Source organism: Nomascus leucogenys, chromosome 15 (assembly GCF_006542625.1).
Source record: "Nomascus leucogenys isolate Asia chromosome 15, Asia_NLE_v1, whole genome shotgun sequence".
Lineage (NCBI taxonomy): Eukaryota > Metazoa > Chordata > Mammalia > Primates > Hylobatidae > Nomascus > Nomascus leucogenys.
This window is the reverse complement of record NC_044395.1, coordinates 10,329,585-10,462,154: the sequence shown is the minus strand read 5'-3', so window position 1 is coordinate 10,462,154 and position 132,570 is coordinate 10,329,585. Positions and strand designations below refer to the sequence as shown.

The following is a 132,570-nucleotide window of genomic DNA, read 5'->3' as shown; positions in this document are numbered from 1 at the left end:
GGCAACAACTATAATAGAATGGGAAAAGATGCCTAACTAGCAAATATAATAATAAACCCTAGCAAACCAGCAAGAAAAAGACATCAACATTAGCAAGAAAAAAAATGAGCCCGGTATATAGAACAATTTACAAAAGAGAAAACCTGAAGTACCACAGAGCATGTGAAGAGATGCTCAAACCGATTACTAAACATAGAAGTGCAAATTAAAACAGTGATATATCTTTTTTTATTTATAAGATTAGCACAAATTTTAAAAGCTGGATGGTGCTAAGTGTTAGTAAGGAGGTAGGGGTTTAGGAACCCCCATATACTACAGCTATTCTGGAAAACAGTAAGACATTACTTAGGAAAAATAAGTATAGGTATCCACAGGGCATAGCAGATCTGGTCTAGGGTATATAGAGTCCCAAATCATTCTCTTTCAGGCCTATAAGATGGCATGTACAAAGGCATTCATTATACCATTATTTTTGGCGATGGGAACTTAGAGATAAAATAAGTGTCCACCACTGGGAGTAAGTAGATAAATTGTATCTACTTACTTACAATTTATAGACTCTTCAGTTAAAAGCAAAGGATTAGCTATACACAATATAGTTTAGAGGTATAGTGCTGTGTGAGAAAAGTAAGAAAGATAATGAGATATAAAACATATTATTTATGTATATTAAAATTGCATGTGCACACACCCCAAAAAAAGCACACTTAGAAAGAAAAAGGACCGTAACATATAATACACACTAGGTAGGTTAGAATGGCTGCTGAGAGAGATGAGACGCACAAAAGTAGGGAGTAGAAAAAAGATGAAACAAAACCAAGGAAGACCACATTCTGGACCGTAAAACACACCATAACTGATTTAAATAAATAGAAATCATACAATGTCTGCTGCCTGCTCTCAGACCACAATGAAATTAAACTAGGAATCAATAACAGAAAGATAACTGAAAAATCATGAAATATTTTGAAATTAAACAACACTTTTTTTTTTTTTTTTTTTTTTTTTTTTTTTTTGAGATGGAGTCTCACTCTGTCGCCCAGGCTGGAGTGCAGTGGCGCAATCTCGGCTCACTGCAAGCTCCGCCTCCCGGGTTCACACCATTCTCCTGCCTCAGCCTCTCCAAGTAGCTGGGACTACAGGCACCCGCCACCATGCCCGGCCAATTTTTTGTATTTTTAGTAGAGACGGGGTTTCACCGTGGTCTCGATCTCCTGACCTCGTGATCCACCCGCCTCGGCCTCCCAAAGTTCTGGGATTACAAGCGTGAGCCACCGCGCCCGGCCACAACACATTTCTAAATAACACATGGGTCAAAGAAGAAAATCTCAAGAGAAATTTTAAAATATTTTGAATGAAATGAAAATGAAAATGAAACTAATCAAAACTTGTGGGATGCAGCAAAAGCAGAGCCTAGAGGGAAGTTTACAGCATTGAATGTTTACAGCATTGACTGCCTTCGCAAAGAAAACCATCTAAAATCAATCACCTAGACTTCCAACTTAAGAGGAGAGCCTAGAGGGACGTTTACAGCATTGAATGCCTTAGCAAAGAAAACCATCTAAAATCAGTCACCTAGACTTCCAACTTAAGAGCAGAGCCTAGAGGGAAGTTTACAGCATTGAATGCCTTTGCAAAGAAAACGATCTGAAATCAATCACCTAGACTTCCAACTTAAGAAACTAGGTTAGAGAATGGCAAATTAAATCCAAAGTAAGCAGAAAAAAAGAAAAAAATTAGAGTAAAATCAATAATATTTAAAACAGAAAATCAACAGAGGAAAATCAATGAAACCAAAAGCTGATTCTTTGAAAAGATCAATAAAATTGATAAGCCTCTCGCCAGGCTAACGGGTAAAAAAAAAGAGAGAGGACACAAATTACCAGTGTCAGAAGTAAAAGAAGGACGTCAGCATAGATCCTATGAACATTAAAAAAAAAAAAAAGAATTACTATGAACAGCTCTATGCCTACAGACTTAATAATCTAGATGAAATGGACCAACTCTTTGAAAGATACTATCTGTCAAAACTCACACAAGAAGAAATAGACAAACTGAATAGGCCTATATCTATTAAAGAAACTGACTCAATAATTAATAGCCTTTCAAAACAGAAAACACCAGGTTCAAATGGGTTCACTGGTGAATTCTACCAAACATTTTAAAGAAAGGTATTATACCAATTCTCTACAATCTCTTCCAGAAGATTGAAGCAGAGGGAATACTTCCTAACTCATTCTTTGAGGCCAGCATCATCCTAATACCAAAATCAGACAAAAATATTATAAGAAAAGGAAGCTACAGACCAGTATCTATCATGAACAGAGACAATAAACTCCTCAATAAAATATTAGCAAATTGAATGCAACAATGTATTCAACAACTATACACCATAACCAAGTGTAATTTATCCCAAGTATATGAGGCTGGTTCAACATCTGAAAATCAATTAAGGTAATCCAAATCCACATCAACAGGCTAAAGAAGAAAAATCACATGTTGGTATCAATAGATATAGAAAAAAAATTTGACAAAATTCCTCACTCATTTATAATTTTTTAAAACTCTCAGTAAACTAGGAATACAGGGGAACTTCCTCAACTTGATAAAGAATTTTTTTGAACCTACAGCTAACATCATACTTAATAATGACAAAGTTGAAGCTTTCCTACTAAGATCAGGAGCAAAGCAAGGATGTCCCCTCTCACTGCTGTTTTCCAACATTGTACTAGAAGTCCTACCTAATGCAATAAGACAAGAAAAGGAAATAAAATATATACAGATTGGGAGAGAAGAAATAAAACTGTCTCTGTTCACAGATGACATGATTGTCCATTTAGAAAACTAAAAATAATTGACAAAAAAAAAAAAAGAAAAACCTCCTGGAACTAATAAGCATTTACAGCAAGGTTGCAGCATACAAGATTAACATACAAAAGTCAATTGCTTTCTTATATGCCTGCAAACAACAATGGAATTTGAAATTTAAAACACAATGCCATTTATGTTAGAACTCCAAAAAATGAAATACCTAAGTGTGAATTTAACAAAATATGTGCATGATCTAAACAAGGAAAACTACAAAACTCAGATGAAAGAAATCAAATACTAAATAAATGGAGAGATATTCCACATTCATGGAAAGGAAGGCTCAATAATTCATAATTGCCAACACTTGGAAGCAACCAAGATGTCCTTCAGTAGGTGAACAATAAACTATGATATGTTCAGACAATGAAATATTATTCAGTGCTAAAAAGAAATGAGCTATCAAGCCATGAAAAGACATGGAGAAATCTAAATGCATATTACTAACTGAAAGAGGTCAATCTGAAATGGCTATACACTGTATGATTCTAAGAATCTAACATTCTGGAAAGGGCAAAACTATGGAAACAGTAAAAAGATCAGTGGTTGCCAAGGATTAGAGTGGGAGGGAGTGATGAATGGGTGGAGCACAGAGGATTTTTAGGGCAGTGAAAATACTCTTTATTGACTGGTATAATGTATATATACCAGTATGTATAATGACATGATGTATACATGTCATTATACATTGGTCTAAACCCAAAGAAGGTACAATATCAAGAGTGAACACTAATTTAAACTTTGGCCTTTGGGTGATAATAATGTGTCAATGTAGGATCATCAATTGTAGCAAATGTGCCACTCTGGTAAGGGGTGTTGATACTGGGGAAGGTTGTGTATGTGTAGAGGTAAGGGAAATATAGAAAATCTCTGTACCTTCTGCTCAATTTTTCCGTAAACCTAAAACTATCTTTAAAAATAAATTCTATTTTTAAAAGAAGAAGAAACAGAAATAAAAATTATTTTTCCTAGACCCACTACCCTCAGGTACATACCAGTGAACACATCCAAGAAGCTCTGGATCAGAGCTAGCCACTGAACTATTGAATACAGAGACAGGCAAGCTCACCCTTAATAATTGTGAGGTCTTGGGAAAGACTATCTACATGTTTAAAAGTTGTAAATTAAGCCAGCAAAGTGTTAAATATTTTCCTTCCTCCTACCTTGATAGATATACCTTCGTAACAAGCTAGATGTCCAGGTTCAAATTTAGAAATCTCAGAATTCTAAGAGTTCTGTGCCAGAATGGGGTACTAGGAAGGGGCTCTTCCTGGCACCTGGCATTCTCCCCACAGACACAGCTTTCCGCCTCCACTTTCCACTCTCCACTGTCTCCCACAAAGGGCCTCACACGTACACATATATGGGCAACCTGGTATTCAAACTCTTGGTCCATACACCTGCACAAAGCAACCCCTGACTGTCCCTTTTATCTAAAGTTGAACAGCCAGTAGTGGTCTGCCTTCAGGATATTGTTCTTGGGGAGAGCCTTATTAGCAGGTACAGGGTATTTAGGGAGGGAATTCTGGTATCCCCAACACTACTAAGGGATGCATAAGCTCTAACTGGGCACAACCTCTTGGATCCATTCACCTCAAAAGGAAGGTACAGCCAGGGGAGGGCTGAAGAGAGACATACCCCTCACAAAATCTAAGGGGAGTATTATTATTATTATTATTATTTTTGAGACAGAGTCTTGCCCTGTCACCCAGAGTAGCTGAGATTATAGGCACCCGCCACTGCGCCCAGCTAATTTTTGTATTTTTAGTAGAGACAGGGTTTCACCATCTTGGCCAGGCTGGTCTCGAACTCCTGACCTCATGATCCACCCGCCTTGCCCTCCCAAAGTGCTGGGATTATAGGCGTGAGCCACCGCGCCCAGCCAGAGAGTATTATTAAAGTGACCTTTGTCTATATGTTTGCCCATAGCTGCTTGTCTTCTCCCTCGACTGGAAAATCCACAGTTAAAATAAGATATATTTTTTGTTCCTCATATTACAGTTTACAAAGCATCTTAATACTCAGTACTAATCAATGTTCACAATCTGGTGAGATCATCTAACTACTGTTTTACAAATAAGAAAAATGGGGCTAAGTTACTTCTTCAAAGTGTGAACTAAACAAAGACCACCAAATAAAGATAAGTAAAGGCTATTGATTCATAACATGCAATAGCAAGGGAATCTGCCGTCATCACTGGGCTTGGTAGAGACTCATAGGCAGGAAGTAAAGTTGTAAAACTTTATAGTGAAAAAAGGAGGAGGCTTCAGGTATGCTCTAATTGGAGGTTGTTGGCACTGGGAAGCTGGAGAGAGGCTAACTAGAAGCAGAGCACCTATGTGATTGGTTTAAAAAGCATACTTGGCATTCTCTGATTGCTCTCAAGTTGGAAGCAAGGGCAAAAATCAGAGAAGCTGCCAGTCATTGACCAAGTCCTGACCATTCTGGGCCAATTGCTGCAGAGGTTGTAGTTTGGCTTCCCAGGCTGGTAGCTGCAGGGGCTGTGGGTAAGAGTTATATTTTTATATACGGTCTGGACATTGTCTGGAGGTATATTCAGTCTCTCCAAAGTGACATAGTGAAAAACTGGTACTACTGGTACTACCATCTGTCTGGACTTTTGATCATAGCTTTGAAAGTTTTTCCACTTCTGTGCCCTGCATTCAGAGATTTTCAGAAGGACCCAATGTAATTGAAACAAATTATAAAAAGTCCACAGCAGGCACACAGAGAGAATGGTCTTTACCTCCAAATGCATAGCAGTTTGGGAATAGGAACCACAGTTCAGAACTAAAGCCTTCTCTGGGAAAAAGAATAAAATGCCGAAGAAGCAATCCAAGGCAGAGTTATGGGGTCTCTGTTCTCATTCCCAAACCACAAAATGAGAGCCTTCAAATTAAGCAAATGCCATTCAAATTTCACACCAGTTACACAGGGTCCATGTAATTGGACCATATCCTTCCTTTCCCCATCACTCTGCTGCAAAGTTCTCATTTGCCAGGGTTTAGAACAAAGTAAGGGAGCTCCGCTGACTTAAGGTCAGCTTAGGGTAAGTAGCCTGGCCCCAGTCCCAACAGAAGTTAGACTATCCTCCAGCAAAGACCTGCTCAAGGCCAAGCCTCCCTTTAATTGGCAGGGGCCTGGCCAGTTATTTAGAGAACACCTCTTGCTCCTAGCATGGATAATTGCTCAAAGCCAGCTTCCTGAAGCTGTCATGCCATTTTTCTGTCTGTCCTGGCATCCCTTCAGGTTGTCTCTGCACCCCCATGCTCATCAGTATCTTGTTGCTTGTGCACATGGCTGCAGACCCTATGATCTCAGAAGCCCTGCTGCCAACAAAAGGGGCAAGTTCATAGCTGTGGACTTGCCGCTGCTGCTGGTGTCCCTGGCCCGGGAGTTTTCCAGTGTGTTGCTGCCACTACCCGGTGCAGCAGGGGGAGCCTACGCTACCTTATTCCTCTCATTGCATGGGATCTGGAGTAAGACAGCTGTGAGTATGATTCATACGCTAAGCAAGTTTCATTATTTTGGCTGGGTTGGATGTAATGAAATAAGCAGACAAACCACGCGCTTAGGCACCAGAAAAATCAGGGCAACAAGAAGGTTTTGGAAAACATTTTCACAATTTTCCAATTAAAGAAACTAAAAACAAATGACTTTAGTTTCAGAATATATGTATTTATTGTGTCATTTCAAATATTAATTTTTATTTTAAATTTTACATGGCTGAGGGAGATTGGGCACTATAATGTTTTTTAAGGGCCTAGGACCCCAATGTAATCAAGACAGTTGGTCAACTAGTGAACAGATCGGTGGTTCTTAAACTTTAGCCTGTATCAAAATGGCCTAGGAAACCTGTGAAGACAAAGGGCTGAGCTGCACCCCACAGCTTCTGATTTACTAGGTCTGAGGCAAGGATCGAGAACCTGCATTTCTAATAAGTTTGCAGGTAATGCTGACACTGCTAGGCTGGGGACCACACTTTGAGAAGCACTGCTTTAGAGAAAGGATGTCTATGTGAGCCCCTTTATCAGTAGCTGTAAGGAAGCTGTAAGTTTTCTAGTCTTGTCAGTTTCACCAGGAAACCCTCCAGCCTCCGAATGAGACTGGCTGCTAACATTCTAAGAACCCAGCCATGGAAAGAACAACAGGGTGTCATGACTTAATGCACAGACTTGCACATAATCTCCATGTTTTTACAGAAAACTTTCCCAACTGTCCTTGGTATCTAAAGTACACAAGATGTAGATAGTGCAGTTGACGCTTGAACAACGCAGGAGTTGAGATACCAACCCCCTACGCAGCCAAAAATCTGCTTGTAGCTTTGACTCCCCAAAAACTTAAATAGTAATAGCCTATTGTTGACCAGAAGTCTTACCAATAACATAGTCAATTAACATATTTTGTATGTTATATGTATTATGCACTATATTCTTACAATAAAGTAAGACAGAGAAATGCAAATACCACTAAAAATATCATAAAGAAGAGAAAATATATTTACTATCCACTAAGTGAAAGTAAATCATCATACAGTTCTTCACCCTCATTATCTTCACATTGAGTAGCCTGAGGAGGAGGAAAAAGCGGAAGGGTTGGTCTTGTCTCAGGGGTGGCAGAGAAGAAAGAGGTAGAGGAGGGGGAAGGGGAGGCAAGAGAGGCAGGCACATTCCATGTAACTTTTATTGAAATAAATACATATATAAATGGATCCGTGCAATTCAAGCCCATGTTGTTTAAGGAACAAGTGTATTTCCATTTTGAAAATAAGTGAACTGAGGTTAACAAATGTGAAATAATTATTCAGCCTCTGTGGTTAGTAAGAAGCAGAGGAGATACGCAAGCACACATCTAGTAGACCTCAAAAGAGCATGCTCTCTTTTTAAGGCACCAGGCTACAGTATAAGGATGTCCTTATGTTATACTTAAGATGAGAATTCATGTACAAATCCACATAGGCTCAAGGTGAGAGGCAAATCCTGCAGGAGCATCATTCTGTGCAAACCATATGGGCTTTGCAATCAGAATGACTTAAATCCAAACTCTGACACTCACTGACTGCAGAAACAAAGAGGAGCCCCACTGGGTACTTCTGCTGAATAAAGGCATTGCCAGTGTCAATCTCAAAGAAAAAAAAAAGTGGATCCTGGTACAGGAAACCAATCTGTAAGAAGAGATGCCTGGATGGAAAAAGGAGAGGAGCTGGTTTCCTTTCTCAGCATGAACTTTGAAAGGTAGACAAGTTCGAATGCAATCTCAGACAGTGAGGCGGATGACAGCGTCTGCAGCAGCAGGAGCAGGGTACGGAAACCTCTGTGGGACCCCACAAGCTGACAACGATGAAACAATATCTCATGAGACATATTCTCCAGACACGCTCCACCTTTATTTCCCTTTCACCATCACCTAGCCTTAGGACAGTCATGTTGGACCCTCCTACTCTTGTCTCAAGATGCACCAGAGAACAGCAAGGATATGGTCATTTGTCCACTGTTAAGGGGAAGCAGGAGTCCTCTGAGGCCTGCATACTTGGGGGCACACAACAGAGAGAAGACGCAGGAAAGGGCAGGGATATTCCCCAGAACAGAACCTAGGATGCTTGGTGCAATCATCCCTCCCCACCCAGAATCAAATTCAGTTCCAAATTTGAATGTTTCCGGTTTATTTTAGAAAAAATGGCTTTTTCCCTTTTTGTCCCTCTGCTACAGAAGATTCCCCAAGTACACAGCCCTGAATAAGAATGAATGAATCTGGCCAGGCGCGGTGGCTCACACCTGTCATCTCAGCATTTTGGGAGGCCAAGGTGGGTGGATCATGAGGTCAGGAATTCAAGACCAGCCTGGCCAAAATGGTGAAGCCCTGTCTCTACTAAAAATACAAAAATTAGCCGGGCATGGTGGTGGGTGCCTGTAATCCCAGCTACTTAGGAGGCTGAGGCAGAGAATTGCTTGAACCTGGGAGGCGGAGGTTACAGCCGAGATCGTGCCACTGCACTCCAGCCTGGGCCACTGAGCAAGACTCTGTCTCAAAAAAAAAAAGGAATAGCATGAAAGAGCATGAAATATCTGTTTATTAAGACAATTATTAAAGCATTCATTCATTGATAAAATAGAAAAATATTCACATAAATAGCCCTTTCTGGCTATATGATCAAAGAAAAATACCTCTCTCACCGGAGGACATACAAAAGTAGTAGATAAGTAATATTAAAGCAACTTTTTATTGAATGGTATGGTTTGTGAGATGGTAAAGGAAGTTGCTATGAAGGCAAAAAAAAAAAAAAAAAGGTAAGAAAGCAGGCATCTGACTATGTAAATGAAGCCTGGACTCAATGTTCACCTAGGGGTGTCTTCCAGTCACTGGAGTCCTTGGAAAGTCCTGAGCTTTCACACATGAAAAGCAAGAGATGAGGCCTGGAGCCCACGCAGGACACAGCTGGTATTAGAGGCCATGTCACCTCCCCACCACCCTTGTAAGCTCATGCCGAAAGAAGGTAAACCTGAGCCCATGAACTGGAAAAGAATTGCCCCCTCAGAGAGATGGTGAGGATACAGGCTGGTCTCAGCCTTGGCTCTGGATGGAGGAGGGGGTAGAGAATGGAAAACCCTCTCTCCTGAAAATCCCTCACCACAGTCTGCACTCAAATGTGTATGAACTTGGAATGTGGATGGAACAATCTCTCTATAACTTGTAGAGCCCCATACCAAAAACGTATTATAAAGAGGTCCTAGATGTTATCACTTACAATGAATTAGAAGTGTGGTAAGTGCTCCAAAGGGAAGCATAGGGTTGTACAAAAGCATTTAACTCAGGGAAACTGAACTGAGTCTTCAGGGTCAGAAATAGGTTCTCTGAGGAAGTGAAATTCAGACACCTGAAGGATAAGGGAGTGCAGTCAACATTTGGCTTCTCAGCATCAGAACCCACCTTTCTGTTAGGAGAATCTGCCTTTGTTCAAGTCTTTATTGAAATCTTCTCACTTGGCAGCTATTAAGGCCAGAGCAAGTGTCTGAATATGCCCTCTGTTGAAGGTAAGAGGAACATTTGACCTCAGCCAACTAGATGCTCCCACTCAGGACTTGACTTCTGGAGCAAGCAGTGCAGAGAAACAAAGATAATTGCAGGTTGCTGTGGTTTATTTGTCCCCACCAACACTCATGTTGAAATTTGATACTCATGGTGGTGGGGTTGGGCTGTGGGGTGGGAGGTGTTTGGGTCACAGGGGCGGATCCCTCGTGAGTGGCTCGGTGTCCTTCTGCAGCAGTGAGTGAGTTCTTACTCTGGTGAGACTGGATTAGTTCTCAAAGGAATGAATTCGTTCCCTCGAAAGTGGGTTGTTATAAGCCAGGACGGCCCTTGGGGTTTGTCTCTTTGCCTTTGTCTGCTTCCCCTTTGACCTTCTCCGCCATGTTATGACCTAGCACAAAAAGCCCTCACCAGAATCTAAGCAGATGCCAGGGCCATGCATCCCATACTGCCTAGCCTGCAGAACTGTGAGCTCAGTAAACCTCTTTTCTGTATAAGTGATCCAGTCTCAGGTATGATTATCCGTTTGTGTTATAGCAACACAAATGGACCAAGATACAGGTCCATAATGGAAAACACAGAGATGGCAACCAGTAGCAAACAGCTGTGTTGTGTGGTGCTATCAGGTGGCCAGAGGCCAGGGCTACTTAAACCAATGCAGGCCTCACTTATGGCCTTAGCTGGGATTCTGGCCACCTGGCTCCCCTGGATCCTGATTATTCCCACCCTGATTATTCCCAGATCTGGTTTCCCAGACTTCTCTAATAGTCTAGATGCCCTATATCTTTTCAATGCATTCCTTTCCTGCCAGAGTTCACCAGAGTCAGATTCTATTTTTTCGCAGCTAAGAGCCATCGCTAGTTATAATAGAAGCTGGCCAGATGGCACATCTGAGGGAAATGATAGGGAGTGAGAAAAGTGCCCGGCAGCACAGCAGCCCTCTCAGACGCCTGTGACTGCTCATCAACCCCCACCCTCCTCCTGGTAAAGTGGAAACAGCTTTTCCCTTCCTCTTCCACATCATCCTCTTGCTGTGTTTATTCTTGTTTTTCTCTTCCAAACTCTTTCTGTTGGTACAGTAAGGAAAAAAAAAAAAAAAAAGAAAATGAAAGAAAGAAAGAAAAAGAAAATGTATGAACAGAGACCAGATTCCAGAGACCAACATCCTTGGTAAAGAGTGTGGGGAAGTCTGTAGCCAATTTGTCTTACGAGAACTACATTTTAAGTGACTAACCTAAATATTAATGCCCTAATGTCAGCAAAACAACTATAAACACACGTGCTTCCAATACAGATATCTATATTTGTATCAGCTCAAATTTTACTAAGATTCTTAAAATAATTTAGTGTATTCCCAAAATTATTACTGAACTCTAACAAAGTGAATGACATCATTACTATCTAAATGTTACACATGTGGTATAGTTAGCATTTGTATTTTGAACATTCCCTGTGATAGCAGAGGACTATCTCTATGTGACACACAGGCACACACATAGATACCACACACCTCGTCTGTTAAAGTTCCTTATGTAACCAATACAAGAATAGCTCATTGTTCATTTGACAAGATTTATTTTATGGCACTTTGTTTTTAAATAATTATAGCTTTGCTTTTATGACAGGTAACTGGCCATATCTTTATTTATTTTATATTCAATCTTTATTCAGAAACCACGTCCTATTTTTTGACACTGTAACTATAGAAATATGTGGTCAGATTTATGACACAAGAAAAACTCATTGCTATGAATCCTGAATGATGAATAGAAGGTGACCAGAAAAGAATGGGCGAGGGTTTTGTAGGCAGAGAAGACAACATGAAAAAAAGATATGGAGGCACAAAAAAACCCACGTATATTTAGGGAAGGGTAGGTGATATTATGGTGAAGTCGCTGCATGTGCGGAAGAGTGAAATAGGGGAGCTTTGGGGAACAGTGGCGCAACTGTTAATTTTATGTGTCACTTTGACTGTATCACGTTAGATGGAAGAATGGCTTTGTTATTTCCTTTATCTGGACATTAAGTGCAAGAAAATGTGTATGGATGCTGAGTAAACAAGCGCTAAACTGTGATGGTTAATTTTATGTATCAGCTTGGCTGGGTTATGGAATCCAGCTGTTTGAGCAAACATTAGTCTAGCTGTTGCTGTGGATGTGAATTGTATCTGTGATTAACATTCATGGTCAGTTGACTTTAAGTAAAGCAGATTGTAGCAGACTCTCATGTAGCAGGCTTTGTCCAATCCGTTGAAGACCAAAGGGCAAAGGAGTTTCCAGAGAAGAAGGAGTTCTGCCTCAAGACTGTGACATAGAAACCCACCTGAGTTTCCAGCCTGCTGGCCTGCCCTGTGAATTTGAGATTCCAAACTACAACATCAATTCTTACCTGAACTTCCAGGCTGTGCCTGCCCTACAAATTTCATATTTTCCAGTCCCCACAATCATGTGAGCCAATTCGATAAAACACAGGTCCCTGCAGACATACCGTCTATCTATACAGTATATCTGTATAGATATACAGATAGATATAGATACACAGATATAGGTAGGGTTCTGTTTCTCTGGAGAACCTGGACTGATACAAGAGGTTACAGGTGATAATTAACCATCCTCCCCTCCACACTCTGAGAATTGAGAAAGAAGAAGCCAGATAGAAAGAGACGAAGATCAGCCTAAACACTGATGAAGTTCATAGAAGGGCATAGCTTAGAGCTGCAGCCACAACAGGACTCCCTAATTCCCTCTGTGCTTCCCCAGATTAATTTTACAAACCTAGACACAAGCTGAGATGGCAACTGCAGCTCTTGTCTACGAAAGGAGAGCACTTAGAAGAGGAAGAAAGAGACTCCTGAGGACAGGGCTGTCCTGAAAAGAGAATGCTCAGGGGGCTCAGCCATCCTTAACCCGTGCTGTTTCCCAGCCTCAAGAGGCAGGAGTCACTATTCTTTCTGGGGGTTGAGTCTAGTGGGGAGAAGGAGAAGAGAAAGGGCTCCTCCCACTCTTTACCTTCCTGAGGCACAGAAGGAGTAGGTATCCCATTATACAGGCTGGTCTGCTTTGGGTTCAGTCACAGATGGGGCAGTCATTTCCCCACAGCAAGTTTCCTTCTTGTGACACGTGGAATACTTGCTTGTAAAGTTCTGCTGTAGTTCAGTACTGTGCTATGTTACTTTTGAGATGTATTAATTTTTTTTAATGCTCTCAAAAGTAATTAAGAAACTTTAAGACACAGCTTCTACTTTTTTCCCGTTTAACGTAGCTGTTTCTCTCTGCTAGTCAGAGTTTGGATCTGCTTCTGGGAGCCCAAGTGCAATTGGAGGGCAAATACACAAAGTGTGTCTCCAGTCAAGAGCAGCCAGAGACCTCTCAACCTAACAGCCTGAGTTTTCTTTTACATATTTCAGAGCCCTCAGTAAAAATCCAGAGAAGGCTCCCTCAGTTACTTCCTAGAGTTACTAGAGAAAACAAGAAATTATGTCTTTTGAGTTTACACATGTAACAACTTTAACAACCTCCATGTTCGGTTTTGCTTCAACACTGAAAGCAATGAAAGGAGGTGCCTACCCTGTCTCCCCCCGCCATTTGGTTGATGCTAAGTGGGAATTCCTAGGCTAGCTCTCTATAAAAATGGCCGAAATTCAGTAACACAATTTGTGGAGCTGGCAATTAGGCAGGGTTTTTACATTCTGCACGTGACAAAGCCCTTTTCATATCATCATCTTCAATTAAATTATATAAAATTATTCAAAGCTACTAAGATCTCTGTTTTCTTGAGTAATGGCAGGTAATGCCTTGAGAGAGCTTAAAATCAGTTTATATGGAGTAGAGAGGAAAAACTGTTCATTTGCTATTGGTTCCAGGGAGCAGTATTGTGCCCTTGAAGACAGCAGGGAAGAGTCACACCATAAGCATGTGACGTTTTTCTTCTTTTCAGAGGTTCAAATTGGGGCATACACTCACTGTTATTTTCAGAAAGGCAGAAGCTCTCTACATGAAGGCATCATCCTTTTACTCAGAAAACATTTAATGACCTCATACTCTCAGCAATTCTAAGTGAAACAGGAAATAAAGAATAAATAATACCCAGTCATTTTTTAGGTTTTCTTTAGAATATAAATTTATTGAATAATGCCTTAGTGCTTGCTAGAATTTACTTCTTAAAATAAACATATACATTATATAGAAATATATTTGTATACTATGTATACATGTGTAAATATATTCCCCTTATTAAGTAAAAAAGTCTTTGTAAGAAGCTGTGTCTTAAGGTTTCTTAACTACTTTGGGGAATATTTAAAAATATGTATCTCAAAAGTAACAAATATATATATATATATTTTTTTTTTCTTCCCATAAAAAGAGAAGATGCTATTTAAAAATCAGCATAGGCCTAAACCTTTTTAATGTCAGTTCAGACAGGATGACTTTTTCTGCTGCTGCCACCTGGTGGCAGCTTGGCTGAAACTCAAGGAGTGTAACAAACATTCCCAGTAGCTCACTCTGGCCCAGGGAAAACCTGACAATTATACGGCAAGTTCTAAACCACAGAAAACCTAGATTTGAGATCCAAGTACATCTGTACAGGGAAGTCGCACTGCATGCGAAAAGAGAGAAAAAATGGTATAACAGTGAAAAGTTAGCACCAGCACTTGAATGTTGACAGGAAGAGAAATACACAAAACATTTAAAAAGTTTTTACAATAGAAAGAGGCCAGGCATGGTAGCTCACACCTGGAATTCCAATACTTTGGGAGGCCGAGGGAGGAAGATTGCTTGAGCCGGGAGTTCAAGACCAGGCTGGACAACATAGCAAGACAGACCCCATCTCTACAAACTATAAAAATAAAATTAAAAAAGAAAAAGAATTGGGGGAAAATTTTTTAAGTTAATAAAGGCATACTCATGTTTTTGTTCAAGAAAGGAATTAGTAAAAAGAGAACATTCAAGGTACAAGAAAGAAATGAAAATTTGAGGATTTGACCTAAAATTCATATGGAACCAAAAAAGAGTCTGCATAGCCAAAGCAAGACTAAGCAAAGAGAACAAATCTGAGCATCACATTACCTAACTTCAAACTATACTATAAGGCCATAGTCACCAAAACAGCATGGTACTGGTATAAAAATAGGCACATAGACCAATGGAACAGAATAGAGAACCCAGAACCCAACACTTACAGCCAGCTGATCTTCAACAAAGCAAACAAAAACATAAAGTGGGGAAAGGATACCCTATTGAACAAATGGTGCTGGGATAATTGGCAAGCCACATGTAGAAGACTGAAACTGGATCCTCATCTCTCACCTTATACAAAAATTAACTCAAGATGGATCAAGGACTTAAATCTAAGACCTGAAACTATGAAAATTCTAGAAGATAACATTGGAAAACCCCTTCTAGACATTGACTTAAGCGAAGACTTCATGACCAAGAACCCAAAAGCAAATGCAACAAAAACAAAGATAAATAAATGGGACTTAATTAAACTAAAGAGCTTGTGCACAGCAAAAGGAACAGTCAGCAAAGTAAACAGACAACTCACAGAATGGGAGAAAATCTTCACAATCTATACATTCAACAAAGACTAATATCCAGAATCTACAAGGAACTCAAATTAGCAAGAAAAAAACAAACAATCCCATCAAGAAGTGGGCTAAGGACATGAACAGACAATTCTCAAAAGAAAATACACAAATGGCTCACAAACATATGAAAAAAATGCTCAACATCACTAATGATCAGGGAAATGCAAATCAAAACCACAATGTGATACCACCTTACTCCTGTGAGAATGGCCATAATCAATCAATCAAAAAAAAAAAAAAAAGGTGTTGGTATGGATGCAGTGAAAAGGGAACACTTCTGTACTGCTGGTGGGAATGTAAACTAGTAAACCATTATGGAAAACAATGCAGAGATTCCTTAAATAACTAAAAGTAAAACTACCATTTGATCCAGCAGTCCCACTACTGGGTATCTACAGAGGAAAATAAGTCATTATATGAAAAAGATACTTGCACGCACATGGTTATAGCAGCACAATTTGCAATTGTATTGAACCCACTTAGGTGGGTTTCTATGTCACAGTCTCGAGGCAGAACTCCTTCTTCTCTGGAAACTCCTTTGCCCTTTGGTCTTCAACGGATTGGACAAAGCCTGCTACATGACAGTCTGCTATAATCTGCATTACTTATTAGCACATGAATAGAATGGTAGTCCACTGGAACAGAATATAAAACAAATAGAAATTTAATTTAATATTTGATGAAGGTAGCAACTAGAATCAATAGGGGAAAGGATAGGTTATCATTTTTTTAATGGTGAGGGTATAACTGGATAGCCTTATGAAAAATAATAAAATTAGATCTATTTCTCACACCACAAACAGTATAAATTTCAGTTACATCCAAATGTAAAAATTAAATTCATACACGTTCTGGAAAGGAAAATGAAACATAGATGAAGTTATTTATAACCTGAAAGTAGAGTATACTTGGCAGACAATCATTCAAAACCCAAAGCCTATAAATAAAATTTTAATAAATGTGACTATATTCCAGAAAGCACTTTTTGCTTGGAAAAAAAATTGTAAGAAAAGTCAAAAGATAAAAAATGAGAAAAATCTATATGGAATTTATATCTCAGACAAAAAGCTAATATATTTAATATAATGAGCTTCTAGTATTTGAAAATAAAAAGACCTACAACCCAAGACAAAAATGAGCAAAAGACATAAATAGAGATTTCAGAGAAAATAGATATATTAATGGCTCTTGAACATATAAAAAGATATTCAACTTTTCTCATACAAGAAATGCACATTAAAACTATAGGAAAGATGCTTCAAGAAAAAGGGGGGTTGAGACTTTCTCTTCTAATCATGATGGAGTAACAGGGTCCTGACTTGCCCCCTACCCTAAATCATTAGAAAACCAGAAAAAAAAAGTGCAAAACAACTGTCTTCAGACATTGACAAAAGGTAGCAGAAGATTGTTATTCCAGAGGGAGAAAAGGGAAAACGAATGAGAATTTCTTCTTAGAGGCAATTTCAGCAGGAATGCAGGGATCAGGAAGCAAAAAGGGCTTGGTAGTCTCACTGAAGTGAAGAGACAGACGTGTTCGGGGAGGCCAGAGCAGCAAGAAGCTGTGGAGCAGAAAGTGAGAAGAGGGAGCTCTGCAAAAAAGAACCCCACAAATCTGCATAGAGGTCTACTTAAGACTTTGGCTTGATACCTATAGGGTTAGCTTAAAAATAAACTTCAAAAAGATCAAATTGACCCTCGAGATGCTTAAAAGCCTTCCAAAAGAATTCCCAACACACTTTAAAGGAATATAACAAAATTTAGCACTCAACCACATAAAGTCTATTATGTCCATGCCTGATTGAAAATTACTAGATATGGAAGAAACATAAAAATGTGACCTGTAGCCAGAAGAAATTTCTCAGCAAAAACATCCCAGAAATGACAGAGATGATGGAACTGGCAAATTGAGCTTTAAAATTAGCTATTATATGTTCAATATAGTCAATAATTTTTTAAAAGTAAACATGATGCTGAGAGAAATGGAAGATACCAAAAATAACCAAATGGAACATCTAGAGATTAAAGCATATATAATATCTGTAAAGAAAAATAATGACTTGATTCTATTAATATCAGATGCTGCAGAAGAAAATGTCAATGCACTTGAATACACAGTGATAGAAATTATCCAAATTGAAATGCAGAGAGAAAAAAGACTGACATAAAAATTGAATAGAGCCTCAGCGACCTATGGAACAATATCAATATCAAGCAGTTTACCATAGTTGTAATTGGAGTTCCGGTAGGAAAAAGGGGGAAGAAAAATATATAAATAAGTAATGCCTGAAATGTCTCAAATTAGCTGAAAACTATATGCCCACAGATTCAAGAAGCTCAATGAATCTGTCAGCAAAATAAACACAAATAAAACCATGCAAAGGTGCATCGTAATGAAATTTCTGAATATCAATTAGAAAGAGAGAATTTTAAAAGCAACCTGGGGAAATGGGATGCAGGAGGAGAGCACATTATATACCAAAGGAACAAAGGTAAGAATTACTACAGATTCCTCACCAGAAGTGATGCAGACAAGAAGATAATGAAAAATCGTATTTTTAATAGTATTTTTTATTTTTATAAATACATAATAGTTGTACATATTTATGAAGTACATGTGATATTTTGATAGAAGCATATAATGATCAAGGTAACTGCGATACCCACCATCTCAAACATTTAATGTTTCTTTGTGTTTGGGACATTCAATTCCACTCTTCCAGTTATTTTGAAATACATGTTAAATTACTGTAAATTATAGTCATCCCACCAAACACTAGCTCTTATTCTTTCCATCTAACTGTATTTTTGCACCTATTAACCAACCCCTCTTTATCCCCCACTCCCTACTCCCCTTTCCAGCCTCTGATAATCATCAGTCTACTCTTTATTTCCATGAGATTAAATTGTTTTTAGCTCCCACATATGAGTGAGAACATGTGCTATTTGTCTTCTTGTGCCTGGTTTATTTCACGTAACATAATGTCCTCCCGTTCCATCCATGTTGTTGCAAATGACAGGATTTCATTCTTCTGAAATTTTTAAAGGGCAAAAAGAAAAAAATTATCAATCCAAAATTCTATATTCAGTGGAATATATTTCAAAATTACAGGGGAAATAAAGACTTCTTAATATAAGTGAAAGTGAAATCATGCCCCGAAGAGTTAAAGAAACCAGTAACGGAAATTCCTGAATTTGGCAGACAGCAGTTAAGAAAAGAAACAACTTCCTGAAACACTGAAACTCCCTCTTTTGTCTCCCTCTTGGATGAAAAAACTGGCTGAAATTGATTGAAACCAATATGGCCGACTGGAGTTTTTGCAGAATGAGTTTGCTGATATCACAGCCTGGATTTCTACCACGTTTCATGCTAACTCCCCACAAATTTGCACATGTGACCCAGGAGATAGCAAGAAAAAATAATTGCACATATCCAAGGGCTTTCCAGACCTCCCCTCTCCTTCCATCCATCACCCACTAATCTCAAAATCCACCCCCTGTACCTCTTCCAATAAAAATGCTACCTTGACGTCAGCATGGGGAGACAGATTTGAGCTTGACACTCCTGTCTCCTTGTGAGTCAACTTGCAATACAAAGCTTTTCTTTTCTCAAAAATCTGGTGTCATAGTATTGGCTTCTAGCATATGGGGCAGCCAGCCCCTTTTGCTCAGTAACAACTGCACTGCAAGAGATGTTACAAGTTCTCTAGGCAAAAGAAAAAAGATACTAGTTGGAAGCAGCACTAGTTGGAAGCAGGGAGAGCTCCTGAAATTGCAGAATGTAACCTTAGAGATATGATGTAAATGTAAACTCAAAGAGCATTTGAAATCGCAAGTCTGTGGGTAAATATAAAAAATATTTTTCTCAATTTTTAATATCCTTAAAAAATAAATCAAGGAAAAATGATAGAAAGAGCAGGGACACAGGTTGCAGTTTTAAATCAAGTAGTGAGGTTAGGCCTCATTGTGAAGGTGATATTTATTCAAAGACTTGAAAAAGATGATCAGACTTTTGCGCAGTAATATTAGCTACCCTAATGTACTATTGAATAATCGTGGCTAAATGAAACATCTGTCTCAGGCAATAAATTTTATCAGATATTTTAGTAACTATATCTTAATCCAAAGCACTGGATCTAAAGGGAGAAAAACTTGGACATACTGAGAGTTTAGAAGAGCAAAATATCTGAGCATTTTAAGAAATCACAATTCAAATAATGAAGGTAACTGTGAACATCTAATTTTGTTCTCCAGATACCCAGCCATGGCTGCCCTAAATTCCAACCATGAGTAGTCAGCTTCAGAAAGAAATCTCATAAAACTCATTCTTTCAAGGACTAATAAAGCTGGTATGTGACCACCTGTAGTTCACATTCCTTATTTTTTTTGTATTAGGAATTTATAGTATATTAATATTATATTTATATTTTAAATAATTTATATTTTAATGAGGACAAGCATTTTAGCCAAAGCAATAAATTTCTACTGGGAGAAATTGAAGCCTCAGTTAGCAGATGGGTTATAGATATTTCCGGTCAGAGGTAACGGCTAGAGTCGTCATGGAGAAGTTATAAAATCATAACACAAAGGCTGGGCGTGGTGGCTCACGCCTGTAATCCCAGCACTTTGGGAGGCCGAGGCGGGCGGATCATGAGGTCAGCAGATCGAGACCATCCTGGCTAACATGGTGAAACCCCGTCTCTACTAAAAATACAAAAAATTAGCCGGACGTGGTGACAGGCGCCTGTAGTCCCAGCTACTCGGGAGGCTGAGGCAGGAGAATGATGTCAACCTGGGAGGCGGAGCTTGCAGTGAGCCGAGATGGCGCCACTGCACTCCAGCCTGGGCGACAGAGCGAGACTCCGTCTCAAAAAAAAAAAAAAAAAAAAAATCATAACACAAAGGCCAAAGCCCATGTTCTTCCTAGGAAGGCCTATTTATGGTTATGAGTATATGCACAAACTTATCAATAATTGCTTATCTTCCTCCATGGGCCATATTCAGCAAGGCTCAGCAGTAACAGTGCCCCATGTGTAGATTTTCAGTGAGAATGTTGCCACATCCTTCAGTGTTATTGATAAATCCCATTCCTTGTTCTCAATCCCACTGCACAAAATTTACAACTAGAGAAAAACAGTTCATTATGATGAACTTCAAATAAGCCCTGTAAGGCAGAACCACCTTGAGACTCAAGAGCAAATAAGACCTCGGGGATTCGTTAAAAGTTGACTTTTCCCTAAGAACCTTTGAGGGTTCTTGTCTGGATGAGGCAACACTAGGGCAAGTCCCTCCGAGTTGATGTCACTTCAGAGACTGTTGCCATGGAGGCTTCATTTCAAATGCATCTCAAAATTAGAGTGTTGCCTTTTTGTTTATTTTTATTTTTTTATTTTTGTTGAGATAAAATTCACCATTTTAAGCCTTTTAAAATGTGCATACAATGGCTTTTAGGACATTCACAATACTGTGCAACCATCAACACTTACTGGTTCCAGAATATTTTATAACCCCCAAGCAGAAACCTCATACCTCGCAGTCACCCCTATTCCTTCCTACCTCCAGTCCCTGGAAACCAGTAATTGGCTTTCTATCTGTACTGATGTGGCCATTCAGGGCATTTCATATAAATAAATTTATATGATATGTGTCCTTTTGTGCCTGACTTCTTTCACTTAGCATAATGTTTCCAAGGTTCATCCAGGTTGTAGCATATACCAGTACATCATTTTTTTTTTTTTTTCCCGAGATGGAGTCTTGCTCTGTCACCCAGGCTGGAGTGCAGTGGCTTGATCTTGGCTCACTGCAACCTCCACTTCCCAGGTTCAAGCAATTCTCCTGTCTCAGCCTCCCGAGTAGTTGGGATTACAGGCTCCCACCACCACACCCGGCTAATTTTTATATTTTTAGTAGAGACGGGGTTTCACCATGTTGGCCAGGCTGGTCTCAAACTCCTGAATTCGTGATCTGCCCACCTTGGCCTTTCAAAGTGCTGGGATTACAGGTGTGAGCCACCGTGCCTGGCCTATGTCATTCATTTTTATGGCTGAATAATATTCTATTATGTGTAAATACATTTTATTTACCCTTTCATCAGTTAATGGTCATTTAGATTGTTTCCACCTTTTGGTGATTATTAATACCACCTGAAGGTCAGCCAAAGGCGAGATCTTAGAGCTAGAGCCTTCTCAGGTCTTTTCTGAGTAACGGTCAGCCCTAAGCATGCATCTGACCTTCTAGGTTCCCAGGAATATGTGGGGGCTTTTCAGAGTTCCTATTTCCCAAAGCATCTCATTCTCAGTCTACCATGCCAGGCTTTTGGTTAACCTACTTTTTTCCCCAATTGTGATCTCTTGCTTCTGACTGTGACTATTACATTTGCCTTTGCATACTTATAACAAGCCCCACCTCCGTACTCCCATCTGGCACCTACAAAGCCACCTTAGCCCTGGAGAGTCCCAGGTTAGGCAAGATACAGGCAAATCCTTTGAGCTGATCTTTCAGAGAGCCATCAGGGAAGCCAAAACAAACATCAATTTTTTTTTAATCATCCATGGATGGATGAGTGGATAAAGAAACTGCAATATGCACACACACACACACAAACACACACACACACACACACGAGTATTATTTAGCTTTAAAAAAGGAGATTCTGCCCTTTGAGGAAACATGGATGAACACGAATCTGAGGGCGTTATGCTAAGTGAAATAAGCTAGATGCAGAAGGAAAAATATTGCACACAATCTCTCTTATATGTAGAATCTAAAAAATGTCAAACATATAGAAGCAAAACAGAACAATGGTTACCAGGGGCAGGTGGGGTATGGTGGAAAAATGTGTGTCAAAAAGTAAAAAGTTGCAGTTATGTACCATGAATAATCTAGAGATCTAATAAATCTAGTTCTCTATAGCATGAGAACTGCAGTTAATAATATTGTATACTGGAAAATTTTCTAAAAGAGAGGATTTTAGGTGCTCTTACCAGACACACACAAAGGTAACTATGTGAGATCATGGATATATTAAATTGGCTACTATAGTAATTATTTCACTATGCTATGTATATCAAAATCAGGTTGCACACCTTACGTTTCTACAATATTTTTAAAAATCTCAATTTTTGGAGAATAAGGTCTGTTATGCTCCTCAGGTACTGGGTACTTGTGCCAGGAATGCGGGCTCCTGTCTTCAAGGCTGTTGCCAACTAGGTAAGAGAAGGAGAAGCCCCCAGGATAAGTTAAAATGCCACAAAGCTCGCTTATGAGATCCAGCTCTTTTTCCTTAAGTGTTGCCTTGGTTGCTGCACGGTTTTTTTTGTTTGTTTGTTTGTTTGTTTGTTTGTTTGTTTACTAGTATTCATAGTTCTAAGCAAGTTGATTCTGAAAGTTTTTTACCACTTTATTTGTTGCTTTTGTGGGTGCAAAAAAGAGTTTTGGAGTTCCCTACTCTGCCATTCTTGCTGATATCACTCTAAAATCAACCCCCTTTGTATCCCACTTGAATGACAAATTATATGGTCCTACTAAGTATTCAGGCAATAAACTGGAATCAGACTGATCTCAGTAAAAATGCTGGCTCTGCCACATCCTAGCTGAATGACAGCGATAAATTTGTTTAACCTCTCTCTGGATTTCAAATCCCTTAACTTAAAATAAGGATAATAATGCCTAAACCCAAAGAGTTATAGTTATGAATAAATGATGCCATTTCTGACACCATAAATTGAGGTATAAAGCTTATGATGTAATGGCTTTCCCTGTTTTTACTACTGCAACATGGAGCTTATAGACTTTTTCCCACACCTAAGAAGGGACATAGGATAGGTATTGTTATTGGGTGTGGGGTTAGGGAGGATAAGTGAAATAAAATAAAACTATGTGTTTTATTTCTTGTCTTTTTTTTTTGTTGTTTTGACACAATGTCTCACTCTTTCACCCACGCTGGACTGCAATGGTACAATCTTGGTTTCTGCAGCTTCAACCTCCCGGGTTCAAGGGATTCTCCCACCTAAGCCCCTAGAAAATGCAAAAAAAAAATAAATAAATAATACAGGATTCTTCTTTGTCCCTGTGCTATGCTGTTAAGACAATCAAGAGTATCAAGAGTGGAAGCACTTGTCTTTCAAGTCACCAGGGGGGCCCTCTTCCAAGTGTACTAAAATATATATATATTTTTAAAAGAGTAAAACTGCTGCAGTCACAATGCCGAAGACACACAGGTGCACAAATATAAGAGGCTGCAAACTAGAAAAGTAGTTCTCAAATGTTAACACTCATTAGAATTGCCTACAAAAGTTGTTAAAACTCAGATTTCTTGGCTCCATCAGCAGAGTTTTTTATTCAGTAGGTCTGTGGGTGGAACCCAAGAATTTATATGACGAGTTCCCAGGCAGTGCTGATGATGCTAGTCTGAGGACCACAAGTTGAGAACCACTGAAGGCAAGGCAACAAGCTCAGGGGCTTCAGGTTCAAGTTCCACGTCACCTCCATTAGCTCTGTGACCTTGGGCAAATCTCTTAATCTGCGATTCAACTTCTTCACCAATAAAAAGAATATCATAATTCCTGCTAATAAATATCACCTGTCCCCAAGACACTTATGAGCATTAAATGATTTTAACTTGTGAAAGGAATGCACAAATTCTACTGAATTATGCAAATATCATTAATTATATGAGTTCAGCAACTAACATAGCTAGAATTTACATTATTTCCATATTAGGAACCCAGCAATGAAGATCCATGCTTCTAGAAAACATGTCTGAAATGTGAGTACTTTGCTACTATGAAGATAATAGTGCCTTGGTTAGACACCATGATGTGAATATGCAAAGGATAACAATAGTAACCACAAGAGTTGAAGTATATTGAATGTTTTCTATTTACTAGGCACGGTTGTTAGTTTCAACCTCACAATCCTAGGAGGAAGCCACTTGTAATAATTCAAGATTTGTGATTTAACAAAGCTTGGGCTTCAAGTGGTCAAGTACCTTTCTCAGGCTCACACAGGAAAGATCAGAAGCAGAGTTTCTAAATAATATGCTTGGAATGTTATTTGCTGATTCATCTAATTTAGAAATGATTGATTGATCCAGGGCCCAGAATAGTAGCTAACTCATAATAGTTATTCAATATTTTATTTTATCTTATCTTATTTTATTTTATTTTATTTTATTTTATTTTATTTTGATGGAGTCTCCCTCTGTCACCCAGGCTGGAGTGCAGTTGTGCAATCTCGGCTCACTGCAACCTTCACCTCCCAGATTCAAGCAATCCTCCCGCCTCAGCCTCCTGAGAAGCTGGGACTACAGGCTCCTGCCACCCCGCCCAGCTAATTTTGGATTTTTAGTAGACATGGGGTTTCACCGCGTTCCCCAGGCTGGTCTCGAACTCCTGACCTCAAGTGATCTGCTGGCCTCAGCCTCCCAAAGTGCTGGGATTACAGACATGAGCCACTGCACCTGGCCTTCAATAATTTTTTGCTAAGGGAATTGCTACCAATTAGATTTGACTGGAATTTAGTTCTCTTATGTTCCCCATCCCTAATCTTTCTCTTCTGTCTTCCCAATATAGATAAATCACAGTATTCATTTCTCAACACTGAATGTCTACTGTACTTGGGGTTTTTTTTTTTTTGCTTATTCTATTTTCTTTTTCCTAAACACTGTCCTCCTTGCTTTCTATGTGCTTCTTGTTAATATCTCCACATACTCCATTAGAACTGTCAAGTACCCAACAATGTTATTTCCCAAAAGCACAAACATATGCGACAAGAAGTCGATTTCGTTTTCTCCTGGAGGACTCCCTTCTCCTATTCCCACCTGGATTGCTCTCCAGGCTCGAAGCCTGGCTGTTATCCTGGAACTTCCTTTTGCTGCACTGTTGAGTTGGATCTGCTCTTTTCTGGATTCCATGTCTTGGTTTAGAGTCAGACCTTTGTTTTGCTAGAACACTTTATTCAAAAGTTCCCTTAAAGAAAAAAAGGAGGAGGAGGAGGATTCAGAGGAGGAAGGTGGGTATAATTTTTTGAGTTCTTATTTTTGAACAAATCTTTAGTTCTAACCCTTATACTTGAAAACATTAAGAATAATTTTTGCCATGGAATAGTGAAAGGATTCCTCTGTTGTCTTTTATTATAGTAATCACTATTGCCATTCAGATTTTTAATTCCATTCTCATTTCTCTTATGTGCAGGGCTGTCATATCTAACAAATAAAAATACGTAACACTCAGTTAAATTTGGCTCTCAGGTAACAAAATATTATTAGTATAAATATGTCCCAGGCAATATTTGGGATATACTAAAAATTTATTCATGTTTCTTTAAACAACAAATTTAATTGGGTACCCTGTATTTGATCTGAAACTCTATTTGTAAGTAATATTTTTCTCTCTCCCTGGAAGCTTTCAATATATTCTCTTCTCCAGAGTGTTCTAAAATTTCACAATGATGTATGTATCTCTTTTTCTTACTTATTATACAGTATATTCAGTGAGTTCTTATTCTGGGGCAAAAAAAACTTTCACCCCTAGGAAATTTTCTTAATTATTATTTTCTTCCCATTCACTATTTCTGTTCCTTTCTCTTTCTGGAATCCTTATTATTGACAGGTTGGACCTCCCCTCCTAGTTTCCATTTTTAAAAAGTTTGTTCATTTCCCTAGGAGACTTTTATCAACTTCACTTTGTAGGCTTTCTATTGGAATTAGAACTTTGCCTGTCATATTTTTATTTTCAAAAAATGTCCTCTTTATACAGACTGCTTATTTTTCACATCATTCTGTTCCTATTATGTGCACATAACAAAGGATGCTTTTCAATATAAATATTAAAGAAAGATTCCCAGGAATACTAATACCTTGTAACTAGGTTACTTCCCTCACTACCTTTAACTACTCTGAATTGTTGTATTATATAATCCTTCAGACTTGAGAGAAAATAGCTTTTTCGCCCACATTGAACCTTTCTTTCCTCATCCATATCTTAACATCACAAAATCAGAGGACTGGAGAGACATAGAGTCATTTTGTCCAATCACCCAACCACCCATCTTGTCTAGGACTCTTTATGAGTTATCCACTTTGGGGTAACAAATTACACAAATTTAGGAGCTTGAAACAGCAGACATTCATTATCTCACAACTCCTGTGGGTCAGGGATTCAAGCACAGCTTAGCTGGGTCTTCTGTTTAGGGTCTCACCAGGCTGCAGTCAAGGGGTTGCCAGGAATGGTTCTCATCTAGAGGCTTGACTAGGGAAGGATCTTCTTCCAAGCCCACTCATGTTGTTGGCAGCATTCTGTTTCTTGTGGCTGTAGGAATCACAGAAGCTTGCTTCTTCAAAGCCAGCAAAGAGACAGACTCCAGAAAGATGGGAACTAACACTCTTACACAATCATACACCCAGAATCACATGCATACCATCACCTTTGCATTCTATTGGCATGAACCTCAAGTCACAAGCCCACCCCCACTCAAGAGGAGGGGATGACACTAAGGTGTGACTACCAGAAGGCAGGGATCATGGGGACTACCTTAAAATCTCAACCTTGGCACTATTAACATTTGAGAGCCGAGAATTCTTTGTTTTGAACGGCTGTCTTGTGCATTGTAAGATATTTCGCAGCATGTCTGGCCCCTAGATACCAGTAATATGCTGCCACCCCCAGATAAAAATGTCTCCAGACATTCCCAATAGCCCCTTAGGGGCAAAATCACCCCGTGTTCAGAATCACTTCTCTGTAGGAATAATCCAATCACTTACAGTGAACAACTTTCTCAAAAGAAAGGTCCTATTTGCTCTTACAAGTTATGCATTCCTTCTACAGCTTTTTTTCTGAATAGCAAAAATAAAAAAATAAAATAAATAAATAAATAAATGTGTGTGTGTGTGTGTGTGTGTGTGTGTGTGTGTATGTGTGTCAGAAGAGGGTGTAAAATCCAGTGATACAGTGATAGCAATTGTTTTAAAAATTGAGACATAATTCACATACTATGAAACTCATCATTTTAATGTGTACAATTCAGTACTTTTAAGTATATTTATAAGGTTGTGTGACTTTTACCACCATCCAATTCAGAACATTTTCACCATCCCAAAAAGAAACCCTGTGCCCTGTGCCCATTAGCAATCACTCCCACTTCCTCTCTTCCCCCAGCTTCTGACAAACACTGATCTACTTTCTGTCACTATAAATTTGCCTATTTGTATCATTTCATGTAAGTGGAATCATATATATATATATATATGTATATGTGTTCTTGTGTAAACTTATGCTTTAATACTCTAGGGTATATACTTAGGAATGGACTCACTGGGTCACATGTTTAACTTGTTGAGTGACTGCCAATATTTTCCACAGTGGCTGTGCCATTATATGATGCATTCCAGTTTCTCCGTATCCTTAGCAACAGTTGTCCACCTTTTTATTATAGTTATCCTACTGGATGTAAAGTTTCATCTCATTGTAGGTTTAATTTGTGTTCCTTGATGGCTAATGATGTTGAGCACCTTTCCATGTGCATGTTGGCCATTTATATATTTTCTTTGGGGAAATGTTTGGTCAGGTCCTTTCACCATGTAATTGAATTGTTTGTCTCCTGTTGTTGAATTTTAAGAGTTATTTATATATTCTGGATCCTAGACTCTTATCAGATGTATAACTTCCAAATATTTTCTCCCATTTTTTAGGTTGCCTTTTCACTTTCTTGATAGTGTCCTTTGAATGCACAGAAAAGCACTCAACTTTGATAAAGCCTAATTTATCTATTTTCAGTTTTGTTGCTCCTGCTTTTGGTGTTGTATCTAAGAATCACTGCCAAATCCAAGGTCATGAAAACTTATTACTGCATCTTCTTCTAAGAGTTGTGTAGTTTTAAAAGCAATTGCTTTTTGAAGACCAAAATTTAACCTGCCTTTTTGTCTTAAATGTCCCAAGATTCCTCTAGCAGGCCTCTTGGGCAGCAACATACAATTATCATCAGCTACAAGCCTTTGTGCCCTGACCATGGGTTGACCTTAAAAGTGGAAAACCAGTAAACAGTGATTTGGGAATCAAAGCTAAAAAATAGAAAAATGGTGAAGCAATGAGAGCAGTTGAGATTTTTCAGGGTTAAAATGGGACATGGGAAGAGGAAGCCAAGGACACAAAGACTTTTTGGGACCTCAATGTAAAGGGCACACAGAGGAAGAGAATCCAGTTCTCCATTCAGATTACTTTGCTTTTGATTTGTGAGCATGTTATATTCTATTTCTAGTTCCACCTACTTCTAACCCTGACCTAACCTGAACTTTCCTGAGCTCCTCTGAGCATAGAAGGAGGCAATAGATCTTATCTATTTTTCTTAGTTCCTTTATTTTTCTCAGTATAAACTACATTCCAAGTCTAGTTTGCCCAAATAAACAACAAAATTCTCGGTTGACATTAACTATTCCTTCTCTAGCAGAACACAACCTCCTGCCTAGAGTCATAGATGCTGGCTTTTCCACACCCACATGGCTTAAGCCCAAGTACAAATTTATTGGATTCAATTTCATATGCGAAGCAAACCCACTTATTGGCATAAATACACAAAGTGACATATCCTATTTCTTTTCATATTTTCTTTCATTTTCAATACATATACCCACAAACATATATGTAATTTTTCACAAATATGTAACTGTGATAGCATGCATGCTTTGGTGGGTGTGTACAATTCTTTATTCTTTTCTTTATTCTTAGGCAACATTGTGCCAATACCACAGACGTGGCACATGCAGACACCTACAGCAGTGTTTCTTCATGGTCTTCAGACTTTTACATCTGTGTGTATTAAAATTCAACTTGTTGAGCTCCATTAATACTGATAGGCATGGCCTGTCAGGGTGCAGATTGTACTCCTTTTTGAAATTATTTCTCAGGAACCACCACATGACATTTTCACCCCATCGACTTCCCTCTGATTTCGCTGCTAACTAACCTCCCCAAAGTGGAAGGACACCCGCTGTGTTAGATCATAGAGCTTCAAGTCCAGGGAAAAACTAAGGATGATTTACAGATGCTTGAGGGCAACTTACATTTCTATAGCAACTAAGCATTTGAAAAACATTTGCATACACATTATCTCCCTTTATGCTTACACATGCCTTGGGAGTTGACATTGTTACTCTTCATTTTATGGATAAGTAAATGACTTGTCACTCGGTAAGTAGTTTAACTGTAATCACACTACACTGTACTCTCTAGATTTGGAATAATGTTAGTTTTATATTATCAAAGTCTAGTGAATATTTTGGGATTGCCTATACAAAAAGGGAGATTAAATTTCAGAAGCAAAGTAAGCATCCAAACCCAAGAAGTAAAACATAAAAATTTTCATCTTTAAATATGTGAAAAGCTTATAGGCAGTGAAAACTCCAGGTCTAGCTCATTTATCCTAACTAATTCGATCTCTGGAACATTCTCTGGCTGGTCTAATTCCTAGAGAACATTAGTAGTAATGGCATGAGTAAAATGCAGGAAACAGCTCAGTCGGGGGAGATGCTCATACCTAGCTCCACCAGGAAAATGGCAGCAGAAAGTCACTTTACAGTGCCTAGATTTACAGTTCTTGTTTCCTACTCCTTTTCTTTCCAGCATCCTCCACATCAGCTTTACAAGGGGCAAGCTCTGGGTTTTTTCCCTGGGTCTGACGCATTCATGCTGTTGCCTTGTCCTCTCTTGGATTGCTTGCTCCAGAGAAAGGCAGGTGCCATGTAGTGAGAAGCTTCAATCAGCCCTATGGAAAGGGCCGTGTGGCGACGCACTGAGGCCTCCTGCCACACTGAGGCCTTCTGCCAAAAGCCACATGAGTGAGCCATCCAGGATGTGACTCTTCCAACCCCAACTGAGTCATCAGATGACCAAAGCTAATCTCTTGACTGTAACCTTTGAGCAACTCTGAGCCACAGCAACCCAGCTAAGATGCTACCAAATGCCTGACCCGCAGAACCTGGGAAATAATGTTTGTTGCTTTAAGATGCTGATTTTTTTTTTTTTTTTTGAGATGCAGTCTCACTCTGTCACCCAGGCTGGAGTGCAGTGGCACAATCTTGGCTCACTACAACTTCCACATCCTGGGTTCAAGCAATTCTCTGCCTCAGCCTCCCAAGTAGCTGGGATTACAGGTGCCCGCCACCATGCCCGGCTAATTTTTTGTATTTTTAGTAGAAATGGGGTTTCACCATCTTGGCCAGGCTGGTCTTGAACTCCTGACCTCATGATCCACCCACCTCAGCCTCCCAAAGTGCTGGGATTACAGGCGTGAGCCACCACACCCAGCCTTAAGATGCTAATTTTTAAAGTAATTTGTTACTCAGAAATAGTGCACATATGAAGAGCTCAAAGTCATTAGTCATCAGGAGAAAAGCCAATTAAAGTAACAAGATATCATTTTACACCAGTAGCCCTAGAGGACCTAGAAATTCTAGACCTGGATGTGTATCCCAAGTGAATTTTCCTTTAGGACCATAAAGGGAAATGTATGTTATTTGTGGAAGTAAAATGAGTCTCCATCAATAGGCAAGTGAGTAGGTATTTTGCAGCAGTAGGAACAGATTTGCTGTGGACATAACAACATGGATTGACTTTAAAGGCACAGTGCTGAGTGTTTATTTATTTATTTATTTATTTATTTATTTATTTATTTTTATTTATTTATTTTTTGAGACAGAGTCTTGCTGTGTCGCCCAGGCTGAGCATAGTGGCATGATCTTGGCTTACTGCAAGCTCCACCTCCCGGGTTCACACCATTCTGCTGCCTTAGCATCCCAAATAGCTGGGATTACAGGTGTCTGCCACCACGCCCAGCTAATTTTTTTGTATTTTTAGTAGAGACAGGGTTTCACTGTGTTAGCCACGATGGTCTCCATCTCCTGACCTCATGATCTGCCCGCCTCAGCCTCCCAAAGTGCTGGGATTACAGGTGTGAGCCACCGCGCCCAGCCCGAGTGTTTTTAAAAATAAGAAACAGAATGAAATACAACATGGAATATCACTTATGTATATTAAAATTAAAAAGCGTGGACTTTCAGGTAAGGTGCAATGTGTCATGGCATGGCAGGTGAATGCTCCTGCAGCAACAAATAGAAAAAGCTATATCAATAACAAAAAGTATGTTTTATGGATGTCTGGAAGCTATGAAAGAAATGAGAATGAAATGAATTGAAATTCCAGAGGAGATAGAACCATTTTGCAGTAAGATAACAAGTTCTTTCTGTTTCTAGGAGACTTGGTCCAAGCACAGGGCCTCTGTTGAGAAAAAAATAAACCATCAAAGCTTTTAACGATTGTTACCAGATGGAGTGACAATTAGAAACTTGAGGGACTTCACACACATGGCCAGTTGTCCCCAGAGGACATAGACTGAGCACTAGAGTCATGTGAACTGAAGACCAGAACAGAAGTTTCTAAAATACAAAGTGAAAACTGCTACACTCTGTGATGCTTAGAAAACAAAGACCCTCCAGAGGGACAGGGTCTGCACTGAACTCACTGATCCAAACTCACTGAGCCAGTGTCTAACATTTGCCAGATTTGGAAGCAGTAGGAGGCTAAAGTGCTAAATGGAAATCCTCGAAAAAGGATAATAGAACCTCTCAATCTTTCATAGCTTAAGGGAAAAGACCCAACAGATTCTCAGTCAAAAACCTGGAAAGGTCAAGCTTAGGAATGGGGAAAACTAAATGTAGACAGAACCTTACTAAAATTCCAACACAGGCCTAATCATGCTCAGTTCCTGGTAGAATTGTAATTAGCTTCTCGCCCTATTTACCTAATAGAAGGGTGAGCCATCTTTAGTGAATGATAGCATCATCCAGAACATCTATGGTTCTTATGGTTTTGTATACACAATCTTCAGCATACAATGTGAAACTACTAGATATACGAGGAGATGGGACCATATGACCAATAAAGAAGAGAAAAAGTAGACAGTAAAAGCAGATCCATAGACTACCCAGATTCTGGACTTAGCAATAAGAATTTTAAAATAACTCTGATTAGCAAGATCAAGAAAATATAAGATGGGTGAATTAGATGAAAGTTATGGGCTTTCATTACAGGCTCATGCCTGTAATTCCAGCACTTTGGGAGGCCGAGGCAGGTGAATCAGGAGGTCAGGAGTTTGAGACCAGCCTGGCCAACATGGTGAAACCCCATCTCTACTTAAAATACAAAAAATTAGCTGGGCTTAGTGGCAGGTGCCTGTAATCCCAGCTACTCGGGAGGCTGAGGCAGGAGAATCGCTTGAACCTGGGAGGCAGAGGTTGCAGTGAGCCGAGATCGTGCCACTGCACTCCAGCCTGGGCAACAGAGTGAGACTTAGTTTCAAAAAAAAAAAAAGAAAAAAAAGAAAGTTATGGATATTTCTGCCAGAAAAGTAGGATCTTTAAAAAATAAGCAGAATTTTCTGGAGTGATGATAATGTTCTAATTTTAATGGGGTGTGGATTACACAGGTGTATGCATTTGTCAAACTCCATGTATGCACACCTCAACTTTCTTCATTTCATTGTATGTAAATTTTACCTCTAAAAAAACTGTAAATAGGCCAGGTGTGGCGTCTCATGCCTGTAATCCCAGCACCTTGGGAGGCCAAGGTGGGTGAATTACTTGAGGTCAGGAGTTCAAGAGCACCCCGACCAACATGGTGAAACCCCATCTCTACTGAAAATACAAAAAGTAGCTGGGCATAGTGGTGGACACCTGTAATCCCAGCTACTCAGGAGGCTGAGGCAGGAGAATCGCTTGAACCCAGGAGGTGGAGCTTGCAGTGAGCCGAGTCGTCGCGCCACTGCACTCCAGCCTGGGCAATAAGAGCAAAACTCCATCTCAAAAAAAAAAAAAAAACCTGTAAATCAACATTGAGGTATAGTTGATGTGCATGCTGAAATGTTTAGGGAAGAGAATATCAATGTCTGCATGTTACTTTGAAATGCATCCAACAAAAGATTAATTAATGGGTGCACGGAGGCTGGATAGATGCATAACAAAGCAAACCATGTGAAGTGCTAATGATAGCATTAAGGATTGCAAGCATTCACTACAAAATTCTTTCAACTTTGCTATATATATAAAATTACATAATACAATTTGATATGAGGATATTATGATTATTAGTATGCCAACAAATTTGACAGTTTGAATGGAAAATGGACAATTTTCTCAAATTTTTAACTTATTAATATAATGGTTTAAAATAGTTTGCAAATTCTTTGACACTCCTTTAAACTGTGTAGCTTAACTCCCTTCCCTGTGGATATGGGGATTTAATGACTTCCTTCTAGTGAATAGTAAAAAGCAGAAATAGCAGTTGCAGCTTCAGAGATTAGGTCATGCAAGGCACTGTCGCTTCCTGTTTGCTTTCTCTCTTGAATCACCTGCTCTGGGAAAACCAGCACCCATGTCACCCTAAGGAAAGGCCTATGCAGTAAGGAACTGAGGCCTACTGCCAACACTCAACAAGAAACTGAGAGTCCCAGCCAGTAACCGCTCAGTGAGTATAGATGTCTGCAGCCCCAATCAACACCTTCACCAGACCCTGAGCCAGAACAACCTAGCTAAGCCCCTCCCAAATTTCTGATCTATAGAATATTTGAGATAATAAATTTTTTTTGTTTTAAGCCCTACATTTTGGGGTAATTTTTTATGCAACAATAGAAAACTAATGCATTTAAGCTATGATAAGAGAAACTAGAAAATCTGATTAGTCAGGCCAGGTGCGGTGGCTCATGCCCGTAATCTAGGCACTTTGGGAGGCTGAGGCGGGGGGGATCACCTGAGGTTGGGAGTTCGAGACCAGCCCGGCCAACATGGTGAAACCCTGTCTCTACTAAAAATACAAAACTTAGCTGGGCATGGTGGCACACGCCTGTAATCCCAGCTACTCCAGAAGCTGAGGTGGGAGAATCCCTTGAACCTGGGAAGCAGAGGTTGCAGTGAGCCGAGATCGCGCCACTGTGCTCCAGCCTGGGCAACAGGGTGAGACTTCATATCAAAAAAATAAAATAAAGTAAAAGTTAAAAAAGAGAAAATCTGAATAGTCAAATATTGACTAAGGAAATTGAATCCATTACTAAAATTCCACACAAAGAAAATCCCAAGACTAGGTGGTTTCACCTGTAAATTCTTCCAAATATTTAATGAAGAAATAATACCAATATTGCACAAACTCTTACAAGAGGAGGCAGATAAAGAAGAAATACTTCCTAACTCTTTTGGCATGGCCAGCATAACCTACCAAAGACCTTATAAAAAAGGAAAATTAAATCAAGTTCTTTCTTCTTTTTAAATAGAAATGTATTTATCAAATATTAGCAAACTGAAAAATCCTTAACAAATATTAGCAAACTGAAACCAATAAAAAATTTAAAAGGTAATGGATCTGAACCAAGTGAGATTTATTTCACAGATGCAAGAGTAATTTAACATGCAAAAATTGATCAATATATTTCATCACAATAATACGTATAAAGATAAAAATCATATGATCATCTCAAAGTACGCAGAAAATTTATTTTTAAAAATTTAATATTCATTCATGTCAAAAACACTTAGCAAGCTAGGAATAAAGGAGAACTTCTTTAATGTGAAAAAGAATGCCTACCAATAAAAAAAAAAAAAAAAAAAAACAGGAAAAAAACCTACAATGAACATCCTACTCAGTAATAACACTGAAAACTTTCCCCCTGAGAGAAGGAACAAGACATAGATACCCATTATCACTACTCATATTCAATATTATACTGGATGGCCTAACCAGTGTAATAGGGCAAGAAAATAAATAAAAGGCATAAAGATAGAAAGAAAGAAAAAAACAAAACTGTGATTTTTCATAAATGATATGGTTGTATAGATTTTTAAAAATCTAAATTAATCTACAAACTATTAGAATCAATAAACGAATTCAATAAGATTGACGTATACAAGATCAGTGTACAAAAATTAGTTGTATTTCCACATATGAGCAACAAACAATTAGAAAATCAATTTTTAAAAAAATATATAGTTAACAATAGCATCAAGAAACATCAAATACCTAGGAATAAATCTAACAATAGATGTGTAAGACATCCACACTTAAAACCAAAAGTTGCTATGGACAGAAAGATGTCTTTTTTTTCCTTTTTTCTTTGAGACAGAGTTTCACTCTTGTTGCCCAGGCTGGAGTGCAGTGGCACAATCTCAGCTCATGCAACCTCCACCTCCTGGGTTCAAGTGATTCTTCTGCCTCAGCCTCCCGAGTAGCTGGGATTACAGGTACCTGTCACCACGTCCAGCTAATTTTTCGTATTTTTAGTAGAAATGTGGTGTCATCATGTTGGCCAGGCTGGTCTCGAATTCCTGACCTCAGGTGATCCACCCCGCCTTGGCCTCCCAAAGTGCTGGGATTACAGGTGTGAGCCACTGCACCTGGCCTCAGAAAGAAGTCTTAAACAAATGGAGGGATATGCCATGTTCATAGATTTGAAAACTAAATGCTGTAAAGAAGGCAATTTTTCCCAAATTAAGCTGTAAAGTCACAGTCAAAAATTCTAGCAGGTTTCTTTCCTGCTGAAATTCAAAAACTGATTGTAAAATTCATGTAGAAATGCAAAAGATCCAAAATAGCCAGAGCAATCCTGAAGAACAATAAGACTGGAAGATCTACACTACAGGTGCCAAGACCTATTATAAAACTATACTAGCTAAGATATTGTAGTGTTGGCAAAAAAAAAAAAAGACAAAATGTCAGCTGGAACACAGTCACCTGATTTATGACCATGACAACACTGCACTGCAATGAGAAAGGACTGGTCTTACGATAAATTGTGCTGAGTCAGTTGGATAGCCATATGGAAAATAATATTTCTTGACCCCATCTCATACCATATGTTAAAAAAAATTACAGATGAACTGCAGACCCAAATGAGAAAGATAAAACAAAAATATTTTGGAGAACACCTAGGAAACATTTTTCGTGGTATTGTAATTAATAACCAATGGTTTCTTAAACAGAATACATATAGCACTATCCATAGAAAAAAATGATACATTGACTGTATTAAAATTAGAACTTCTGGTCATCAAAAGACACCATTAAGAGAATGAAAAGGCAACCAATGGAGTGGAAGAAGATATAAACAAAACATATTGCTAGCAATGGTCTCACATCCAGAATATTTGAAAGAGTACTACAAATCAATAAGCAAAAGACAGACAACCCAACAGAAAAACAGGCAAAAGACTCAGACATACACCCACATCCATCCACAAAAGAAGATATCCAAATGGCCAAGGTAGCCAACTTCATTAGTCAACAGAGATAGTCAAGTTAAAACCACAATGCACTACTACTATACACCTTCCAAAATGGCTTTAAAAAATTTTTAATTCCAAAAGTGTAATGTCAAGGATGTGCAGCAACTAGGATTTTCATAAGCTGTTGGTGAAAGTGTAAACTGATACAACCTCTTGAAAAACTATAGAGATAAACATATGCGTAGCATTATGACCTGGCAATTCCGCCCCTCAATATGTACCCAACATAAATGCATACCTATATTGACCAGGAGACACATATTGGAATGTTCACAGCAACAGTATCTCAAAACATCCAGAACCTGAAAACTCAAATATCTGTCAGCTTATGAATGGATAAACAAATTGTTATATATCTACACAGAGGAAATGCATTTCTGGTACATACAACAACGGGGTGAATCTCAAAAATACATTGAGCAGAGAATCCAGACACATAAACACATGCACATGATTCCATTTACATAAAGTATAAAAACAGGCAATAAAATGGATGATTCTCATAAATACAATATGGAGCAAAAGAAGCCAGACACGAAAGAGTAAATACAGATGATTCCATTTCATAATGTATAAAAAAGCAAAACTAATCAATTAGAAGTTTATATAATCCTTACCTTTTGGAAAAGCTAGAAGAGAGGAGCACAGAGGTGGTTTCTGGGGTGCTCGTAATGTTCTGTTTCTTGATCAGATGAATATTTATTAAACTGCATCCTTATGGTATGTGAATTTTTCTCTAGTTTTTTGGTCTTTTTAATTTTTTATTTCAATCGCTTTTGGGGTACAAATCGTTTTTGGTTACATGGATAAACTGTATAGTGGTGAAGGTATTTTTGGTTACATGGATAAACTGTATAGTGGTGAAGGCATTTTTGGTTACATGAATAAACTGTATAGTGGTGAAGGCTGAGATTTTAGTGCACCCCGTCACCCAAGTTGTGTACACTGTACACAATATTAAGGTGTGTACATTATTTCTCAATAAATATGTATTTTAAAAAAGTAAAAGGATATACATGCATACAAACTAATAATAAACATTTGGCAAAAACATACCTAATTAAAAGATACAGAAATGTGGTGTGGGGAGGGTAATGGGGAATAGAAGTAAAGGGTCCCTTCTGCTGCCCCATGACTCAAACACTCCAGTTAGCACACGCAGGGCAGCTCTGAATCCAAGTCGGCCTCTAGCCTGTGGGATGGGGACAGAGGTAAGCCCAGCCCAAACATTTGTGGCCTGGGAGAAAAAAGTTCAAATAGAGGTCCACATACCATATATCTAAAATATTAAAAGTTATAAACCAAGTTAAAAAACTGTTAAATAAAATATGTTATCCTTGCTCACCTTGACATATATAGACACACACACCCCAGCTTCATAATGATCAGGAATGCCAGGTTCAAATTTAGAATCCTCAGACTCTCCCAAGCCCCTGGCCCAATCTTCTCTTCCCAACTCAGCTAACACCCACATTGCAAAAATCCTCAGAATTGCATGTGTGGACATCCCAAGATTTATAAATTGCATCCAAACCCTGACAACCAGCCATTCCTTGGGCCTAGAAGTGCACACCAGCAGCACAATCTTCCCTTGGGAGGTCGCCCCTGAAAAAAAAAGGCCCACACAGGTCTGGGAAGCAGGCTGAGGCCATATGGGCAGGGCCTTGGAGAGTGGTTTCTAGCTGGGTGCACAGACTCTGAATGGACACATCCCCTTGGGCCCACGTACTCCTTGCCTCATGAGAAGGACACAACCAAAGAGGGTAAGGTTAAGAGCCTCTATTGCCAGTTTCAGGGCAACACTAGAGACAAGAGTGCCCTATTCTCCACTCACCCACCCCCACCAAATTGAAATAAGAGCTGACACTTCTGCTACACTTTACAGTTTACAAAGCACCTTCACAAACAATGCTCTTAATCAATCCCCACAATCTTGTAAGCTTGTTACACACTACCATTTGACAGATGGAGAAACTGAGCTAAAAGTGACTTGCCTGAAGTCACACAGTTAAAACCTGAGTACTCCTAGATCTCCAGTGGAGGAGTTTTCCCTCTGAATTTCAAAGGTTGTACTCTTTCCACGACCCAACACTGCCATGCATCCCCCAGCTTTGTAAAGAACCCATGGGCTAAAAAGGAATTGGAAACTGTAAATATGTAGTTGAAACATTTTGGAAAAAAGACCAGAGTCAGGGAAGGAAATCTAACACCACATACAGAAAAGTTCTGGGAAAGAGTCTCGGCCCAGAGCAAAAATCATCGTTGGGACAGACTACTATGTAGCGTAGCAATCCCAGCTGGGTGGTCGGGGCTCCATTCCCACTCCCAACCACAAAATGAGGGCCTTCAAAACATTTAAGCAATGCTCACCCAGATTCCACACAGATTACATGGAGGGGGGCCTGGCTCCACAGCCCTCCTTCTCTCCACTGAAAATACTTTATTAATGACAGGGCAGCATAAAGCCACAGAACTCCATCTGCTCTAGGACAATCCAGACAGCAGCGTGGCACCAGCCCCAGGTGAGGCCCGACCCTCCTTCAGCAAGGACCCGCTAAGGCTATGCCTCCCTCTAATTAGCAGGGCCTGGCTCAGGGCCTGGACAGTTATTTAGAGAACCATCGCCTGCTCCCAGCATGGATATCCATAAGGCTGGGGCGGCAGGCACTGTCTGCTCAAAGCCAGCTGCCTGAAGCTGCTGTCTCCTCATTCCACCACCCCAGGACCCCTGCTGCCACCTCTGCACCCCCAGGCTCAGCAGCATCATGTCACTTGCACACACAGCTGCAGAGTACATGCTCGCGGATGCCCTGCTGCCTGACCGCAGGGGCCCCCGCCTCAAAGGACTGCGCCTGGAACTGCCCCTGGACCGGATAGTCAAGTTCATAGCTGTGGGCTCCCCCTTGTTGCTGATGTCCTTGGCATTCGCCCAGGAGTTCTCCTCTGGTAAGTTGCTTCCAAGGCCCAGTGCGCAAGAGAGACTCCCCCTCGTGTCAGTCCCCGCATGGGCTCTGAAGTGAGATGGTGCGCACAGTGACGGGATTCCATGGCTTCGGGCTGGGCTGGATTATCCAAAAGGCAGATGGTGCATGAGTTCAGGGCACCAGCAAAGCAGAGGCACCAAAAAATTTTGAAAGTCATCTCCAAAATGTTACAGTAAAAAAAAGAAAGTTGTAATTTTAGTATTCATATATTTTATGTCATTTCAAATGATTAAAGCTTTATTTTGGTTTTCACTATGGATGAAAGAAATTGACACCCCTGGTAATGTTTTTAGGACCTTAGACCCCTTCATCTTAGCTGGGCTGTCGCCAAGTCTCTTATTTGCTCTGGGCCCTCTTCCCACCCCTAACCCGCCAACTCCAGGGTTATTGACTTGAGAACATGTGTTAAGTGCCTGAGAGCCACGCACATTGGAGATGCTGGATAAACCCACTGCTTCCTGTCTACAAACCCCAGCCGCACACACACACATTAGCATACACATACATCTAGGGTTTCAGGTGCTAGATTCACTCAGCAAATCAACTATCTTTGTTAAAGAGAATGTGGACTTCCTGAGAACTGAGACTTCTGGCTTTCCTTTCTGGCAGTGCCATTAGCTTACTACATTTCCCAAACAGGTGTGCCAGCCTCCCACTTCCTCTTTATTCATCCACAACCAGGGCAGAAGAAATGGCTCCCACTTCTGCCTCTTTCTGGAGAATGATGTGAAAACAAAAAAGCAGGAACTCTCCTCCAAGCCCACTTTATCCTTCCGACATAATTTGCCCACCCTTTCTCTTCATTTAGGCTCAGAAGCCCAGGCAATTCATCCTCAACGTTTTAGAGTCTAAAAGATGTCAGTTATTTCAGGAAAGAGACATCACCATCAAACCGCAAGCCTTCTGGTACCAGACTACAGGAGCACAAAAAGCCCAGGGGGTGCTCTGAGAGCAAAGAACCACCAGACCCAAAAGGCTGAGTCAGCACTGGCAAGCCCTGGCCATACAGTGGGATGTGTCCAGGAGTGCCCTGTCCTACCGTGACGTGGCAGTGCTCAACCCAGAAAACTAAGGTGTGGGAAGAAGACAGTCCCTGCCAGAAACAGAAACTGGGGAAGAGTCAGATGATTGCCCCTGAGTCCCCACTCCTCCACTCCAACTCAGGCGGCCTCAAAGCTGTGTTCCTGTTGCAGGGTCTCCGATCAGCTGCTTCTCTCCCAGTAACTTCAGCATCCGGCAGGCAGCCTACGTGGACAGCTCCTGCTGGGACTCATTGGTTCACCATGAGCAGGACAGGCCTGGCCAGGACAAGATGAAATCTCTCTGGCCCCACAAGGTAAAGCAAACTCTGTAAGGCCAGCTTCACGCCTGAGTAGAGTGAGGCAGAACCCCTTCATTCTACTCCTTCTTGCCTCTATCCCCACCACCCCTAATCCATTTATTTTGGTCACTTACTTTCATGTTTCAGGCATTCTCTGAATCTGGCAATCTTTGGTTGCTCACTTTTATCTAATTGGAAGCTCTGTGCCTAAGGGTGAGGCACATAAACAGGCAAACTTCGGTTTAAGGTGATCCCTTTGGTCTATTTCATTAGTATCTGAAATATTGACTCTGTAGTCCTTTCTCCTGGGCTCATCAGTTTCCTCCTAGAAGAGTCATTCAAATCTTAATTTGTGGGGAGGGGCGGGGTGCAGGTGGAATTAAGCCTGGCTGCCAACCCTCTAGGAACTCGGCTGGGGGTCTCACCATTCAGAGTTCACTCAGCTGCTCCCCCTGTCCCAGCATGGCTCCCCTGCCTCGATGGACCCAAGAGCAGAGTTTAATCTAGTTTAATCTCTAGAGAGTAACCGTCAAGCCTCTGTTAGGGGAGGGAAAGAGCAGCCGCTTGACTGCCTCACATTACAGAAAGGATCTGCGGGCTGCTTCTCACACAGATTTCTCCAACAAGATCCCTGTTTTCAGCCTCTCCTGCACTCTTGTTTTCAGAAGTACCTGGTGTCTCCAATTCCTGGTTCTGTGGTGAAAACAGCCTGCCTGTCCCTGCCTCCTCTCCCCCTCCTCCCCATGAGCTGGTGTCTTCTATCTTGCAACTGCTTTCCAGTTTTCAATACTGGGCTCCCCTGTCTCCTCTCCTGTTCTCTTTGACCTTATAAAAATATGTCTTCTTTTATGTCTCATTGTCATCCTAGTGGGGTTTTAGGAGGAGGCAGTGGTAACATGTATGTTTGATTCACGAGGTTTAGTCAGAAGACACTCATAGCATTTTCTAGGCACGACAGTTTAGAAGGTGTCAAATTGCCACAGTTCTAGGACTGAGACAAAACCAGAGACTTAATGGAAAGAGTTAATGAGATTTCTGTCACTGGAAGTTCAGGAAGGATCTAGATGGTTAAAAAAAAAAAAAAAAAATTCTATGGTAGAGGAATTCACATATAAGAAAAGGATCAAATTGCCTGATAATCAAGATCACTAGAAAGTTTTTTTTTTTTTTTTTTTTTTTGAGACGGAGTTGTTTTGTGCTTGTCACCTAGGCTAGAGAGCAATGGTGCCATCTTGGCTCACTGCAACCTCTGCCTCCCCAGTTCAAGCGATTCTCCTGTCTCAGCCTCCCGAGTAGCTGGGATTACAGGTGGCTGCCACCACGCCTGGCTAATTTTTGTATTTTTAGTAGAGATGAGATTTCACCATGTTGTCCAGGTTGGTCTCAAACTCCTGACCTCAGGTGATCCACCTGCCTCAGTCTCCCAAAGTGCTGGGATTAGAGGCATGAGCCATGGCACCTGGCCACCAGGAAGCTTTTTAAACCGAAATTCTCAGGCTCCACTTCAGCCTACTGCAACAGAATCTCTAAGTATAAAGGAAGGGTTTATTTTCAAGAAACGCCCTTTCTTTTTGTTTTCTTGTTTTTTGTTTTTTGTTTTTCGAGATGGAGTCTGGCTCTTGTCACCCAGGCTGGAGTGCAATGGCACGATCTTGGCTCACTGCAACCTCCACCTCCCGGGTTCAAGCAATTCTCCCGCCTCAGCCTCCCAAGTAGCTGGGACTACAGGTGCCCACCACCATGCCCGGCTAATTTTTGTATTTTTAGTAGAGATGGGGTTTCATCATGTTGGTCAGGCTGGTCTCAAACTCCTGACCTTGTGATCCACCCACCTCGGCCTCCCAAAGTGCTGGGATTACAGGTGTGAGCCACTGCACCCGGCCCCACACCTTTCTTTTCTACCCAGATGCAATCAATTATGTATACTCCCTCTTTTTCTTCAAATTCTCTTCTGAAATAACAAACCATCCCTGGTTCAGGAGAAGCTATAAGTGAAGTAATCATTTAGGGAATAAGCTCCAAAATCAGACAGCCTATAGTTCCAAATCCTGGCTCTCCTACCTACTTGATGTACAACCCTGCACAGGTTACTTAATCTTTTCATGCTTTGGTTTCCTTATCTGTAAAATAGAGATACTAAACTGTATCCACCTGATGACATCCTTGTGAAGATCAAATAAAATAATGCATGTTAAGCACCTAGTAAAAATGTAGTTTTAAAAAATATTAACAGGCTGGACACGGCCGCTCACACCTGTAATCCCAGCACTTTAGGAGGCCGAGGCGGGAAGATCACTTGAGGTCAGGAATTCAAGACCAGCGTGGCCAACATGGTGAAACCCCGTCTCTACTAAAAACACAAAAATTAGCCAGGTGTGGTAGTGAGCACCTATAATCCCAGCTACTCAGGAGGCTGAGGCAGGAGAATTGCTTGAACCCAGGAGGCAGAGCTTGCAGTGAGCTGAGATCTCACCACTGCACTCTAGCCTGGGCGAGAGAGTGAGACTCCATCTCAAAATTAAATAATAAATTAATTAATTAATTAATTAAAATCTTTACAAGTAGAGATTTTACTGTAGGCAAAACAGTTGGCCCAACCCTGCTAGGTGTGGTAAGTATGATGAGGAAACCTAAGGAAAAGTCCCTGCGTTAATTTGCTAGAGCTGCTGAAACGAAGCACCACCAGCTGGGTGGCTTCAACAATCAAAATGATCGTCTCAGGGTTCTGGAGGCCAGAAGTCCAAGATCAAGGTGTCATCAGTATTGGCTCCTCTGAGGGCTACAAGGGAAAGGTCTGCCAGGTTCCCACTCCTTGGCTTGTAGATCCAGTGCCCTGGGCAGTCTCCGTGTGTGCATGTCTGCTTCTTTACCTGGCTTTTTTTTTAAAAAAGAAAAAAAAGAACATGAGTCATAATGAATTAGAAGCCCACCCTATTCCAGTATGACCTCATTTTGAATTCACTAACTGCATCCATAACAACCCCATTTCCAAACAAGGTTTCATTCTGAGGTACTAAGAATTAGGACTTCAAGGTATGAATGGAAGGAGGTGGACATGGACACAATTCAACCCATATCAGTCCCTTATTGCAGGTAGCTAATGATGCAGTCATTGAGCAGACAAGGCTTATGAATTCCTGAAAGTCAGCTTATAGATTTACATACCTGAAAGAGCCCCCAAAGAATCCCAAGACAGTGTCTGATAGTGTAGTTTGGCATTACCAAGAATCCAAAAATCAGAAAAGACCACTGTGCATCAGACAAGTCCGGGAAGATGACAGGGAAGAAATGGGATTTTCTCTCCCTTAGGACAACATGGCCTCTGCTGGCCATGATCCCTAGCTAGCTAGCTGCCCAGACTACTTTGATGGAGGTAGGCAGATCGCTCTTTCTCTCCTTTTCTCTCTCTCTCTATATATCCCTCTCCTCTCCTCTCCTCTCCTCTCCTCTCCTCTCCTCCCCTCCCTTACCCTCCCCTATCCTCCCCTCCCTTACCCTCCCCTATCCTCCCCTCCCCTACCCTCCCCTCCCCACCCCTCCTCTCTCTCTCCTCACTGTCTCTCTTTTCTCCCTGGGACCCCACACAGACCCTGGATCAGAAAAGTGAACCAGGGGAGCATGAAGGTGCACATTCCTTCTCAAGCAGGCCTCCCTGTACTCAGCCAGGTCAGTAGGGTGCCTCAGGGGCTGGGCCTGGGCTAGCCCATTCCCCACACAGCCTTCCCCTGCTGAGGCAGGAACAGGGGAAAGGAGAGCCCCTCACTCAGCGCTGTCACTCGGGGTCTCGGCAGCCCTGGCCTCCCTCCTCAGCTGCTCTCGCCCTGCAGGCCCTCCCTTACTCCCTGCTGGCCCTGGCCTTGCTCATGTACCTGCCGGTGCTGCTGTGGCAGTATGCAGCTGTGCCAGCCCTCAGCTCTGATCTGCTGTTCATCATCAGCGAACTGGACAAATCCTATAATCGCTCCATCCGCCTGGTGCAGCACATGCTGAAGATCCGGCAGAAGAGCTCCGACCCCTATGTGTTCTGGGATGAGCTGGAGAAGTGAGTTGTCCCTTCCACCTTTTTCTGAGAAATTCAGTCAAGCATTAAAATGATATCTTTGCATAGTCATCTTTAAATGATCTTCCATGCCATCCTTCTCAAGAGGGCAAAGTGCTTAACACATCATCTCATTAACTTTCTATTGTTTCTGTAAAGGGAGAGAGAAAGGACTCTTCCTCTAGTGCACAGATGACCACACTGAGCCCACAAAGGGATTCATCTCTCTAGAATTCCACTTTCATACACTACTGCCTTCAGAAACCTTAAATAGCTCCCTTCATGCCTACCAAAAAATACCCAAATTTTCCCAGATATGTGTGCAAGGCCCTCAACACACTGTCACCATCTACTTTTTCAAAATTCTAACTACCAGGTGACAGAAACCTTCCACCACACCTAGGCAGCCTCCTCCTTTTCCCTGAACAAATTATTTATCTATGTAATCATTCCTCCACCTGCATACAGGCACTGTCCTGGGTGCTTCTGATACATTCATGTGTATGTGTTGGGGGATGGGGGCAGGAGAGACAAAGCTGTACCTCCCCATGTGGGGCTTACATTCTATTAAGGAAACACAGACAAATAAACAGAACACAGAAGTGAAATCTATGTTCTGAGATAATAAGTGGTATGAAGAAAAGAAAAAGTAAAGTGGGGGCAGGAGGAAGCTGGAGGGATGGAGAGTTGTGTAGCTTTACACAGAGTGGCCAGGCTAGATGGCCCAAGGGGACAATTGCGCTAACATTTGAATTATATTATCCCATATTTATGCACATACTCTATCTTCTGAAAAAAAATCCTCTCTATCTTTTGAAGCCCAGATTTCAGCCAATATTTTCCATAAGGGTTTCTGAACATTGAAGGCCACACTGTTACCTCCCTCTCCTAACTTTTACAGCCATTGTGGTTTGTGTCCACTATTTTAGCAACAAACCAAGTGCCATTTTTATTCCATATTTGCATGTCTTATGTGCCCCTTCACCACAAGCCAGGCTCTAAGCTTCTTCAGAGCACAAACTGGCTTATATGTACCTGAACACCAAAGCTCTCAACAAACATTTGTGAGCCAAATTATTTACATAAGATGAATGAATTGGCCCAAAGATCATACACAGAGTACACAGGCCAAGAACCAGAATGGACTTTTTTATTTTTTTTCTGGGTAGGGGAGACAGGGTCTCACTCTGTTGCCCAGGCTGGAGTGCAATGGCACCATCTTGGCTCATTGCAGCCTCAATCTCCTGGGCACAAGCAATCCTCCCTCCTGAGCTTCCCAAGTAGCTGGAACCATAGGTGTACACTACTACACCCAGCTAATTTTTGTATTTTTTCATAGAGATGAGGTCTCACTATGTTTCCCAGGGTAGTCTCAAACTCCTGGGCTTATGGGACCCTTCCACCTCGGCTGCTGGGATTATGAGCATAAGCCACCATGCCCGGCCCAGAATGCACTTAGCTAAACCCCCAATCCAGTGCTAATTTCATAAGCCTATTGCTACCTAAAGATCCTACTTCACCTTAGAACTTTAGTCCACCTTGCTTGGCAGAAATCCAGTGTAATAAATCATTACTCACTGATCATTCACTGGGTTTATCACATTGCAGTCAGTACTTGGAGAATCAAGACATACTCATATGCCTCTGTTTGGGGGAGAAGCATGGTTATGCTCGGGAAGACAGATTTTCATGGGAACCAAGAATGCCATGTTGAAAACAGATCTGTTACTTTGTCACATGCCTCTCTTGGAGTATGGTTCTAAATGGTCACTACTAACCTTGCCTCCTTTCTTCCACTGCCCAGGGCTCGGAAAGAACGATACTTTGAATTCCCTTTGCTAGAGCGGTACCTGGCATGTAAGCAGCGTTCACATTCACTAGTGGCTACCTACCTCCTGCGGAACTCCCTCTTGCTCATCTTCACCTCCGCCACTTACCTATACCTTGGTCATTTCCATCTGGATGTCTTCTTCCAGGAAGAATTCAGCTGCTCCATCAAGACAGGGCTGCTAAGTGATGAGACCCATGTCCCCAGTCTGATCACATGCAGGCTGACATCACTGTCCGTTTTCCAGATTGTTAGCCTCTCCAGTATAGCAATATACACCATATTGGTTCCAGTGATAATATACAACCTCACACGGCTATGTCGGTGGGACAAACGACTCTTATCTGTCTATGAGATGCTCCCAGCTTTTGATCTCCTCAGCAGAAAGATGCTAGGATGTCCCATCAATGACCTCAATGTGATCCTTCTTTTCCTCCGAGCTAACATCTCTGAGCTCATCTCTTTTAGCTGGCTGAGTGTCTTATGTGTGTTAAAGGATACAACCACCCAGAAGCACAATATTGACACAGTAGTTGATTTTATGACTTTATTGGCTGGCTTAGAACCCTCAAAACCCAAACACCTCACCAACTCGGCATGTGATGAACACCCATAGTTAAGAAGCCATGGAGCAAGAAATCTTGTGGAAAGTCTCTCTCTTTCCTTGTAAGACATACACACTAATACACATACACACCAAAAAAATATTTTTTTGGTGTGTATGTGTATTAGTGTGCATGCAAGCTTGGATTTAACTGAATCATATATCTTTTATCATGTTATCCTAAAAGTGAGAAGACATAACCAAGACATGGAAATAAATGTGAAAGCTGGAGCTGAAGAGTCAAAGAGCTAAAAAATTAAGTCTAGAACATTCTATGAGGATAGTATAAATAAAAAGAAATAAAGTCTAGACATGCTGCAAGGAAAGAAGATTCTAAAGGCCATTTATGGAGACAATTCCATATCCTTTCTTGAACGCACATTCAGCTTACCCCACAGAGCAAGTGAGGCAATCTGGCAAGAGATTAATAAAGATGTAAACTCCTGGAAACCCTTTGGTGTGGCCTGAAATCCTAGGAATTTACCCAGGTTGCTTTGTAGAAGTTACCAAACTTGTCCAAGTCCTCTGTAGCCTCCAAAGTGCTGGGAGATGATGGCTTCAATTTGTAATCTGCTCTTAGGATTAAGGACATAGTAGAACAAAGCCGGGGCTATGTCTCAGCCATGAGTGGAGCCTTCAGGTGCCCAGATACATTTTTCACCATCTAAACCAGGAACTCATTTCACCAGGGGCTGGGATTATGGGCTATGGACTCCTTCACAACTGTTAATGGAGCCAGGTATGCTTTTAATACCCCAGAGGATACTATGCCTTCCCTTACAGCTAATCACTGAATAGCAAGCACTTAGAAATGGGTAGACAGTAAAGTGCTATTGAACTTCTTTCTCTTCTGATTTATCACCCCATTTTAGCTTCTAATTCCCATTCCTATGCCTGTAGTTAATGGAACTTTGGTCTGGCTTCAAAGACCACACGCAGACACAATATCATGCTGTCTGCCATTTTATATTTCTTTTTAGAGCTACACATTATGCATTTCTTTACAGAATTTTTGCATAGGCCATTTAGACTCTTCTTCGTATAGTTAAGTAGAAAAGTTATGTTGCTTCTGACAGCAACTGCTGCTTCTGACAGTTCAGGTAAGTTTGCCCAACACAAGCAAAGAGCTGATAGATGGTTTCCAATTGTCACTGGGCCAAAGTCCAACTCTTCAGTTGGTACACAAGACTTTTCATGACCCAAAAAACCCTACTTACTGCTTCAGTCTCTCCTCTTGCTTCTCTCTACACACATCTTTCACACTGATCAACTACTTGCAGTTCCCATACTGAGCCTTTGCATATGCTGTCTCCACCACCCAGCATGCCCTCCTTTGTTCTTCACTGGGCCAACCAATCACTACCTCTCCTTCAGAGTCTGCCCAGATATATCTCCTTTAAGAAACCTTTCCTGTCTCCTCCCTCCTTCCCTGACTGGGTGCTGCCAAATAAAATAAAACCTACCTGTGAAATAAACTTATTATACCATATTAACATTGCCAATTTACTTGTCTGTCTTTCCTTCTTAAATTAAGGTTCTTAAAGGTGGTATCATAATAGGCACTAGGTAAATATTCTTCTAAACAAATAAGGACTGAATGAGTTGCTCAGTGGCATCACCTTTGTGGCACACACAAATCCAGGCTCTAAACAGTCCTATATGGAAAAAGCTTTGGACGCAGATGTGCTTTTAAAGGAATTGACCAAAAAGTCAATGAACATGGAAATAATTATGCAAAATATAATATAGCCATAACTGGAATATTAACCAGCTACTGAAAATTATGCTTATAAAGAAGCTATACTAACATTTGTGGAATTGAAATGATATAATGTTAAATGAACAAAAAGGAAACTTTATTTTCAGTATTATCTAACCTATATAAAAATGCATAAAATATTAGACACATATACTAACATGTTAAAAGTAGTTCATTCCAAGTGGTAGCATTATGGATTTTTAAACCTTTCTTGTACTACATTTTCTAAATTTCTAAAGTTCGAATGAAATGTTTTATAAGTGTAAGGAAATGTTTCCAATGAAGAAGAAACAAAAAAATATCTTCATGCAAATCCCACTAAAGTCCATTGGCCAAAACAGCCTGCAAACCAGGACAAAGGACAGCACTTTTCTTCCCCCTAGATGTGATACACGTATATGAAAATAAATAATACAAATAAAGTCAGACCCCAAAGCCTGCAAGGACAAAATACAGCACAACAGCAAATTTTTTTTGAGAGAAAAAACTAGAGAGTTACTGAACTAGTTATTGGCATCCCTGGAAGCAGATGCAAGCCTTCTGCCATCCAGCCTGGGTCACTTACCAATACCGCACCCAAAAGATTTTTCTAGCCTCCCTAATTTTAAATAGACCTTGGTTGTAAAGTTGGAACCATATAAATGTACATATTATGTACAGAAATACATTTCTGGTTTCACTAGACAAACATTTACTGAGTGCCTACTTAGTGCTAGTATTAAAACTGCGTGTTTAATCTCTCATCTTCCCTACTAGAAAGAGCCAAGGGCCGGGCGCGGTGGCTCACGCTTGTAATCCCAGCACTTCGGGAGGCCGAGGCGGGCGGATCACGAGGTCAGGAGATCGAGACCAGGGTGAAACCCCGTCTCTACTAAAAATACAAAAAAAATTAGCCGGGCGTGGTGGCGGGCGCCTGTAGTCCCAGCTACTCGGAGAGGCTGAGGCAGGAGAATGGCGTGAACCCGGGAGGCGGAGCTTGCAGTGAGCCGAGACTGCTCCACTGCACTCCAGCCTGGGCGACAGAGCGAGACTCCGTCTCAAAAAAAAAAAAAAAAAAAAAAAAAAAAAAAAAAAAAAAGAGCCAAGGCCTTTCTTCCTATTCACTACTGTGTTCCCAGCTCCTGGGAAGACGATAGCATTAGGAGGCCCTGCAAACACATTTCTGTGAGCTGCAGAAAGGAACGAAGCAGGGAAAGAAGCAGAGTCCCAGCACTTGGGTTCACTTTGTTCTACAGTCTGGGAAAGTCTGTCTGCACGAAGCATGAAAAACGTGTTGAAACGCAGTGGCCCGGCGGGGGAGCGTGAATGAGAGCTCGCGTTGGTAAGCTTTTTGTTAGTTCGTTAGTTCAATTATAGTACCCTTCAGCTAAGCACACAAATGCCCGAGGCCCGGATTCCGATTCCGGCCGCCGGCCCTCCCTGCTCTCCTCATCCAGCACTAGCCCCCAGCTGTCTCTTTCCTCCCGGCGCCCCGGATGGCACCGCCCAGACCACCCTACTCTCCCTGCCCCGGAAGTTACACGCTGCCGACCCCGGGACGTAACTTCCGGGAAGGGCTTACTTCCAAGACAGACACGGAAGTGCTGGGAGGCGCCGGGAGCCGTTTCGGTTGCGGGTGTCTCTGGCCCTGCGGTCAGCCCTGGGAACGTCCCGGAGAGCTAGATTCCTAGAGGCCCGATTCCGCTAGCCCGGAACAGGCAAAGCCAGCGCTCCCGCCCGCTCCCCGACTTAGGCTCCGATGCCGGCAGCGTCCTGGGGCCCCCGTAGCGGGGCTGGACCATGAGCCTGCTGGACGGCCTCGCCTCCTCGCCGCGGGCTCCGCTGCAGTCCAGCAAGGCCAGGATGAAAAAGCTCCCGAAGAAGAGCCAGAATGAGAAGTACCGGCTGAAGTACCTGCGGCTGCGCAAAGCGGCCAAGGCCACGGTGTTTGTGAGTCTGACCCACGTCCAGCCGGTCCCCGCCTGGAGACTCCCTCACAAAATCTTTCCCCAAGCTGTTCCCCCTTCCCAGAGTGACAGTATTAATACAGTGTTGGCTTTTCCGTATACGTTACTACTTGTTAGCCTTGTGTCCTTGGACAAATTACGTAATTTCTCTGTGTCCTCATCTGTAAATGAGCTAGTAACTGTCTTGCAGAATAATGAATATTAAATGAGCAAAGTGCTTGGTGCGTAAAAGACATACCAATAAATTTTAGTCATCGTTATTACTGCAGAACTCTAGGAAATGTGTTTGATTCTCGAGATACAGCCCTGAGAATTAGGCCTTATTTGTAAAATGAGAACACTGAAGCCCAGAGAGATGATTTGCCCAAGGGTACTGTGTCAGAGCCCTGACTCCAACTTAGATAACCCTGATTCCATTTTATGACTTCCAGTACACAGACTATTTTCTGAGCACCTCACATCCCCATAACTGACACTTTGCCCAAAGAGGTTCATGAAACTCTCAGTAATTTCCCCCCTCTAACCTTTGAGTGTTCCAAGTGTTTCTTCCTTTCTTTTATTGTAGAAGCACTGGATTTATTGAGTGAATAAACTTAATATAGCTTGCCAGCCATCACTTTATATTAGAATAGTTTGGCTTGCCTCAGTGCTTGGAAATAGGGGTGGAGTCTTCAAATGTCCCCCCACATCCAAGTCAACAGTTCATCTCTTCTCTCTACCAAAAGCTTGGAACGTTTCTCAGCATTTTTGGAAGCATAAGGAAAGGTTCAGAAATTAGAATACACATTCCAAAAACACTTATTCAGCACTTGCTATGTGCATTGCTTGCTATTTGCGCTGGAGAGAAACAAGAAAAGTAGAACTAAGAGAACTTGGCATCTGATTGACTGTTCCCTTTCTTTTATCCCCTATACGTCAAGGGTACCTAAAGCTTGGAATTTATGTTATTTCAAGGATGTTGGTTCCATCAAATACATAAAGAAGATTTTGTGAAGAAAAAGATGTTGTTTTGAACTTTAAGAGTTTGAGGTTCCACCTATGGGGCATTCAGATTCAGCATTCCCTTCAGGATTGGTGCTTGGGAGATAGATTGAGTCATCAGTTACAAAAAAAGAAAAAAGATAATACTTGAACTCATATAAGTAGATTATGAAGTTTAAGAATTTTACACACTAAATTTGATTTTGTTCCATCCAGTTTTTCTCTATTTGGGTTAGATTGGCTTTGTAAGTTTTTCAAGAGTTGAGGCACTTGAGAACAGACAGTTTTCATATTTATAGTATTTAATTTAAGCATCTATGGATTTAAGCAGTATGCCTTTTTCTCTGCCAAAAGCTATACTAATTAGGTTGACCATTAATCTTGGCTTGCCCAGGACAGTCCTGGTTTACCATATTGTTCTGGCATAAGCATTAATAATACCCCCTTTTCACTCAAAGATGTCCCAGATTGGATAATAAATTACATAGCTATACCCTGTCCATAGTAGAACCTGACTACCTTTACCCATGGATTTATTTATAGTTTGTCACATGGTAGAATAGCTCCTCCTTCTCACTCAGTAATACAAGCTTTTTTGGTTTGAAATATGGATCCTCTTCCCAGCATAATAATGTGATTTTTTAATTCATTTTATATGATTATATTCAAATTTTTACTTAAAGGAAAATGCTGCTATTTGTGATGAAATTGCTCGTCTTGAGGAAAAATTTCTTAAAGCAAAAGAAGAAAGAAGGTGAGCTGGCTTCATTTTGTGTTCAGCGTCACCTTTTTGGTGATTGATAATGGTGTTACTGCTCTGGAGATTTTTTTTCCCTAGTGGGATTTATGCGCGTTGCACAGCCGCTTGGCCACTTGATAAGTACAGAGAAACTTACAACCTGAGGCATTGGTTCCTGCACACCCAAGTTATGTTGGGCCGTGGTGATGAGACAGCTCCTCTACTCATCTTTCTGAAAAAGCTGTCTTGCCACATCTAATAAATAATCTTTTTAAGATTATTTAATCTTATGGCCCAATTATAAAAGCCAAGTGATAAAAGCAACTGCCTCTCATTCTACAAATATTTATTCTGTATGTACTATTCTGTGCAAAGCACAATGGGTATATATACATCTGTAAATAATGTGCCTTTCAGAAGCCTAACACCATCCAACATCAAGGTAGAGGAACCGTCCAGATGCAAGGGATAAGCTACAGTTCTTATCCTTGGCCTCTTGAAGTATTGATTATCCTCCAGGGCTTTATGGTTCATAGGGTCTAATAAGAACCTTTCTTTTATGAGTGTAGTAATCTTTGTATACAATTCTGGCTTTTCCCAGTACTTGAGTAAAATACTGAATTGAGATAATATGGAAGTTCATTTCTCTGCTCCTTTCCTTCCTGATCTCAGGTACTTGCTAAAGAAGCTCCTCCAGCTTCAGGCTCTAACTGAAGGGGAAGTACAGGCTGCAGCTCCTTCCCACAGTTCCAGTTTGCCCCTGACTTATGGTGTGGCCAGCTCTGTGGGTACTATACAGGCAGCTGGGCCTATTTCAGGGCCCAGCACTGGGGCTGAGGAACCATTTGGGAAGAAAACTAAGAAGGAGAAAAAAGAAAAAGGCAAAGAGAACAACAAACTGGAAGGTACTTTGGGGAGATGGTATCAGTAGCCCCAGTGACTCACCTACTAATGACAGTTAGACCTGGTACTAACTGACAGACACACACAGCTACAGATATACTTAGAGTCTCATCTGGTTCTTAAGGAGCCCTACGAGCCCTTGAGAAACAAATGTCAAATGTATTAGAGCCACTTTGGGTGGAGAAATTATAGCTAGACTTCGTCAGATGCAAGGGGAACAGACTCAGACTTCCCCCTTCCCCCAACTCTCTGGGTTGCATTCCACTTAGTCTTTCCTAGAGGCAGGGAAATGGGCTAGGTGGCCTTTGGAGCACACTGCTGGCTTGGGAAATTTCTGATCTTACAGATGAAATAAGAGGCCTTAAAAAGTATAAGGCCTTTAGCTCCTAAGCACTAATCTGGGCAGGTTAGAAAGCTACTCAGGGCTTTGGGCGAAAGCCCCATATGCCCATTCAGTAAGTATATAAAACCAGGATTGGCCTATTGCCCTTACCATTCACATGCAAATTTATCCCTTCCCTTCAACATTGGGAGGGGCCTAAAGTGGGTGACCCCAGATTTGCGTTTCAGTTCTGAAGAAAACATGCAAGAAAAAGAAAATGGAGGGAGGTGCTCGCAAGCTGGTTCAGCCCATTGCCCTGGATCCCTCAGGACGGCCTGTGTTCCCCATCGGACTAGGGGGTCTAACAGTATATAGCCTGGGGGAGGTGAGTGAGACCAGCGATATACAGAGAGGAGAATCAGGGAAATATGGGAATGGGGTTGAGCCTTCCCTCCCTGTTCCCATTAGCAGCAGCCCCTTGCTGATCCATACCAACCCCAGAATATCTCCAGCCCCTGTAAAACCAGGTCAATGTTGTCAGCTACACAGCCTACTCTCTGTCTTTGTGTGATTTGTCACTCTTTGCAGCCCCAAAGTGGTTCTAAAGGCTACCACAGGAAACTGGACTTCTAAATTCTTCAGTGACCTCAATCCCAGGTTGGGGGAATGTTTTTTATAGATCATCACCGACCGACCTGGCTTTCATGATGAGAGTGCCATCTACCCCGTGGGCTACTGCAGTACTCGAATATATGCCAGCATGAAGTGCCCAGACCAGAAGTGTCTATATACCTGTCAGATCAAGGATGGTGGTGTGCAGCCTCAGGTACCCCCTCTAATAATAACCACTGTTTGTCTTTAGAACCTTCTCTGTGCCAGGATATGTATTACCTGTTCTGATACCTTACAAGGTAGATACGTATAATCACCATTTGGGTAATCCCAAGATGCAGAAAAGTGGCTGGCCCTAAGTCACACCTCTGCTAATAAGTGGTTGAGTTTGGATGTGAATCTGTGATCTGTCTCATTCTCAAACTGATGCTCTTTTCCCTTGAACCATGCTACTTCAACTGCTGACTTTGTGACTATGTGAGGCTTGATCAAGCCTACTTATGTGAGGTACAGGCCAAAATAGAGGGAAGATTAGTTTGATACACGGCCATTTCAAGTTGGACCAAGATGGAGTTAGCAAAGAAATTGCATATTAGTTTCTGGCTGCAAATACTCTTAAGGACCTGACAGTCTTAAATCCTAGTCTTAATAAATACCTTTTTTCATCCTTCTCAGTGCTAAGATTTGAGACAGTACATTTTCCCCAACCATCATCTCCTGATTGTAAGGGAAAAACAAAAAAATAGACCATTTTCGGAGTTCTAAGCTTCACTGAGGAAGTTACAGCTCACTAGAAAGTAAGGTAGAAGGAAGTAGAGGCAAGGTAGCTTTGAGCAGAAGCTGGCAGAACCCTGAGACGGCTTGACTTCTTGTAGATAATATTGCATCACGCCTATCAGAGCATTGTTAGGCATAGTTGAGAGCTCACGTGACCTCAATTATGCAATAGTTTCTTTAGAAAGACTCATTATTGTAACGGTATACCATATTTATAATACATCTATAAATGCAATGCAAATCTAATGAAAATCCTAGTAGAAATTGACAAGCCGATTCTTAATTTTCTCTGAAAAACAAAATGCTAGAACATTTTTGAAAAAGAAGAATCCGTGGAGTTTTTAATTTTCTTTTTTAGGTCATTAACCTAACTGGACATTATTTTTAGGTGTGTGAGCTGGGAATCTAGCTTCAAATTTTGTTCCAACTAACGTCAAGTAGCTGTTTTTTATATATATATTTATATATATAAATATATATATTTATATATTTTTTTATATATTTTTATATATTTATATATAGATTTATATATTTATATATATACACATACACACACACACAAAATATATGTAATTCTTGTAACTCCAGATGATTCCTTTTTACTGATCTATTTGTCTATACATGTCAATATGACTTATTACTTTAGTTTTATTGAATATTTTATTCTATAAATATGTTAAAGGAAAATGCAAAAGAATTTTTTATAATCTTAGGGTGAGATGAAAAGGCTTTCTTTAGCAAGACATGAAACTTAGAAGCCATAATGGAACATAATAACGTATTTAACTATTAAAAATGTAAACTCTTCTGAATGGCAAAAGACACCATGATCAGAGTTAAAACACAAGCAATAAACAGGAAGAAAACGTATGACAAAGGATTAATACCAGATAAAGTGCTCCTGTAGAGTAGGAAAAAGCAATATTAAAAAAAAAACAAAACCCACAGGCATTTCACAGAAACAGTGCAGATGGTAAAGTGTGGGCCTCATCAGTAAGTGGGGAAATGCAAATAAAACAAAACTGAGATCTTATTTTGCTCATAGGCACATATCAGAGGGATTAATAATATCCAGTGCTGGCTGGGGTGGAGGAAAACAAGTACACGTTAGTAGGAGTGAAAATTGGTAGTCTTCTGGGAGGGCAACTTGGCAGTATCAACAATTTTAGTATGTGTATCATTTGACCCAGAATATGTCTAGATAGTCTCGTATCTAGACTGCACTAGGTACACATTTGCACCTAGAGAAATGTGCAAATGTGAACAAAGTAACATGTAACAATGTCCATTGTAGCAGTATTTGCAATAGCAAGAAATTAGAAATAGCCTAAATACCTATCAACGAGAAAATGGTTAAGTAAACTATATCCACCCTTGCATGTATAGCAATTAAAAGAATGAGGTAGATTTATACATTAGTACTAACAAGGAAGTATCTTCAAGACTAAAGTATAACATTTCTATCTTTAATGCTCTTTACTCAAATAGGGTAAAAATTTCAGTCCAAAAAAAGTAATTGAAATTGACATGATACTAAATAGTAGAGCTACAGTACAGTAGAGTACAGATACTAAATAGTAGAGCAATCCTGGACTATTTGAAATTAATTACACACAGCAAAATTAGCCAGGCCTGGTGGCGTGCGCCTGTAGTCCTAGCTGCTGGGGAGGCTGAGGCAGGAGAATGGCGTGAACCCGGGAGGCAGAGCTTGCAGTGAGCCAAGATCACGCCACTGCACTCCAGCATGGGTGACAGAGCAAGATTCCATCAAAAAAAAAAAAAAAGAAAAAAAAAGAAAAGAAATTAATTGCTCACGGTTTTTTCATTTATTAGCTGAGAAATAAATATAAAACACTAGAATCTTAACCTGGCAAGATATGCCATTGGTTGAAATAAGAAAACCACCATTGACTGAAACCACTCACAAGAGAATTTATTACTGACAAAATTGACAGATCTCTAAAATTTGACACAGTAAATTGAATCCAGTGAAATAATAACCACAGAAGAAAACTAACAGTAGTAGAAACTATACTCAGTAAAAATTGCTTTGACTTTTTTTAGAAATCAGTAGTGCTCAATATCATTCTAAAAAATTATACAGAAAATAAATTAATCCCGTTCAGGATAATTTGACTGAAGTTAACATTGAAGGACTAGGAACTGTTTAACTGAACTTTAGAACTAGTCAAACAATTTAATTGGCTAGATAGAACTTGTTACAGAAATATTTTCCTGGCAAAAAAATCATTGCGCTTTATAGAAAACTGGCCAGATAATTAAATCAGCTAGTTAACTTGTTACATTTGTTACAAAAATATTTTCTTGGCAAGAATTCCTCAGAATTAGTGTAATTTCGATGCAACAGTTTCTTTTTATTAACATAACCAAGATATTTTAACATTCAAAATGAAAGTAAATACAATGAAATGGCAGTTTGCAGTCAGCCTTTTTCCCTAGATCTTGTAAAATTGACTTAAAAGATTACATGGAGAGTGATCTCATTTGTTTTTAAAACACCATTTGTATTTGTAGTTAAGGATATAAGTAAGTGGATTGGAAAGGTATGTAACAAATTAAACGCTCACTTTTGGAAAGCCGTCAACCAAGAAGGGTAGAACTGAAACAGTCAAAGGACTTTCTCTAGGTACTTGGATTTGTTTAGATTTTTAGCAGCCCTATAGGAAAGTATTTGTGTCCCTTCTGAAGATGGTATACATCAGCTTCAAGTTCCAGAGTAAAGAAGTATTTACAGAGTAGTATGCCCCTCTCCCCTTCCTTCTTGAGGATTGATCTCATTGCTCGTTTATCTTCCTCAGTTTGAAATTGTTCCTGAAGATGACCCCCAGAATGCCATTGTCAGCTCTTCTGCAGATGCTTGTCATGCAGAACTGCTCAGGACTATAAGCGCTACTATGTAAGTTGACCAAAAGCTTGAAAACAGGCTAAAAGATGACTGTTGGTACAGTGAAACCTTTTCTCTTGCTTTTAATGGGTGGAAATACCTTATTTTATAGAAACCTATCCTGGATCCTCCTGATGTCGTACCAACTAGAGCCTCCACATTATCAAAGTCAAGAAAGCTTATCCTGTTTGTTCATACCACTATTCTGTTCTTAAACCCATCTTCATCTCCCGCTAAGCTCTCAAACTAAAATTATTCCTCTCCTGTTTAGGGGGAAACTAATGCCTAACCTGCTTCCAGCTGGAGCTGACTTTTTTGGATTTTCTCATCCAGCCATCCACAACCTGATCCAGAGCTGTCCAGGAGCTCGAAAATGCATCAAGTAAGTGTGGTCAAATTCATTCCCTTGAGAAAAGCTCAGTGATCAGCCGGCCAGGGACTGGCAGTTCCTACTTTGTTCACTGACCTTCTGTGTCCAAAGCCTGCCTGCTTCTCGACCAGTATGGCTCAGTATTGGCCCCATTAGCCCTCTGGATAGGTGAGCAAGAGCCAGGAGTCCACTGTTCGCTGATTATTACTATTTTCTGTGTGTACCATGACAGGAAAAGGGGTGGGAAATCTAGCAGAATAATTTGTCACTAAAGAGGCCTGCTTATTTCTTTCAGGTTTTTGTTAGCAAATATGTGTTTTAGATCTATATGGGAGGAATATAAAGAAAAATTACCTGATCCCTTTGGTGATAGGAATGGGTATTTATGTCTAGCAGATAACTCTCAAGGGTGATTTCCCTTGATTCTGCAGTTACCAGTGGGTGAAATTTGATGTGTGCAAACCTGGAGATGGGCAGCTACCTGAGGGGCTGCCGGAGAATGATGCAGCTATGAGCTTTGAAGCCTTTCAGAGACAGATCTTTGATGAAGATCAGAATGATCCCCTTCTGCCAGGTATCTTTAACTTTACCTTTCTGGTTTGAAAATTGACTGTGTTTAGGCTACCTTCCCATCTTCACACATAGCCGAGTACCCTAAATATCTATGCATTGAGTGATAAAAGCTTTCATTGAATCAGCTTTGCAGAGTGCTGAGTCAGAGGGGGACCTGCAGCCTGCGTAGCTTCCTAGATTACTCACAGATGTCATGGGGAGCACCTGCGATCGTAGTAAGGCAGGGTACCCCAGAAACTAAGGTATCTCATTCTGTAACCTAAGCAAGACCGGAGCAGAACACCAGGGGAAAGTTTACTGTGCAGGGAATAACATTTCAAGTGAAGTCAGTGGGGTCGAGTCAAGGCCTTGGCCCTGCCTGTGTTTCATGAATTCCTCCCACAAATGAGTGGAGTGATCAAGGGTTCAGGCTTTGGGGTCATATAGGGAAAACTCTGGGTTAAAAAATGGAATTGAAATTCTCACTCTTTGCCTAATATACTATATAACCCTAGGCAAGTCACTTAATCTTCAACCAATTTTCATTGTAAAAGTATCTGTCCTATCTTAACAAAGGCAAAATTGAGCTGACAAATGCAAGGGTGTTAAGGAATTGATTGAAAAGACCTGTATGTGTCTGACCAAAACAGTCTGCTCAGACTCCCAAGCAGCAGTGGAACTTAAGGAATTGTTTTCTCCAGGATCCTTGGACCTCCCAGAGTTTCAGCCTGCAGCCTTTGTGTCTTCTTACCAGCCCATGTACCTGACACATGAACCCTTGGTAGATACTCACCTGCAGCACTTGAAGTCTCCATCACAGGGTAGCCCAATTCAGTCTTCAGATTGAACAAGAAGGGATCAGATGCCACATCATTTTTGTCGTGATTAATTTAACTTAAACTAAAATTTGGGGTACATGAAAGAAGGTAGCAATTCAGAAGTAAAGAAGATATTAACATATTTCATCATGGAGGGTCCTGTGGTGATGGTTTTCCCTGGGAAAAACTTCAGCTGCTTTATTTTTAGTAATAAATTTCTCTTGTCAATTCTGTTTATTTTTATCTTGTTGTAATCGGGCTATAATCTTTTTCGCTTAGCTCTGCCTGAGGTAGAGTAAACTTCAGCCTCTTATAAACAAGAGTTATAGCTGCAGGCTGCTACAACAAATACCATAGACAGGTTGGTTTATAAATAACATGAATTTATTTCTCACAGTTCTGGATGCTGGGAAGTCCGAGTTCAAGGAGCGCAGATTCAATGTCTGGTGAGGGCCCACTTCCTAGTTCTTAGACAGCCATCTTCCTGCGGTGTCCTCACGTGGTAGAAGGGGAAGGCAGCTCTCCGGGGTCCCTTATAAGATCACTAAGCCCATTCATGAGAGGTCTGCCCTCATGACCTAATCACCTCCCTAAGGCCCCACCTCCCAATACCATCACATTAGGGGTTAGGATTTAACTTATGAATTATGGGGAGATATAAACATTAAATCTGTAGCAGCAGCTGACTAACGAGGGAGATAGGGAGATTCTGACAAACTTCTACTCTTGATTCTGATCCTAATTCAAGGAATATCAAGTCCCAGCCCCTGCAACCCAGGCTGCTGCTTAATTTTCATGTCAGTATCATCAAAATCCAGTGTTCTGCTTAAATTCAAGATGGAAAGTCCAGTCCAAGGTCCACTGTTCATCTTTTTCTTCACATTTTGCACATCCTTCAAGGGGATCTTTAACCTTTTTTTTTTTTTTTTTTTTTTCTGAGACGGAGTCTCGCTCTGTCACCCAGGCTGGAGTGCAGTGGCGCCATCTCGGCTCACTGCAAGCTCCGCCTCCCGGGTTCACACCATTCTCCTGCCTCAGCCTCTCCTAGTAGCTGGGACTACAGGCGCCCGCCACCATGCCCGGCTAATTTTTTTTTTGTATTTTTAGTAGAGACGGGGTTTCACCGTGGTCTCGATCTCCTGACCTCGTGATCCGCCCGCCTTGGCCTCCCAAAGTGCTGGGATTACAAGCATGAGCCACCGCGCCTGGCCGATCTTTAACCTCTTTAACCCTTTGTATTGCACCTCAGATAAGGTGCTTTTTAGCTCAATACATTGAAACCATATGATAACACAAATTCACATATAATTGGGGGTTAGTCCCATCCTCTATAACAGACTTAGTCCTGTCTTTTCATTAGCCATGTAATAATATAACTCCATGTTCCATGCAGCTGGATTTTTGGACCCTGTTAATAGCATTAAGGTAGAGGTTCACTGTATCACCTAACACCTCAACACTACCTGTGGGATGCCTTAGTTACCCATCACCAGGTTACCAAGGGCTATCTGGAAAGGGAGGGACAAAAGGACCCAGAAGTAGAAGAATGGGGATGGAGTGGCGAGAATTGAATGGTTTATGCACTACCATTCATAATTGCCAATTGAGGACAACACAAATGGGATTGGTATTTTACAGTAATAAATCTGACCAGGAGAGGGAGGGATCAGGCAGCAGTGTTTAAAGCACACCACACTGGCCACTGTAAACTCAGAAGCTAAGTTAACTGGTATTTTATGATTTTGAGTATAGTCTTTTTATAAGTTGTATACATTTTACAATGTAAAAGAAACAAACTTTGTATAATAGCAAATCGGGAAGGGGATTGCTTAAAATGTTAATGCAGTGTTTTTCTTTTTTTCTCTGCATAAATTGCTTGGCACTTACACAGAAGTGATATATGCTGCTTTTATCATATAACAAATATTTTCCCACTATTATAGCCTGAGTAATACCCATATTAAAAGAGCCTCATTTTAGAAAGACATTTAAAGTTTTTGGAACACATCACATGGAGAAAGGTTGAAACTGGTTTTTCAACTATAATGCGTATACAACTATAATGTGTACGTATACCACATATACATATGCTTGTATGGAGATATGTGTAAAATGTTTTTACTATGGATCATGGATTTAAGAAACTTGAAAAGCCGGGCGTGGTGGCTCACGCCTGTAATCCCAGCACTTCGGGAGGCTGAGGCAGGTGGATCAAGAAGTCAGGAGATCGAGACCATCCTGGCTAACTCGGTGAAACCCTGTGTCTAATAAAAATACAAAAATTTAGCCAGGCGTGGTGGCATGCACCTGTAGTCCCAGCTACTCAGGAGGCTGAGGCAGGAGAATCGCTTGAACCCAGGAGGCAGAGGTTGCAGTGAGCCGAGACTGCGCCACTGCACTCCAGCCTGGGCAACAGAGCAAAACTCCATCTCAAAAACAAACAAACAAAAACCTTGAAAAACACTGCCATAGTATACTTAAACTATCTTTTCATCTATCAGATTGTTAAGGATTTTTTTTAAATTTGACAACATCCAGTGTCAATGAGGGTGAGGGCAAAAAAGGACTACCTTGGTGAGAATGTAAGTTGTTTAATCCTTTGGGAGGGTTAAGCTGTAGATATCTAAATTTTAAATATATATTTATTTATCCTCTTCCATGTTAAGGACCTTAAGAAATAACTGGATGAGTGTGGTATGATGTTTGCATGTGATATTCATTACAGTATTATTTTAATAGTAGAAAAATTGTTAAAAATCTGTATATCCATTAATAGGAAATTGGTTAAATGAGGCTTCCACAAACTGAAACACTCTAAATCTATATTCTATTTACATAAGAAAATTATTTTAGTAAAGTAAGTCAAAAACACAGATTACTAAATAATATGTAGTGTATAAAATTATATAACTCAAGTCAAGTGAATAGTTCAGCAAAATAGCGTTTCTCTGAATGATGAATTTGGGGGTGATTTTTACTTGCTTATACTTCAATGTCCAAATTTTCTACAGTGACTATAAATTTCATTTTAAAACTAAAAAGTTCTTACATTTGGGGAAATACAGTGAATTCCCACATAATGTTTTAAATTACTCAGCCACTAAAAATAAATGTACATGACTTCATTAACATAGTCATTGCCTAAACCATATTTTTCACACTATGTATTCTAGGTTCCTGGAGGTGAAAGGAACCTGGACTTGGAGTTCTTGGCTACCTCTGGCTGCCCCTGAATTAGAACAGCCCATGGGGGTATGTGTATTGAGAGTGGAGGAGTGGACAGGTAGATTGACTTTTTCTCAGGCATCAATCTGTTACAAGGTTCGTGGTTTCAATGGGGCCAGATGCATGAGAGGTCAAAGCATGGGCAATAGGGGTTAACTGAACGAATTGAATGCTAGGAACTCCTCAGGGGAGCCAAAGTTCCTTGCAAAGTGTGTAGATTTTTTGTTTTTTAACTAAATAAGATCTTGGCACTGACAAAGTTATTCCTGCTGTTTGGAGCTACACCAGAACCCGTTGGAACTCTACAGAGGGGTAGAACTAAAGCAAAACCCATCATTCACCCTACAGAGTGATTATAAATTTCATTTTCACACAGCAAAAAGTTCCTAAATTGGGGGAAATATAGTGAATTCCACATAATGTTTTAAATTATTCAGCCCCTAAAAATAAATTTATATATGATTTCATTAATATATTCACTACCTAAACCATATTTTTTACACTATGTAAAATACATTGTATATGTACAGTGAGAGATGCTTTTTGCTTTAGTTCTCATTTTTCACATTAAGGGGAGGAAAGCTACCCATAGATAGCATTCTCACGCCTTTTCACATGTTTCAAGGACAATTTGCAAGTGGATATAAATATATACACATCAGTAGTGATTATGCTTTTATTTCCAACTTCTTATAGGTAACATAATTCTCAGGCAATGTTAGCTGTTTTTTAATCCATCAGTAAACTGCATGAAGATTCTTAATAATACACACAGAAGGCCTCTTTCATATTTGTATCATCTGCATTATTTTTCTATATGCTTGTCATGTGGCTTTACTTTCAGCCTCACTCTTTTCTTCCAAATGGATTATCCTTAAACCTTTTACCTTTAAAGAGCCTGAGATTTATATTTAACTCGAACAACAATTTGCCTCTGTTGCCCCATGTTCATGTTTTCCTAAGCCAGTTTCCCACCCCTCCTGTTCCTGGCAGCCCAAGTGTCTTCCCTGGGCTACTCCCACCTGGCCCTTGCTTTTCATTCCTTAGGGCAGTCACTGAGCACCTCCCAAAGTGCCTGCACATGTTTCTTATTTCTTAGACATTCATATTACCACTATTTAGATTGAAGGAACAGAATTGGTTTGGGCTTGAAGAGAATACAAAGAGATCTGTCTTCAATTATCTGAAAGCCTCTGATAGTAGTAAAGTTTCGTGAGAGAAAGATTTCGGTTCCACATAAGGAAAAACTTGGAAGGTTTTGAATGGAAAGTTCATACAGAGATTCAGTAACCACCTGTCAGAAATTTTGTAAAGAACACATGAATACTAGCTGGCCTATGTGGCCTTTAAAATCTCTTCCAATCCTGAGATCCCACAACTCTGGATAAAAAGGGGCAAAAGTATTAGACATTTCACTCCCATTAATATGAGGGAAGTGAATGACATTGAGGTCCAATTTGTCTGTAGCTCAGAATTAGTCCAATACAGACCCTTAGACTAACTAGGGAACAAAAAGCAAGCATTTCAAGTTACCTATAAGCCCGGGCTCATCAGAATATAGAAACAGCCATGTGCTAGCTGGAAGCCATTCAATGAGGCGTTCTATTAATTTCCTTTAAAAGCAATGGTTATTATTGAAACTCTTAAATGCTAAAATCTGAAGGACCTATCCTTATATCTAAGTTCTGATCATATTGAAACAGTCATTTAGCAACATTGCTCTGATGTCCAGGACCCTGGTCTGTAACGAAAGCAATGAAGGGAGGGGCTGGAAGGGCACTGCTGGGGTGGTATAGGGGACACTGCTTATATTCACAAGGCCATGTGGTCCAAGCATACCGGAGAGCAACCACAGTCCCATGACAAGAATCGATCGCCAGGGTCAGGGACTGGGTAGAGACGGTGTTCATGGAAGCTGGAAGCCACTTGCATCGATGGTCACTGCAACAGGAGATCTAATAAGAGAGCCATAAAATAGGAATGATTAGGTCAGAAGGGTCTTCTAAGAAATTGGGCACTACTCTTTCAGACAATGGATGGGAGGAAAGGAGACACTCTTCACCAAGGACGTACTCCTACAGTAACCAGAACAAACCTGAGCCCACTTTGGATCTAGTCAGCACAGCCACAGGTTGATAATACACGTTCATGTGATCAAATAAATAATTTTAATAAATAAAACATTTACTGAGGGAGACAAGGAAGCATGATCACATAAGGCATTTAGGGAAGGCTCCCCTAACATTCTTTGGGTGATCCCTCTTGCCAAACAGCAAGGCAGGCAGGAATGTAAGTGAACAGAGTGGCCCAGCTGCTGCTTGCTCCTCTCTGGCACTCCCAAAGGCACTGTAGAATGAAGAAGGGTCATAAAGGAACTCTAGATACGAAGGCTTTCTCAAGCCAGAAGGCAATCCAGAAATGGGAATACAAATTATCCAGACCACTGGCAACTAACTAAAGAGGAGAGCTCAGAATGCAGACGTCTCTCAATTCACCTGGAACCCAGTGTGGAAAGAAGCTAAGTGGGGTAAGCGCCAACCAAGCATCTGAGGCAGGTGGCTACCTTAGGACTTCAGAAATAGCAGCCCTAGATAAACTCCTGTGTAGTTAAAGTTCGCCTTTAATATTCTTTTCTCTTCTCCAATGCATTCTTTTCACACACCCCTCCCCAACCTAAGGCCTTATGATTCCCAAAGTCACTCATTTAAATGTTCCATGTAGGAATGCCTCCATCCCCCACCCTCAACTGTCGAAGACTCCTGAATAACCTCTTTCATCAATGGCCCCAATTCCACAGCAGAATGACCCCTGCTAGGTATTAAAAGGAGTCTCATTATATTAAGTCACACTAAGTTACAAATACCTAAGAATAAGCCTCTCGAAGGAGAACCTAAACTCAGAAAATGTCAGGATTTAGGAGAGTGTAACAAAAAATACACCCAAGGATGGGGTAAATATTCTGGAGCAAGGATCCTTCAATAGGTAACCTACAAATAAAGCTGCAGGCCCTGCCCTAGCAAAGATGGTTGCTTTGGCAGAGAAAATTTAAAAGGAAATTAAAAATTTTTACAAGTCCATTTTAATATGGACTTGTTTTCCCTTTCTCGATTGTCCTATCAAAAGTGCTTCCAAGCTAATGAATTAACAGCTGTTTATTTGCGGCTCTGAGATAAGCTCAGCCCCCAACCAACCAAGACCTGCTGCGCCGTAATGTTATAACCAAAGAGATGGCCTCAGTGTGGAGGAAATCTTGACTCCACCAGAAAATGAACCCGTTTATTCTGCTGTTCTCACCTCAAATATCTTGTTGTCCCTTTTCTGCACCTGGATTTGCTGGTAATATGTGAGATTGAGCAGCCCCTTGTGAGCCAAGAGTTCTATCTTCTCAGGCAGTGGTCCTTCAAAGGTCAAATTCTTCTCACCATAAGCCAGAGCACGGGCCCCCAAGTGCAGCCGATAAGCCACAGTCTGTTTATCTCGAGGGTGGATGCTACAGGATAAGGAACAAGTAGAGAACTTGGGGTTTAAGCTCAACAATAACCACATTTTTTTAAAAAGGGGGATTATACAAAGCACCATTTATGAAAGTAAGAATCAAGTTGACTGAACTCCGTAATCAGTGGCCAGTCAGCTTAAGGGAAATGGTGAATGGTAACCATAGATGGGGCTCTGGGCCTTCTGTGGGTTGGAAACCTTGAAACAATAGATGGCTTGGAAGGAAGGAATAAAGGGAGGGTTGGGAGGAGGGAGGGAGACATGGAGGAAGGAAAGATACCAGAACTAACCTAAGAGAGCTAACTCATAAGATTGTTCCTAACCACTAAAAGTCAGGTTTCTTCTGAATCAACTGTTCATTATTTGGTCCCCTAGAGCTTTTATTCATTTATTCAATAAATCAATCAAGTTCCTCCTATAATCCAGACACTGTGTGTTGGACTCTCTTTCCTATGTGAAATCCCATCACATCCTACAGTTAGTGTGTGGTGTTCCCTGGGGCTGATCACAGATATCTCAGTATTCCTCCTGTGAGGCCAGAGGAATGCTGGAATTCCATTTCCTGCTGTCACTGAAGTTAACCGTAGCCTTATGACTTGGTTTGGCCAGTGCAATGTGAGCAGAAATCACTTGTGTGGAAGCACTGAATTGCCAGTATGAGACTTTAAGATGACTGGGGAAGCACAGGTCAACTTGGAGCCTCTATTGCTCTAGGTCTATGAATGATTACAGTGAGCAAAGTCTCTGTTGACCTTTTAACATAGAGAGCGACCAAGAAATAAATTTTTGGTGCATCAAAGAACTGAGATGTTGAGGGTGTTTGTTGTTGTTACTGCAGCACATCCCAGCATACGTGATTCTAGGTGCCAATCCTCAGTCTAATCTGCCCCTCACCGGTGAACATCAGAGTGAAAGGCTACAAAGAATATACGCTGTTCATGCAAAGCCCAGGAAGCAATCATACCTGCCAAAAGGGGAGTCTCTATCACAGAGATCCATAGCTACAGCCATGAAGGTATTGGGCATCTTTGGGTTGGGGACATAGCCGAAGTCTGCTGTTTGATGCCAACGGATCTGGGGAAATCCATCGTCTGAGCTCTTCTTAGACAAATCTGAAGATAACTAGAAAGCAGAGACATTGTTAATTTTATTGTGTCAGAATCCCACACTGGAGTCTTTTTCACTGGCAGACTCTGCTTCTGCTTCTCTCATTGCATTTAAACGCTCATTCAACAGGTATTTACTGAGCTTCTTACTGTTGTGGCAGTGTCTCTCAAAAGACAGCTGCAACAGTCCCTCTCATCCCATGTGCCCTCTTGCAGTGCCACTTTGCCACACCTCTCATCAAGCAGCGGGGTCTGTTTCTCTTCCCTTTGAATCTAGGATTTGCTTTGACCCACAGAATGCAGGAGAAATGATGTTGTACAGCTCCTGAGTCTTGGCCTTATGAGGCCTTGCCTTCTGAATTCATTCTCCTGAAACCCTGAGCTGGTCATGTAAACTCTCTCCAGTTACCCTGCTGGAGAGATTATGGAGGGAGAGGGGCCTTGGAAATTGAAAGATCATAGAAAGAGAGGCTCTAGTGTTCCTGCAATCACAGATAAGGGGCCAGTCATATGGATTTCTAGATCCTCCAGTTAAAATTACGGCCACATAAGCAAGCCTAGCTGGTGTCACGTAGGGCAGAAATGAGCCATCCCAGGGGAGCCCTACCTGGCCAACCCAAGGAATCATGAGCAAAAAATATGGCTGATGGTTTAAGCCCCTAAGTTTTGGGGTAGCTTGTTACAAAGCAATAGATAACTGATACATCTGTATACAATACAGGGCTATGCACTATAGGGAAGCAGAGAAGAATCTGCCCTTGAGCATATGCTAAATTGCATCGAAGACCCCAGTTCTTCACTCCTTCCTATATCCATACCCTCTTGCCATGTGGCTTTGCAGTTCCTCCTGTTAACAGGACAAGTATGTTTTCCAACTCCTTGATTCTAAGCTCAGCCATGTGGTTTGCTTTGAACAATCGACAGAAGCAGAAAGTATGGTGTGTCACTTCCTAGCCTAACTGACCCCGCATGGCTCCACTTGCTCATTTGCACTGCCGCGATCGCCATAAGAAGGACGTGCCTGGGCTAGCCTGCTGCTCCCTCGAGGAGGACAAGAGCTTCTGGAGAAAGACAAGAGCTCCCCTGCTGACCCACAGAGGTCTGAAAGAGCCCAAAGATCTGCAGCTCAGCCAAATCACCCAAACCCCAGCTCCCTAGACAAGAGCTACCTATATAAGAAAGGCTATTTTAGGCCAGGGGTTTTGAGGTAGTTTGTTACACAGCAGTAGCTAACTGGTACAAGTACTTTACAGCTTTGTTGAGGAGGACAGACCTACACATAAGAAGTAAACACAAGGATTGAATGGGTTTATGTTTCATAAACATATAAAATAATATGGATTAAATGTTAAATCAGTGCCACAGACAGCAAGTGCTAAACATTTAGAACAGACAAAGGTTATTATAGGAAAACGTGGTCTCAGAATTCATAAAAACAAATGGGCATCAAAAATATGAGAAGTCACTACAGGCAGTACTGCTCACACTTCACATGTTAGAAGCAATGTAAGATGCAAAGGTGGGGAGGAGAATGGTTGTTCTGAGAGAAGGGCAATCCAGGTGGACTGGAGGATTTGTGAAGGAAAGGCAAAGTTGAAAAGATAGCAAGGCAAGTGTTTGTATAGTGATACTTTTGTATTAAGCAATAAAGAACCACTGTAGAGGTGATAGCTGCACAACATTGTGAATGTGCTAAAGTGCTACTGAACTCAATTGCATGTTATATGAATTTCACCTCAATTAAGAAATTACAGAGCCACTGAAATACTGACATGATCAAAGGACCATTTGAAAAGATTGTTCTAGTGATCATACAAATGGCTCTGGCAAAAAAACAAAATAAGGCCGTGCATGGTGGCTCACGCTTATAATCTCAGCATTTTGGGGGGCCGAGGTGGGTAGATCACCTGAGGTCAGGAGTTCAAGACCAGCCTGGCCAAAATGATGAAACCCCGTCTCTACTAAAAATACAAAAAATTAGCCAGGAGTGGTGGCAGACGCCTGTAATCCCAGCTACTCGGGAGGCTGTGGCAGGAGAATCACTTGAACCCACGAGGTGGAGGTTGCAGTGAGCCAAGATTGCGCCACTGCACTCCAGCCTGGGCAAGAGGGTGAGACTCCATCTCAAAAAAAAAAAAAGGAAACCAAAATAAAGGACTTAACGCAGAGAGACAGATTAGTTAAGCAGCTATTATAATATTCTAGACACAAAAACAAAGGTCTAATCTACAGAGATAGTAGTGGAATTGGATGATGAGAAATAATAAAAACTGACAAAACCAGGCAACCAACTGGATATGGGGAACAAGTGAAAGGGTAAAATCCATCATTCGGAAGCCATGGCATCTGAATTAACTGTGTGGCATCTCAGGCATCCAAGTAGCACCAGAATATTTGGGGAATAATATTGTTCCAGAAAGAGCCTGTGAAGGATCCACAGCTCATGTATTATCAGTCAGCTCATGTATTTATTCATGCTTTTAACAAATATTTACTGAGCACCAACTCTGTGTCATGCACTAATACTGGCCTAGGAGATAGAGCAGTGAACAAAACACAAGAATCCCTTCCCATTCTTATACCCTAGTGGAAAGAGGGAACGAATAACAAGATAGATCCATAAACTACATATCCTATGAGAAAGTGACAAGTGCACTGGAGAAAAATATAATAGGGAAGGGGGAGAGAGTGTCAGAGCTGAACGAAGACTAGGAGGAGATGCGCGAAGAAGCTATGAGGATATCTGGGTATGTTAGGCAGATGACCCACAGGGAGCCGCATCCTTATACAATACTCTCCCCTTTGTGGTAGGGGGAACTCGTAACTTGATTCTAACCAATAGGCTATGGCAAAGGTAATGGGATATCACTCCTGTGATTATGTTGTATATGGCAAAAGTGAAGGGATTTTGCAGATGTTACAAGTAATGTCCCCAGTCAGCTGACTTCACATTCATCAAATGGGAGAGTATCATGGTGAGCCTGACCTAATCAGGTGAGTCCTTTCAAAGAGGGTGTAGAAGCCAGACCCCCTCCCCTGCTGGCCTTCAAGAAGTAAGCTGCCATGAGTTCCACAGCTTCAAGGAGGTGAATTCTGCCGACAACCACATGAACTTGGAGGAGAACTCCAAGCCTCAGATGAGACCCCAGCTCTGTCTGACACCTTCAGTTCCACCCTCAGCAGAAGATCCAGCTAAGCCATGCAGGCCCAGACTTCTCACCCATAGAAACTGAGATAATAAATGTGTGTTGTATTGTTTTAAGCTGCTAAATATGCAGTCATTTCTTACTCAGCAATAGAAAACTAAAACAGCGGGAAAAGAACTTTCCAGGAAGAATGGAAAAGAAAATGGCAGGCCCCAGGATGGGAGTATGCCTAGCGTGCTTAAAGAAAAGTAAGGCAGCCAGTGTGGCTGGAGTGGCGTACGCAAGGCAGAGAGAATTAGGAGGTGAGGTTGGTGGGTAATGCGGGCAGGGGCCACATCATGTATGGTCTTGCTGACCTCAGCCCACGGGGACCCGCTGGAGCCTTCCGACCTGACTTACACTTCAAAGAGTCACTTTGATATATTGACAATATCCTACAGGAGGAGAAAAAAAGGTAGAAGCAGGAAGAAGACCAGTTAGGAGGCAATAATTCAAGGGAGAGATGATGGTGGCTTAGACTAGCGTAGGAGGAGTAAAGGTAGTGAGAAGTGGTCAGATTCTGAATGCAGAGTGAGTTAACAGGATTTGTTTTCATCTAAACGGAAAGTTGATATACTCCTACTCCTGCAAAACACAGAGGCTCCCAGAAAAAAAAAATCTTCACTATTACTATGACACAGGCAGTCCAGCTATTTCTTCCTTCTTTTTCTGATGTTTACATCACCCTGTCCTTTGATTTAGATAGCATTTTATTCTTAGCTCCAGTTCCAGCCAATGAGAGGCATCAACCTATTATCTCTCTTTTACAAACCATGATCTAACTAAGTCAAACCACAAACTGGAAAGCAGTCTGGGCCAGCAACCACATTTTTTTTTTTACTCCATTTCAAAATGTCTGACCCCATCAGAGGACTGCATTTTACACAGACTGTTCCACCCAGCCTTATTACTCACACAGCCCAGAAAATACCTGACATCATCCCTATGAATGTGGCCAAATGCAACTTTGAATCGAGGATATTTTCTGCTCTCTGAGTTGCTCCAGAAAGATGAGAAAATCATCAGGAGAACACGGAGAGGTTGCAGTAATAACAGAAAGGAGCCTTGGATATGATATGGAACTAATAGGCCATTTCCAATTCTCTTATTAAAATTCTTTTAGGCAAATCAGCTTTAACATAGGAAATGATAAAAGGTGCCGCTGAAGCCTCACAGTAGAATCTCATGAAGACTAGAAAATGGGAATAAAAAAATCTATTAAGTCACCCTACTTCTTCCACACCCAGAAGACAAAGTGGAACCATGTGCACCAGCCAGGGTCATAATGAAGATCACAGTAACAACGCCACAGGAAAGAGTCTGTGGTTAAAAAAACTAGCCGGAAGCTCAACAGGGAGCAATGCTAAAAACAGCCCCTCAAGCCAAGGGAATTTTCTCAAAATGGCAGTTTGCTGAGAATTCTTGAAGCAATTCACTCTTTCATTGGCTGCACTACTATATACTCGCCACATGGGGGCGCCGGCGTACTCCACACCCACATGAAATTCCTGTTTTCCTAATCTGAAATACAGTGGGGCACTAATCCGTCTCCCACGGTGGCTGGTAGAAATACTGCGGCTAATAAAGGCGTAGACCAGCCAAAGAATATAAAGCTGGCCACGCTCACGAATAACATGCTGCAGTTTGTGGTCTGTTCAACTGTTCCTCCAAATCCCTATTTTAAAACTACACTCCTTAGGACTCCAGCCCCTAGCCTCTTGCTGTTTCTCAGGCTCCAGGTGGCCTTTCTACTAATAAGTCTGGGATACACGTGTCCAGCCCTGGTCTCTCCATGGAACTCACATCCTCCATCTCTAGCTGTACTCTAGTCACTGCAACCATCGTTTCAAACTTAGCACTTCTATGAAGCCAGTTCCTCTTTCCTTACAGACCAACTGTCCCTCCAGATCTTCTGATTTCTCTCATCAACACTAACATTAACTGGCATGTTCCAAGCTTTCCATGGATGAACTCATCCAATATTTAAAATAACAAAGAGTTCAGTATCGTGTTCAAAATCACGTGGCTCAGGAAGTGTCAGAGCTAGCATCTGAATGCACTTAGTCTAGCTTAGACTCAGTCTGAACCATGACGCTGTCATGCTGGGTATTCCCCTTTGAAGGGATATGTTTATATTTCCAGACTTCCACTAGTAACCAGCATGTTTTTGTTGGTAATTATAAAGTTAAAACCTGGAGGTTAAGGGACTTTCACTAAACTGTAAGGCATAAGTACAAGAATCAGGTCCTTCTGATTGCTGTATTTCTTTTTTTTTTTTTTTTTTTTGAGACCGAGTTTTGCTCTTATTGCCCAGGCTGAGTGCAATAATAATAACAACCTATGCCTCCTGGGTTCAAGCGAGTCTCCTGCCTCAGCCTCCAGAGTAGCTGGGATTACAGGGATGCACCACCACACCCGACTAATTTTGTATTTTTAGTAGAGACGGGGCTTCTCCACGTTGGTCAGGCTGGTCTCGAACTCCCAACCTCAGGTGATCCGCCCACCTCGGCCTCCCAGAGTGCTGGGACTACAAGCGTGAGCCACCACGCCCGGCCTAATTGCTATATTTCTAGCACCTCACAAGATTCACAGCATATAAAAAGCATTCAACACATACTTTTGGTTTGAGTTGGCTAAAGTCATACTCAAATCACCATGTGCACAGGCCAAGGGAGAAAAAAGTACTTCCAAAGCCCAAGTGTAGTTTCCACCAACAGGAATGCAGAACTGGTGACAGGAGCTGCTACTTTGAAAATAATGGGCAGAATAATCTTATTTCAAAGTCAGAACAAATGCAGGAAAGAAGAAAGAAAATAATCATAAAGGCATTTTTAAGTGAGAAGGTCTATACAAATATTCGAAAGAAGGTACAGTGAAAAGGACAAGGTAGGGGAGTTGGGAGGATGGTGAGAAGGCATCTGTGGGGCGTGCGGAGGTAGGTGTCTGGGACCATGGATGTCCCGTTTACACAGTAAAGCCTACTCTGTTGTCATGTTGTAAGATGGGCATTGTTTTTATATTACCTTACTTGTTTGATTTCTTATGTTCTAGAAAAACCAGCACTACCACCCTGCTAAAAAGTGTAGTTCATATGAACATGTGGAGGCTAGGCAATTATGAACTTGGTCAAATATGTTTATTCTTTTTATGCAAGGCTGAAAGCAGAATCTTTCTGACTAGTTATCTCTAATTAAATGTATGGTTTCTCTTGCTATCTTTTTTCATTCACGTGTTAAGCCGCTATTTAATGAGTGCCAATCAACTACATACGTACTAGGGATGTAAGTGTGACCCAGGAAAATGTAGTCACGTAGGCAACCTCATGCAAATAAAAAGGGAGGGTAGAGGGAAAGGGGGCATCTAACACAGACTCTGGATAGTCACAGAAGGCTTCCTAACTAGTATGTAGGCTGAGGCCTAAAGGATGATTAAAGTTAACTAGGAAAGTATGGAAGGCAAGGAGCAAGTGCAATGGCCTGGGAGTGAGAGAGCATGGTGGATTCCAGGGAGTGGAAGGGATAACACCAAGTTGGGGAGGGGGTGGGGAAATGGACATTCTCACAGACAGTTGCTAAGAGTATAAATTTATACAAACTCATGAATTTCTTCAGAGAAATCTGGGGACATGTTCAAAGCCTTACAAAGGTGTATCTTTTGACCCAGAAATTTCATTTCTGGGAATTTACCTTAGGGAAATAATCAAGCATATATGCAATGATTTAGCAACAAGGAAAATAAACATGCCAAAGTTTATTAAAGCAAAACGTTTAAAACAACCTAAATGCCCAATCTGTAGACAGATAGTTAAATAAACTACAATATAACCATATTTCAGACTCTACAATCATTACAAACTGTATTGAAGATTAATATTTATTGACATGAAAAAATGTTTACTACTTATCTCTAATTGAAATATCACTTTAAGAGAAAAATGCAAGATATAGTACAGATCTATTTCAAAAATAAATGAGCAGAAGACAGCTGCTTATTTCTGGATTGGAAAATTATCGTTTTTAGCTTCTTTTTCGCTTATCTTTTTAATATTTCCTCAATGAAACTGTAATGCTTTTTAAATAAGAAATATTAGTTACTTATCAACTTTTTTTGAAGTTTTAATTGTCCTATCAGTGAACTGAGATGAAGTAAGCCTTACGTTCAGTTCTTGACGAGCATGTTATGAGGACAGAAAAGGAAGATGAACTCCAGGAAAGAGATCTAAATAGCACATCCCCACACCAATGCCCATAAACCTCTTCCTGTCAACACAGGAACAGGTGTTGACATGGACAGAGAAGCCTTTACCCACATCGTACCTGGACAAGTCCAAATGGGAAGAAACGCTCCGTCTGCCCCTGGGAACCACGGTGGAAGGTTTCACGCCAGTCTTCGATGAGCGCAGGGAATGTGCAATTGTACAGATCCATGTTATAATTTATATTGGACTCCCCTAAAAACAGTCCAAATTGTAAGGGGAGTTTGGAGTAGACTGCAAAAATGACCACACATTACTCTCCTCCCTCTATCCATGCCCTGAGGTAGTGGTCTTCCTACGGTATCTCCGGACTGGCCTTTTTCCAGCCAATGGGGCATCAGCAAATGTGGTACAAACAGAGGCTTGAAAAGTACTTCAGGTTTGGGCTCTGCCCTCTCCTGAGGACCCTGGAATCCTAAGACTATTATATAAATAATAAATGAGTCTATACTGGCTTGCTGAAGAGGTCACCTCAGAATCATGTTGTAACAGCCCCCAGACAATACATCTAGGGAGAGACCATCCTAGGTCATCCAGCCATCAATCTGCCAGGTGGCCAAAGACACATAAGAGGTCCCAGCAGGAACTAGCTGAAGCAGCCCAGACATAAAAACTACCCTGCTCACCCGCAGAACAGTGAGCTGAATAAAATTTAAAGTTATTATTGCTTTAAGCCACTACGTTCTAGGGTGCTGTGTTATACAGCAAACGCTATCTGATACAATGGAGAAAGAGTACATTGAACACTTACCCTGGTACCATACCACCCCTTTCAGAGTCATATTGCACAGTGGATGGATCATGGCATTCCAGAGAACAGAGTGCTTACTGGGACCAGTTACAGAATCGTATGGAGCGGACCTGAAATCATACGATGCACAAGTGTCACCAGAGAGCCAGTGATTGATCACATAAAGGTCCCTAATTGGGCATCTATCCACTTTCACTTGTGGCAAACTTCTGATGAAAGCAACACAGAATTAAAATTGAATCGAAACTCTTTTTCTTGAAAACGTGAATATTCTCTGAATTTCACCTCCAGGTTATTCCCAAAATAAGTGTATCAGTCAGCTTCCTATGGTAATTAAAGGTAATTTCTAAGGTAATTAAAGCCACAAGGAAGGAGTGCTTTATTATTATCTCACATGGGGGGGGGGGCAATAAATTTACTTAACTTTTATTAAATAAACCTTTATTTAATGGACAGACATTTAGGTTGTTTTAAACTTTTTGCTTTTATATGCAATGCCAGGATTATCTTCCTTATAGCTAAGTCATTGCATATATGCTTAACTATATCCATAAGATAAATTCCCAGAAATGAAATTGCTGTGTCAAAGGGCATCTTTTTTAAGGCTCTGAACATGTTCTCAAATTTCTCTGTAGAATATTTATATGAATTTATCCTGTAGCTGCTGCGTGTGAGAAGCCCACTTCCCCACACCCTCGGGATTATCCCTTCCACCCCCAGAGATCTGGTCTAACGCTCACTCCTACTCTACTGCAGGCCATTCTTCCTGTTCCAAAGTTGAATATCTTCACTCCCCCACAGGCAAGCTTTTACCCAAACTATACCAAGAGCTCAAGCCCATCCTCCTCCCACAGGCCTTCCCAGTGTGAATGAGACATGGTCCATGAAAGCAGGTCACATACTGCTCATCTCTACACTGATGTTAGCATCGGGATTTGTACTCACTAGCCCTTTACCTCCCCAAGTATTCTTCCTGATCCAGCCTTTCCTAAGCAGGTATTCATAGTATACTGATACGTTTCTTTGAGTACATGTTTATAACATTTGTTCTTCCTGTTGGATTGTTTACTCTTCTAGGCAATACAGCACAATGGTTAGGTGCACAGACACTGAAGCCAGACTTGCCACTTACTAGTCATGCTCATGAGCAAGTTACTAAATCTCTCTGAAACGTAGTGTCTTCACTACGGTCTTTAATATCTACACTTCAATATATCAATATACATTCAATATATTAATAATTAATATATAAATGCTTAGCACAGTGTCTGGCATATAAAAAGCTTTCAGTAACCACTAGCTATTACTATTATTAGAGAAAAAGATACTTTTTTTTTTACATGTTCTCAAACAATTGTGGTGGCAATGACAGTGAAAATAATGCTTTCCCTGTGCATGAATAAATTATATACATTCAACACATACTGGGACATTCACCATATACTTAACTCCCCACAGAGGACCATGACCCTCTCTCTCACATAATTCCCTGGTAGGCTCTTTCTCAGACTGGAGAATGCTGTCTTACCCTTGTTTAGGGACCCCACAGGCTTTCAGTGACCGTCCAGATGACCAGGCTTCAATGGGTGTCCCGCCCCAGCTGGAGGCGATCAGCCCGATGGGATACTGCAGAGTGTCATACAGGTGACGTCCAAAGAGCCAGCACACTGCTGACATGTACTTGAAATATCCATGGCCTAAGTTTTCTGTTCAGAGAAATGGTTAAAGAAAAAGAGCCAGAGAAAGGTTGATGGATACAAACTGCAGCTGCTAGGTGGGTCTAGGTGAGAAGGGTGGGCAGAGGTCATTCTTCTGTTGTTGTCTAAGACTTTCAAAAGTAGGATAAGATTGAGAGGCACAGAGAAGATACAGCATCAAGACCAATATGCTGGTCTGAACACTATTATCTCTTCCAAACCTTCCCTAAGGAGAATCTTTTCCAAGGGAGAAAACCGTAACCTTAGTGATAGTTTCCTTTTATCTGTCTTCATGTTTTTTCAGTTGCTCAAAATGCTTGTTCTCATAACAAGGAAATAGCTCTCTCTGCCTGGGAGAGAGGCAGATATGATAGCGATTTTGCTCTCAGTCTGAGTATAAATAATTCACTTACATAACATGTAAGTTAAAACTCTGGCTAGGCAATAGGCTTCCCCGTGCTTCCCATCACTTACAGGATCCGCAGACTCTCAGATAATCAATGCTCTCCCTCAGATAGGTGAGAGGTGGGAAGGCCACCATGTCCCCATGCTACTCTCTTCTATGTCTCCCCTCTTACTTGGCCACTCATTCCCACTTCGCTCTGTGGGAGGGAAAAAGCAAGCAGGGGGCAACTTAAGAAGAAATGTGTATTTTTTTTCTGGTGGCTTTATAACCAATTTTATAGCTATGGTTAAGAGGCTGGGCATGGTGGCTCAGACCTATAATCCCAGCACTTTGAGAGAACGAGGTGGTTGGATCATCTGAGGTCAGGAGTTTGAGACCAGCCTGGCCAATATGGTGAAACCCCATCTCTACTAAAAATACAAATATTAGCAGGGCATGGTGGTGGGCACCTGTAATCCCAGCTACTCGGGAGGCTAAGGCAGGAGAATCGCTTGAACCTGGGAGGCAGAGGTTGCAGTGAGCCGAGATCGTGCCATTGCACTCCAGCCTAGGCAACAAGAGCAAAACTCTGTCTCAAAAAAATAAAATAAATAAAAAATAAAATAAAAGTCAAAAAATAAAAATAAATAGCTATGGTAAAGAAAACATGAACAGATAAGTGATGGGAAATTCGGCCCAAAGGGAAAGCAACAGAAGCCAAAATTATTGTTTAAATTCTCAGCACAGTCTAACTCATTCATCCAATTACACTGCCCAGTAACTAACAGAGGCAAGAGTAAGCAATTTCATGTTAGAAGAAAGCTGGTGAAGAGGGGAGCATGCTTGCTCACACAAGGATGGGATCAGTTCAGCCCAAGGTTTATTAAAGACTGACTATGGCTAAGTCACTGGCACTCCAAAAGCAGACAGTGCAATAGTGAGGATTCAAATCAATTCCAAAATAATTAAAATGGACAGAGCACCTACCATGTGTCAGGAACTACTAGATGGATGGGAGACAGTGATGAAAGTGATATAGAGACACATGGAACCTCTCCTCATAGGTCTCATAGTTGATAGAATAAGGCAAGTAGGGCTGGGCATGGTGGCTCATGCCTGTAATCCCAGCACTTTGGGAGGCTGAGGCAGGCAGATCACGACATCAGGAGTTCGAGACCAGCCTGACCAACGTGGTGAAACCCCATCTCTACTAAAAATACAAAAAAATTAGCTGGGTGTGGTGGCACGCACCTGTAATCCCAGCTGCTCAGGAGGCTGAGGCAGGAGAATCGCTTGAACCTGGGAGGCAGAGGTTACAGTGAGCCGAGATCGTGCCACTGCACTCCAGCCTGGGTGACAGAGCGAGACTCTGTCTCAAAAAAAAAAAAAAAAATAAGACAAGTATTTAGTTGAATAAAATACATGGCAAAAGATGGTAAGTGCCTCAAGAAGTACAAACAAGTATTAAGGAGTTTTAACACAAAGAAAGAATATCAAATGAGAGGCAGAGCTTAAAAGGCCTAATAAACACTGACCTCCCCGCCCCGCACTGTGCTTCCACAACACTCTGTGCATCGCTCCATCACTAGACCATGCAATAACCATCTGTTCAGTGTTTCCCTTAGCTCACTACACTATTAGCAGAGATTTCACCTGATTCATGTCTGTATCCTCAGCGTCCAGGACATGATGGAGAGTCGGTGTCTGCTGACTGATTGAGGGTGCCTGTGGTTTCACTGACAGTAGGTAGAGGGGAGTAGTAAACAGGAGGGAAGAAGAGAGCTGGGGAAGCCTTAAACCATCAACAGGAGTTTAATAAACAGAGCTGACACTCGAGGCAGAAGAAAAAATACATGAAAAGGCACACAGAATAGGAAATACTCTGAGAGTATTTGGCTGGAGCAGAGATTATAAAAGAGAACAGTGGAAGATAAGACTGGAGGGGAGGTTAGAGCCTCAGCTTGGAGTAAAGAAAATGGAAACCCACTTGAAAATGCTTGAGAATGAGAATGGGGTGTAGGCAAAATAACAGACCCCAAAAACGCCCACACACTCATCCCTGGAACCTGTGGCTGTGTTACCTCGCATGGCGAAAGGCACTTTGTAGACGTGATTAAGGTTAGGGACCTTGAGATGGAGAGAGTGTCCTGGCTCATCTAGGTGGGTCCAATCTAATTACAAGAGTCCTTAAAATCAGAAAACCTTTCCCAGCAGCAGTGATGTGATGACAGAAGAAGAGGCAGGAGACCGGGCGTGGTGGCTCATGCCTGTAATCCCAGCACTTTGGGAGTCTGAGGCAGGCAGACCATGGATCACTTGAGGCCAGGAGTTCCAGACCAGCCTGGCCAACATAGTGAAACCCCGTCTCTACTAAAAATACAAATATTAGCTGGGCGTGGTGGGGCACACCTGTAATCCTGGCTACTCGAGAGGCTGAGGCAAAAGAATCACTTGAACCTGGGAGGTGAAGGTTGCAGTGAGCCAAGATCACATCACTGCACTCTAGCCTGGGTAACAGAGTAAGACTCCATCAAAAAAAAAAAAAGGGAAGAGCAGAGCAGGCAGGAGAGATTCTCAATGTGGGAGAGATGGATCCTCTGTGCCCTTCCTAGATATCTGCATTGCCTCGCCTCTTTCAGGCTGCTACTGAAATGTCGCCTTTCCCCATCCCAGCATGAACACTTCCTATTGCCTCCCTTCCCTGATATATTTATTTGTTTTTGTCTCATTAGCACATGTCACCCATTAATCTATCCTGTGATATCCACATTATTCATTCAGTTTATGATTTCACAAAGTGAAAAGTTCAGATAGCAAGGCATAATACATTATCCAAATTTGACTGAGTCCTGAGTTTTGGATACCATGTAGTAAGAGTTCATAGAGCAAAGGATTCATCCAAAAATTTACCTGAATCCATTCAGTTCCTGAGCTCTTTTACAGGGAGAGTTCAAATAGTGTAAGATGGATAGCATCAGATACTTTGTGTATAATTTACTTATTTTATGATTCACTTTCAGTATTCCCTTACACTAGACTGTAAGCTCCATGAGGTCAGGTATTCTTGCCTGTTTTACTCACTATGTTATCCCCAGCACTTAGAACAGTGTCGAGCACATAGTAGGCACTCAAATATTTGTTAAGTTAATTACTACTTGTAAATGTAGGAGCATCTGAGCACCAAGGAAAGCATGCACAGGAGAAAAAGAAAAAGTCCAGGGGGAATACAGGGACCACCTCTGAGGAAAAGGAATGAAGAAGCAAAGAAAAAGGGACGGAGAAGAGAGAGGAGGAGAACTAGGAAAAGAAAGCACCAGGCAAGCAAGGAGGGACATGCAGTTTCTAAAGGGGGTGGTCCACAGTGCCTAATGCAGCAAAAGTCTCTAGGTTTATCATTAGAAGAACGATAGTAACATCAAGGTGAACAAATTGTTGAGGTGGAAGCAGAAGCCAGGTGACAAAGGGCTGAAGAGTGAACACAGGGAAATGCAGTGAAAAGAATGAAAACAGAAGATGTTCTAGAAAGGTTTAACAAAGCACAGGAGAAAGATGAAGCATCTGAGAAGGGTGTTTGTGAAGTTTACTGTTGTTTTGTTTTGTTTTGTGAGAATAAAAGAAAGGCTAAGCTCAGAGAGCAGGGACTGTGTCTCTGTTTGGTCACTGCTGTATCCCTGGGGCATGGCACAGATCCTGACACAAAGCAGTCATGAAATGGAGAGTGGCCGGATGCGGTGGCTCACGCCTGTAATCCCAGCACTTTGGGAGGCCGAGGTGGGCGGATCACGAGGTCAGGAGTTCGAGACCAGCCTGGCCAATATGGTGAAACCCCATCTCTACTAAAAATACGAAAATTAGTTGGGCATGGTGGCCGGCGCCTGTAGTCCCAGCTACTCGGGAGGCTGAGGCAGGGGAATCACTTGAACCCAGGAGGCGGAGGTTGCAGGTGAGCCAAGATCGCACCACTGCATTCCAGCCTGGGCGACAGACTGAGACTCCATCTCAAAAAAAAAAAAAAAAAAAAAAAGGAAAACGAAAAAAAAGAAATGGAGAGCTCATGCTCATGCTGAATGGACTGAGGGGAAAACCACAGTGCCTAAGGGATTAAAGAAGGCTCTGGAGAAAGGAGAACCCAAATCAGAGTTAGTCATGAAAAGAGACCAGTTGTCTACAGACACAGAAACAAGGGAAGAAAGAGGAGAGGATTTGGAGTGAAGGCATCGGCGAGAGATGCTGGCGGAGCCCATGCCGAAGGGCCTTGATATTTTCACTGAAGATGTTGAAGGAAGAGTCGTTTCCCTACAGCAAGAGGGAAGATTTGTTGGTAGTCTTGGGAAGAAACCTGAAATAGTCACCATCAGGAAGGATGAAGAGTCAATAAGAAAGGAATAAAAGGCATGAGTAATAATAAATAGACACATAAGAACCAAATTCAGTCTCACAGATTCCACTTAGGGCGCTAACCCATTACATAAGAGACAGCACGTTCAAGCCGTCACATACCTGAGGTGGGCTTAGACCATTGCAAGTCAACCGCAACAAGGTCCTCCAGCTCCTGCTCTGCCTGAATAGGAGAGACGGAGAGGATGCGGACAGACTGATAGGCAGCAGTGTTAGACAACTCCCTTGTAGCATTAAATATCTGGAAAAGAATTTGAAACGTCATTTAACCTAGCGGGTGGTGAACTAGCCTGACGCCTCTTAGTAAACATCAATCCTCTGAGCTCCTAAGCTTTCAATATACTGAGATCAAATTAATAACCAAAACCAATGGGCTGGACTGAATCACCTTGATCCACTTTTACCAAAAGATACCAGGATAAATCATGTTCCCAAAGAGGGTAGAAATATAATGAAATCTGTGATCTTAAGAAGCAGGTCTATGTTAGACAAGAGGAGCCGTGAAGTAGCTGAGGCTAAAGAATATTGCCCAGCACTTACAACACTCTGATACCTTGAAATGGAAATACTTCTACTCTGAAAAAGTATCTCTCATAACACAAAACCAAACCAAATAACTTCTTTTTTTTTTTTTTTTTTTGAGACAGTCTTGCTCTGTCGCCCAGGCTGGAGTGCAGTGGCGCCATCTCGGCTCACTGCAAGCTCCGCCTCCTGGGTTCACGCCATTCTCCTGCCTCAGCCTCCCGAGTAGCTGGGACCACAGGCGCCCGCCACCACGCCTGGCTAATTTTTCATATTTTTAGTAGAGATGGGGTTTCACCGTGTTAGCCAGGATGGTCTCGATCTCCTGACCTCGTGATCCGCCCGCCTCGGCCTCCCAAAGTGCTGGGATTACAGGTGTGAGCCACCGCACCCAGCCAATTAACTTCTTTTTAAAATGGTGCTTAGGATATTATGTGGAACCAAAAAGGCCATGGGGAGGTAGATTTGTCTAATCCATACCACACAAGAGAAGCATGCTCAAAAGAAACACAGCTCAGAAATGACTGTTGAACTACTGAAACATAGTTGAAGTACTGAAACATTCTAACATAAGTCTCAAAATGCATATACAGTTATCCTTCGTATCCACAGGGCATTGGTTCCAGGAACCACACCCCTCCACACCAAACCCCAGCACATCAAAATCTGAGGATGTTCAAGTCCCTTATATAAAATGGCGTATTTGTTTATAGCCTACAAACATCCTCCTGTATACTTTACATCATCTCTATATTACTTATACCTAATAATGCTATGTAAATAGTTGTTATATATGTTAAGCAACCCTAATCTGAAAATCCAAAATCCAAAATGCCCCCAAATCCAAAATTTTTGGTGTGCCAACATGATGTCAACAAGTGGAAAATTCCACACATAAATACTTCAGACAAATTTTGTTTCATCCACAAAATTATTTTAAAATATTGTACAAAATTACCTTCAGGCTATGCACATAAGGTATATAGGAAACATAAATGAATTTCAGGTTTAGACTCGGGTCCCATCCCCAAGATATCTCATTATATCTATGCAAATATTGCAAAATCCAAAAATAATCCGAAATCTGAAACACTTTCAATCTCAGGCAACTTCAGAAAAGGGATACTCAACCCGTATGTATTGTTTTTTCAATGTGTATTATTTATTGTTGTATTGCCATTTTTAATTTTTATTCTTCAAATATTTTCTATCCATGGCTGGTTGAATCTGCACATGTGGAACTGGTGGATACCGCAGGCTGACAGTATCCTCATCTTGGTCTTGGTAAATCACCAAAGAAAAGCAAGAGAGGTATGGAGATTGGAAAGGTGGTGTTCAGGGTAACAGCTCAGAACAGTCCCAAGGAATTAAAGAAAAGCGTCCATCCGAAGATAAATCATGTTTTCCCAAATCACTTTATTAAACCTCATCAATTGTCAGGAGTATGAGGGGAGTGGCTTAGGGTTTTCTGGAAAAGAATGTGTGTGCTACACTCAGTTCCTTCTTTGTTAGTCCAGTAAAGCATCATTCCTCTATGAACTTACGCACAAGTGCCATTTCCTCTCATCCTGACATTTTAGTTATTTTTTTATTTTAAAACAAATATATCAGAAATATTTTGTGTTTTTTTTTTATTTGTGTGTTTCTTCTTGAGTCCTTTCTATCCCCCTAGACTGGCCCAGCTTCTCCCAAAACAAAGGGCCAACAGGAGCATCAGGAAGCCCAGTTACCGCTTGCCTCAGGGAGCAGGCGCTCCAGCTGAGTCGGGGCTGCCACAGCAGTGAAAGGCACAGGAGGCAGGGTACGTTCCATTGGCCACTGGTCACAGAGTGTGCAGCTGGCTCGCTTTCCACCCCCACCCACCCACTGCAGAGAATACTGGCCCTCCAGCCACAGCGTAAGAGAAACTCTGAAGCAGCCAGGTGCCCCATGGTGCATTTCACTGAAAGATGCTGCCTCTTGAATCTCTCTGGACTTGCCACTGAGCCGGCTGTGCCCAATAAGATGGCCAGATGGAAATGAGATAGCTCTTTTGGTCACAGTGGGAGCCACAACCTGAAATGCTCCTTTGTTGGCAGCAGCTCTAGGCTGTCAGGGTTACTGGTCTTCCCATTCTCAGGACAGGTTACACATGGTCTCAACAAAATTCCATAGGAAATCCAGACCTGTTTGTTCAGGATCATACCTGGCAGGTTAATGTAAAGTAAACATGAAGGAGAAAGAACAGGCTAATGCACTCACAGTGTATCTGGCAGGGAAATTATTTTTCAGCAGCAAGTACCTGTAAAAAGCCGCCTCCTTTGGAATTCAGTTCTGCACTAAGCACTCAGGATCCTATGTTGCTTCCATGGAAACAGTGGATGAAACTGCTTTCACTCTCTCCACCCACACTAGCTTCCGCACTGACTGGGAACTCAAGTGCCTCATCGCAGTGAGACGCCAGCTTGGGAGGCAGTATGAGAGAACATGCTACTTGTCTTTTAGACCCGTTGCTAACAGTGTAGAGTACTGTGAGGCCAATAGAGTCAGAATGGTTGGCATTCTCCTATATTGATACCAGCACACGGAACTGGATCCAAAACATTGACTGGAAAACTTCCATTTTCAAATTCACATTTGCGTGTAATTTCAAGCCAAAACTTGAAAGCCACAGAAAGTGTCAGCAAAAATGGGGGTGGGGACCATTCCTTCTGTACCTGACAACATAATGACAATTACTTCAGAAATTGGTATCCTTTCCCAATAACTAGGCCTTTTTGATGAAAGCATTTCCTCAGGGATATGGGCAGCAAACTTAGGAATAAAGAGATTGCAGGAAGATTTTCATTTAAATGACACTTGGTTTCCCTGCTGATGAAAGGGGAAGCCTTACTCCATCTGCTGAGATCAGATTTCATCTCATCAAACACTGCAGTGTAATTATTTTTCTACCAAGTATTTAAATGAGGATGTAAATGAATACCAAGGTATTTGAAGTCATTAACGCCACAGAGGCTGGGAGAGAGCACCGCTGCCTCTCTAGGGACTGGACCATTCACCATCAAAGCAGCTGCTCACTGGTGTTCATTTTGTAACCTTTATACCACATTCTTGAATTAATGAAGACACATCAAGAATCTATTTCCTCAGAGAATCTTGGCATGGGGTCTGCATGGGGGAGCAAAGCATGTGTGTGAGTGTGTGTCTGTGTGCACACACACACAGAAGGACAGAAACTTTATTTACTTAAAAGAATTTGGAAAGTCTGTAAGTTATTTTACCTTCTACTATGGTAGCAGTTCTAAAATTGAGAAGATAACTATTTAAAAAAAAATCAGCCTCATAAGTCCTGTGAATCTTTTGTTGGAATGTGGTACCAGCCCTTCTCTTCTGGATCTTAATTTCTCTATTTGTAAAGTAGGAATGTGGGGAGTTCTGAGATATTGAAAATTGGGTTTCCTGATGGATATTGGCCATCTTTTTCTGAGCATAACTAGAAATATCCAAGTCTTAAGACCTCCCCTGACTTAGGAGGCGACAGATGAACATTTAGACTCTTCTCCATTTATAAACATCTCACTCAGCGTTATAAATAACACTCAATTTTAAAATTCCACTTTACCCTAACAACAAGATGGGCACACAATCTGCCATTTCCTTGATTTGAATGTGAAGAGTGGTAGGTTATAGTGGAAATCTTACCTCCTCAGAAAAATCACATGGAAGGAGGGAAGGAGAAAGACTCGTGTGTGTGTGTGTGTGTGTGTGTGTGTGTGTGTGTGTGATGTATGTGTGTGTGTTGGGGGTTTGTAGGAGGAAAGGAGCAAAAGGAATAAAGGGGAAGCCATGTAGAACATCCTTTTAATCAAAAAACAAGGTTCCATAAACTGTTAAGAGACGAGAAGCTTGGTTTTTGGTACTGTCAGCATCTAAAATGTTATCTTGGAAACTAAGTGCATGATTTAAACAAAAATAAAAAATAAATATTAACACTTGGATGTTTCAGACGGAATTTTTTTCTGTTCCCCTATATCTCAGAGCTTAGAGACCTAGCTTTATACAGAAGATGCTCAGGGGTAAATTCTAGGCAGAAAAAATATGTTTACTCTTAACAATCAAAATCTGATTTAGCTTGACAGAAAATGGGATGGAATCCCCTGGCATAGACTGCTGTTGAGAAAGCGACTATATAGATACAAACAGATCTGGTCCATGCCTTTCTGTGCAAACAGGGAACTGCAATTACAGCATTAAGAAAAATACTGTTTTCCTTAATGAGTTAACAGCAATTCTGCTTCTATACAAAACCATCCTTTCTATCAAGAAATAAAACTTTGATTTTGCTTCTACTCTCTTATGCTAAAAGAGTCCAAAGTTCAGTTTAATAAACATTTTAATTAAAAAGCCCAGCATGGGTAACATAGCAAGACCCTATCTCTATAAAAAAATAAAAAATCAGATGGGTATGGTGGTTCACACCTGTAATCCCAGCTACCCAGGAGGCTGAGGCAGGAGGATCCTTTGAGCCCAGGAGTTCTAGGCTGCAGTGAGCTATGATCATGCCACTGCACTTCAGCCTGGGTGACAGAGTAGGACCTTATCTCTTTAAAAAAAAAAAAGGGTTGGGGGGGGCTTCCATATATATAAATAAGACAGAACGTAAGAGTAAATAAAATGTTGATAAGACTTCAATGCAAGAATTTAAATTCTAAATCAGAAAATTAATGATGAAATGAAGTAGATATGTTCAGAGTAAGATCATTTTAGTAGCATTATTTAGTAGTAGACTACAAAAAGAAAAAAATAGAAAAAACTAAGAAACAGAAGCAAAACAATAAATCATAGAGTATACGAACATGTTGTATTTCATAAATTTTTCAAAAAGAGATGAATTGAGGTAATGGTCTAGTTCTATACAGGTTTACATCTCAAATTTAATATTTCTCAAAGGAATGATTAAAAGGCAAGAAAACAGGCTGGGCTCAATGGCTCACACCCGTAATCCCAGCACTTTGGGAGGCCAAGGCGGGTGGATCACCTGAGGTCAAGAGTTCGAGACCAACCTGGCCAACATGGCGAAATCCCGTCTGTACTAAAAATACAAAAATTAGCAGAGCATGGTGGTGGATGCCTGTAATCCCAGCTACTTGGGAGGCTGGGAGGCTGAGGCAGGAGAATCGCTTGAACCCAGGAGGTGGAGGTTGCAGTGAGCTGAGATCGCACCATTGCACCCCAGCCTGGGCAACAAGAGAGAAACTCCATCTCAAAAAAAAAAAAAAAAAGCAAGAAAATAAAAATCAACTTGAGAAGAAACTCAGTTGTGGAGAAAGTGCTAGAGAAAACAATACTCCAAGTTCTTAACCTATATAGAATACATTAGCACCAATCAATAACTACCAATGTAATCAATAGCTTATCTCTTAAGATTGTTAAGTCAAATTAATGAATTCATTCAAAGCACTTAGAACATATCTTGGCTCATGGTACTCACTAAATAGAAACAGCCCTGCTTCTCCTTGTTGCCCCCTTATTCCTCCTCCTTTTCCTTCTTTATCACCCACACTGTGTATTATTGCTGAGACTCTGCGAATTACCTGTAACACAGTCATCTGCATGTTACTCTGCCCACTACAGAGCCAGACATCTCCAAACAGGACATCATGAACTCTCAGGGTGAAGTTTATTTTCTCCGAAGTCTGTTGTGCCATCACTTCGAAAGGTCCTCCAGGCTTCATAGGATCCAGTACCACCATCCAGGTATCAGAGTGAGCTGAAATAGTAACAGGACTCCAAGGAATTAATCAATCAATTAAAATGAAATCAAAGCCCAATTATACTCATTTGTGTCTATTCCCAGCCTCTGTAATAAACTGAATTCAAAGCTATGAAGATTGGCCAAATTTCAGATAAGAGGATAGAACTAACAGGAGCAGCAGCATTTTTATCCTTAATCTGTACCAATCCCTCCTTACTTTTAACTGAAGCATTTACAAAAAAAGTAAGTTACCCAGTTATAATCCTAAATGAGGATAGACAAAAATACACACAGATTAAAATTCAAGAGTTTAATAGAAAACATAAAAGAGAAATTCTTATTATACTATCCAGCTGTCAAAATTAACATAATTTCATCTTATAGTGCCCCAAACTAACTTGCAATTACTCAATCGAATGTGACCACAGGGTAGAGAAAATCAATGATAATCTGGAACTTCCCCTGGCTTGACAGTATCACCCTTGCCTTCACTCCCCATCTCCTCCTGTGTTGCTAACAAGGATTAACACTACCAGTGGCCTGGGTTTTCCTAACAGCAAACTGTTGAGTGGAGAAACTGACACATCAAAAAGTAGTGGGAGGCATATAAATTAATCTCTCTGTGAAAAAGATATTCCAATTTGCCCAGTTAATTATTTTCACAGCGTTATTTACAAGACTTAAGGCTTTGGGACTCAATTAGGGAGATGAGAAGCTGTCTGAGACCCTATTTCAGAAATTCATAGCATATTCCCTAGAACCACCCCATCACCCTCCTACCTCTCATCACTCACCAGACCACCCCTGCCAACAACATACTTAGAAGCTTCAGAAAAATATCTTCAAAATGGCAAAAATTATGCCAAGGAGAACCAAGCAACATGAACAAAGTTGATAAAACAAGCATGGGAAAATAGAAAAAAAATGAGAAATTAACATTTTAAAATAAATAATCTTGGCATTATGCCAAAGAATATGAACTGATTTATAATTCATACCCATCAGATCAATGTAAATTCAAAGGGAAAGAATGATAAGAACTGGAAATGGAGCACCCTAAAATGATTACATCCAATCTATGGGAAATGATAATTCTAAAAATACTATCCAAGGGCCTACTACGTGCTAAACACTGCAAAGTTCTTCTAATCAGCAAGAGCTAAGCAGAAGCATGAGATGTCCTAATGTACAACAGGTGACTAATAAAAACTCAATTCCTAAAGGATTTCTCAGAGTCCTGGGGAAAATGTCCAAAAGTCCCAAGACATCAGCGGAAGGGTGCATGCTTGCTCCTCTTAAAAGCATAAGCAAGTGAGCTTGCTACTCGCATCCCTAAGAGGTTAATTAAATCTAAAACCAAATGTTCGGTATTGTTTTTATACCATCAGTAGCCACACGTCAACGTATTAAATGTATAATTCACCTAAACCAGAAAAATCACTGTTTTGGAAACAGTGGGCAGCTAGGACAGATTGTGTCGCACAGGTGTGATGTGTTCCATATGGCTCACACTTCTGAGCAGGCAGACACTCCAATCTGTCCCAACTCCAGGCTTGCCAAGGTCTTTCCAGGCTTCCTGCACTGACACATCTTACTGGAGCTCTGTCCTTCTGCCACCAACGTTATTCACTTATGGTGGTGAGGTCAACCCCCAGAAAACCAAGGACTATTTCTTAGCCTTCTATTGCTATACAATTTATTCCTATTCACTGCTATTAACTGGGTATTTACACTTAGCCTCAATCCAGGCAACATGGCTGGTGAAGAAAACTACCTTCACCAGAGGTTCTAAAAAACTCTGCTAACCAGTAATAAAAAGACAATGCCAAACTATTTAGGCCAAACATGGCAATACCATCCTACTACAGCCAGAGGATGCACTCCCTCTAGGGCCTAAGGAATCGAGAGAACTAGGCATCAAGACCCAAGCCTTATTCCCAAGAACTGCCTCCCAGAGAAACCTCCTTCCAACTTCCTCAAAGACCTCGGAAAACTTCCTTCTGTGCTAGTCCTCGAGATGTTAGTTTCTAGCTTCTTTTCTTTTCCTACTTGATAAAATAAAAGTAAACTCTGGCAAGGCACAGTGGCTCATGCCTGTAATCCCAGCACTTTGGGAGGCCGAGGCAGGTGGATCACCTGAGGTCAGGAGTTTGAGACCAGCCTGGCCAACATGGTGAAACCCTGTCTCTACTAAAAATACAAAAATCAGCAGGGTATGATGGCATGTGCCTATAATCCCAGCTACTCAGGAGGCTGAGGCAGGAGAATCGCTTGAACCCAGGAGGCGGAGGTTGCAATGAGCTGAGATTACACCATTGCATTCCAGCCTGGGCAACAAGAGCAAAACTCCACCTCAAAAAAAAAAAAAAAAAAAAAGTCAAGTAAACTGACAATAACAAGTGTTAAGAACAGTTAACTTCCAGGCAAGGCAGGGAAAACTTGATGCACTCCAGAGAGGTTACTAATGGTTAAACCAACTCAGAGACAGTTCATTTAAAACAACAAGGATTGGCTGGGCGCCTGTAATCCCCGCCTGTAATCCCAGCACTTTGGGAGGCCGAGGCGGGTGGATCACGAGGTCAAGAGATCGAGACCATCCTGGCTGACAAGTTGAAACCCTGTCTCTATTAAAAATACAAAAATTAGCTGGGCATGGTGGTGGGCGCCTGTAGTCCCAGCTACTTGGGAGGCTGAGGCAGGAGAATGGCGTGAACCCGGGAGGCAGAGCTTGCAGTGAGCCAAGATCGCACCACTGCACTCCAGCCTGGGCGACAGAGCGAGACTCCGTGTCAAAAACAAACAAACAAACAAAACAAAACAAAAAAATACAATAAGGATTTACTCCTACGTAAGCATATACAAAGGACAGCAGCACCTGTGAAGACTGTTTCTTAGACCAAAAGCAAGGGTGGGATTAAAAAGGCAAAAGCCACGATATTTCATAAGAACTGGCTAGTTTTGGGCTTATCCGTTCAGGACTGGTTGGTTGAAATGGAGCTCACCACAGGCCAGTGAAGTCCAGTTAAGAGTTTTTAGAAACAGTGTTGACCCATGAAGTCCATAAGCTTGAGTCCAAATAATAAACGTGAGCCACTAACCACAAAGAGTTTACCATCCAGCTGCCTTTCTGCTGATCTAGATCAGCTTTCTGAACAAGTTGCTCTGCATCCCTCTTCTGGGCCCTAATCACTTGCTATTAGCTATTCCAGGCCAGGCCCAGGTTTCTGTAAATTCTCATTTTCAGTGCATTCAAATCTCTGCTTCCTCGCATTTTTTCTTGTACCACCTAGGAAGATTAATTTCCCTCCTTCATTATACAGCTACTTAGAGTGCTTAGTGTGCCAGGCACTCCATCAGTTAAATGGCAGGAAGTAAACCCCATCCCTGGGTTACACTGACAAGAGAGCCATGCAAATTGACTAGGGCCTTATGTTCTCATGTCTAGGGTTAGCATTTCTGGTAGCCTTTTTTTTTTTTTTTTTTTTTTTGGTGACAGAGTCTCACTCTGTCGCCAGGCTAGAGTGCAGTAGCGCGATCTCGGCTCACTGCAACCTCTGCCTCCTGGGTTCGGGCAATTCTCCTGCCTCAGCCTCCCAAGTAGCTGGGACTACAAGCACGCACCACCACGCTCAGCTGATTTTGTGTGTGTGTGTGTTTTAGTAGAGACAGGGTTTCACCATGTTGGCCAGGATGGTCTCAATCTCCTGACCTCGCGATCCACCCGCCTCAGCCTCCCGAAGTGCTGGGATTATAGGTGTGAGCTACCGCACCCAGCCTCTAGTGGCCTATTTCTTATTGTTGCTCTTCTTCTCACATTCCAGCCAAGGGCAGTGAAAAACTCTCTGTCTCCACCTTCTCTCCACCTCCCAATTAACTCCCACCTCACAATGGGAAGAACAAGCAAACAATCAAGGAAAAAATGAAAATAATTTGTCTAGAGACATAGTCATAAAGTGCTTTCTTGTTTTTTCTTTTTGCCATTCATATCAGATGTTATTTTGTTCTATTATTGTGCCAAAATCTGATGCCAAGAAGAGAAAAAGGAAAATTATCCATGACCATTCCCTTCCCGAGAAGAACAACCTAAAAATGAAAAAAGCGCCCCTGTTCACTTCCCCCCCACCCCCACCCAACAGAACCCTAGTTCCTCACTAGCTGCAAAGTGGCTCAGTGGCTTGTGGTACTGGCTTGGAAGTCAAGAAGGCCTTACTGCCTACACTGCCCCTCACAAAACTACATTTATTCTGTTGTAACCTGAAGTTCATCTCTACCATCAAATATGAATGCAAAGGAAAAAAAGCTTAAGTGCTTTTGTATCAATAAAACTGCCCATGCAAGTTACTTACACTATAGCCTGTGGTGACAGACACATCCTAAGGTGACACCCCAAAGTCACATGCTTGTGTGGCTGGCAGAATCTGTGACCGGCTTCCAACCAACAGAAAATGGCAAAGGGAATGAGATGTCACTCTTGTGATTAGATAATGTTATATTGTAAAGGTGAGGGGATTTGGCAGATGTGATTAAAGTCCCTAATCATTTGACTTTAAGTTAATAAAAATTGAGATTTTACTGGGTTGGCATACATAATAAGGTGAGCTCTTTCAAAGAAGATATAGAGGTCAGAGATCTGAAACAGCAGAGGTGGTGCCATGAGCTCAACACCTAAATGAATTCTACTAGCAACGCAAGGGAGCTTGGAAACAGGTAACTCCCTACTTGCACCTCCAAGTGGGAACGCAGCCTGGCCTCCACCTTGATTTCAGCCTTGTGAGACCCTGAGTAGAGAATCCAGCTAAACCATAACCCATAGAAATTGTGAGACAGTAAAAGCGTGTTGTTTTAAGCACCTAAGTTTGTGGCAATTTATTATGTAGCATAGAAAACTAGTATGCAAATTAGCCAGGCATGGTGGCGGGTGCCTATAATCTCAGCTACTCAGGAGGCTGAGGCAGGAGGATCACTTGAACCTGGCAGGCAGAGTTTGCAGTGAACCGAGATCACACCTCTGCACTCCAGCCTGGGTGACAGAGCAAGACTCCATCTCAAAAAAAAAAAAAAAGAAAAGAAAAGAAAAGAGAAGAAAAAAAGAAAATAAGTATGCATGCCAACCAGGGGCAGGGAGGGTTTTAGGCTTCTGTATTATTTTAAGGTACAGAAGATATATCTATTTACCTCAATCATGATGACAAAAATATAGACAGACACACCCTCATTTCATCACCTACATACACACACCCCTACCATGTATGTCAAAGTGAGAGGATATGCCTGGTTTTCCCTGCTCGTATTCCTTGTGTCTGAAAGAATCCTTTTACATCATTTGACAACATCATTTGAACCAACCCAGTACCTGACCATGGTCCCAATCATCCCTCAGGTGTTAATTTTCCCGATGTCTAAGTGTCAGTCTGCTGGACAAAAACCTTTATGCTGTTATATCTTACTTTGTTCTGGGTACCTAGGGGACTATGGGTAATAAGTTAAACATTACCAGAGGCAGACAAAGCAGCAAATTGAGGTAATGTGGCTGAAAATCTCACAGTCCTCATTAAAATCTAAACCAGAAATCCACCCTCCAATATTCTCTGTGATATCTCTTTTGAGAGACATTTTCTGCCTATGAAATTTCTTCCATGTCTACCTCCTTTACTCCAATTAACACTCATCTATTTTGCTTCACAGGCAGAACAAAGCAAGATACCCATTGAAGCAGGTTTGCAGATCTCTCTAAACTCAAATACCTTCCCCTTTTCTACCAAGTAAATGTGGAAAGTCTAATAAATAGGTCCCCACCACCACCAATAACATCAACCCTTTTTCCTGTGAAATTATCATCAGTATCCATGAATCACTCAATTCTCTTAAGTTGCTGCTGGTTATTTTAACTACAAATGAATGATACATCCCTTTGCAGTGGGGCAGCTGGAGCATTACTTGAGCCTAAACTACTAAATATGAAAGGATGGAATAGGGCAGTGAGTTCTTGAAAGATGGGCACTCTTTATATTCTTCTCTATACTTTCCTAGGGTTTCTGGCTCAGTGTTTTAGACATAGTAAGCCCTCACTCGGTGTTTATCAAATTAAACTCAAGATAAATGAGCAGCTTCGCAATCACTGTAAAGGGAAAGGGAGGCTCCTCTCCTAATTATTACCTTTCATTCCACCTGGCCTCCTGCCTCATCTCTGCCCACCTCAAATATTAGTTCTGAAACAGACATGAAGGGAGAAAAACTCTAAAAATAATGCACAAGGATTTTTTAAACTGAAATGCTAATGTAATATTGTATGCTTTCTGTGTGTATCTCTACAGCACTACGTTGTCTCTGTCACCTAAATGTTATTGGTAACTTAATTGTTAGCACCATGTAAATCCCACTTCTTATTTTTAAACCACAGCTGTTCTTTGGATTTCTAAGTCAGCATCATTTACTAAGAGTGCCATTATTTGTACACAACGTTCCTCATTTCTAAGGTGACCCAGCACAAACAGAAAGCACTGAGAGCCCCTTGAATCCTTCACTTTCAGGACATCCTGCAAGTCACCGACGGCATTTAGATCCAAGAGAGAAGCATGTCTCCATCAGCTGAAGCTTCCCTTTCGGTCTTTTAGTTTACCCAACAACATTCTTACCTTAAAAAGTCTTAAAACCCAAGAATTAGAAGCACTTACCTTATGTCAGTGCCTGGCATATAGTATTTTTAAATGTTTGCTGAATGGAAATGAATTCTGAAGAGAATGCATCGGGGTCTGGATCACTCTGGATTGGATCATCAGTTTTGTATATTGATAAAACTAACCAGACAATCCTTACTTTCGGGGGCCAATACAATTCCCACAAGCATCCCTGTCACATATATATGCTAGCCATTGCTCAAACCATCAATTTGCACCTGAACTCCACCTCCACCTCTGAGCAGCCTCCTCATCTGTCTCATTCTTACCTCCACATCCCACAGCTATAGAGCTATCTGTAACATCCAGCCCTGAGCATGCCTTCCTTCATCCCATAACTTCTAGCTTCGCCTCCTCCACACCGGCTTCTACATCTTTATCTCTTCTAGACAGAGACTCACTCCTTTGTAATATCTCCCTGCTCATGAAAACTGCTAATTCTCACCTTCCTGAACATCCTCACAGCCACTCTATGAGGTCAAACCCTCATCATCTCTTGCCTGGATATCATAGCAGCCTGCCCACAGGGCCCACCACCTCTATCTTACTGATCTCCAATCCATCTTCCACAGCGCTGCCAGAGTGAGCTTTCTAAAATATCTATCATATTATTTTGCTGTTTAAAAATCTGTCCATTTAGAATAAAACATACACTCCTTAGCAATAATAAACAAGCCTCCCTGTCTTTCCAACCTATCTCCTGTCATCTTCCCAGTCACACACCCCTAGTGTTCCAGACCAACCAACCTGCCTGGCATCTCTCCCATGGCCCAGGTACACTCAGGCCTCCATGCCTTTGCCAGGCTATTCTCACTACCCAGTGTGCCCTGCTCACCTCTCAAGATGAGCCTCAGACTACGTAATTATCCCTACTCTCTACAAAGCACTCCCATCGCGCCTTGTTCTTCCTCACTGTGGCACTTGTCACACTTAATGGTAACTGCTTACTGTCTTCCTGTCTAATCTGCATGCCTCATTAAGGGAGAGGACATATCTGTTTTACTCATCACTGTATCACCAGTACCTAGCACAGTATCGGGCACATAGTAGGCTCTCAATAGATATTTGAATGACTGACTAAATAATAATAGTAATAGTTACAATCATGACTGCTAAAACTTACTCTGCACTTGTGTGCCAGGCACTGTTACAAGTCTTTACAAGTGTTAATTCGTTTAATTCTCACAGTAATCCTGTAGGTATCATGACGATCTCCATTTTACATATAAACTGTGACATGAAGATGTTATATTACATGTCCAAGATTATTCAGCTGTATAAGTGACGGAATCAGGACCTGAAAGCAGTGACTTCCAGAGCCTTAGACTACCAATATGAAGTCTTACATTCTTACATATGGCACTCTCAGTAAATGATGCTGACTTAGAAATCCAAAGAACTGCTGTGGTTTAAAAATAAGAAATGGGATTTACATGGTGCTAGTCTTGGGTTTTAAGACTTTTTAAAGTAAGAATGTAAGAAGGTAAGAAGGTTGTTGGGCAAGGCCTACCAGAGTTCTTACCCTCTCCTCCATACTGCCTCTCCTCTATATATGATTCAGCTCAAATATCATCTTCTGTGGAAACCTTCCCTTACCACCCAGTCTGAGTTCAAGGTTTCTCCTCTGTACCCCAAGACACGCCACACGTACCTTCATCGTAGCATTCATCACGCTGTCCTATATAACTTGGTATCTATTCCCATTATTCCGTAAGTTCCTTGAGAACAGGAACTTTGACTCAGCCTTATTTTTCTTTGTACCCTCAGTGCCTAAGCACATGGCAAATATTCAAATAATTTGTATGGATGAATGGACAGACGGATGTACAGATGGATGGATGGATGGATAACGTGAGCCATGGCATTAGCATTCATTTTCAGATAATCCAGCAGGTGGCAGAAGAGGGCAATAGCTGAACAGAAGATGGGCTGCCTTACCTTTCACACTGGTCACTTTCTTCATGATGGTTTCCTGACCTTGGCGCAGGGTCACGGTCACTGTGGCTCCAGGTGTACCGAAGCCCCATATCACTGCCCCAGCAGGCTCCTTCTGCAGCACCATATCATTATTGATGTACGAAGCAAAGCGAAAACCAATACCTAAAAAATTTAGCAAACACTGATGGGAGCATCATTGGAGAGATACAGCACCAACTGGATCAAGTGAAACAGCAAAGAACATACAGTCTTTATGCAAGAGAATTTTAACATACTAAGTCCCTTTAATCATCTAAAACTGGATCTTCTTCCTTCTAATTAGGCAAGCAACATAACAAGAACAGTTTCCAACAGTATGCATCATAGTACACGATGACCACTAAGGAAAATTCCCAGAGCCCAAGGCAACCAATGGACCATAGTCTTCCCTCCCCTTCAGAGCTCTTGATCTTTCTTTGCTCTCAGGCTTGGCCCTAACGCTGGGCTCTCTCCCGCTAAATCACTAAAATGCTCCTTTCATGCACCCTATAGATGGTGTTTATGAGAAAAATAAACCACTTCCTTTCCCTGCTTTCCATTACCACGCCCACTCCTAATGACTGGGAATAAAGCAGCATGCCTCTCTCCAAACAGCCTTCCCTAATCTTTTTCCCCTTCTCTATCTCCCCTTTTCCATGCCACCAATGCCAATTTCCTTCAAATAATGCCCCTTTCATGGTTTTTTGACAACCCAGTGTACTGCATCAAAAATTCTAAATAAGCCCTTATAAATATTCATGACAAGTCAGCTTCCTTCTCAGGTAAATTCAAATAAATCAAGACACATAAATAAGGTCAGTGAGAGACAGAAGGTCAGCATGTCTGAACAAAGGTCTTCTGTCACAATTTTACCCATTCCACAAGCTAAATTATACTAAAAGGACAACAGAAAGCACACTAGAAACTGCATTCTATTCTGGAGAGTCACTAACAAGACTGAATAAGAGCTCGCTTTAACGAGATCATTCCTATTTTTAACATCCAGCCTATATAGAAGTATTTTATTAATAACAAACATCCATCCAAATTATCTCAGCGTGTTCCCCATCAAAACTTAACAAGGAAAAAAATAAAACAAATTATATCCCAATTTGTCTGAATAAAACAGACCCCAAACTACCTAAAATAATTAACAAAATTAAGATCTTTTTAAGCATTTTAAACAAAAATGATAGGCAGAAAAGAGAATCAGAATTAACAAGGCTGACATTTTCCTCCCTGGAAGCTACAAATGATGAGGGCCCCTTCGGCTATACTTAACAGGGCAGCATAGCTAATGGAATTGCCCACACAGCTCCGTGGCCTATTTATCCTGCTCTTGGAATAACAGCCCAGTCCCTAAAAATCCTCAGCGCTCCCTTATGAGCTAGTGTGATCATGAAACCTACAGGACAATGAAAGATCACCCAGAAGGCCTACTGGGCTGGAGATGCACAGTTACCATGAGCAAAATGCTCTAAGAAAAGAATACAACGCCCCAGAATTGCATAAGCAGGTTGGCAGCCTGCTGGGGGGAAGGGGGAGGCACATGTGTGGGAGGGCCTTGTCTTGGGTAGGTGCTTCATATGGAATCAAAAAAAGGAAAACCACAGACATAAATAAGAGCTAAGTAGAGAGAGGGTGGGGGTAGGGGAATGGCTGCAGCTTGCACATTTGTGTGCAGTCGGTAGCCCATAGGCTAGGGGAAATACCTTCCCAAGTCTGTCTGTTTTCACCAACATAAACTCAGTGAACATCTTTGTGGATGACTCTGTGCTGGGCTAAAGAGTTTTAGAGGTGGAAAGGATCTTCATAATCACGGTATAAACACGTTACTTACTGATAAAGAAGTGTAATCATATTACTGATCAAGAAACTGAGACCAAAGCAGATTAAACAATTTTTTAAAATAGCTTGCATGTTCATTAGTTAATTCAACAAATATTTATTGATGCCTACTACTTTAAGCATTGGGGATATAACAATGAAAAAATAATAATAATAATAGCAGGCAAAAATCCTTGCCCGCAGGGAGCTTCCATTTTACTAGAGACTTTACCCGTGGCAGGCACAGTGCTAAACACACCACAAACATTAATGTCCTTTGGTCTCAAATCACATAGTTTATGACAAAGTTAGAAAACAAGTCACTTGATTCCAAACTTGAAATTCCCACTTTGCCGAAATTAGATACTTGTGGCAAATCAAAGAAAAAATCATATTCCTCGTCTGTAAAGTTCAAATTCTAAGCTCATTAGAGTAGACAGTGGAACATCAAGGAATTGTGCAATGGACAAAAAAAAAGAGAGAGAGAATGAGAAAGACAGCAAGGCTGGTCATTCCTTGTGTCAAACACAAGACACATACATTTAACATTTGATTTTTTGTTTGTTTTTTTGAGACAGAGTCTTGCTCTGTCACCCAGGCTGGAGTGCAGTGCTGCGATCTCAGCACACTGCAACCTCCGCCTCTGGGGTTCAAGCGATTCTCCTGCCTCAGCCTCCTGAGTAGCTTAGATTACAGGCATGTGCCACCACACCTGGCTAATTTTTTTTTTTTTTTTGGTATCTTTAGTAGAGACGGGGTTTCACTACGTTGGCCAGCCTGGTCTCGAACTCCCGACCTCATGATCCGCCCACCTTGGCCTCCCAAAGTGCTGGGACTACAAGCATGAGCCACCGCGCCCGGCCAATTTTTTTGTATTTTTAGTAGAGACGGGGTTTCGCCATGTTGGCCAGGCTGGTCTTGAACTCCTGACTCTAAGTGATCCACCCACCTCAGCCTCCCAAAGTGCTGGGATTAAAGGCGTGAGCCAACATTTGGATTTTTTAGGTCTTCAGTTTTTTCCTTCATTTGGGGCTGGAGTAGAAAAACAGGAATTAGTGTTATGGGGAAGAAAGGACAGTGGTTGCCTCTGGTGAGGAGCTCCGGATGCATTGGTGAGGAGCACAATGGCAGGCTCAATAGACTGGCAATGTTCTAGTTCTTAAGTTGGGTGCTGCTCTCATGGGTGTTCATTTTATTGTGTCATCGTTGCATATAATTTTGTACATCTCAAGTATTACATGGTAAACATGGGCACAGGGAGAATGACTTAAAGGAAAAACGTCAGGATATGCAACCAAGTAGAGTACTAATGAATGAAAAATGTGAACAATGTTAATGAAGGTGATGTAACAATATGACCCAAAGGAGGAGATAAAATACTGACACTAAAATAAACAGCCTTTAACTGAAAACCTAATAAAACATCTTCTTCCCACCTCGTAAGATGGATCTCAAAGGTCACTGAGTGGAGATAAGAGTCAGGAAATGGCATACAGAGTGCTAGCATTTTGCACTTTTGTTAGACTGAACAATCATTTATGGGCTGCAGTTTCTCTGAATCTAGGTACTTTTCTGGCTCTCAGGTAGAGCAGCAGTCATTTTTCTGCACACTGTTCTCTGACCTCAACTTTCATTTCTTAACAGGGATCTCTGGGGTCCACTCTTTGAGTGTTTTGAAAAAGGAAGAAATCCAACATTATCACTTTAGTTTGCATTATCAGACAGATTGCACCTCCTGCTTTCTCCATACTGTGACCCAGTGTCCAGCCTAGGGTATTCGAATGGCAAGATCTGACCTGCACAACAGCCAAAGCGAGCCACCAGCCTCCCCTATGCCACTCACATTTTCCCACCACCAATATCTATAAGCTGCACCAGAAATCAAAACTGAGCTTTAAATAGTCTGAGCTAGTGAGGGGGTTGTATTTCTTAGCCCTAATAACCACTTAAACGAGTAAAATTTAATTCCCCTAAGGAACCCCGCCTGAAGCAAACCCTCCCCAAGGGCACCACTGAGGGGGTAGCGCTGAAATGTGTTGGAAGACTCAGTCACCTGTTTCCAAATATTACCTAACTAGCTTCGCCTCCTTCCCTCCGAACTCCCCAGTAGTTACTCCAGGACCCCGAAGGCCTCCTTCTGGACACATTTGGGCCTCCCCACTCAGACAAACCGCACTTTCTCCCTGCTCACAGGCTGCATGTTAGGAATGGTGAGTGGCGGGTGGAGAAAGTGGAGAGGCCAGGGTTCAACCCAGCAGACCCCTGCAGACCGGGCCTCGGTCGGAGACGCGAGCCCCTAGCCTAGCTAGCTTCCTTCGTCGACCTAGAGAAAGGGGCGCGGATCCGAGTCCCGCAGGGGACACGGGGTCTTGGAGCCCGCACAGGCTGAGGGGCAGGGCTCCGGCCAAGCCGGGCCGCCTCACCTGCACTTCTGTCGGCCCAGAGGATTAATGGCAGCACCAGCCCGAGTACAAGCCCCGGCGCGACCATGCTTGCAAGGATCTGCCCGCCGCCCCGGACTGGGAATGTGGGCTCCCGGCAGGGCCGGGGCCTGGGCAGGGGCGAGGCCGGCTCCACCCTTTTGCAGTCCTCGGAGCCTCCCGCGACCTCAGGACTGGGCTGTGCTCGCCCCTTCTCGGCCGCCGTAGCTTTTTTTTTTTTTTTTTTTTTTTTTTTTTTTAAGAAAAAGCGGTTACCCAGCAACGAGAAAAACAACCGGAACCGGCGGCACCAGCTCGGAGAGAAAGGAGGTGAGGCCGCTTCCCCACTTCCTCTCCGACACCAAGACCTAGCCTTTTCCCTTCGTCTCTCGCATTCTCTCAGCATCCCAGACACAGCCTCGGAGCCCTGGGCCGTTTGGGAGCCGAGGCAGCCCATTCTGTGCGAGTCTGAAATCCCAGGTCCTCAACATCCCGCCCCCTACTAGACCGGTCTGCCCCCTCCGCCCGCCCTCCTCTGCCCACATTGGTTCAGAATCTCGCCAGCCCTTTTCACCACCCTAGAATGGTTCGATACCCCCAACTACTGCTTCCTCAGAAAAAGCAAAAGAGAGGAGTCAGGCGTGGTGGCGCGCGCCTGTAATCCCAGTTGCTCGGAAGGCTGAGGCAGGAGCATCCCTGGAGCCCAGGAGTTCGAGACCAGAGACCCCCGTCTCAAAGAAAAAAAAAAAAAACAACGATGAAACGAGAACCCTCCATAGTCTGAGCCTCATTAAACCGTCTGGTTCTCCCAACCTGGACCCCTACCACGGCCTCCGCCTCTATTCCGCATTGACGCACACTCTCACATTAACAGGCCAGGTCCGGGAGGATTCTTCTCATACTCAGTAGCTCAGCCCGCTGCTTAGCAGCTACCCTTAATCTAGCCCTTGTATTTCAAGACAGAAAGAGACAGCCTGGTCAAGAAGAAACCGGAAAATACAAGAATTCTAAAACTTTAGAGGCTGGGATTGCAAAATCATGACACACAGCCCCATCCCATCCCATCCCCCCCTCACACACACGCACGCATAACCCCATTCCACAGTACAAAGGTGTTCGAAGCATTGTGGGTCATGCTTCAGAAGTGGCAGCAAAGGGAAAGATTGTGCAACTTCTTCATTCAACAAATTAATTTCTAGAACCAGGACTAATTTCTACTTTTAAAAAAAAATAGACCTCAAAGAAGGTCTTCTCAGCAATTGATAATGAATTCAATTTAACTTTTTAGCAATCATTCTCTCTCAATTCCTGTGTGATAGCAAAAATTACCCTTACCTTTTGAGTATATAAAGGGTAAAGAGAAAAAGTCATATTGAAAATTATGGGTTTTTTGCAGGGTTTTAAATGATTTGGCCTAGTGAATGGGTCTGTGTTTGTGTTATTCTAATTCACAATGGAGACTTCAAAACTCTTTGGAAGAAATGGATGGGCTTGGGTTGTGTTGGGGAAAAAAGAATTCAAGGGGGGCGGTGGCTCAGCTGTAATCCAGCATTGGAGGCGAGGTGGGGATCAAAGGTAGGAGATCGAGACATCTGGCTAACGGTGAACCATCTTAAAAGATACAAAAATTAGGGCGGTGGCAGCGCTGTAGTCCAGTAAGGGAGTGAGGCAGGAGAATGCTAACGGGGCGAGCCTGCAGTGAGCCGAGATTGCCATGATCCAGCCTGGTGAAAGAGCGAGACTTGTCAAAAAAAAAAAAAAAAGAATTCAAGTCCAAATATATGGGTCTCAGAAATAATTTGTTGGCATAGCTGTGATTATATAAGTAAAATCGGACAAATTTAAAGACAGTACTCTTTAATGAATCTTTAGGTTCCATAGGCAGTTCTTACCAAGAAGATGTCGATTCCATTCTCCAACACCCACTACCGAATTCCACAAGGATTTGGGAATCTTCTTGAAGGGCTGACACGCGAGATTCTGAGAGAGCAACCGGACAATATACCAGCTTTTGCAGCAGCCTATTTTGAGAGCCTTCTAGAGAAAAGAGAGAGTAAGCTTTCTAAAATTAGTCATTTTTTAAAATAAGAAACTAAGCATTTGTTTATGGTTAAGACCATCTCCATTCTGCAGAAAGCCTTTGTGAGGCAGGGAGTTTCAGATAACAGTTCTTGCTCTTTGAAACAGTATGTACCTCTTTGATATGTTCTCTTAAATTCGTTTCATATTATCGAAGATTACCAGTTCATTGTTCAGACCATCTTCATTGTATTTCTCACGGACATATAGCATGGAAGGTAACTGCAAAAGAGCATACATTTCTCGGGAGAAATCAGTGGGGGATAAAAAGATCATACAGTCTACCCTCGCCACGTTCCAGCACACTGTTCCTGTGCATCCCTGGCAGCTGACTATTATTCCTGAGATGAGTATCTGTGGTTTCCTTTCAATTTTGATTCCTTCCATTTGAAAGTATTATAAGTGCTGCAAAAAGAATTCTGCACTCCTTAAATAAACTGATATTCACTGGGGTATATGAAACTGTTCTGCAATAACGGCACAGACAAACTGATTTGAAAGGTGGACTACCAGCTTGGAAAGGTAATTTATATTCTTTATGCTAAGTTCCATCCTGCACAGAGACCCAGATGCCCACTAACAGTAACTCTTTGAAAGCCAAAGCAAAATTCCTTCACTCCTGTAAATAAAATTTACAAATCCCCAACCTTGAAGGTTTATGACTGTCATGACTTTAACAGTTTTGTACTAAAAACCTATCCTTAGCCAGACATGGTGGTGCACACCTTTAGTACCCGCTACTCAGGGGCTGAGGCAGGAGGATCACTTGAGCCCAGGGATTCAAGACAGTAGTGAGCTATGATTAAACTTGTGAATAGCCACTGCACTCCATCCTGGGCAACATAGTCCCCTTTCCCACTACCACGACCCCCGCTCCAACCCCCAGAAAGCCATTCTTGATTAGAACATCCATTTTGTGTAAATTCTTGTCATCGTTACTTTTTATTACAGTATTCTAACAGAGTGGTAAAGGTAACTAGAAATAGGCACAAGTAAACAAACATTCTATTGTAATCATTTTATAGTGGAAGAAAACCTAGCACAAGGGTAGAATTAAAACAACTCCCACACACACTGCATAGCTCCACCCCTTGCTTTTTTCGCCCTGCCCTAGCAGAGCTCAAAATCTCTGCCAATTTCCTGAATGTTGCTGGTCTTTTCCATATCCGGTCAGTGTGAATATTTGTTGCACAATCTGAAACTTTAAATATTTTCCACTGAAAACATTTGATAAACTATATTTAGAAGAGGAACGTTATTAAGAGAAATCATTTGGCAATAGACTTGGGGGCCTATTTGAGGGCAGAGGTAGGAGGAGGGTAAGGATTGAAAAACTACCTATCAGGCATTATGCTGATTATCTTGGTAACAAAATTGTCTCTACACCAAAGCCCCTTAACACAGAGTTTAACCATGTAACAAATCTGCACGTGTATCCCTTGAACCTAAAATAAAAGTTGGAAGGGGAAAAAAATTAAATTATTTGGGAAAATAGGTGAATTATAATGAACGTTAATTTTATTATAAGATTAACTATGAATTCTTGCAGTAAAAGTCTTTAGTCATTATTTAATTTTAGAACTCAGAAACATTCCATTATAAAAACATTTGCGTCATTGTTACTGAATCACAATAATTAAAGCAAATGATGATTCAGATTAATGGTCTCAGGACACTAGCTCTCTAATAAACAATGGGTAAAACCATTTGAAAAAATTGTAAGCACCACACCCAATTCCACCCATGTCAACCAAAGACAAATTATCTAGAAGATATAAGTATCAGAATTCAGTCTCTTCAAAAAGGAAAAAAACCAATCATTATGGACCTCTGGCTCAGTCTCCCACACGATGCAAGAATTCCCTTGCCAGCATTCATCATAGGTGGTTACTACTCTTAATTTTTATTTTTGTGACAGGAAACATGTTAGTATATGATTTAAATGGTATTTCAGGTCACTAGGAAAAAGGTGGACTTTTTATTATTTTAAGATAAAGAAGGAAAAAGATGAAATTGGATCAATTTCTTATACACAAGGACAAATTCCAAATTAGTCGAGTATAGAAATATTTTTTAAAAGAAACCATACAGATACTAGAAGAAAATATGGATGAATTTATGTATAAGAGAAGAAAAAATTTTGCTAGCTAAATTGCTTTAATTGCTTCAAAAATTCGGAAGCAGTTAGAGAAAAGATTGTTATAAATTGACAACATAAAAGTAAACTTTTACATGAGAAAAAGCACTGTGAGGAAGACAAAACTACAAAAGACAAACAAAAAATATTTGCAATTTATATCCCAATGGGTTAATAGCCCTAATAAATAAATAGTTTGTAAAAACAGTGTGTTATAGGCTTATAGAACCCAGTAGAAAATATTGGCAAGAGATGTGAGCAAATAATTCACACAAAAATGAATGCAAATGGCACTTATGAAAATATATTCAAACTAATTCATAATAACAGAAGTCCAAACCAAAACTACACTGAGCTACCAATAACAACCCCTCCATTACATTGGCAAAAAGCCAACATGCTCTGTAGGCTGTGGGATAATAAGCATTTATATACATTGCTGGTAGATAAGCAAAATGCCATAACTTCCGGGAGGGGAACTTAGCAATACCTACCAAAATTATATATGTATTTAACCTTTGACCCGGAAGTGCCACTTCTACACTTTTCAGAGCATCATTCTTTGTAGAAACAACCCCAATATCCATAGGAGTTTGAGTGAACAAACTATAACACATCTACACAACTGAATTATATATATAGCTGTTTTCAAAAATGAGAACAATCTCTCAATAATACTATGGATGATACTGTGGAGTGATTTTCAGGATATATTCAGTGAAAACAGCAAGATGGGGAAAAGTGTGCTTAGTGTGCTACCATTTTTTTTTAACACAGACGGGGGTCTCACGATGTTGTCCAGGCTGGCCTCAAACTCCTGGGCTCAAGTGATGATCCTCCTGCCTCAGCCTCTCAAAGCGCTGGAATAACAGCTGTGAGAAACAACACCTGGCCAGTATGCTATCATTTAACAAAAGAGGTTGATGAATACATAACTGTGTGTGTGTGTGTGTGTGTGTGTGTGTATTTGCCACAGGGTTTGGCTCTGGCTCTGTCACCCAGGCTGGAGTGCAGTGGTGTAATTGTGGCTCCACTGCAATCTCCCAGGCTCAAGCAGTCTTCCCACTTCAGCCTCCTGAGTAGTTGGAACTAAAGGCATGCACAAACACGCTGGGCTAATGTTTGTTTTGGGGAGGTTTTTTGTTTTGTTTTGTTTTGTAGAGACAGTGTTTTGCCGTGTTACCCAGGCTGGTCTTGAACTCCTGAGCTCAAGCATCCGCCAGCCTCTGCCTCCTAAAGTGCTGGGATTACAGGCATGAGGCACCATGCCCAGCTTTGTTTATATTTTTAAATGGAAAAGTAAATGTTTAAAAACTTAACATTTACCTTTAGGAGAAAGTGAACAGGGTAGAGAGAACATGATAGAAAATATCTTGAATTTCGAATCATAAAAGGTTAACATAGTTATAATTTTAAATTTAAGATTGTTAAGCTACTCGGGAGGCTGAGGCAAGGGAATGGCTTGAACCCAGGAGGCGGAGGTTGCAGTGAGCCGAGATCGCACCACTGCACTCCAGCCTGGCGACAGAGTGAGACTCTGTCTCAAAAAAAAAAGCAGTTTCTAAAATGTAAAAGCAAAGTGAAACATATGAGCCTAACTAGTATAGACTGGGTGACATAACCACACAGAAAGGAATTATTTCAAGTGATATTAAAATGGAGTAATTTGACCATACATGCCTAGTACATATATCCTAAAAACAAAATGAACTTTAAAAAAAAACCCTTAAGCTATTTTCAGTAATCATTGTTAATCATATTATGGTACGGTTATTCTGAAATTATATATTGAAATTGTATATTGTAGAACAAAGCAAGTAAGCAACTAAGCTAGTGTTATTAGGAAGAAGATTTTTGGTGTAGGAAAAACAACATACAATTATGAAAATGAAAGAGGTTAATAAAATCCTGTAATCTTAAATTTGAGTTGAAAAATATCACTGTGACCTCATGTTTTCTCTTTAAAAAATGAAAGAAGTATTTTCTAGCTCTGTACATTAAAGGTCTCAAAACAATGACCAACCCAGTACCAGTGAGCACCCAGCTTCTAGGCTGTCATCTCTAAATACCATTCCCAGGAATGAGGGCTTCTTGGAAAACAAGCTAATTTCATGAACTTGGCAGGAAATATACCAGATTAGGCTGAACGTCTTGCCATACCAGAGAACAAGGAAGCTATCAAAGGTTACTAGAGGTGTTTCCAAAGGACTCAGGAACATTTGAGCACCTGAATAAGCTACCACTGGACAAATGTTTAATAATTAAAGCATCAATAAGAATAATATGTGCATTGGATTGAAATGCATCCATTTTCTTAAACATTCGTGAATTTGTGATGGTTAAAAAAAACTCATTGGTCATCTTGAGAGGATCCTAGGAATCCAACTGATTATTCTGAAAACTGGTAAATAAAAGGAAAGAACTAAACCTTTAACCTTTCTTTTCTGTAAGAACTGTTCTTCAGAGTAACCAAACGGTTGATGAGGAAAAGTTTTCCTTAATGAGTACTCCAGAAAATAAAGAAGTATTGATCAAATTAGAGCATTACTATTTCACAACCCCTAAAGAAATGATCTAAGCAAGGATCATCAGGGGGCCAATAAAAATTATAAAATGAGTAACCAGATATTATAAATTTATGACAGAATTACACAGCACTACCAATCAAGTGTACTTGCAGAAAAAAAATCAAACCATCAAACCTGAATTAGATCAAACCTATACAGCTAGCTACAGGAAATTCAAAGGCAGAAGAACTTGTTAAAAGCCACCATGGGGATAGTCAGAAACATCTGAACTGTGAAAAACTCCAAAGGGAAAATGACCTAATTTCATCAACAGATAAATTGCAAGGAAAGAATAGGGGCTGGGGGATCTTCCTTTAAAAGAAATTTAAAAGACATACAAAGAGCTGTGTGTACCCGTTTTCGGAGTCCTGATTTGAATCAACAAATAAATAGACAATGGAAGGAATTTGGATAGTGGACTGAATAGTTGAGGATATTGAGGAATTATTAATATTTTTAGTATTTTGAAGTATGATAGTGGTGTTGTGGTTTTTATTTTAAAAGAGTATATATTGAGATACATTCTGAAATAAATAATTGTAGATAAAATAACAGGATGCAAGGGGTTGGGTTAAAAATAATCAGAAAAAAGTGCAGAAAAATAATCAGAAGAAAAGGTTATAGATAAAATAATCATGGGTTGATCATTGAATCTAGACAATATGCTCATGGGAGTTTGTTATCATATCTACTTTTTAAGTTTGAAATTTTCATAATATAAAGTTAAAGAAAAAACTTGTTTAAAAATAAATCCCTCTGCTTGTCTGTGTCAACTGTCTACATAATATACTTCATTTAAAAAAATTTCTCCCATCTTTCACTTTTCCAAACTTTCTGACAGCTTAGCATTTAGGTTTATACATTTTTCTGTGTTTACTAATACATGTTCTAAGTGTCTACATTTATATTTAAATACTGGCATTTGTTCTTTTTCCCATTTTATTATAAATTCTATGAAGGCAGAAATTAAGTTTTTAGTGCTTTTCTAAATATCCCCAAAGGCTCATCCAATGTTCAGTTGGTTATCATATATTTAATAATCACTGGTAACGTCTGCAGTGCTAGGCTATGTACAATGTCAATAAGATTTTGGACTGCCAGTAAAGAACCTGTAATTTGAAACAAGAAACTTATACTTTTGTTACTATTCCACATTTACCTTAATGAATTCAAATAAATCTGAAGTTATTATATTTTTATTATTTAGAAACCAACTTTGATCCAGCAGAATGGGGGAGTAAGGTAGAAGACCGCTTCTATAACAATCATGCATTCGAGGTATGGTCCTTTGAAGCTGTTGGATTTGGCTATTTCTTCTCTCCGTCTACAGCTAGAGATTATTAGGCTATCCCCAGAATTGTGAGAATTATGTGAGGAGGAATCACAAATAACTTAATAAATCTTTTTAATTGTGCTGGGATTTTTTGCTGAGAATATTTTTCTAAAGTATCTGAGTCATGTACAGATATTTCACTTAAGTTTAACGATGAACAACAGGAAGAAGGTGCTTAAAAGTTATGAATAATTATTTCATCATTTATTCTTCAAATGTTTTCAGCATCACAGTGCTAAGCAATAGCAGGTACTCCACAAATAATCACTGAATTAATAGATGATATTTCATAGACCAAAACACTATTAGTCCAATTATTTCATTATCATTGATATGATATTATTGATACAAAAGACTGGTTAGAATTAAAGATGGTAATGGTGTAGTTTTCTCTATAAAGCTAGTTTTCTCTATAAGGCTAGTTTTTTCAGAGTCTGAGCCTTTCTCTTTAGCAGCTTTACAAAGACAGTTTCCTCAAAAAAATTAAGCCCTAAACCAAAGGCACTAATTGCTTGTAAGGAATCAGTGTCCTGATTTGTATCTGGAATGGTTCTGGTTAGGTACCATCCTTGGGAGAATTGAGAAAAGAGCCTCTCAAAACATTCTCTGTGTTCCATGGTTCAGATAATGAATGCTGGTTGAGAAAGGCTGTGTGGAATCAGCATTATTGGCATCAACTGGAAACTTGATAGAAATTCAGAGTCTCACAGGAAACATGAAAAACAAGGAAATATGAAACCCCAGAATGAACACAACAGTTCTCCAGCAATAGATCATAACCGGAATGAAATTCTTAAAGTCTCAGATAAGGAACTCAAAATACTGATTTTTAAATATGGTCAGTGAGGTGCAAGAGAAATCTGAAAACCAATACAAAGAACTCAGTGAAACAATTCAGGATATGAATGAAAAATTTTACAAGGGGATAGATTTTTATTCTTAAGAAAACTCTAACATAAATTCTGGAATTGAAGAATTTATTGAAGGAAATATAAAATACATTCAAAAGATTTAACAATAGACTAGACTAAGTAGAACAAAAAAATTTTAGAACTTGAATACAGGTCTGAAACAATCCAGTAAGACAAAAATAAAGAATAAACAAAGCCTTTAAGACATTTGGGACAACATAAAGCAGCTGAATATTTGAATTATTGGTATCCCCAAGGATAAAAAGATCAGAAGGCTCAGAAAACCTGTTTAATGCAATAACAGATGAAGACATCACAAGTCTAGGAAGAGATTTAAACATCCAGATATAGGAGGTGCAGTGATTCCCTAAACAAATACAATGCAAAAAAAAAAAAGTTTTCCCCACAGCACATTAAAATCAAACTATCTAAAGTCAAAGAGTGAATTCTAAAAACAGCAAGATGAAAACATCTCATCAACTGTGAGAGAAACCCAATCAGACTAATAACCATACTTCTCAGCAGAAACCTGACAGGCCAGGAGAGAGTGGGATGATAATTCAAAGAGCTGAAAGAAAACAACTATCAGCCAAGAATTCTATATCCAGCAAAATTAACCTTCATAAATGAAGGAGAAATAAAATATTTCCCAAACAAGCAAATGCCGAGGGCATTCGTCTGTACTAGGCTGGCCCTACAAGAAGTGTTCAAGGAAATCCTAAACTTGGAAGCAAAAAAATGGCATTTAGCATCATGAAAACAAATGAAAGTGTAAAACTCACTGTTAAAGCGATCACACAAAGGAGGAACAGAAATGAATCAAATGGCACCACTACAGAATTCCACCAATCCACAATGACAAACAGGAAGAGAAAAAGAAACAATGTATAAAATAACCAGAAAGCAATTAACAATATGACAAAAGGAATAAAACTCCACATATCAATAATAACTTTAAACATATATGGATTAAATGCTCAACATAAAAGCTATAGACTGGCTGAATGGATTTCTTTAAAAAAACAAAACAAAACATGATTCCACTATATGCTGCTAATAAGAAACTCACCTTACCTGTAAAAACATTTAGACTGAAAATAAAGAGGTGGAAAAAGATATTCCATGCCAACAGAAACCAAAAGCAAGCAGAAGTAGCTATAGTTATATTAGGTAACAGTAAAAAACAACAATAAACAAGTTTATTTTATAATGATAAAGGGATCAATTCAGTAAGAGGATATAACAATTGTAAATATATACACACCCAGCACTGGAGCAACCAGATTCATTAAAAAAAATTACTATGTCTAAAGACAGAGGTAGACTGCAATACAATAATAGTGAGGGGCTTCAACACCCCACTCATAGCATTAGACAAATTATCTAGACAGAAAATCAACAAAGTAACTGATATCATTTGGCTGTGTCCCCACCCAAATCTCATCTTGAATCGTAGTTCCCATAATCCCCATATGTTGTGGGAGGGATGCAGTGGGAGGTAATTGAATCATGGGGGGTGATGGTTTAATAAGGGGCTTTTTCCCCCTTTGCTCGGCTCTCATTCTCTCTCCTGCCACCCTGTGAATAGATGCCTTCCACCATGATTGTAAGTTTTCTGAGGCCTCCTCAGCCATGCAGAACTGTGAATCAATTAAACCTCTTTTCTTAATAAATTACCCAGTCTCAGGTATTTCTTCATAGCAGCGTAAGAACAAACTAATACACTAATTTTTTTTTTGAGGCAGAGTCCCATTCTGTCACCCAAGCTGGAGTGCAGTGGCACAACCTTGGCTCACTGGAACCCTTGCCTCCTGGGTTCAAGTGATTCTCCTGCCTCAGCCTCCCGAGTAGCTGGAATTACAGGTGCATGCCACCACGCTCAGCTAATTTTTGTATTTTGTATTTTCGACATGTTGGCCAGGCTGGTCTCAAACTCCTGGCCTCAAGTGATCCATCCACCTCGGCTTCCCAAATTACTGGGATTATAGGCATGAGCCACTGCTCCCGGCCTAATACAGTAAATTGGTACTGCAGAGAGTGAGGCATTACTGGAAAGATACCCAAAAATGTGGAAGCAACTTTTGAACTGGGTAACAGGCAGAGAGGTTTGAACTATTTGGAGGGCTCAGAAGACAGGAAGATGTTGGAAAGTCTGGAACTTCCTAGAGACTTGTTGAATGGCTTTGACCAAAATGCTGATAGTGATATGGACAACGAAGTCCAGGCTAAGGTGGTCTAAGATGAAGATGAGGAACTTGTTGAGAACTGGAGTAAAGGTCACTCTTACTATGCAAAGAAACTGGCAGCATTTTGCTCCTTCCCTAAAGATCTGTGGAACTTTGAACTTGAGAGAGATAATTTACGGTATCTGGCAGAGGAAATTTCTAAGCAGCAAAGCATTCAAGAGGAAGCAGATCATAAAAGTTCAGAAAATTTGCTGCCTGATGATACAATAGAAAGAAAACCCCATTTTCTGGGGAGAAATTCAAGCTGGCTGCAGAAATTTGCATAAGTAATGAGAAGGAACATACCTCAAAACAATAAATGCTGTGTACAAAAATCTCACAGCTAATATTATACTGAATGAGAAAAAGTTGAAAGCAATCCCCCAAAGAAGAGGAACAAGACAAGAATGCCCATTTTCACCCCTCCTATTCAACGTAGTACTGGAAGTCCTAGCCAGAGCAATGAGGTAAGGGAAAGAAATAAAAAGCATCCATATTGGAAAAGAGGAAGTCACTTATCTCTGTTCACTGATATATATATGTATATATATTCAGAGTGGGATCTCACTCTGTCATCCAGGCTGGATGGGGAAAATGTCTCCAGGGTATGTCAGAGACCTTCACAGCAACCTCCCATCACAAGACTGGAGGCATAGGAGGGAAAAATGGTTGCCTCGGCCAGACCCAGGGCTCCCCTGCTCTGTGCAGCCTTGGGACATGGTGCCCTGTGTCCCAGCTGCTTCAGCTCCAGCTCTGGTTAAAAGGGGACAATGTACAGTTCAGGCCATTGCTTCAGAGGGTGCAGACCCCAAGCCTTGGTGGCTTACATGTGGTGTTGAGCCTGTGGGTCCACAGAAGTCAAGAATTGAGGTTTGGGAAACTCCACCTAGATTTCAGAGGATGTGTGGAAACACCTGGATGTCCAGGCAGAAGTTTGCTGCAGGCACAGAGCCCCCATGGAGAACCTCTACTAGGGTAGTGCAGAAGGGAAACATGAGGTCGGAGCCCACACGGAGTCCCCACTGGGGCACTGCCTGGTGGAGCTGTGAGAAGAGGGCCACCATCCTCCAGACCCTAGAATGGTAGATCCACCAACAGCTTGCACTGTGCACATGGAAAAGCTGCACACACTCAATGCCAGCCCAGGAAAGCAGCCAGGAAGGGAGCGCTTTACCCTGCAAAACCTCACGTTTCCCTTCTGCACTACCCTAGTAGAGGTTCTCCATGGGGGCTCTGCACCTGCAGCAAACTTCTGCCTGGACATCCAGGTGTTTCCACACATCCTCTGAAATCTAGGTGGAGTTTCCCAAACCTCAATTCTTGACTTCTGTGGACCCACAGGCTCAACACCACATGTAAGCCACCAAGGCTTGGGGTCTGCACCCTCTGAAGCAATGGCCTGAACTGTACATTGGCCCCTTTCCAAGGCCATGGGAGCCCACCTCTTGCATCAGCACACCATGGATATGAGACATGGACTCAAAGAAGATCATTTTGAAACTTTAAAGTTTAATGACTGCCCTGTTGGATTTCAGACTTACATGGGGCCTGTAGCACCTTTGTTTTGGGCAGTTTCTCCCATTTGGAGCAGGTGTATTTACCCAATGCCTGTACCCCCATTGTATCTGGGAAGTAACTAACTTGCTTTTGATTTTACAGGCTCATAGGCATAAGGAACTTGCCTTGTCTCAAATAAGACTGAACTTGGACTTTTGGGTTAATGCTGGAATGAGTTAAGACTTTGGGGGACTGTTGGAAAGGCATGATTCTGTTTTGAAATGTGAGAGCATGAGATTTTGGAGGGGCCAGGGGCCAAATGATATGCTTTGGCTGTGTCCTCACCCAAATCTCATCTTTAATTGTAGTTCTCATAATTCCCACATATCATGGGAGGGATCTCCTGGAGGTAATGGAATCATGGATGGGGGGAGTGGTTTTATAAGCGGCTTTTCCCTCTTTGCCCTGCTCTCATTCTCTCTCTTGCCACCCTTTGAAGAGGTGCCCTCCGCCTTGATTGTAAGTTTCCTGAGGCCCCCCCAGCCATGCAGAACTGTGAATCAATTAAACCTCTTTTCTTTATAAATTACCCAGTCTCAGGTATTTCTTCATAGCACTGTGAGAATGGACTGATACAATAGCATTGGACTTAAATTTGACTTTAAACAAATGGACCTAACAGACATTTACAGAACATTCTACCCAACAACTGCAGAATATATATTCTTTTCATCAGCACATGGAACATTCTCAAAGATAGACCATATTGTGTTAGGGCACAAAACAAGTCTCAACAAATTTTAAAAAGTCAAAATAATATCAAGAATCTTGTCAGACCACAGTTGAATTAAACTAAAATTCAATACCAAGAGGAGCTTTGGAAATGATACAAATACATGGAAATTAAACAACATGTTTCTGAATGTCTATTGGATCAAAAAAGAACTTAAGACAGAAATTTTAAAAAACTATTTGAAACAAATGAAAACGAAACACAACATAACAAAACCTATGGTATACAGAAAAAGTAGTGCTAAGAGAGAAGTTGATAGCAATAAATGCCTATGTCAAAAATGTAGAAAGATTACAAATTAACAATTAAAGGATGAACTCAAGCAACTTGAAAAGCAAGAACAAACCAAACAATAGCAGAAGGGAAAAAAAGATCAGAGCAAAACTAAATTAAAGACTAAAATAACAATACAAAGGATTAACAAAACAAAAAGTTGGTTCATTGAAAAGATAAATAAAATTGATAAATGGCTAGCTAGACTAACCAAGAAGAGAGAAGACCCAAATAAACAAAATCAGAAATGAAAAAGAAGACGTTACAACTGATAGCACAGAAATACAAATGGTCATCAGAGACCATTATGAACAATTATACACTCACAAACTGGAAAACATAGAGGAAATAGATAAATTCCTGGAAACATACAACCTACCAAGATTGAACCGGGAAGAAATAGACAACCTGAGCAGACTAATAATGAGTAGCAAGATTGATTCTGTAATAAAAATCTCCCCCACCCCAACACCACCAAAAAACAGCCCAGGACTGGATGGATTCACAGCCAAATTCTACCCAGTTCTACATACAAAGGAAAACTAATACCAAGCCTCCTGAAACTATTCCAAAAAATTGAGAAGAACGGATTCTCCCTAACTCATTCTATGAGGCCAATATCACCCTAATACGAAAATGAGACAAGGACCCAACAAAAACAGAAAACTGCAGACAAATATTCCTGATGAACATAGATTCAAAAATCCTCAACATAATACTAGCAAACAGAATCCAACAGCACATCAAAAAGGTAATACACCATGATAAAATCAGTTTTAAACCAGGGATGCAGGGATGGTTCAACATATGCAAATCAATAAATGTGATACATCACATCAACAAAATGAAAGACAAAAACCATATGCAGAAAAAGCATTTGATAAAATACAACATCCCTTCATGATAAAAACCCTCAACAAACTAGGCACAGAAGGAACATACCTCAAAACAATAAATGCCGTGTACAAAAATCTCACAGTTAATATTATACTGAATGAGAAAAAGTTGAAAGCAATCCCCCAAAGAAGAGGAACAAGACAAGAATGCCCATTTTCACCCCTCCTATTCAACATAGTACTGGAAGTCCTAGCCAGAGCAATGAGGTAAGGGAAAGAAATAAAAAGCATCCATATTGGAAAAGAGGAAGTCACTTATCTCTGTTCATTGATATATATATATGTATATATATTCAGAGTGGGATCTCACTCTGTCATCCAGGCTGGAGTGCCATGCTGTAATTATAGCTCACTGTAGCCTTGGCCTCCTGGGCTCAAGGGATCCTCCCATCTTATCCTCCCAAGTTGCTAGGACTACAAACATGTGCCACCACACTGAATAATGTTTTTGTCTTTTGTAAAAACGGGCTTTTGCTATGGTGTCCAGGCAGGTCTCAAACTCCCGGCCTCAAGCGATCATCCTGCCTTGGCCTCCCAAAGTGCCAGGATTACAGGCATGTGCCATCATGACTGACTCCCAATATAATCTTATGTCTAGAAAAATCTAAAGACTCCACCAGAAAACTCTTAGATTTGTTAAATGAATTCAGTAAAGTTGCAAAATACAAAATCAATGCACATAAATCATTAGCATTTCTATACACTAATAACAGTCTAACTGAGAAAGGAATCAAGAAGGCAATCCCATTTATAACAGCTTTAGAAAACACATAGGAGTAAACGTAACCAAGGAGGTGAAAAAGCTGTACAAGAAAAACTACAAAACACTGATGAAACCAATTGAAGATAATACAAGCAAATGGAAAAGCATCACAGGCTCATGGATCAGAAGAATTAATATCTTTAAAATGACCATACTTCTGAAAACAATCTACAGATTCAGTGCTGTCCCTATCAAGGTACCAACTCACTTTTCACAGAATTGAGAAAAACAATCCTAAAATTCATATGGAATCAAAAAAGAGTCCAAATAGCCAAAGCAATCCTTACAGGACGAACAAAACTGGAGACATCACATTACCTGACTTCAAGTGATATTATAGGTTGGTGCAAAAGTAATTGCCATTTTTGCTATTTTAGTAGAAAAGACCGCAATTACTTTTGCACTAACCTAATACAAGGCTATAGTAACTGAAACAGCATAGAACTGGTATAAAAACAGATACATAGATCAACGGAATAGAGGAGAGGAGCCAGAAATAAAGCATATACATATAGCTAACTGATCTTTAGCAAAGCTGATAAGACCATATATGGTGGAAAGGACATCCTCTTCAATAAATAGTGCTAGCAAAATTGAAGAGCCATATATAGAAAAACGAAACTGGACCCCTATCTCCCATCGTACACAAAAATCAACTCATCATGAATTAAAGACTTAAACATAAGACCTAAAACTGTAAAAATACTAGAAGAAAACCTAGGAGAAACTTTTCTGGATATTGGTCTAGGCAAAGAAGGTATGACTAAGATCACAAAAGCACAGGCAACAAAAACAAAAATAGACAAATGGGATTTAATTAAACTAGAAAGCTTCTGCACAGTAAAAGAAATAATCAACAGAGTGAAGAGATAAGCTGTTGAATGGGAGAAATTACTTGCAAACTATTCATCCAACAAGGGACTAATATCCAAAATACACAAGGGAGTCCAACAATTCAACAACAACAAAAAATAAGTAATCTGATTAAAAAGTGGGCAAAGGGCTGGGCATGGTGGTTCATGCCTGTAATCCCAGCACTTTGGGAGGCAAGGCAGGAAGATTGCTTGAGCCCAGGAGCTTGACATTAGCATGTGCAACATGGTGAAACCCATCTCTTCAAAAAATCAGCCAGATGTGGTGGTGTGCACCTGTAGTCCCCAGCTACTTGGGAGGCTAAGGTGAGAGGACCACTTGAGCCCACAGGTCAAAGCTGTAGTGCACTCCAGCCTGGGCAACAGAGTGAGACCCTGTCTCAAAAAAAAAAGAAAAAGAAAAAAGATCTTGGAAAAGGATATGAATAGAGATTTTTTAGAAGAAGACATACAGATGTCCAACAGGTATATTAAAAAATGCTCAATATCACTAATCATCAGAGAAGTACAAATCAAAATTACAATAAGATATTATCTTACCCCACTCAGAATGGCTACTATGAAAAAGGCAAAAGAGTAACAGATACTGGCAAGGATGCAGGGAAAGGAGAACTCTTATACACTGTTGTCAGGAATGTAAATTAGTACAGCCTCTAAGGAAAGCAGTATTGAGATTTCACAAATAACTAAAAATAAAACGACCATTCAGTCCAGCAATCTCTCTACTAGATATCTACCCAAAGGAAAATAAATCAATATATCAAAAGATACCTTCATTTTTGTGTTGTTTGCAGCACCATTCACAACAGCAAAGATATGGAATCAACCTAAGTGTCTGTCCAATGGACGAATGAATAAGGAAAATATGGGATATATACACAATAGAATACAATTCAGCCATAATAAAGAATGAAGTCGTGTCTTTTCCAGCAACGTGGACGAAACAGGAGGCCATTATCTTAAGTGAAACAAGCCAGGCCCAGAAAGACATGTAGTGCTTGTTTTCATTCATAAGTGGGTGCTGAAAAAATGTGTTTAAATGGACATAGACAGTGGAATGACAGATAATGGAGACTCAGAAGAGGAGAGGTGGGAGAAGGGAGAATAATGAGAAATTGGTTAAAGGCTAAAATGTACATTATTTGGGTGATGGACACCCTAAAAGCCCTGACTTGATCACCAATCCACACATGTAACAAAATTGTACATGTACTCCATAAATTTGTACAAATATAAAAGAAAAAGAAGAAATTCAAAGTATTGGGCCCCACTCCAGGTCTACAAATCAGAAGTTACATTTTTAAGAGATCATCAGAGTAATTCGTAGGTACATTAAAATTTGAGAACACTGCTCTAGACAACTGAGGTAGTACTATTAGCCACAAAGCACAGCAGATATTAGAATTGAAAAGAATTAACAAAGTTCAAGTTTTGGTGGTGTTCTCCAGTAGATTTGGGGAATTTCCTGAAGAAGGAGCTGTCACTTATCACATGAGTTTGAAAGTGAAGTTCCATCCATTTGTGCCTGCAGATATGGGTGTGTTGTGTGTATTTCCATTTTACCAGATTCTCTGTGCTCATGTTTTATTTGTATTCATGTTTTATCAAAATCAAAGGAATAATGTTGAAAGATTTTAAATCCTTGCATCACATAGCCATTTTGGGGTGTTTCTTTTTTTAATTCTAAAGGCTTTATTTGATTAACTTATATATTCTTAAATTTTGGTTTTATGGGTTAAAGAAGCTCTTTCCATAGGTGTGAATTAGTAATGAAGGAGGACTTAAATAGCCATGTCAAAATAGGCAGAGGTGGTTTCTCCTTTTATATTTAAATCATAAAGCAAAACTCCACAGCAAAACTTACTACTTTGACTAGTTTTAATCCATAAACGTCACTAAAAAGTCAATTTGATGTCACATTATGGAACACAATGCCATTTATTTTATTCCTATTTTAGAAACTATCGGAACCTCTTTTTATACTTTGTTCAGGATTCATTACATCATCTTATCAACTTTTAGTATAGGACAGTGGTTTATTTTTAACATAAAACAGCGGTACACACATTCCGAAAGCAACAGATCAAACATTTTTGCCAATTATTTGGTCTTTAATATTTGTTTACACATATTCCTTTAAGAGCTTTTATTATTTCTTCTTGTTTCAATGTATTTTCCTTATTAAAAGATAAATACATAGTATTTAATTCCCTCTATTTCTCAGTAATTTAAAGTAATATTTCATTACTTCTAAGCAGTTTGATACAAGACTTTGCTATTTTGGAAACATTGCTAATTGTGGCTCTCTCCTATCTGTCCAGCAGCAAGAACCACCTGAGAAAAGTGATCCTAAACAAGAAAAGTCTCAGATATCTGGGAAGGAGGAAGAGACATCAGTCACCATCTTAGTATGTAATATTTTTCATGTACTATTGGATTCCTACAAAGAATGATATTGCCCAATTTAAAATTGAACTCCAAATATGAATGTCTGTTATCTTTATTGTCAAAATTATGATTTTACTTTCCAGATAATTAACATCAGTGATAAACTAACTGGTAGATAATTTTCAGCCATGCCTCTTATGACCAAAAATTCATTTTTCCCTTAAAAATGAAATCTTATTTTTCAAGATTGTTAATGGATGGAAAAATCTCCCTATGGGGAAGGGCAGACAGAACTCACAGCCCCAGTCATGATCCTTCAGATTCATCTTCCACTTTGGGAATTTTTCACTAATTGGTGCTGTCACCAATACACAATGGCAAATTTCAGAGATAACAAAAGGAAAATCACAGGGAATTACATATGGCCAAAATAATGGCTTTACAACAATGTGGCTTATTCATCTTCCATGCATAACGCTCTACAAAAATGCCTTTGTGCCTGATGTACTACATCCAAGCAGTCAAGACATAGCGGAGGCGGGGCGTGGTGGCTCACATCTGTAATCCCAGCACTTTGGGAGGCCAAGGCAGGCAGATCACGAGGTCAGGAGATTGAGACCATCCTGGCTAACACGGTGAAACCCCATCTCTACTAAAAATAGAAAAAATTAGCCGGGCGTGGTGGCGGGCGCCTGTAGTTCCAGCTACTCGAGAGGCTGGGGCAGGAGAATGGCGTGAACCCGGGAGGCAGAGGTTGCAGTGAGCCAAGATCGCGCCACTGCACACCAGCCTGGGTGACAGTGCAAGGCTCCTTCTCAAAAAAAGGAAAAAAAAGACATAGCGAAGTCCACCCTCAAAGGCCCATGTTCAGTAATGTCACTTTAATAACTTGAAGTCAGCCACAATGAGAATATTAAAACCATGGCAAACACTGCAAATCAGGGCTTTGTTTCTTCTGGAAAGCCAGTTGTTAAAACACTTACCAGTACATCATTATCTATATTCTTCATACTCCAGACTCTTGTGGACTAGGCCTCATGAGAAAGAAGAACTCACTCTCTAAAATGTCGAAGTTCAAACTTGTGAGCTCCTTTTTATGTCTCAGGTCCCAGGTAGTTACCCAAGAACTGGCAGCCAGAATGGATATCCCCTCAAGGAATACCCTACTTCCTACCTAATGATGCATTGCTTTTCCCTATAAGATTTACAGGTTATTCCAGAATTGTATCAGTACAACCCAATGGCATTGGGTTGTACTGAAATAACATTACATTAGGATATAACAGGAAGATTAACATTAAGATGTAACAGGAAGTCAAGGAAGAAGAGAGTTTTATTTCCTTACGTCTTTCATAGGTGCTCTTACACAGGTTTTCATGAGTTTGAGTAGGGATCTCATTGATTTCCAACTTGAGTGTATTTGTTTGCCTATATTAGGATGTCATCTCGAAGAATTTTGTACCATTCTGTTTGCATTTAAAAGTTTAAGAGCTAGATTTGTCTCATTATTTATAATATGGGGATAGGAGGCTTGAGCAACCCAAAGGTCCGTTAATATGAGATTGAGTAAATATAAAATCAAAGTACATCAGTATAATATAATGATGTCATAAAAAAAGAATGGGCAGAGTTATACACTGAGTAATAATACAGAAAAAGAGAACCAAGATATATCGTTACATGGAAAAAGTAGCTGCAGAACTTTGTGATTAGCATGATCTCATTTTTAAAATAAAAAGGCATATATATATATACCCACATGAATATATTTGCATATAGAGAAATTTTGGAAGGATGTAGATACTCAACTCATAATAATGGGTATCTCCCAGGAGCAGGATTTGGATAGGGGGAGAAAACTATCAATGCCAGTGACATTTGAGTTTTTAAAGTGTATACATGTCATTTCTATAATTTTAAAAGATATATTAAAAGCTATATATTCAATTGTACACTGAAGATTCATGCATTTTACTGTCTGTAAATTTATAGCTAAAAATTTATACCCAATTTTTTAAAAAGAGGGTATGTGCCAAAGTTCAACCAACCATGTTAAAACTGACATTATTGGACTAAATGGATTTCTCTTTGGCACCTCACTTTAAATGTATGACTATGATTAGCTAATCGTTGAGAAATTGAGAAGTTATTCTAATTCATTATATGTAATTGTGATTATTTTGAAACATAACATTTACAATTGTTTCTTCTTAACATTTTTACCATGCCTCAAGGATTCTTTCTTGTCCCCCCAACTCCCTGAAAAATGTTGTTGCTCAGGAAACTTAAATAGGCACTATTTTGGGGGAATGAAAGTTGGCAATGATCTTTTGTTGCAGAGACATATTAAAAGAGTGACAAAACAAAATGCCTGCTATTTTGGCATTTGCCATTTGGTACATATACAATGTGACAATATATGAAATTCCCTCAGGAAGCAACAGCTCTCAGATAGTTGCATCCCTAAAATGATTAAATTTTATCCATTTATTTTTGTGGCATCAAAAATACGGCATGTTTAAAGAGTCTCTTACTTTTTCTCCTTTCGATGAAGGACTCTTCTGAGGAAGATAAGGAAAAAGAAGAGGTTGCTGCTGTCAAAATCCAAGCTGCCTTCCGGGGACACATAGCCAGAGAGGAGGCAAAGAAAATGAAAACAAATAGTCTTCAAAATGAGGAAAAAGAGGAAAACAAGTGAGGACACTGGTTTTACCTCCAGGAAACATGAAAAATAATCCAAATCTATCAACCTTCTTATTAATGTCATTTTTTCCTGAGGAAGGAAGATTTGATGTTGTGAAATAACATTCATTGCTGTTGTGAAAATCTGTCATGAGCATTTGTTTAATAAGCATACCATTGAAACATGCCACTTGAAGATTTCTCTGAGATCATGAGTTTGTTTACACTTGTCTCAAGCCTATCTATAGAGACCCTTGGATTTAGAATTATAGAACTAAAGTATCTGAGATTACAGAGATCTCAGAGGTTGTGTGTTCTAACCATTATTAAATGAATAAATCCTCTCTATCACATCCCCCAAAAATGTTCTTTAGCTCCTGTTTCACTCCTAGTGATAAAGAATTTCACTGCTTTTTAAGGATAGTCTATTTAATTTTGGAATTTTTAGAAAGATAAGCTGGGACAAAAATCTGCCTCCTTCAGCCTGGCCAACATGGTGAAACCCCAAGTCTACTAAAAATACAAAAATTGGCCAGGCATGGTGGCGCACAACTGTAATCCCAGCTACTCGGGAGGCTGAGGCAGGAGAATCGCTTGAACCCGGGAAGTGGAGGCTGCAGTGAGCCGAGATCGCACCACTGCACTCCAGCCTGGGCGACAGAGCAAGACTCTGTCTCAAAACAGAACAAAAAAATAAAAACCTCTGCCTCCTTGTAAGTTTAACCCACTGGTTTTCATTTATCATACATGTATTCAATCATTTATTGAAAATGTATTGAGTACTATTCATGTGCTGGGAATTAGTAGTGAATACTTGTTCTTACACTCATGCAACTTACAATGCTTTATTGTTTTGCTCTCCAGAACCACACAGAACAAGACTAATAACATCATATTGTAAAAAGCAAAAGCTATCATATCATGCTGCCTTCTTCAGTTAAAACTTCCCAAGTTTTTAAATATACAAATGGTAATGCCTGTTTCACAAACTCAGAGGCTTTATCTCTTATGTTTTCAATGAGCCATTCAAATCCCCAGCGCCTTAGTTTTAGAAAGTTCAGTCTCTCCTTTTTGAGGCCTCTCCACCCTCGATTGTCCAAGAAACTGAGGGTTCATGTCTTAGACCAAAGGGTGCAGTTCTTTTCCCAATACAAAGGGTAGAAAGTGGAGTCTTACTATTTAGTTAATGCTGTTGCCTTCTGCCATAATGTGGTAGCATAGTCCAGCAGACTGAGGTGATTCTCTGGCTGGTTCCAATTCCTGCCCGCACCATAGTGGATGGCCCATGATTTAGTTCCAGGATTACATCTCTCTTGGTTTATAGTCACAAAGCCAGTGTTCCCCCAAAGCTTAAAAACAAGCCAGGGTGGCTCAGTCCTGAGGAGCTTCTAAAACCAGGTATTTGTTGTCACAACAAACACTCTCCTACAAACACTTTGATCCTTGTCCTGGGCTAGACATGCTCTTTCTGCAAAGCAGTTTTATTTCAGGTGCCTCACTGCCCTTCTCTGGCACTGAGCCTTTATCAGGCTCTGCAACGGAGGTTCCCCCAAGTGATCGCCACTCAAACACAGTTGATTCACACCAACCCTTTCAAGTTTGTGGCTTTCATTCTCTAATGTCTGCTCATACAGGCAGCCTTTCTCCTTCCAAAATCTTGCTGCCACTATAGAGAGTTTCATGCTAGCTAAACACAAGTCTCTAATATCCCCCTTCCTCTCCTCCTTAACCCCTCTCCTCCAGGCTTACAGAGGAAAAGAAATCAGTTCTCCTCCAGGATTCCAGCTGTTCGTCCCTCCCATTCCACTGAAAGCACCGGCTTCTAACACCTTCCCCTCTCAGACAGAGCCATCCTGCTTAGACGATTGTCAAGGGGGGACCCAGAATTTGTGCAAAGACTTAGATTCCCTGACCTGGAGAGGAGATCAGAAGAGGAAAAAAGGGATTTTTTCCCTAGTGAGTATATAGCAGGAAAAAAAAAAAGAGATGAGTTAGCTTTTTCAGTAATTCTCTTGTTATACACATAAAGTGACTAACACTATGCATTCCATACACACACACACACACACACACACACACACACACAGATCTAGTGGTGGTGATATTTGTAGTGAAGGAGGAAAAGGAAAAGGTGAGCAATGGATGTGATATTACGAGAACAACACATATGAATGACACTTTATTAGAACTTATTTGGTTTTCCTCTTATCTCTCTGGCTGTTCCTTCTCAATTCCCTTTACTGGTAACTCTTCAACTCCCCAACCACTAAATGCTAAGTGCCCTTAGGCTCAGTCTTTCTACCCCATTTCTACACTCACTTGATTTCCTGCAGTTTCATAGCTTTAAAATCCAATCTTCTTAATGATCACTCCCAGACCTTTCTCTCCTCTGCCTGCGAACTTCTATATTCAACTGCCTACATAACATCCCCATTTGGATGTCTATAGGCATCTCAAAAGTAACATATAAAAAATGACTCCTGATATTGCCCCCAAATCTGAAACTTCCCCCACACCCAAGTTTTTCCATTCAAAAATGGCTGCTCCATTCTTCCATTTGCTCAGGCCAAAAACCTTGGATTCATCTTTAATGCATCACTTTTTTTCACACCCCATATACAATCTATCAGCAAAACCTGTGGGCTGTACCTATAAAATAATACTCAGAATCTGCCTACTTCTCGCCACTTCCATTGTTACCACCTTGGTCCTAGTTCCCATGATAGCTTTGTGAATTATTGCAATAACCTATATTGGCCAGTGATTATCTCACTACTACTGCACAAACCATTCCAAAGTCAGTGGTTTAAGACAATTATCTTTTCTCCTGGGTCTGCAGGTCAGTGGTAATGTAGCTGAGCTAGGTTGGATTACAACCTCAAGGTTAGGTTCAGGTCAGCTCTAAGCTGTGGGTTTGTGGGCTGACAGGAAGGTCTGCTTCAGGCTGTGGGCCCAAGGGTCAGCTGTAGCACAGCGCCTCTGCTTCATGTGTCCTATTCTGAGCCCCTGCTGAAAGACATTATCCAGGACAAGCTCTTCTCGTGCTGGTCACAGAAGACAAGCAGGAAAACCCAGCATGCAAGAATATTTCAAGCTTTTGCTCATATCACTTCCACTGACATCCCATATACAAAAGAAAGTCATCTAATGAAGCCCAAAGTGAGGAGGATGAGGAAATACACTGTTCACCAATAGCAAAGGCTTCATGTGTGCTTAATACTACTACAGGGTAGTGAAGAATTGGGACCAGTAATTTCATCTACCACGATCTGCTTTCTTGATTATAATTATATCTTTACCACATGCAAAAATAGACCCACTCCTATCCAAAAACCCCTAAAAGTTCCATCACATCTTTAAAGTCCAGGATCTCAAGATCTACATCAGGTCCAGATATAGCCCTTCTTGATATAGAGGCCTATGAATTAAAATAGCAAGTATCTTTTTATCACATACCAAACATACAACAAATGATGGAATAGAGACAATAATAACCACAAAAAAATGCTCTTATTCACAAAGGGGAGAAATGGAAGCAGAGCACAGCCACTGGTCCATAACAATTAGGAAACCTCATTGGACAATGGTTGTCACGTTCCTCCATTGGAGGGAATTATGTTTCATGATTAGGCACTGTTTCTGCTCCCTAAGAATGACTTTCCAGTCTATCCTCCATAGCTCTGGGTTCTACTCTCTAGGGAATCATTCTTTTTCCCTCATCTTCCTTAGTCACTTGCAAAGGACATTAGAGAACATGCCCTTTTTGGTGGATAAATGTGTTCTTCAACCTGCTTTCTGCCTGTAGAAAATTAGAGGCCAATAATCTGTTTATGTCTTGTAGAATGTCAACCTATTTCAGCTGGTACTGGTACTTTTGTCAATAAAGTCCTTTTTTAAACTTTGTGGACTTCCTATGAATTTGACTATAGTCAACTCCACGTGCCAAAAGGTGTGGTGCACTCACAATTTCTTTCAAGATTTGCCTCCCTTTATCTCTCTCTGTTTCCAATTCTGTTAAGAGTGAAAAATTGGAACCAATATTTCTATATATAAAGACTTCTATCATAACTGCCGAGCATTCACTATCCCTTCTTTTCCCAGCTTCCACCTTGCGTTACTCAGGGTCTCCAGAGAAACAGAGCCAATAGAATATATACAGATATATGACTAGGAATTTATTATGGGTATTGGCTCATGCACTTATGGAGGTTGAGAGAGCCCACAATATGCTATGTGCAAGCAGAGAACCAGAGAAGCCAGTGGTGTGATTCAGTCTGGGTCTGAAGGCCTGAGAACCATGGGAGCCAATGGTGTAGCTCTCAGTCCAAGGCAAATGCCCTGAGAATCAGGGGGGGCTGCTGGTGTGAGTCCTGAAGTCCCAAGGCCCAAGAACCAGCACCTCTGGTGTCCAAGGACAGAGAAAAATGGATGTGCCAGCTCCAAAAGAGAATTTGCCCTTCCTCTGCCTTTTAGTTGGTACTGGTACTTTTGCCAATAAAGTTCTCTTTTAAACTTTATGGACTTCCTATGAATTTGACTATAGTCAACTCTATGTGCCAAAAGGTGTGGTGCATCCTTCCCAAGAGAATTTGTCCTTCCTCTGCCTTTTTGTTCTACCCAAGTCCTCAATGTCAATCTGCCCACATTGGTGAGGGCAGACCTTCTTTACTTAGTCTACCAATTCAAATACTAATCTCTTCCAGAAACATTTTATCAGCTATCTGAGCATTCCTTAACCAGTCAAGTTGTCACAAAAAAATGAACCATCACACACCCTTTCCCCCTTTCAACACATCAGCCAGAGTATCCTATTATAATTTAAGTCACATCATGTCACTCCTCTGCTTAAAACCCCCAATGGCTCCTCATTTCACCCAGAGTAAAAGTCTTTCTTATGGTCACAAAGCCCTGTGCAGATCTTTCCTCCTGTTACCTCTGACCCCCATATCACTTGTTCACTTGGCTCCAGCCACTCTGGCCTCAGAGCTCTTCCTCAGACATTCCAGGCATGCGTCTGTCTCAGGGATTTTGCATATGTTGTTCCCTCTGCCTGGAATGCTTTTCCCCAAACATTGCCCCATTCCTTCATGTCTTTAGTCAATGAGTAAAAGTCAATGAGACCTTCCCTGAACCACCCCCCTACCAAAAACAGCTTTTAAAAAAAGCACTCCCCTTTCTCCTTGTTATGTATCTCCTTAGTTCTGGACACCATCTAATATATCTTGTTTACAGCCTGCTTCCCTCAGTAAAATCTATGCTCCATGAAGATAGAGATTTGTTATTCTGTTCACTGCCTAGCGCCTTTTTTATATGCAGTGGGAAGGAATGAATCACTTCTAGTGGCTCATACAGAAGTTGAAGGAGTCCTAGCAAATCTCCTTCCATCTAATTAGCTTTGATAGGGTAATACATCTATCCTTGAATCAACTATTGAGGCCAGGGGAAAGGAATATGCTAATAAATTTATGCATCTGACTGTCAGAACCTGTCCCTGGAGTAGGTCAGTTCTGCCCAAAAATATTTGGCTGAAAGTGGAGGAAATTTGAAGTCTCCTATAGGAAACAGAGGAATAGAGGAATGTTGTCAACTAACAAATATCCACCACAATGCTTTAATCACCACCTGGCTTCTCACTACACTGCATTTGTGAATTATTCATCAAAACCAAAGATGAGAGAAGTATCAAGAATAAACGGAAGAAAAATGAAACAGCATGTGAGGGGTTAACAGACATGGGAATGTGGAAATTTGGGTAGCCTGCCACATAAATTGCAATGCTAATGGTGCTTCTTGGAGCTATGCAATGCAAAAAGGAGACTCTTCCAAAAGAAAGCTTTGGGTGCACCCTTTTATATCTCAGCTGGTAGAACAGAGGACTATAGGCTGTATAGAAAGAGCTTTAGGTCTAAGAGAGTATGAAAAATCACGAGAGAGGGAGAGAAAGAGAGAGAGAACTTGAACTGTTTTAGAAATATATGCAAAATTTTTCTCTGTGGGAAGCTAAGTGTGAGAGTTTGTCAACATGAATTTTTCATAAAACATTCTTACGAACACTGTACCTATGGAGAAGGAGTCTTCTGTCGAGATCATCAAGCAGTTCTTTTTAATAGACACAAACCCAGCATAATTTGGAGGGAATTTTTCTCTGTTCCACTGTGATATGAAGCTCAATCAAACAATGGCTTTGTGATTCCGAGATGAACCCAGAATAAGTTCTTGAATTATTACTGTCATTCTGCCTCTAAACTATTACATCATTCACTTTCTTTGTTCTAAAGCAAACTAAACAGTAATTTCCCCAATTCCTCAAAAAAATTAACCCAATAGTTTCTATACCTCAAAACAACTTGAGCTTTCCCTTTTTTATATAATTTCTACTTTTATTATAGATTAAGATGTATATGTGCAGGTTTGTTACATGGGTATATTATGTGACACTGAGGTTTGGGCTACGAATGATCCTGTCACCCAGGTAGTAAGCATAGTACCCAATAGTTGATTTTTCAGCTCACTCCCCTTTCTTTCCCTCCCATCTAGTAGCCTCCAGTGTCTACTGTTCCCCATCTTTATGTCTGTGTGTATTCAATGTTTAGCTCCCACTTATAAGTGAAAACATGCAATATTTGGTTTTCTATTATGTTAATTTGCTTAGAAAAATGGCCTCCAGCTCTATCCATTTTGCTACAAAGGACATTATTGCATTCTTTTTTGTGGCTATGTAGTATTCCATGGTATATATGTACCAGATTTTCTTTATCTAATCCACTGTTGAAGGGCACCTACGTTGATTCCATGTCTTTGCTTTGAATATATGAGTGCATGTCTTTTTTATAGAATGAATAATTTTCCTTTGGTATATATCCAGTAGTGGGATTGCTGGGTGAATGGTAGTTCTGTTTTAAGTTCTTTGAGAAATATCCAAATGCTTTCCACAGTGGATGAACTAGTTTGCATTCCCACCAAGAGTGTATAAGCATTTCCTTTTCTCCTCAGCCTCACCAGCATCTGTTCTTTTTTGACTTTGTAATCATTGCCATTCTAACTGATGTGAGATCTATCTCACTGTGGTTTTGATTTGCATTTTTTCTGATGATTAGTGATGTTGAACATTTTTTTCATATGTTTATTGGCTGCTTGTACATCATCTTTTGAAAAGTGTCTGTTCATGTCCTTTGCCCATTTTTAATTGGATTATTTGCTTGTTGATTTGTTTTTTGTTTGGGGTTTTCCTTTTTTTTTTCTTTTTTTCCTTCTTTTTTTTGAGACAGGGTCTTGCTCTGTTGCCCATGTTGGAGTACAGTGGCACTACCACTGCAGCCATCCTCCCACCTCAGCCTCCCAAGTAGCTGGGACCACAGGCTCGTGCCACCACATCTGGCTAATTTTTTTATTTTTATTTTTGTAGAGACAGAATCTTCCTATGTTGCCTAGGTTGGTCTCAAACTTCTGGGCTCAAGCAATTCTCCCGCCTCAGCCTCCCAAAGTGGTGGGATTACAGGCATGAGCCACTGCACCTGGCCTCGTCTCTGATTTCTTTCAGCAGTGCTTTGTAGTTCTCCTTGTCAACATCTCTGACCTCCTTGGTTAGATGAATTCCTAGGTATTCCACTTGAGCTATCTAACATTTGGAAATATTTCAGCAGATACCATATTATCTTCAAACTTGGATTTTCCCGTGTAAAATTATTCCAATGTTCTTGTTTTATTGGGGCAGCCCGGGGGTGGAGGTAATACAAAAACTAGGTACTAATTTCCTACCTGTAGGTTTCTTGGCTTGAGGATATTTCTAGAGTGCATTATAAATGGGACTACGACTCTACTTTTATTCCTATTTTCCCTTTCCTGCTATCTGTAATGAACATATAATCCATTTTGTATCAATTCATGATGTTGATAAGCTCATTTCCAATCTGAAGTGCTTTTTACAAATATAGCTACTCAGAGGCCGGGCAAGGTGGCTCACGCCTGTAATCCCAGCACTTTGGGAGGCAGAGGCAGGTGGATCACAAGGTCAAGAGATTGAGCATATCCTGGCCAACATGGTGAAACCCCATCTGTACTAAAAATACCAAAATCAGCTGGGCATGGTGGTGTGCACCTGTAGTCCCAGCTACTCGGGAGGCTGAGGCAGGAGAATGGCCTGAACCCGAGAGTCGGAGCTTGCAGTGAGCCAAGATTGTGCCACTGCACTCCAGCCTGGGCAACAGAGCAAGACTCCATCTCCAAAAAAAAAAAAAAATAGATAAAAAATAAATAAATAAATAAATAAATAAATCAAATATAGCTACTCGGATTGACAATTATTTATGCCTGTGATTCTCTCAGAAGAGGCTGTACATGCAGAATACAATACTTCAGAATGTGAAATTATTTTCATGAATGAAATATGCTTCAAAGTAAGCAGGCTCTGTTGTGTAGATCCAAAAAATTAAAGCCTGCTGGGGAGTGATGTTATTATAACTAAAATTTCAGGAGCCACCACACACTTTGACAAAGGACTATCAACACTGCAAGACCATCAGATTACCACAGAAAGTGTATGAACTACAACCCTAAGAGGGTCAGATACAATGGGGAAGTTATGAGAATCTGCCACTCTTCTACCCCTGAAGACACATTCCTATCTCGGAAGTCTTCTGACCAAAAAGTATAGCATCTTATACAAAAATTAACTAAGATGGATTAAAGACTTAAATGTAAAACCCCAAAGCATAAAAACCCTAGGAGAGGCCGAGCGCGGTGGCTCACACTTGTAATCCCAGCACTTTGGGAGGCCGAGGCGGGCAGATCACGAGGTCAGGAGATCGAGACCACGGTGACACCCCGTCTCTACTAAAAAATATATATATATACAAAAAATTAGCCGGGCGTGGTGGCGGGCGCCTGTAGTCCCAGCTACTTGGAGAGGCTGAGGTGGGAGAATGGCGTGAACCTGGGAGGCGGAGCTTGCAGTGAGCCGAGATTGTGCCACTGCACTCCAGCCTGGGCGACAGAGCGAGACTCCATCTCAAAAAAAAAAAAAAAAAAAAAAAAAAACCCTAGGAGAAAACCTAGGCAATATCATTCAGGACATAGGCTTGGGCAAAGACTTCATGACAAAAAGTATAGCATCTTATACCACTGAAACTATATTACTAAGAAGTATGGTCCAGTTTAATAAACCAAGTACTAAACCCAATTTTGGAAGCTATCAGAAAAACTTGTTTATTAATTCCTTGAAATTATAGAAAATATGCTCACCTGGACCCTTAACAAGCAATTGGTAGG

General features: G+C 40.8%; 4 protein-coding genes across 5 annotated transcripts; 3 read left to right on the top strand and 1 right to left on the bottom strand.

Annotated features, from left to right (window-relative positions):
• The first annotated feature begins 39,559 nt into the window (after positions 1-39,559).
• On the top strand, positions 39,560-47,582 carry PANX3 (pannexin 3). The gene is made up of 4 exons (XM_003253323.2): positions 39,560-39,740; positions 40,972-41,114; positions 44,927-45,141; positions 46,943-47,582. The coding sequence occupies exons 1-4, from the start codon at positions 39,560-39,562 to the stop codon at positions 47,580-47,582; spliced, it is 1,179 nt and encodes a 392-aa protein (XP_003253371.1).
• A 3,288-nt stretch (positions 47,583-50,870) lies between these two features.
• TBRG1 (transforming growth factor beta regulator 1) lies at positions 50,871-60,491 on the top strand. Its single transcript, XM_003253324.4, has 9 exons — positions 50,871-51,258; positions 52,940-53,010; positions 53,668-53,900; positions 54,469-54,605; positions 54,900-55,046; positions 58,429-58,526; positions 58,786-58,896; positions 59,316-59,458; positions 60,138-60,491. The coding sequence occupies exons 1-9, from the start codon at positions 51,109-51,111 to the stop codon at positions 60,281-60,283; spliced, it is 1,236 nt and encodes a 411-aa protein (XP_003253372.1). The 5' UTR covers positions 50,871-51,108; the 3' UTR covers positions 60,284-60,491.
• Positions 60,492-64,141: 3,650 nt separating this feature from the next.
• Positions 64,142-103,918, bottom strand: SIAE (sialic acid acetylesterase). 2 transcript variants are annotated; one of them, XM_030794768.1, is made up of 10 exons: positions 103,780-103,918; positions 97,623-97,784; positions 88,847-89,022; positions 82,854-82,992; positions 77,800-77,977; positions 76,272-76,381; positions 75,582-75,715; positions 67,939-68,096; positions 66,774-66,969; positions 64,142-65,434 (listed from the first exon to the last, which is right to left on the bottom strand). In XM_030794768.1, exons 2-10 carry the CDS (start codon positions 97,744-97,746, stop codon positions 65,183-65,185), a joined length of 1,467 nt encoding a protein of 488 aa, XP_030650628.1. In that variant the 5' UTR covers positions 97,747-97,784; positions 103,780-103,918; the 3' UTR covers positions 64,142-65,182. The 2 variants fall into 2 exon arrangements, with proteins under 2 accessions (XP_030650628.1, XP_003253376.1); XM_003253328.4 differs by lacking the exon at positions 103,780-103,918 and adding an exon at positions 101,891-102,128.
• SPA17 (sperm autoantigenic protein 17) lies at positions 102,093-123,667 on the top strand. Its single transcript, XM_003253327.4, has 5 exons — positions 102,093-102,217; positions 103,760-103,940; positions 109,878-109,948; positions 120,555-120,641; positions 123,176-123,667. The coding sequence occupies exons 2-5, from the start codon at positions 103,787-103,789 to the stop codon at positions 123,317-123,319; spliced, it is 456 nt and encodes a 151-aa protein (XP_003253375.1). The 5' UTR covers positions 102,093-102,217; positions 103,760-103,786; the 3' UTR covers positions 123,320-123,667.
• The last annotated feature ends 8,903 nt before the right edge of the window (positions 123,668-132,570 follow it).

Excerpts from the sequence above, each read along its gene's own strand:
- PANX3 (XM_003253323.2), top strand. The coding sequence starts at position 39,560 with ATGTCACTTGCACACACAGCTGCAGAGTACATGCTCGCGGATGCCCTG. Across the intron at positions 41,115-44,926 it reads AATCTCTCTGGCCCCACAAG|GCCCTCCCTTACTCCCTGCT; the intron begins GTAAAGCAAACT and ends CTCGCCCTGCAG. Across the intron at positions 45,142-46,942 it reads TTCTGGGATGAGCTGGAGAA|GGCTCGGAAAGAACGATACT; the intron begins GTGAGTTGTCCC and ends TCCACTGCCCAG.
- TBRG1 (XM_003253324.4), top strand. The coding sequence starts at position 51,109 with ATGAGCCTGCTGGACGGCCTCGCCTCCTCGCCGCGGGCTCCGCTGCAG. Across the intron at positions 58,527-58,785 it reads AGGACTATAAGCGCTACTAT|GGGGAAACTAATGCCTAACC; the intron begins GTAAGTTGACCA and ends TCTCCTGTTTAG. Across the intron at positions 58,897-59,315 it reads GGAGCTCGAAAATGCATCAA|TTACCAGTGGGTGAAATTTG; the intron begins GTAAGTGTGGTC and ends TTGATTCTGCAG.
- SIAE (XM_003253328.4), bottom strand. The coding sequence starts at position 101,957 with ATGGTCGCGCCGGGGCTTGTACTCGGGCTGGTGCTGCCATTAATCCTC. Across the intron at positions 68,097-75,581 it reads TCCCATTTGGACTTGTCCAG|TTATCTTCAGATTTGTCTAA; the intron begins GTACGATGTGGG and ends TCTGCTTTCTAG. Across the intron at positions 66,970-67,938 it reads AGAGACTCCCCTTTTGGCAG|CATCCACCCTCGAGATAAAC; the intron begins GTATGATTGCTT and ends CTTATCCTGTAG.
- SPA17 (XM_003253327.4), top strand. The coding sequence starts at position 103,787 with ATGTCGATTCCATTCTCCAACACCCACTACCGAATTCCACAAGGATTT. Across the intron at positions 103,941-109,877 it reads CCTTCTAGAGAAAAGAGAGA|AAACCAACTTTGATCCAGCA; the intron begins GTAAGCTTTCTA and ends TTTATTATTTAG. Across the intron at positions 109,949-120,554 it reads ATAACAATCATGCATTCGAG|CAGCAAGAACCACCTGAGAA; the intron begins GTATGGTCCTTT and ends CTATCTGTCCAG.